This window comes from Oncorhynchus gorbuscha, linkage group LG15 (assembly GCF_021184085.1).
Source record: "Oncorhynchus gorbuscha isolate QuinsamMale2020 ecotype Even-year linkage group LG15, OgorEven_v1.0, whole genome shotgun sequence".
Taxonomy (NCBI): Eukaryota; Metazoa; Chordata; class Actinopteri; order Salmoniformes; family Salmonidae; genus Oncorhynchus; species Oncorhynchus gorbuscha.
This window is the reverse complement of record NC_060187.1, coordinates 53403710-53547888: the sequence shown is the minus strand read 5'-3', so window position 1 is coordinate 53547888 and position 144179 is coordinate 53403710. Positions and strand designations below refer to the sequence as shown.

The following is a 144179-nucleotide window of genomic DNA, read 5'->3' as shown; positions in this document are numbered from 1 at the left end:
TGCTGGAGAGGAAGGAAATGGCTCAGGGATTTACCATGAGGCCAATGGCGACTTTAAAAGAGTTGAGTTAAATGCCTGTGACAGCAGAAAACAGAAAATGGATCAACAACATTATAGTTACTCCACAATACTATCCTAAATTACATAGTAAATATAATGAAGCCTGTACAGAATAAAAATATTCCAAAACATGCATCCTGTTTGCAACAAGGCACTTAAGTTAGACTGCAAAAATGTTGCAAAGCAATGCACGTTTTGTCAAGAATACAAAGTGTTATGTTTGGGGCAAATCCAATACAACACATTAGCGGGTACCACTCTCCATATTTGCAAGCATAGTGGTGGCTGCATCATGTTATGTGTATGATTGTAATCGTTAAGGACTGGGGAGTTTTTCAGGATAAAAAATAAATGTAATGGAGCTAAGCACAGGCAAAATCCTAAAGGAAAACCTGGTTCAGTCTGCTTTCCACGATACACTGGGATATTAATTCAAATCTACACTGGAGTTGCTTACCAAGAAGACAGTGAATGTTCCTGAGTGGCCGAGTTACAGTTTTGACTTAAATCTACTTGAAAATCTATGGCAAGACTTGAAAATGGTTGTCTAGCAATGACCAACAACCAATTTGACAGAGCTTGAAGAATTTAGAAAATAATAATGGGCAAATATTTTACAATCCAGGTGGTGTGGAAAACTCTTAGAGACTTACCGAGAAAGACTCAGCTGTAATCACTACCAAAGGTGCTTCTACAAAGTATTGACTCAGGGGTTTGAATACTTATGTAAATGAGATATTTCTGTATTTTATTTTCAATACATTTGAAAACATTTCTAATAACCTGTTTTTGCTTTGTCACTATGGGGTATTGTATGTAGATTGGTGAGATGAATATATATATATTTTTTAAAGATACATTTTTTATTCAAGCTGTAACACAACAAAATGTGGAATAAGTCAAGGGGTATGAACACTTTCTGAAGGTGCTGTATATCCAATGTTTCAGTGGAATGGAATATTTGTATATTGTACATTTGATTGTGATATGTGGTTGTCTCACCAAGCTGTCTTAATATGAATGCACTTAGTCGCTCAGGATCTATGCATCTGCTAAATGATTCATATACAGATCTCATATTACTGTATTTAATTATTTATTTTATATATATATATATATACAGTATATCACAAAAGTGAGTACACCCCTCACATTTTTTGTAAATATTTGAGTATATCTTTTCATGTGACAACACTGAAGAAATTACACTTTGCTACAATGTAAAGTAGTGAGTGTACCGCTTGTATAACAGTGTACATTTGCTGTCCCCTCTAAATAACTCAACACACAACCATTAATGTCTAAACCACTGGCCACAAAAGTGAGTACACCCCTAAGTGAAAATATTTTGTGTGGCCACCATCATTTCCCAGCACTGCCTTAACCCTCTTGGGCATGGAGTTCACCAGAGCTTCACAGGTTGCCGCTGGAGTCCTCTTCCACTCCTCCATGACGACATCACATAGCTGGTGGATGTTAGAGACCTTGCACTCCTACACCTTCCGTTTGAGGATGCCTCACAGATGCTCAATAGGGTTTAGGTCTGGAGACATGCTTGGCCAGTCCATCACCTTTACACTCAGCTTCTTTAGCAAGGCAGTGGTTGTCTTGGAGTTGTGTTTGGGGTCGTTCTGAGTGGAACCTGTCCAGTTAAACCGCTGTATGGTCTTGGCCACCGTGCTGCAGCTCAGTTTCAGGGTCTTGGCAATATTCTTATATCCCAGGCCATCTTTATGTAGAGCAACAATGATTTTTTTCAGATCATCAGAGAGTTCTTTGCCATGAGGTGCCATGTTGAACTTCCAGTGACCAGTCAGTATTAGTGTGAAAGCGATGACACCAAACTTAACTCACCTGCTCCCCATTCACAAATGAGACCTTGTAACACTAACGAGTCACATGACACCTGGGAGGGAAAATGGCTAATTGGGCCCAATTTGGACATTTTCACTTAGGGGTGTACTCACTTTTGTGGCCAGCGGTTTAGACATTAATGGAAGGGTGTTGAGTTATTTTGATGGGACAGCAAATGTACACTGTTATACAAGCTGTAAGGATTTATCAACTCTACAAGCAACACTCAACTTTATTATTATGGTGGGAGATTTTAATACGGTCTTAAATACCTCTATGGACCGTAAAGGAAATCACACTACAAACTATCACCCTCTGGCACTTTAGGAAATCATGAATGTCATGGCCTAGTGAGATATACATGGAGGAGGATTAATCAAGCTAGTCGTCTTGATTACTTATGTCATTCTCTCTGGCACCAAAAGTTTAAAAAGTGTTGATAAGGGACAGAATGCGGTCAGATCATCACATAATTGGCATATACAGTGGGGCAAAAAAACTATTTAGTCAGCCACCAATTGTGCAAGTTATCCCACTTAAAAAGATGAGAGTGGCCTGTAATTTTCATCATAGGTACACTTCAACTATGACAGAGAATATATTTTTTTTAATGAATTTATTTGCAAATGATGGTGGAAAATAAGTATTTGGTCACCTACAAACAAGCAAGATTTCTGGCTCTCACAGACCTGTAACTTCTTCTTTAAGAGGCTCCTCTGTCCCCCACTCGTTACCTGTATTAATGGCACCTGTTTGAACTTGTTATCAGTATAAAAGACACCTGTCCACAACCTCAAACAGTCACACTCCAAACTCCACTATGGCCAAGACCAAAGAGCTGTCAAAGGACACCAGAAACAAAATTGTAGATCTGCACTGGGCTGGGAAGACTGAATCTGCAATAGGTAAGCAGCATGGTTTGAAGAAATCAACTGTGGGAGCAATTAGTAGGAAATAGAAGACATATAACACCACTGATAATCTCCCTCGATCTGGGGCTCCATGCAAGATCTCACCCCGTGGGGTCAAAATGATCACAAGAACGGTGAGCAAAAATCCCAGAACCACACGGGGGGACCTAGTGAATGACCTGCAGAGAGCTGGGACCAAAGTAACAAAGCCTACCATCAGTAACACACTACGCCGCCAGGGACTCAAATCCTGCAGTGCCAGACGTGTCCCCCTGCTTAAGCCAGTACATGTCGAGGCCCATCTGAAGTTTGCTAGAGAGCATTTGGATGATCCAGAAGAAGATTGGGAGAATGTCATATGGTCAGATGAAACCAAAATATAACTTTTTGGTAAAAACTCACCTCGTCGTGTTTGGAGGACAAAGAATGCTGAGTTGCATCCAAAGAACACCATGCCTACTGTGAAGCATGGGGGTGGAAACATCATGCTTTGGGTCTGTTTTTCTGCAAAGGGACCAGGACGACTGATCCGTGTAAAGGAAAGAATGAATGGGACCATGTATCGTGAGATTTTGAGTGAAAACCTCCTTCCATCAGGAAGGGCATTGAAGATGAAACGTGGCTGGTTCTTTCAGCATGACAATAATCCCAAACAGACCGCCCGGGCAACAAAGGAGTGGCTTCATAAGAAGCATTTCAAGGTCCTGGAGTGGCCTAGCCAGTCTCCAGATCTCAACCCCATAGAAAATCTTTGGAGGGAGTTGAAAGTCTGTGTTGCCCAGCAACAGCCCCAAAACTTTTGTTATTGACCAAATACTTATTTTCCACCATAATTTGAAAATAAATTATTTAAAAAATCCTACAATGTGATTTTCTGGATTTTTTCCCTCATTTTGTCTGTCATAGTTGAAGTGTACTTATGATAAATTACAGGCCTCTCTCATCTTTTTAAGTGGGAGACCTTGCACAATTGGTGGCTGACTAAATACTTTTTTGCCCTACTGTATATATACCCCCAAAATATATGGGCGATTGGAAATGACGCAGACAATTAAATTGACGGAAGCTGCAATCTATCAGCAATATTAAAGTTGATCTACCCCCCCCCCCCCTATAATATTTGTTTTAACTGCAACTAAGGGGTCTAGCCCGAACCATGAAAAACAGCCCCACACCACTATTCCTCCTCCACCAAACTTTACACTTGGCACTATGCATTTGGGCAGGTAGCATTCTCCTGGTATCCGCTAAACCTAGGTTCGTCCGTCGGACTGCCAGATGGTGAAGCGGGATTCATCACTGCTGAGAAAGCGTTTCCACTGCTCCAGTGTCCAATGACGGCAAGCTTTATACCACTCCAGCCATCGCTTGGCATTGCCCATGGTGATTTAGGCTTGTGTGCGGCTGCCCATTTTATGAAGCTCCCGACAAACAGTTGCTTCCAGAGGCCATTTGGAACTCGGGAGTAAGTGTTGCAACCGAGGACAGACGATTTTTACGCGCTAGGTGCTTCAGCACTTGTGTGGCCTACCACTTCGCGGCTGAGCCATTGTTGCTCCTAGAGTTTTCCACTTCACAATAAAAGCACTTACAGTTGACCGGGGCAGCTCTAGCAGGGCATACATTTGACGAGCTGACTTGTTGGAAAGGTAGCATCCTATGACGATGCCACGTTGAAAGTCACACCTGTCAGCAACGTGTGTGGCTGAAGCAGCCAAATCCATTAACTTGAAGGGATGGCCACATACTCCAAGGGATGGCCACATACTCCAAGGGATGGCCACATACTTTTGTATATGTAGTGTAGCTGTCACAAATGTATAATTTGTACATTTCCCTGCATTGCAGTGCTAGCTGTGCCACCAGAGATTCTGGGTTCGAGCCCAGGCTCTGTCGCAGCCGGCCGTAACCGGCTGCCCAGCGTCATCTGGGTTTGGCCGGCAGGGCTATCCTTGCGACTCCTAGCGACTCCTGTGGTGCATGCTGACCAGGTCGCCAGGTGTTTCCTCTGACACATTGGTGCAGCTGGCTTCTGGGTTGGATGTGCAGTATGGCTTGGTTGGGTTGTATTTCGTAGGATGCATGGCTCTCGACCTTCGCCTCTCCCGAGTCCGTACGGTAGTTGCAGCAATGAGACAAGACTGTAACTACTACCAATTGGGGAGAAAAAAAGGGGGTATAGAAAACATAGTTATTTATTACATTTGACTATGTAAAAATGAGCAGTACTACTTATTTCTCTGAGTTGAGGTGGATATATAGCATTTTGCAAAAAAAAACATGACTATTTGTCTCTCTGAAATGAAATCCTCAAGTGATAGATTTTAAACAAATACATGTCTGTCATTGAACCACACCATGCCATGATTAGATAGTGAAAAACACCCCAATCTCTTTTAATTTCATTAAACAATAAAAGTTAATTTACCGAAATATATATGGTAAATCATATATAATTTTGGTATGAAACTCTTCATGTTTTTTGCAGATGAGGCCTATATTAAACATGAGATTCTGTCATGACATGTCTCCATTCATATACTCCATTTAGCAATAGTGAATGAGTTTATCTCAGTTTACCATGATGAAAATTTGATCATCTTAGGTATCAATATCAGTTTCCTATCTTGAAATGTAACTCCATTTCGATATAATATGAATGTGAAATATGAATAACATGATATTATCTCTAGACATCTCTATCTCTAGATCTTTGTGTTTCATTCTCAAAAGTGATATTCTTGTGGTATCATTAAGTTCTTCATGGGGTGACATGTGTTGGTTTGGTTGTCACGTGGCCTAATTTGGCATATATCATCCCACTCATCCTGCAATCATGTTCCCACCAGTAGGTACCTACAAGCTTGGCCTAGCTGCCAAAATACCCTTTCATTTATTTATTTAATCTGATTCCTCTCAGCTAGCTGGACATGGTTTGGCTGACACATGGCCAGCTGATAATGAAACAACAGTGTGTTTTTGTATTTCACACGTATTATATGCACGTGTGAGTTACTCTTATCCTCAAGTATCAAGACGCCTACTGCTGAGGTGAAAGACACTGTTACCGAAGGAGCCATCTCTCTCACATTTGCACAAACCATTTGTTATTCCTCTTTCCAATGTTTTTCTCCTAGTTGGAGTTTGAAAAATGTGTTAACTGTCAATGTTTCAGTTCCATATAATAGTAGCTTTGTGATTTCCCATGTTCCAATGAGGATTAGACTACAGTGGCATTGAAAGAGCATGGCTCCCTGTTACAATATTAAAAGTACTGGCCGGGGGTATTGGCTAAAAGCAAGGTTGAGTTTGCATAACTAAAATAAGTGTTCTATGTTGTTCCATATCATTGTCATTTACGAGTAGCTGGAGTATGCTGTATGGGCAAGGATTTTAAAAAAGGGAGTTGACTCAGTAATGAAACAAAACCAGATTAAATTGGGTTTATCATTGACTTTATACATTTATTTGAAATAAAATATTTACAAAGTAAATTAATAGTTTATCAGATAAGTAGCTTAGTATAATAACATTTTATCAAAAAGAATTCAATGTACAAAAAATTCTGGCAAATACAAAGGCACCTTAATTTATTGTGTATAGAAATATAATAATGCCCAGCTTGTGTGCACAGCCTTCACAGGCTGGCCAGGTCTGGGCTGCATGGTGCCTCTGATTCAGGGCTTCAGTGAGTCATTATTTACTCAAATGCATAGCTAGTAGTCACATCAGTGCTCTGTAATTAATTACAGTTCTGTTCACATTACCTTTGCAATTCCTTCTAAGTATGACAACAATGGTACTACTACAGTATTTAGCTATGACTACAAAATACATGTGCAGTGCTTTTAGGGAGGCCAAATGGTGGACTGAGTTGTGTAGAAAAATGTTAGTATTTAGTTCAAGGTTTATTTTATTACTGAAATATGTTTAAGCACTTTAAAAAACTAATCTAAAATGTTTCATATCCCTGATATTACAAGTGATGTGGAGTGCAGCTCAGTCGTTTCTGAGACCTTCAGATTAGGTTAATTCAATTAAGACACAAACCTTTGGATATGAGTAGCTTCGATCTTACTTCAGGGCCAAAAATGTAAAGCTCCCTTTCGTCCAAAAAGGCTGTTGAAATCAGCCACATACAGTAGATGCTACACTAGAATGTATGAGTATCTTTCTTATGACTTTGAGAACTGAATTTTACACTGTACATAAAGTAAAACCTTTTTTTTTATACTGGAAGTAGTCAAATACACAAGCTCAACACGGAGAAAATAAAACTGAATGAGCTATAAAACATCTATGGGTATTACACAAAAAGGAGCAACTGGTAAAATACCATGCATCATTAAGAATAAATTAAGTGTTCTTATGTTTTTATTTTTTATACACTGTGTCATGTTTTGTCATTGGTTATCATGTCTTGTCTCTGTGCTTCCCTTCTATTCGTTTCCCTCTGCTGGTCTTATTAGGTTCTTTCCCTCTTTCTATCCCTCTCTTCCCCTCCCTCTCTCCCTCTCTCGCTCTCTCTCCCTATCGTTCCGTTCCTGCTCCCAGCTGTTCCTCATTTTCCTAACTACCTCATTTACTCTTTTCACACCTGTCCCCTATTTTGCCCTCTGATTAGAGCCACTATTTCTCCCTCTGTTTTCCGCTTCTGTCCTTGTCGGATCCTTGTATGATGTTCGCTGTTCTGTGTCCCTGTCTCGCCCTGTCGTGTTTTATCTTCTTCAGATGCTGCGTATGAGCAGGTGTCTTAGTCTGCTACGGTCGGTGCCTTCCCGAAGCAACCTGCAGTCTATGGTCGAGTCTCCAGTCAGTCCTCGCTACTACGAGAGGATTTCAGTTTTTCCTGTTTTGTTTTCTCCTTGATATATCCAGGATTATTACTTTTGTCTTATACTGGAATAAAGACTCTGTTTTCGTTAAGTCGCTTTTGGGTCCTCATTCACCAGCATAACACACTGAGCAAGTCCTCTTCATTTTGCTTGTTGACATTGAAACCAGATCCCTCACCTTGTTTCCCAAATGTCAGTTATTGTCCTTCCAGTCTATATTGGGCAAAGCACTGTAGAAAAAAAACACATATTAATGACTATGGCTAAGACTAGGTGTGAATGCCAGTTAGGCTACTACGGGAAAATATAAAGTAAGAAGTAGAACAGGCTTGGGTGGAAAAAAAGGAATGAAATAGTAAAACAGGAGAAATAAAATAACCAAGTACCTGTATCTAGGTTTGACCAGGAAAACAGTCTCAAGCAATCCAAACACACTTGAAACAGATACGGCAACAATACACAATATGCCAATACAGCCATTTAGTGTTCAGTGAGCCCAGAGGGAGAAACCGGTTCCAATGGTTGTAAAAGTAGTGATTCCCAGGGAGCGTTTTAGTAGAACCCGTAAGGTCCATTTAGGAGGATGTGAAGGGTTAGGCAAAGCAAGGTCGTGGGTCAGGGATAACTTTGTGACACCAACAGGAGCAGCATTGGGGTCTACTATACCCTAAACAGCAGCAGTGTGACAGTGAGGGGTGGGGCAGGGCAGTGACAGAACACAACGGCAGGGTACGGTTACATTATACTAAAGCTCAGTGGCCACTAGGGGTGCTCTCACGCAATGAGTGAACTACACCACACAGTACAGTGTCTGAATGTGTGCCACAAACCTCTCTGTCCATGGCTCTCACACCAGAGCTAGCAAGTACAATGCAGCGAGACATTGAACAGAAAATTGAGAGATTTAAAAAAAAAGAAATGAATGAAGGAAAAAGGAGATCACTCAACTGTAAATTGCTATGTACCACACACAAAAAATAAAAGGCACAACAACTTAAATAGTAGAACAGCCCAGTTTAAAATAGCCTAATATGAAAATCATGAGTTATCAATAAACGTTGTTCTTGAATTCTACAAAAATTGAGAGACATCAACTATACAAAAATGCAGAGACAACAGTATGCCAACAGCACATAACTCAGTGTAATATAGCCTACTAATGTTAAAATGTACATAGAGAGAGGCTAAGTGTATTCACCTTTGAGAATGTAGTCTGTCAGAAGGCTGGGCACCTTGTCACTGTCGTCTCTCATAGCTTGCAGGACTGCAACAGAAACACAAACCAATCAGAAAAATGTATTTATTCCAGGGTATGTCAACCATCTATAACACTAGATAAACAACTGTACCCTGTACTTCAAGTAGCACAAATGTTTTTATTTATTTAAGATTCATGTGATGGGCGGGGGATAAATGCTCTGCACCTTACAGGTGCCACTTACTAAGGTGCCACTTACTTTGGGTAAGAATCTGAAGATCTTCCACCGATGGAGGGCCTCCTTTCTTCTCATATGGGATGACTGTGGTCAGATACTAAGAGAGACCATGGGGTAGAAACAATAGAGAAAAAGAGAGAGAATAAGTACAGTGCCTAGTGAAAGTGTAAACACCCCTTGTACACTTTTCACATTTTTCTGCCTTAAAATTCAATTACACGTTATATTGTTTTCCTACTGATCTACACAACATTTCCCACATTTTCAAAGTAAAAGAAGAATTATAGAACATTTTCAAAATGAATACAAATTAAAAAACAAGTCTTGATTGCACATGTCTTCACACCCCAGAGTTAATACTTGGTGGAACCACCATCGACAGGCATTACAGCTGTGAATCATTTTGAATGAGATCCTACCAACTTTACACAAATGTTCCTCTCACAGCTGTAATGGCTGCCTAAAGTTCTTCCACCAAGTATTAACTATGGTGTGTGAAGACATATGCAATCAAGGCATCTTTGTTTTTTGTTCTATTTAATTAAGAACATTTTCTATGATTTTCCTTTACATTGAAATTGTGTAGTAGATTGTGTAGATTGGTCAGGGGAAAAAGATCTAATTTAATCGCTTTTTACATGTAATTTTAAGGCAGAAAAATATGAAAACTGTGCAAGGGGTGTGAAGACTTTCACTAGGTACTGTACATGCTAAAAACAATTGTTCAATTGCTGCTCCAATGTAGAAAGGCAATTGGTGATGTTTGTTAAGACTCCTTAAAGACAGCAGAGAGGTGAGACAGCGAGTAATTCATGTTCAGTTTATGGAAATGTGACGCTGGGTGAATCAGCATTTTTAGGTGGGACTTGCGAAGCAAAAGTCCAGACATTAAATACTTCTGACATTTTATTATTATTATTTAACACATACTGGTCAGAACCAGTGTGCTTACATACAACTTTAATATATATATATTTAATACTTTTTAAAAATTACATTTTATACTTTTTAAGTTGTACATCCGCAGATTACGACCCTGCCTCACACAGGAAGCGGCGCAGGTCCTAATCCAGGCACTTGTCATCTCCCGTCTGGATTATTGCAACTCGCTGTTGGCTGGGCCCCACTGTGCCATTAAACCCCTACAACTCATCCAGAACGCCGCACATTCCATCTGGTGTTCAACCTTCCCAAGTTCTCTCACGTCACCCCGCTCCTCCACTCTCTCCACTGGCTTCCAAAGCTCGCATCTACAAGACCATGGTGCTTGCCACGGAGCTTGAGGTCAACGGCACCTCAGTACCTCCAGGCTCTGATCAGGCCCTACACCCAAATAAGGGCACTCGTTCATCCACCTCTGGCCTGCTCGCCTCCCTACCACTGAGGAAGTACAGTTCCCGCTCAGCCCAGTCAAAACTGTTCGCTATTCTGGCTCCCCAATGGTGGAACAAACTATTTTACGACGCCAGGACAGCGGAATCAATCACCACCTTCCGGAGACACCTGATAACCCCACCTCTTTAAGGAATACCTAGGATAGGATAAAGTAATCCTTCTCACCCCCTTAAAATATGTAGATGCACTATTGTAAAGTGGCTGTTCCACTGGATGTCATAAGGTGAATGCACCAATTTGTAAGTCGCTCTGGATAAGAGCGTCTGCTAAATGACTTAAATGTAATGTAAATGTAACTGCTCTCTTTATAGATGCTGTTAGTCATGTCAGAAGCTAGCAGGTTCATTACTTACCAACAACAGCTGCATATTCCATTAAAACTGAAACATGTTTTGAAGTTCACTTTCCTTGCTTTGTCTAAAAACACTATCATGAATCTAGCAAATAACTTTTCTGGGTCAGAGTGTGGTATTTATTTAGTTTCAAAGCACAAATGTTTGTTAGCATGAACTTCTTATGGATCAAATCCCTTTAGTGGGATCGATTTGACAACATCCGGTGAAATGGCAGAGCACCAAATTCAAATTAAATATATATAAATATTAAACTTTCATGAAATCACACATGCAATACACCAAATTAAAGCTACACTTGTTGTTAATCCAGCCAACGTGTCAGATTTCAAAAAGACTTTACAGTGAAAGCAAACCATGCTATTATCTGAGGACAGCACCCCATCAAACAAAGTCAATCATAATTCAACCCGCCAGGCACGACACGGAACTCAGAAATAAAGATATAATTAATGTCTTACCTTTGATGAGCTTCTTCTGTTGGCACTCCAATATGTTCCATAAACATCACAAATGGTCCTTTTGTTCGATTAATTCTGTCGTTATATATCCAAAATGTCCATTTATTTGGCGCATTTGATCCAGAAAAACACCGGTTCCAACTCATGCAACATGACTACAAAATATCTCATAAATTACCTGTAATCTTTGTCCAAACATTTCAAACAACTTTCCTAACACAACTTTAGGTATTTTTTAATGTAAATAATCAATCAAATTTAAGACGGGATAAACTGCGTTCAATACCGGGGGAAAAGAAAGTGGAGCGTGCTTTTCAGGTCTATCAAACAGTACACTTCACTCGACCCTTGTTCTGGACAGCCCTATTTCTTCATTACACAAAGTAAAAACATCAACCAATTTCTAAAGACTGTTGACATCCAGTGGAAGCGATAGGAACTGCAAGCCTTAGAATTCTAGATTACCAATGAAACCCCATTGAAAAGAGAGTGACCTCAAAAAACAAAAATCCTGGATGGTTTGTCCTCGGAGTTTCGCCTGCCAAATAAGTTCTGTTATACTCACAGACATCATTCAAACAGTTCTCCTCAGTGTTGCCATGTTCGCGGTTTCCTGGCCAAAATTGGGCTACTTGGAAAACGATGTCACGGGTGAAAATGTACTTGTTGCGGGATTTTGGTTTATGGGCTATTTCTAAATTGCACCGCAGCAATTTAAAACATATATATTTCACTGTGACCTGCTCCTGACTGTAGGCAGTGAGTCATGCTGTTGCTGAGTGATTGAGAGATCAGGAGTGGTGTGTGTGTTGAGAGAGCACTACAGTTATTGGCTGAGTCAGGTGAGCGAGAGGAACGAGAGCAGCACGCGTGTACATTGTAACAACTTTTTACGAGTTGTTGGTAGGCTATTTAGATTGTCATTGTGGAGCCACCTTTTTCCATAAATTATGTTCATACTCTAGAACTGATGCATATCAAAAAATAATGGACACCAGGCACTGGAAAATGACTTTTTGGGCACACTAGAATGCATTACATAAATCCGCTTGGTTTAAACTGCATTCTAAAGTTGACTGCTTAAGTGCTTTATGCATGCTCAGTTCATGGGTATTGGGGGCTGCCCGAGTGGAAATTTTATATGGAAGTTGTGGAACTTCCTCATCTGGTTCTTTTTATGGGGAAAAGACCTCAATGAAACTGACTTTAGGCTAAATGTGGAGAATTATACATTTGCTTCTTTTGGCCATCAAGTAAACCTAGTAATATGTATGCCATTGAAATGACAATATCACTGGAGTCCTTGCAAATCAATTTGTGCAACCTGTGTAGCCTATCTGGGTCTGGAGAACCAATTTAATAAATAGCCTATAACTTTGTTGTTGTAGCCTTGTGTTATTATGAACAGTAGTCATATTAGGCTACAGGTGAAACACATTCAGAAAAATAAACTGGCTGTTGTTGACAAGCATATTAAGTTCATATATATATATAATTCATATTTAATTCAGTGATTGAAATTATGACCCTATTCTCTGTAGCCTATTCCAGCAGACTATTGGGGGAAAGAAGAACTTATATTTGCAAAATTGCCTTGCTATTCATGTTGAATAAATTAGTCTTCATTTGAATGAAGCAAGTTTACATCTTGCCTACATCTTGTCTAGAATACTGTAGACTATCTGAAATTAGATGTAAGGCCTATACGGGGCTATAGGCTACCTGGCTTTATCTGAGCAAACTATGGTAAAATTGAATTAAAATCAAAAACCCTGAATTTAGTTTGAAGCCTATGCCTATTGAAATGACAAGTCAATGGCATTTCGTAGTCTTAACATCTGGCACATAATAACAGCACAATTACCAGAAAAGAGCCTAACATGAATTTCTTTATGTTCATCCAAGTGTTTCTTGCTCAGAGATTTTGAGACCCTCTATTCAACTTTCATAACTCAAACTCTCCTGTGGGATTTTTCTATAGTTATGCACATGCACAAAGGGGATAAGGGCACAAGGCGATACCCTATAACCATAATAGCCTTGGTTTCATGCATGTTAACATTAGAAGCCTCCTCCCTAAGTTTGTTTTATTCACTGATTCTGCGCAATCTGCCAACCTGGATGTTCTAGCTGTGTCTGAATCCTGGCTTAGGAAGACCACCAAACATTCAGAAATGTTCATCCCAAACTATAACATTTTCAGACAAGATAGAACTGCCAAAGGGGGCGGTGTTGCAATCTACTGCAAAGATAGCCTGCAGAGTTCTGTCCTACTATCCAGGTCTGTACCCAAACAATTTGAACTTTTAAAGATCCACCTCTCTAAAAACAAGTCTCTCACCGTTGCCGCCTGCTATAGACCCCCTCTGCCTCCAACTGTGCTCTGGACACCATATGTGAACTGATTGCCCCCCATCTATCTTCAGAGCTCGTGCTGCTAGGCGACCTAAACCAGAACATACTTAACACCCCAGCCATCCTACAATCTAAGCTTGATGCCCTCAATCTCACACAAATTATCAATGAACCTACCAGGTACCTCTCCAAAGCCGTAAACACGGGCACCCTCATAGATATCATCCTAACTAACTTGCCCTCTAAATACACCTCTGCTGTCTTCAACCAAGATCTCAGCGATCACTGCCTCATTGCCTGCATCCGTAATGGTTCAGCTGTCAAATGACCTCCACTCATCACTGTCAAACACTCCCTGAAACACTTCAGCGAGCAGGCCTTTCTAATCGACCTGGCCAGGGTATCCTGGAAGAATATTGATCTCATCCCGTCAGTAGAGGATGCCTGGTTATTTTTTTAAATGCCTTCCTAACCATCTTAAATAAGCATGCCCCATTCAAGAAATGTAGAACCAGGAACATATATAGCCCTTGGTTCTCCCCAGACCTGACTGCCCTTAATCAACACAAAAATATCCTATGGCGTATCAGCCCCCATGATATGCAGCTTTTCAGGGAAGCTAGAAACCATTATACACAGGCAGTTAGAAAAGCCGCGGCTAGCTTTTTCAAGCAGAAATTTGCTTCCTGCAACACTAACTCAAAAAAGTTCCGGGACACTGTAAAGTCCATGGAGAATAAGAACACCTCCTCCCAGCTGCCCACTGCAGTGAAGATAGGAAACACTGTCACCACTGATAAATCCACTATAATTGAGAATTTCAATAAGCATTTTTCTACGGCTGGCCATGCTTTCCACCTGGCTACCCCTACCCCGGTGAACAGCACTGCACCCCCCATAGCAACTTGCCCAAGCCTTCCCCATTTCTCCTTCTCCCAAATCCAGTCAGCTGATGTTCTGAAAGAGCTGCAAAATCTGGACCCCTACCATTCAGCCGGGCTAGACAATCTGGACCCTTTCTTTCTAAAATTATCTGCCGAAATTGTTGCCACCCCTATTACTAGCCTGTTCAACCTCTCTTTCGTGTCGTCTGAGATTCCCAAAGATTGGAAAGCAGCTGCGGTCATCCCCCTCTTCAAAGGGGGACACTCTTGAACCAAACTGCTACAGACCTATATCTATCCTACCCTGCCTTTCTAAGGTCTTTGAAAGCCAAGTCAACAAACAGATTACAGACCATTTAGAATCTCACCATACCTTCTCTGCTATGCAATCTGGTTTCAGAGCTGGTCATGGGTGCACCTCAGCCACGCTCAAGGTCCTAAACGATATCTTAACCGCAATCGATAAGAAACATTACTGTGCAGCCATATTCATTGATCTGGCCAAGGCTTTCTACTCTGTCAATCACCACATCCTCATCGGCAGACTCGACAGCCTTGGTTTCTCAAATGATTGCCTCGCCTGGTTCACCAACTACTTCTCTGATAGAGTTCAGTGTGTCAAATCGGAGGGTCTGCTGTCCGGACCTCTGGCAGTCTCTATGGGGGTGCCACAGGGTTAAATTCTTGGACCGACTCTCTTCTCTGTATACATCAATGATGTGGCTCTTGCTGCTAGTGAGTCTCTGATCCACCTCTACGCAGATGACACCATTCTGTATACTTCTGGCCCTTCTTTGGACACGTGTTAACAACCCTCCAGGCAAGCTTCAATGCCATACAACTCTCCTTCCGTGGCCTCCAATTGCTCTTAAATAAATGCATGCTCTTCAACCGATCGCTGTCTGCACCTGCCCACCTGTCTAACATCACTACTCTGGACGGCTCTGACTTAGAGTACGTGGACAACTACAAATACCTAAAGTGGGGCAAAAAAATATTTAGTCAGCCACCAATTGTGCAAGTTCTCCCACTTAAAAAGATGAGAGAGGCCTGTAATTTTCGTCATAGGTACACTTCAACTATGACAGACAATGACAGGAAAACAAAATCCAGAAAATCACATTGTAGGATTTTTTATTTATTTATTTGCAAATTATGGTGGAAAATAAGTATTTGGTCAATAACAAAAGTTTATCTCAATACTTTGGAATATACCCTTTGTTGACAATGACAGAGGTCAAACGTTTTCTGTAAGCCTTCACAAGGTTTTCACACACTGTTGCTGGTATTTTGGCCCATTCCTCCATGCAGATCTCCTCTAGAGCAGTGATGTTTTGGGGCTGTTGCTGGGCAACATGGACTTTCAACTCCCTCCAAAGATTTTCTATGGGGTTGAGATCTGGAGACTGGCTAGGCCACTCCAGGACCTTGAAATGCTTCTTACGAAGCCACTCCTTCGTTGCCCGTGCGGTGTGTTTGGGATCATTGTCATGCTGAAAGACCCAGTCACGTTTCATCTTCAATGCCCGTGCTGATGGAAGGAGGTTTTCACTCAAAATCTCACGATACATGGCCCCATTCATTCTTTCCTTTACACGGATCAGTCGTCCTGGTCAGTTTGCAGAAAAACAGCCCCAAGGCATGATGTTTCCACCCCCATGCTTTACAGTAGGTGTTCTTTGGATGCAACTCAGCATTCTTTGTCCTCCAAACACGACGAGTTGAGTTTTTACCAAAAAGTTATATTTTGGATTCATCTGACCATATGACATTCTTCTTCTGGATCATCCAAATACTCTCTAGCAAACTTCAGACGGGCCTGGACATGTACTGGCTTAAGCAGGGGGACACGTCTAGCACTGCAGGATTTGAGTCCCTGGCGGCGTAGTGGGTTACTGATGGTAGGCTTTGTTACTTTGGTCCCAGCTCTCTGCAGGTCATTCACTAGGTCCCCCCGTGTGGTTCTGGGATTTTTACTCACTGTTCTTGTGATCATTTTGACCCCACGGGGTGAGATCTTGCGTGGAGCCCCAGATCGAGGGAGATTATCAGTGGTCTTGTATGTCTTCCATTTCCTAATAATTGCTCCCACAGTTGATTTCTTCATACCAAGCTGCTTACCTATTGCAGATTCAGTCTTCCCAGCCTGGTGCAGGTCTAAAATTTTGTTTCTGGTGTTCTTTGACAGCTCTTTGGTCTTGGCCATAGTGGAGTTTGGAGTGTGACTGTTTGAGGTTGTGGACAGGTCTCTTTTATACTGATAACAAGTTTAAACAGGTGCCATTAATACAGGTAACGAGTGAAGGACAGAGGAGCCTCTTAAATAAGAAGTTACAGGTCTGTGAGAGCCAGAAATCTTGCTTGTTTGTAGGTGACCAAATACTTATTTTCCACCATAATTTGCCAATTAAAAATCCTACAATGTGATTTTCTGGATTTATTTTCTTATTTTGTCTGTCATAGTTGAAGTGTACCTAGGATGAAAATTACAGGCCTCTCTCATCTTTTTAAGTGGGAGAACTTGCACAATTGGTGGCTGACTAAATATGTTTTTGCCCCACTTTAGGTATTTGTAGTTGTCCACGTACTCTAAGTCAGAGCCGTCCAGAGTAGTGATGTTAGACAGGTGGGCAGGTGTAGACAGCGATCGGTTGAAGAGCATGCATTTATTTAAGAGCAATTGGAGGCCACGGAAGGAGAGTTGCCTTATCTCAGCTCACTGGTCACCATAGCATCACCCACCTGTAGCACGCGCTACAGGAGGTATATCTCTCTGGTCACCCCCAAAACCAATTCTTTCTTTGGCCGCATCTCCTTACATTTCTCTGCTGCCAATGACTGGAACGAACTACAAAAATCTCTGAAACTGGAAACATTTATCTCCCTCACAAGCTTTAAGCACCAGCTGTCAGAGCAGCTCACAGATTACTGCACCTGTACATAGCCCACCTATAATTTAGCCCAAACAACTACCTCTTTCCCTACTGTATTTATTTTATTTTATTTATTTATTTATTTTGCTCCTTTGCACCCCATTATTTTTATTTCTACTTTGCACATTCTTCCACTGCAAATCTACCATTCCAGTGTTTTACTTGCTATATTGTATTTACTTTGCCACCATGGCCTTTTTTTTGCCTTTACCTCCCTTATCTCACCTAATTTGCTCACATCGTATATAGACTTGTTTCTACTGTATTATTGACTGTATGTTTGTTTTACTCCATGTGTAACTCTGTGTCGTTGTATGTGTCGAACTTCTTTGCTTTATCTTGGCCAGGTCGCAATTGTAAATGCCTACCTGGTTAAATAAAGGTGAAATAATATTTATATATATTTTTTAATTACTAAAGAGAGAGCCAGAGATCAATGTAGCCTACCCAGAAGAAAAACACCTGTTCCTGACCTTCCACCTCCTGTTGTTGCTGGCTTTCTCAGATTCTGTCTCTGCTGTTAAGCTCCTGACTTTGCCGGTAATGGGCTACACCAGCGGTCGGCAACCTTTTCCATTTGGAGTGCCAAGTTATCATACCATTTCTACTATCTTACATGCCAGTTATGATTTTTATATGCACATTTACATGGAACTTTAATTTAATGTAATTTAGTCTTCATTTCTCAAAATTAATGTTATGTGGTAAATCTAAATTATATCTAAATGAAAAGGTGTCTCTCGACTGCCTTCCATCAGCTTCTCCAGTTGTTTTCCCCTCTACAAATCTGTTATTCCGACTTTAATAAACTCTGTTTCTGTTAAGTCGCGTTTGGGTCCTCTTTCACCTGGTAGCCATCTTCATTGGCTCAAAATTAATGTTATGTGGTAAATCTAAATTATATCTAAATGAAAATTATACAAATCTAAAAGTAACTTTTATTTTCATTGCCAATATGTAAAAATAGCCTACATAAAGACAACAAATAAAAACATTGCAACCTGCAGGTAGAAAATATCCTGATAAAAATAAATATAATCTAAATCACATTGGCTATGCATGACCTGTCTGCAAGGAACTTGCATTGTGTCAGCTATTATATTAACTTGGTCTGGCCGGAAGCTCCTGCTAGCAAACTTGCAACATTGTATAAAATATTCTGGGTCCTCACAGTTTCCAGCTCCAGTGAACTCTAGACAGACAGACACAGCTGCAGGCTATTTTGCACAAGGGATAAGAAGTAATCAGGTAGACCTATTTTATGACGCTTCCACCAGATCAGAGCATGACATTTCTTCCCCTTTCATGCTGAGCTGTAATCGAAAGGGAGCGAGCTGGAAAGATGTTTCAAATAGGCTGTGTTGAGGAACAACTGTAATTTTCAATGGATGTAAAAATAGACTTTGTCGACTCGCTGCTTGATATGAAGAAAAAATTACTTTCAGAAATTCCACAGTGATGGTGAGTTAAGACAATCATAAATAGTATTAGATCCTCAAATGGGCACAAATATAGACCTACATTTGCTCGCAGACCAAGTAGACTTGTCCTTCTTCTATATACGTAATCAGTTGTGTGTCCCTTACTCAAGATTGACAGGAGTGCTCAAAACAAATGACAATTAATAAATTGACAACTCATACATGGAATGAAATAAACCATAACTGTTTTCTCACAGCCTAAGTTGTGCGCTCTGCAAACAACGTGTCCTCTCCTATGACAATGGTAAAATTGTAATAAAAATAATAATATATTGAGTGCATTAACAGAAATTACCAAGGCCAAACAAACATTGTAGAATAGAAATGATGGGAGTTAAGAGTAAATGTGCCATCCCCGCGGCCTCCGCAATAGATTAGTCTGCTCAGACAGGCGTGAAACAGACAGGTTTCTTGTGTGCCATAATATGTTTATGTACTCTACATGGCCAGAAGTATGCAGACACCCCTTAAAATTTGTGGATTTAGCTATTTCAGCCACACCAGTTGCTGACAGGTGTATAAAATTGAGCACACCACCATGCAATATCCACAGGGAAACATTGGCAGCAGAATGAAGAGCTCAGTGACTTTCAACGTGGCACCGTTACAGGATGCCACCTTTCCAACAAGTCAGTTCGTCAAATTTCTGCCCTGCTAGAGCTGCCCCGGTCAACTGTAAGTGCTTTTATTGTGAAGTGGAAACATCTAGGAGCAACAATGGCTCAGCCGCGAAGTGGTAGGCCACACAAGTGCTGAAGCACGTAGCGCGTAAAAATCGTCTGGAGCAACAACGGCTCAGTCGCAAACAACGACTCAACCAAGTTCTGAAGTTTGTAGCGCATAAAAAATCCTCTGTCTTCGGTTGCAACACTCACTGCCGAGTTCCAAACTGCCTCTGGTTGCAACTTCAGCACCAGAACTTTTCGTTGGGAGCTTCATGAATGGGTTTCCATGGCCGAGAAGCCACACACAAGCTTAAGATCCCCATGCGCAATGCCAAGCGTCGGCTGGAATGGTGTAAAGCTCGCTGTCAGTGGAATTGTGTTCTCTGGAGTGATGAATCATGCTTCACCATCTGGCAGTTCGACAGACGAATCTGGGTTTGACTGATGCCAGGAGAACGCTACCTGCCTGAATGCATAGTGCCAACTGTAAAGTTCAGTAGAGGAGGAATAATGGTCTGGGGCTGTTTTTCATGGCCCCTTAGTTCCAGTGAAGGGAAATCTTAACGCTACTGCATACAATAACATTCAAGATGATTATTTGCTTCCAACTTTGTGGCAACAGTTTGGGCATGGCCCTTTCCTGTTTCAGCATGACAATGACCCCGTGCACAAACCGAGGTCCATACAGAAATGGTCGGTCGAAATTGGTTTGGAATAACTTGACTGGCCTGCACAGAGTCCTGACCTCAACCCCTTCGAACACCTTTGGGATGAATTGGAATGGAGACTGCAAGCCTGGCCTAATCACCCAACATCAGTGCCCGACCTCACTAATGCTCTTGTGGCTGAATGGAAGCAAGTCCCTGCAGCAATGTTCCAACATCTAGTGGAAAATAGGGCTAGGCTATATATCGAATTAATGTTTTTGCGCGATATTCCAAATGCCTGTATCGCAGAATCAAGGTTTTTGTATTTTTCATATTCATGAGCACCTATTTGTTCTCATGTTGCCTTTTTGGTCTCGTCTCGTTCGCTCCTTCTGTGCTGTGTACCTTCCCATTACACCAGAGATCTGTATATAATGACAAGATGCTCATGTCTCCGCCCTAACAACAGGTGTCGTTGTTCGAAAGGAGGGAAGGCAGGCAACAAGCTTAGGTTCAAAATAAGCGCATAGGAACACATTGGCCTTATTTTGGACAGATTTTAGCGAGAGTGAAACCTTTCATTTCGCCTTTTTCTCCCAAGACCCTCCCCCTACAACTCACAAAAACAAAGATGAGAGATCACCTCTGTAATAGAGGAGAAGGTAACCTTTCAAACCATTCCCTGTTTATGTTTTAACTCCTCAAATTTAAAGTAGAGCAGACTACTAAAATGGATGTACTAATGAACATTCATTCTGGAAAATGAATGATCAGTTTGTAGCATGTACATTATACGGTACCACGTATCGCTAGCAGCATTTTTGTCAAATAACGATATATATACTAGCTGTTTAGTCTGTTTTATAAATGTGCAATAAGAATAAAACAATTATATAAGGAATTGGCAACTTGTTCTCATTCTGAGAAAGAAGGTAGGCCACTTTATTTCAACATCTGTTCAAATAGTTGGAGACGGACAGAAGGTTGTGTTCGTAACAATTCAACTGTTTTGCATTATTAGTTTATGTGCATTATGCATAGTTCTGGTTAAATTTGAAACAAAAATAGCATTTTTATAGACAGACCGGAAAGCCATATCAGTGATTATTACAAAAAAAAGAAGGTACAACTATTGTGATAAAATAATTAAATTATTAGTGGGTCTTATGGTTGTTGAAGGCATATATTCAGCCTAGGTATAATTTCACAAGCTCTGAATTCATTAGATTATTGCTGACTGATTAAAATACAGTGTATTTTACCTTTAAATTGTACAACAAAGCTTATTTAGAGAAACCTTTTTTTTTAATTGAGATATATATTGCGAATCTCCCATAAGTTTGAGAAAATCGAGATATGAGTTTTAGGCCATATCGCCCAGCCCTAGTGGAACGCCTTCCCAGAAGTGTGGAGGCTATTATAGCAGCAAAGGTGGGGACCAACTCCATATTAATGCCCATGATTTTTGAATTGAGATGTTCGACGAGCAGGTATCCACATACATAGTGTATATTTCCCACTGCTCTACTAAATAAATCTTGGTCGACCAACAGCCTATCGTCCAAACAATCGACTAACTGGGGTCAGCCTTAATACACTGCTTTCAGAAAGTATTCATACCCCTTGACTTATTTCACATTATGTTGTGTTACAGCCTGAATTCAAAATGGATTAAATATTTATTTTTCTCACCCATCTACACACAATACCCCATAACAACAAAGTGAAAACATGTTTTTGGAAATGTTAGTAAAAAAAAAAAAATTATACAGGAATATCTAATTTACATAAATAAGTAAGAACACCCCTGTGTCAATACATGTTAGAATCCCCTCTGGCAACAATTACAGCTGTGAGTCTATCTGGGTAAGTCTCTAAGAGCTTTGCACACCTGGATTGTACAATATTTGCACATTATTATTTTTAAAATTCTTCAAGCTCTGTCAAGTTGGTTGTTGAACATTACTAGACAGCCATTTTTAAGTCTTGCCATAGGTTTTCAAGACGATTTAAGTCAAAACTGTAACTAGGCCACTCAGGAGCATTCAATGTCATCTTGGTAAGCATCTCTTGTGTTTTAGGTTATTGTCCTGCTGAAAGGTGAATTTGTCTCCCAGTGTCTGTAGGAAAGCAGACTGAACCAGGTTTTCCTGTAGGATTTTGTCTGTGCTTGGCTCTGTTCCATTTATTTGTATTCTAAAACACTCCCTAGTCCTTGCTGATGACAAGCATACCCATAACATGATGCAGTTGTGTTGGATTTGCCCCAAACACAACACTGTGTATTGAGGACATGAAGTTTATTTCTTTGCCACATTTTTTGCACATAATTTAGTGCCTTATTGCAAACAGGATGCATGTTTTGGAATATTTGTATTCTGTACAGGCTTCCTTCTTTATTCTCTGTCATTTAGGTTAGTATTGTGGAGTAACTAGTATTGTGGGCCAGTGACACGAAATCTCAATTTAATCCATTTAAAAATCAGGCTGTAAACACAACAAAATATGGAAAAAGTCAAGGGGTGTGAATACGTTCTGAAGGCACTGTAGTTCTTCAACTACCACACACAAAAAAAAATTGTGTGTGTGAATTTTACCCCGTCTTCTCCCCAATTTCGTGGTATCCAATTTTTTTTTAGTAGCTACTATCTTGTCTCATCGTTACAACTCCCGTACGGGCTCGGGAGAGACGAAGGTTGAAAGTCATGCATCCTCCGACACACAACCCAACCAAGCCGCACTGCTTCTTAACACAGTGCGCATCCAACCCGGAAGCCAGCCGCACCAATGTGTTGGAGGAAACACCGTGCACCTGGCAACCTTGGTGAGCGCGCACTGCGCCCGGCCCGCCACAGGAGTCGCTGGTGCGCAATGAGACAAGGATATCCCTACCGGCCAACCCCTCTCTAACCCGGACAATGCTAGGCCAATTGTGAGTTGCCCTTAACCACTGCGCCACCCGGGAGGCCACAAATACTTTTAAAGAGTTGTCACCACTAGACATTTATCTCACAAAATAATAGCGTACAACTTTCTAATCATTACATCATCATTCACCTAAAATCAAACTTCGAATGTAAATTGTGCATCTATTTATCTGAAACCCACAGCATGATTGATTCAGAGTTTCTTTGCTTTCCTAAGAGTGTTGCCCACATGATCCGTTTTTTTATTCCGATCTTCTAACAAAAGAATGCTTTGTTCTATGTGTTTCTTCTTTAACTTCTTGATGCACTCATCCCGTTACCGGGATCATTTGTCAACATCCGCTGAATTGCAGAGCAATAAATTCAAATTAAATGACAATTTTTTTTCAATTTTCATGAAATCACAAGTGCAATATAGCAAAACACAGCTTAGCTTGTTGTCTGATTTCAAAAAAGCTTTTCGGCGAAAGCATACCAAGCGTTTATATAAGGACATCTCTCTCAGTAGACAAAACATTACAAACAGCTAGTCGCCAAGTAGATTGGTCACGAAAGTCAGAAAAGCAATAAAATGAACCGCTTACCTTTGATGATCTTCGGATGTTTGCACTCACGAGACTCCCACACAATAAATGTTCCTTTTGTTCCATAAAGATTATTTTTATATCCAAAATACCTCCATTTGGTTGGCGCGTTATGTTCAGAAATCCACAAGCTTGAGCGGTCACTACCAGGCTTGAGCGGTCACTTCCAAATTGTCACGTCCTGACCTTAGTTCCTTTTTTAGGCCTCTATTTTGGTTCGGTCAGGGCGTGAGTTGGGGTGGGAATTCAATGTTTTTCAGTCTTTGTTTTGTTCTGTGTTGTATTTCTGTGTTTGGCCTGGTATGGTTCCCAATCAGAGGCAGCTGTCAATTGTTGTCTCAGATTGAGAACCATACTTAGGTAGCCTGTTCCCACCTGTGTTTGTGGGTAGTTATTTTCTGTTTAGTGTTTTTGTTGCACCTTACAGAACTGTTCGTTTGACGGTTTGTTGTTTTTGTTCAGGTATTCATCTTCATTAAAAGTATTATGAATACATACCACGCTGCACTTTGGTCCTCTTCTCCTTCTCCCGACAACAATCCTTACACAAATAGTATCCGCTGCTGGCACCCAGCAATACAATGACACGATGTGATCTTTCTTGCTAATTCTTCAAAATAAAAGCCTGAAACTATGTCTAAAGACTGTTCACACCATGGGGAAGCAATAGGAAAAGGAATCTGGTTGATATCCCTTTAAATGGAGTGAAGGCAGGCAATGGAACAGAAGGCTTTCAGGAAAAACAGCACTTCCTTGTTGGATTTTCCTCAGGTTTTCACCTGCAATATCAGTTCTGTTATACTCACAGACAATATTTTGTGTTTTCTATCCTAATCTGATAATTATCTGCATATTCAAGATTCTGGGCCTGAGAAATAGGCAGTTTCATTTGGGTACGTTTTTCATCCAAACATCAAAATACTGCCCCCTACACTCAACAGGTTAAGTTTTCAAAGCAACAACTGTAGCTAAGGCATTTTTGTGATCTAACTTCCCTACAATCCAAATTAATACGGTTGATTAGTTTATCAAAGTAATTATTTTACTTCAATAAACTTTGACTATATGCAACTGCTTTGCTTTAAATAGTGTTAAACTTCTACCACTAACACAAAAATACTTTTAAAGAGTTAAAGCAAGTCCCACCAATTGTACTTCATGTACAACTACCATCTAGTTGACCAACAAAAACACACACAGCACCAATGAAGAGGGCAACAGACAGAGAGAAAGAGAGAAATATAGGCACCTGTCTTTCAATGCCACCACTCCCAAAAGTTTGCCAGAAGCCATTTTGAATGGCAGAGGAGAGGCCCTCCATACTGAAGCGCTGGAGAGGAAGGAAGTGATGCAGAGAAATGGGAAGTAAGAGGCACACAAACAGGAAACAAGCAGGTGAAGAGAGAAAGAACCATACGCAAGGTTTAAAAGGTCAAAAATGCCAAAACAATAAACCAGTAAATTAGTTTGTAAAAAGAGCAAAGTAATAAGGTATCAAGAAAGTAATAAGGGGGACATCTGCACAAGCAATAAATAAGTTGTATAAGGATTCGAATACAATTTAAAAGGTTACTAAAACTGTCCACTCTGAATGTAAGCAATGCCATGAAACATTGGATTAGCAGGCATTGTGTGTGTGTTTGTGTGTGTGTGTGCACGCACAGCATGGATGGTGTCACTCACTGATCCTAGTGCTTGTGTTCTCTCTGGTCGGCCCTGCGGGGCCCCGGCACCACTCTTGAGTTTTTTCTTTTTCTTCAGTAGTTCCTTGTGTTCCTTTTGTCTGTTCTGCACATCTATCAGGATAGAGATGAAGCTGTTCTTCACCTCTTTTTCAAAGTCCAGTTCGTCCCTGAGGTCCAGGTGTTGAATCAGCTCCTCACTGTAACGTCTGATGGCCGTCTCCACCTCCTCTAGCCGCTCATTCAGCTCTGATAAACACAGGGTCCTCTCTCCTGCACACACACACACACAACCACACACAGACAGAAATGTAGCATAAGAATGCAAACACACTTTCAACCTCCCTCTAACCCTCCCTCACACCATTTGCACACACACACACACACACACATGCACACACACACCTAACTGACAGAGATATACTCACGCTCTTCATAGCTGTGGTTTGTTCTGGAGCGCTGGATGTCTAGAGAGAGCATGGAGAGGTCTGACTGAGAGGGGAGGTTCTGCTCTGCCTCCAGGTCAGGAGAGTCCTGCATCATCTCCTCTATCTCCTCAATAACCTACAATACACACGGTAACACCGCACATTTGGGATCAATACCATTTCTATTCCTGTCTGTTGCATTGGACATAGAATTTCTCTATGTAGTGCTATTCCATTTCTTGGAATGACATTTTATTCTTGAATTGACTGGAAATGTCAATAGAATAGACTCCAACTCTGGTTAACACACAAACACCGGCTCAGTCCACCTGTCATCTGTCTATGTGAAGCACATTCAAGCAACAGGCGCAAGCCCCATACCCAGTTCTGCTCCACTGTATTCTATATTTGATAAAGTGCAGGTCAATCTTGGTCTATTCCAGGCAGAGATGTGGGTTGGTATGTTGGTAAATTGGTGGGTAGCCCTACCTGTTCTGCGGTGAAGAGAGGTTCGTCATTGAGGCAGGAGACAATGATGGTGTGCATGTCCATCTGTTCCCTCAGCTCCTCATCGTCGGACAGCTCCAGTGTTGCATCATCCACCCTCTGACAGGTCAGGGGAAGGGATTTAATCAAAACTAAATCCTGGCACAATGAAATCTGAATTTTAGATTGGAGCTATAAACAGATTGGACAGGAAGGTAGGGGCAGGGAGAGGGAGAGTGGTAGAGATATAGGGAGAAAGATAGAGTGGGGATGGAAGGAAAGAGACAAAGACAAAGAGGCAAAGAGAGAGCCCTCTATGAAGCAAGAACTTGACTCACTGGTTTGTTTTCGAGGTTTAGCCTGGGGAGATGGAGGGTGCGGGTTCTAGACTGTTTCCAGTCTACTGCCATGACATTACCATAATTATCTGCAAGAGCATTCCAGATCCTGTGTGGGAAATGAGATGAGAGACACATAAAAGTGAACACCACCGTCTCTAGGTCCAAAGCCCATGTAGAGAAGTGATAGCTAACTTCTAATAATGGTCAACAGTGGTTATATTTGGGATAATGACACTGCACTGTGCATGTAGCCAAATATTGGTTACCAAGTGACAGATGCCACAAGGTCACAAACATCTTACAAAAGATTTACCCAGATGATACTGTACATTTTCGATAAAAAACATACATTGGAAGCAGTCAAATGAGGACTAATCCTCCAACTGTGCAATATGTTTGGGCTGTTGATTAATGCTACAGCCGCACTGCTTTAAGACAGTATTATGAATAGTGAAAAGGTGAGACATTAATAACTAATATATCATTTATAAACAGCATGGTATTAGGCTAACTATTTATTAACCACAGATAGATCAGTGTGATAAACTATCTCTACCCAAGGCATTATCCAAATCGTTCATCTTTTAGGAGGGGATAAATGTGAATTGTCCTATTCTGAACTCCAGGGAAGGGTATTTGGGTCAACATTCTAATCTAGTGTTTAGTGGGATGTCTTTGTTAGGCATATTTGGGACACCATGCACGGACATGTTTTCAACAGAGATTATGTGAGTTCTAAAATTTAGTTTGACGGAAAAGTCACATGACCACTGATAACGTTGCTTATTGACAAGTCTTCAGCATAACTGGCAGTGAGCATAGCAACAATAATGCATGAAAAACATACTTATAAACGTAAACTTCTAGTGAAATGTATGTAGCCTTACTGTAAACCTATAGAAATATTTTCGAATAGGTGTAAATATGATATACGCCTATCTAATACAATGTTCAATGTTGGCAGCTTGCATCAACTATCAATACACGTGACTGCATGTATGAGTGGCACGCAATTATGCAGAGCGAGACTTTGAAATGTGATAGTATGTTGCAAGGGACGAACTAACTTTGGCCACGAGTCACTTAGCTTACTTACTCGTCGTTCCTCAGTGTTGTGTCCTCGGCGATAATGTTTACAGGGGCAAAGTGCTCAGCTTTGGTGTTGAAATTTCGGAAACACATTGTCAATTTCTCGTCTAAATTGTTCACCAGATCTTCCATGGACTTTAAGCTGCCCATTTCGCCCGAAAAGCTGTTGTTGATCTCTGGAATGACCTTCAGAACGTCTGTCACCTGTTCGACAACCAAGTTTACTTGTTCCATCCGAGTCCCCTGCTCTGAAACCGGCTCAAATTCCTTAAAATCGTGCCAATCATCATCGAAATGCGCAAAGGGCGCCGCCATGCCTGCCGGGCGAAACACCCTATGTGCCTCTGATGAATGATGTATGCGGCGATGTAATGTCAGGACACTGCATCCTCCAGTGCGAGCTGTCTCTGTGGACCCGTCCGAAAACTATTTTTCGCCACCTCCAAGGTCCTAACCTCTTGGGGTTTGCAGATCTATACAAACAGGATAGGTGCAAGCAATATGGTAATATAACGACATTCGGGGAGCATACGCATTATTGCTTACACCCTTCTGGGTTTTACAGATCTGCAATCACTGAACACTAAGGTCAAAGGAAAATGGAGCCTGGGGTTCATTTCAGTTCGGGCTTCCCTCTCACAAAATGACCCTTTGACACAAAAACGTAACCAAATGTACTGACATAGATAGAGGCCAAACAAATGATCTGGCAGATTATTTTCAATAATCTAGAACATTAAATAATTTATGGTCCCAAGACCCAAACTATGGAGTGTAATGACATGTACACAATAATAGTAGATAAGCTAGGCTCCAGTCAAATTCAGGCGTCACCAGAGAATGACTAGACATTTTGATGTTTCAGGGACTAATTTGACATTGGTTTGCAAACATTCTGTGCCAACGCCTTTTTGCTCTTGTATAGCAACACTACAAAGCAGCACCCCAACATCTGAAAAATAAGAAATAGGTTTTCTTGGAAAGAATGACAGAATGTTCAACTGCACAACACATGCATGACAACATAATTATTTCATACTAATTAGCCTATTGTAAAGTAACACTTTCATTGACACCCAGCTTCATGTCATGTTATGACAGTCATAACCCTGTCATAATATGTCATAACAGCTAACATAACTTGTCATAACCTGTCATATTATGGTCATAACACTGTCATGACCCATATATTTACACCTGTTGTGACATATGTTGCATTATTTTATGTTTGGTTATGACATCTACATAAGAGTGTCAAAACCCACATTTATTCAAATGTATTTTTTCCCTGCCAAGAAGTTTCCTTTTGTTTGAAAATGTGTTTCTTAAGTCCTTTGTATTTGTTGTTGTTGTAATGAATTCTTTACAGTCATGTTTTTTTTCATCATATTTTAAATAAAATACACTGTCATTAAGCATTATGACCATCCTGTGCCACTTCACTTGGACTAAGAAAATACACTTTATGATAGTCAAGAAGCATTATGACCATCATAATCATATAGGCCTATCACATACATGCCCTTATGTCAGTCATCAGTCAAAAAAAAGGGTGTCTTGTCCTGCTTCTGAAATCTGCTCCTGCATTTATCCCAGCAAAAGAGCGTTTGTCACGCCCTGACCATAGTTTGCTTTGTATGTTTCTATGTTTTGTTTGGTCAGGGTGTGATCTGAGTGTGCAGTCTATGTTGTATGTCTAGTCTGTCTGTTTCGATGTGTTTGGCCTGATATGGTATCTCAATCAGAGGCAGGTGTTAGTCGTTGTCTCTGATTGGGAACCATATTTAGGTAGTCTGTTTTGTCATTGTGGGGTGTGGGTGATTGTTCCTGTTTCCAGTGTTCACGTTATGGGACTGTTTCATCTTCGTTCATTTTGTTGGTTTATTGTTTTTTTTTCGTTGATCAAGTATTCTATTAAAATGGATAATCATCACGCTGCATTTTGGTCCTCCTCTCTTTTGCCCGATGAAGAACGTTACAATATCTACATAGGTGTACAGAGGCCCATTATCAGCAACCATCACTCCTGTGTTCCAATGGCACGTTGTGTTAGCTAATCCAAGTTTATAATTTTAAAAGGCTAATTGATCATTAGAAAACCCTTTTGCAATTATGTTAGCACAGCTGAAAACTGTGGTCCTGATTAGAGAAGCAATAAAACTGGCCTTCTTTAGATTAGTTGAGTATCTAGAGCATCAGCATTTGTGGGTTCGATAACAGGCTCAAAATGGCCAGAAACAAATAACTTCCTTCTTAAACTTGTCAGTTTAGTCTTGTTCTGCGAAATGAAGACTATTCCATGCGAGAAATTGCCAAGAAACTGAAGATCTCGCACAATGCTATTTCCCTCATTAAAATACAATTCAATTTATAACATTTTTAACATGTGGTTTTCTGGACTTTTTTGTTGTTATTCTTTCTCTCACTGTTCAAATAAACCTACCATTAAAATTATAGACTGATCATTTCTTTGTCTGTGAGCAAACGTACAAAATCAGCAGGGGATCAAATATTTTATTCCCTCAGTGTACATACAGTGCTTATAGAAAGTCTACACCCCCTTGAACAAAAAACAAAAATGTGAGTTACAAAGTGGGATTGAAATAGATTTAATTGCATTTTTTGTCATTGATATGCACAAAATACTTGATAATGTCAAAGTGAAAAGAAAATTCTACAAATTTTACAAATGAAATAACTCAAATATAGTGATTTCATTAGTATTCCCCCATTTCTTTAGGCAAGCCTAAATGAGTTCAGAAGTAATATTTGGCTTAACAAATCAGATACGTTATATAGACTCACTCTGTATGAAATAATAGGGGTTGGCATGATTTTTTAATTACTACCCCTTCCTCTGTCCCCCAAACATACAACATCTGTAAGTTCCCTCAGTCAACTACAAAGACAAAGGAGCTTTTCGAAAGCCTCATAAAGAAGGGCAGTGATTTGTTGATGTGTAAGTATAACAAATCAGACATTGAACATATCTTTATGCATGGTGACGTTAATAAGTATGCTGTGGATGATGTATTAAACCACCCAGACAAATCAAAGATGCAGTCGTCCTTCTGATCTGAGCTGCAGGACAGGAAGGAAACAGCTTCACCATGAGACCATTGGTGATTTTATTGTTGACTTCAATGGCTGTGACGGGAGAAAACTGAGAACTGGTAAACAACATTATAGTGACTCCACAATACTGACTTAACAGAGTGAAAATACATTTAAAAAAATATGCATATGTATGCAACAAGGCACTAAAGTAATGTGCAAAAAAACAGCATAGGAATACACTTTTTGGACTAAATGCAAAGCCTTATGTGTACTTCTTCTTCTTTGCTATCATGGCGTTCGCACATTTTGATTGTGTATACCGCCACCTACTGTGCGGTAGTGTGTGGTCAATCACTTACATTTTGTGATTAAACAATGGAAAAGAAAGGCAGGACAGGAAAATACTGCACCACCAACTAACCCTACACGCACAATACCAGTCAACCGGCACCATGAGGTAGTCACCTGGAATGCATTTCAATTAACAGGTGTGTCTTGTTAAATGTTAAGTTATGGAATTTCTTTCTTTATTAATGCGTTTGAGCCAATCAGTTGTGTTGTGACAAGGTAGGGTTGGTATACAGAAGACAGCCTCTATAGTAAAAGACTAAGTCCATATTATGGCAAGAACAGCTCAAATAAGCAAAGGGAAATGAAAGTCCACCATTACTTTAAGGCATGAAGGTCAGTCAATCTGGAAAATGTCAAGAACTTTGAACGTTTTTCAAATGCAGTCACTAAAACCAGCAAGCGCTATGATTAAACTTGCTCTCATGTGGACCGCCACAGGAAAGGATAATCCAGAGTTACCTCTGCTGCAGAGGATAAGTTCATTAGAGTTGCCAGCCTCAGAAATCGGCAATTAACTGCACCTCAGAATGCAGCCCAAATAAATGCTTCAGAGTTCAAGAAACAGACACATCTCAACATCAACTCTTCAGAGGAGACTGTGTGAATCAAGCCTTCGTGGTCAAATTGCTGAAAGAAATCACTACTAAAGGACACCAATAATAAGAAGAAACTTGCTTGGGCCAAGAAACACAAGCAATGGACATTAGACAAGTGGAAATCTGTCCTTTGGTCTGATGAGTCCAAATTTGACATTTTTGGTTCCAACCGCAATGTCTTTGTGAGATGCAGAGTTGGTGAACGGATGATCTCTGCATGTGTGATTCCCATTGTGAAGCATGGAGGAGGAGGTGTGATGGTGTGGGAGTGCTTTGCTTTATTTAAAATTCAAGGAACACTTAACCAGCATGGCTACCACAGCATTCTGCAGCAATACGCCATGCCATCTGTTTTGCACTTAGTGGGACTTTCATTTGTTTTTCAACCCAAAGCACACCTCCACCTCCTAAGGGCTATTTGACCAAGTAGAGTGATAGAGTGATGCATCAGATGACCTGGCCTCTACAATCACACGACCTCAACGCAATTGAGATGTTTTGGGATAAGTTGGACCGCAGAGTGAAGGAAAATCAGCCAACAAGTGCTCAGCATATGTGGAAACTCCTTCAAGACTGTTGGAAAAGCAATCCAGGTGACTACCTCATGAAGCTGGTTGAGAGAATGCCAATCGTGTGCAAAGCTGTCATCAAAACAAAGAGTTGCTACTTTGAAGAATCTAAAATACAACATGTTGTAACGGCTGTTGGTGGAAGAAGGTGAGGACCAAGGTGCAGCGTGGTACGTGTTCATCCTTTTATTAATGGAACCGAACACTGATTAACAAAACAACAACGAGAACAACCAAAACAGTTCTGTCTGGTGCAGACACACAAAGACAGACCATAAGCTTGGCATCTGAAACACCTTAGTGGTTCCGACACAAGTTATTTGGACTGACTGGATAACTGACATATCCTAACATGACTTTATCAGGTAAAGATTCTGCTTCAAAACTCAAAAGGACAGACAATGTCTTCTCAGTTTCACCACGCTCACCACTGGGTCTGTGTCGCACCAATCAGAGGGTGTCACAGACACAGAGAATTTTCCATTTCAGTTATAAGTTCCAGTCATCTCCTGGGATTTCTTTTAGGTAGCATTCTTTGTTTTTGCCAAGGCCCGTATGCGTCGTTCAGAAATGTGAGAACATATTTCTTACTCTTCATGTGTTTATGTTGTGGACACACTCTATGTTTTTTTTTGTTTCTCTTTGTTGTACTAATTGGTGTTTTTTCAGCACAATAAGAGCTAAGACCTCAATATTTGTGGTAAACTCTACACAGTTGTGTTCTGTGAGTGTCACTAAGTAGGCGGATACCCCATTTCACGGGTGCACAATTCATAGGTTAGGCTGCAGAGAGCAGTATGAATGGCCAATACACACAATAGAATGATTGGAAAGGTGATTCTCCACAGTCAACGTCCTGCAATAAGAGCTAAGACGGATGTTATGGATGTTAAACTGTTTTTTTTGATGCTACCAAACATGCATTTGCACACTGCAGTCAGTGCACAGCAGAGCCAAAGGCGCTGTTAATGTCATTAGCAAGCCATTTGTTTTCTCAGCAGTTTGAGTAACGTTAGTGTCCTGTCTGACAGTGAAATGTGGCTAAGTTAGGTAGCTCTTACTGTAACTTGGACTATGGAGTAGCTAGCTACTAGTAGTGTTATGGCATTTGGATGTAAACTAATGTTAGCTAGCGTCTGTGTCAAGGTCAGCAGTTGTTGTTTGGCTCTAGCTAGCTAGCTAATAGCTGAAGTTATTTGTGTAACAAAAATCTTCCATAAACAAATATAGCTAACTCCCTTTCTTTGCCTTTTCGTTAGCTAGCTAGCTGACTGGTGTTAGCTAGCTACAGAGGTTAGCTGCTGGACTTTGGACAAGCACGCTAGCTAGCTAATAATGTTAACAGCAGCTGTGTTGTTGCAGAGCAACCGAGTTTCTGACCTGGTTAAATAGAACTCTGAGATTTGGCTGAGTTGATTTGCAAATTTAAAAAAGTTGTATCTCAAACCTAAAAGAGTTCATTGGCTGTCCCCATAGGATAACCCTTTGAAAAACCTTTTTGGTTCCAGATAGAACCTATTGGTTCCATGTAGAACATTTTCCGCAGAAGAGTCTACATGGAACCCCAAAGGGTTCTACCTGGAAACAAAAAGGGTCCTTCAAAGGGTGCACTTATGGAGACACCCGAAGAACCCCTTTGGAACACTAAGAGTGTAGTGTAGGTAGATTCAATTGATATAGCACCACTTCTAATAGAATACCATTGTAAAGCAAATAAAATCCTATTTAACCCCGCCTTTTTTTCCAGGTGCAAAACCCTTGTGTCCTGATTCAACAGACACCTACCATGGTGAGTCATGTAAAGTTTCTTCCTTTTCTCTCTTGCTCATACTCCTTGTCGCTCACTCAAACTCACATACGTGCGCAGTTGCAGAGAAGAGGAAGAGATTTGCCAATAACCTCCATTTCTAACAATGTTTGTGGCTGAAATGATATGTCAGACAACTTTTGAACAAGATTATATGTTATGGTCTCTTTATTGCCTCTTTATACATACTTACATTTTTACAAGTAGCTTTCTTCTTTTAAGACTGCCAAGCTGTCCTCAATTGGGGGAACCTCTGTCAGGGACAATGTCCTCAGAATTATGGAGTGTGTGTTTCTAAAAGGTTGTATGAATATCACAACATGTATTAGGATTAAGCAAAACTTTACCATTTAAAATGGGTTAACAATGGTCATTATCCAACTTCTGTCTAACGTTGATATCTTCTTTCTTAAAATGTTTCAGATTGATGACTAATTCAATAAATTCCCACTTCAATATGAAGGGACAGAGGAGCAAACATGCCTTTGCTACGACTTTTTGTTAATTCTGTTAAAGATATTTTACTGTGCGTTACTGTTCTGTCGTGTTGTCATGACTGTCTTGTGAGGATCACAATGGGTCAGATCAGCTTGGAAATGGCTGACAATAACCAGACCTTCTCCCTGCAGAGGGGAGGATGGAACTGGTGTGGGTGTTTTGATAATACATCCACACCCGGTCATAAATTAAGCAGGAGAGGACTCTCTCTCTACCCTCCAGTATTGGCTAAAGGAATGTCCCTTTGTCTCCAGAGACTTTTGCCCACCCAAAACTCTTAACGTCCAAAAAGTGGATAATGGAACAATAATTCTAACATAAATAATTTTGGGAATGGTCAGTGGGGAAATGTAGAAAACTAATGTCATATTGTTTTTCATTGTGTGATGTCATTAAAAACAAACTGTATGGACGAAATTCTGTAACTTGGAAAGGAAACCCCCTTTATCTGTCAAGTTTCCATCCAATACGTTGTGCATAGGACATGAACAACACTGAAAGTATTTGTTAGGATAGATATTTGATTTTAGGAGTTATAATGGATAACTTCTAATCATACCCTTTGCACATTAAGTAGCCACACCCTGAGTGAGGTCAGAAGAGCGTGTCAGACGGAATGAGCCGTCCTTTTGGCCAGAGTGCATAACAAGTCTTGGTAATGAAATTCACATTAGACCAGAAAAGTGTGTGTGGGGCAATCGCTACATGTCGGAAATGGTTGGAACTTTGAACCTCAACGAGGTGAAGAAATAAACTCATCTTCCTTTAGACCAGAGAGACGAAAAGCTGCAGCTCACATCCAGTGGTCAGAATTCTGAACCCTGAATAATCAACACGAGGAGGAGGTTCAGAATGATGCATATGATAAGAGGTAATGTCACGGTTTTCTAATGGTGAAGGAGAGTCGGACCAAACTGCAGCGTGTCGATTGCGATCCATGTTTATTTAAACAAACATAAACACGACTAAACACAAACACTACAAAACAATAAACGAAAACCGAAAACAGCCTATACATATGTCAACTAACATCAAACAAGGACATCAAGACACTCAGGACAATCACCCACAATACAACCAAAGAATATGGCTGCCTAAATATGGCTCCCAATCAGAGACAACTATAAACACCTGCCTCTGATTGAGAACCACTTCAGACAGCCATAGACTCTCCTAGAACACCCCACTAAGCTACAATCCCACTAAGCTACACACCACATACAAAAACCCATGTCACACCCTGGCCTGACCAAATACATAAAGAAAAACACAAAATACTTTGACCAGGGCGTGACAGGTAATGATTAATAAGGTGACTGTTTATCGATTAAATAGATATATACAGTTAAAGTCAGAAGTTTGCATTCACCTTAGCCAAATACATTTAAACTCAGTAAACCCCGGTTTTCACAATTCCTGACATTTAATCCTAGTAAAAAATCCCTGTCTTAGGTCAGGTTAGGATCACCACTTTATTTTAAAGTGAATTATAGTAGAGATAATGATTTATTTCAACTTTTATTTCTTTCATCACATTCCCAGTGGGTCAGAAGTTTACATACACTCAATTAGTATTTGGTAGCATTGCCTTTAAATTGTTTAACTTGGGTCAAATGCATCGGGTAGCTTTCCACAAGCTTCCCACAAGAGGTTGGGTGAATTTTGGCCCATTTCTCCTGACAGAGCTGATGTAACTGAGTCAGGTTTGTAGGCCTCCTTGCTCGCACACAATGTTTCAGTTCTGTCCACAAATGTTCTATAGGATTGAGGTGCACAGTCAACTTAGTGTATGTAAACTTCTGACCCACTGGAATTGTGATACAATGAAATAATCTGTATATAAACAATTGTTGCACAAAGTAGTTGTCCTAACCGACTTGCCAAAACTGTAATTTGTTAACAAGAAATGTGTGGAGTGGTTGATAAACAAGTTTTATGACTCCAACCTAAGTGTATGTAAACTTCCGACTTCAACTGTCCTTTATAGAGTTTAATTCGTTAGATGGTAACTCTTTAAACAATTTATTCCATGTTGCCCCAAATCCTAATGAGTTAATTGTTACATGATTAATTTAATCGGGTAACAATTCAACGTAGTTAGTGGATTAAATTAATAATCATATTACTGAAGGTAAAGTCATGACAATGTCCTGCATGCCCACATTATGCCTATCATTTCTTCTCTTTTTATGCTTACAGTAAGTGCCATGAAAAGCCAGAAAACTCAGTAGGTTGATCTGTTGCTGTTGCTGTAAAGTCCTAAAATATGCCCCTGGCTGCAGTGGTGTAGAAGGATGCAAACTATGTATATGAACACCTTTAAACTACAACTGCAACACAATTTGTCAACTAGCACCATGGAAATACCTATAGGCAGCTGATTCCACAAAGTTTCTTCAAGAATGTCCTTTTCTCATTTTCTTTAAAAATCTAAAATTGATACAGATGTAATGCGCTGATTCTCTTCATTGCAGATCTGACACATCACACGGCTCTTCAAGAGAGCCACTACGCCCCAGATCGCCTTCAGTGCTCAGAAGACCTTGTGAGGCTCTGCCCCATCAAACCATGCTTATTAATAATTAATCAAATAAGACACTGGGCCTTTATATACTCTGTGTCCCAGTTTCTATTCATGTAATGTACGTGGGTGAATTTTGAAACAATTACTGTATGCAGATGTGCGAAAAATTCTGATGTAGATTTGTTTTTGCCATTGCTTGATCTATTTAAAATGTAAGAATATGTTGCAGATTAACTTTATTTGGTGACTATGGAAATGAATAGAAATGTAATTAACAATGTTTTCAATCTCCAACTTTATCCTCAGCAATACATATTACAGTGCACTCTTAGAAAAAAAGGTGCCATCTAGAACCTAACAGGTTTATTCCGCTGTCCCCATAGGATAACCCTTTGAAGAACCCTTTTTGGTTGCAGGTAGAACCTTTTGGGGTTCTATGTAGGACCCTTTCCACAGAGGGTTCTATGTGGAACCAAAAAGGGTTCTCCTATGGGGACAGTTGAATAACCCTTTCGGGAACCTTTTAGAAAAAAAAGTGTAGGTTATAAGCAGTAGTCAGGTGGTCATTACCAGGTTATGATGAGATCTCAACTTGCCAGGTCGCAGTTGCAAATGAGAACCTGTTTTCAACGAGCCTACCTGGTTAAATAAAGGTGAAATAAAAAATAAATAAAAAAATGACCAGTAGGCTGCATAATATAGTGGTCACAATTATGACCAACTTTTTCTGGTGGTCAGAAAAATATGTTATATTCTGGTCAGTAAAAATATTGTAATGACCTGGCTAGATCCTAAATGAACAAATGTCCAGACAGAGGATTGCGTTTACGAATGACCGATTTATTAACTATACTCATCACAGGCCGTTTGGCCGTAGCCCACGCCAAATAAATCAAGAAAATCAGTATCAAACAAAGGTGACCAATCTCTTGTTAAGACCAGAAGTAAAAGAGGGAGAACAATGACTAAGTATGGTCTTAAACTTGCGGTGCTCCACCCCCTTCCAAACTATCTACTACAGTTTGAGAGGTGGCAGTATAGGTAAAACCTGACCCTTAACACCAATTTTAAAATAACCGGAAATAGCAGTGAATGCGGAAGACGAAAGATGGAGGCGGCTGTGTTCATTCTATCGCTGGTCGACTGCTGTGCTTTGATTTTTCTGGCGGTGTACTTCGTATCCTTTTCTTGAACATTAGCTAATACGTTGTGTACTGGATCTCTAGTACTATTCTTTGTTACAATCCATACGTTTTAGCGCTCGTGCTTTTTGGGTCCATGTCTGTGGCAGATAAGTGCTAGTTTACGGTGGCCGTGATTTAGCCACTATCAAACGGATCAATCCAATCCCTACTGCTGTGTCTTGATAAACAGACGTTAGCGAACTAGCCAGTAAGGGCCAGTTAGCCAACGCCCTGTTCGTCCTTTGCACTTTAAAATGTCGATCTTCTGGCTGTCAACAGAAGTGTTGACATATTTTAGATGCAGTGTCTGCTGCTTGTTTTTTCAGTGGTTAAACAGACCGTGAGTCCCAGTTACTCACACATTCCTAAGTATTCAATGGCTTCCTCGCTTGAGTTAGCTGACATTCAGAATATAGAGAAACTGTTACTGTATAATTAAACGTTAGCCTTATACATCTCTGCCAAGACAGTTTACATACCTTAACTTCATTAATAGGTAATTACCCTCTCCGATCTAGAATGTGACTACATCAATGCACGAGCCTGCTGTTCGAAGTTAAACAGAGTAAGCACAGTTGTCATGGGTAATTTCCTTTCAAATATATTGTTTTGCATGTACATGCAGCTAGCTAGCTCTCGAGAACCCAGGGGCATAGCCCCCTTTACGGCTTTCGGTTAAAGGTGTAGACCACAACTGGCTCACTAAACTATAATCCCGAAACATAAAATCTCGTTTGCGATAAGGTTTTGGAAACATTTGGGACTTAACTCTCACATTAGCAAGAAATAATATTTCAAATTCCAAAAGATGATACATTTGTGAATCGCAAAATCGAGCATCACCGGCTACATTTTGGTGTGCCGACGTTTCCCAATGTTCTTGAATTTCGGATTTCGTTTTAAAATAGTTATATATGGCAGAGCACCCAGCTAATAAAGCGAGATATCCCACCTTGTTACCCACTCCACAAAGCCGGGAGGCAGCCTGTGGTCAAAACGAGTGCAATCATTTTTACAAGGATAAACGCCTCCTACCGGGTCAACCGGGTGAGCTAAATCGAACTCCCTCCATTGGATTTTTTTTTTTTTTTACACAGCAGGGTGTAACTTTGATAAACTGTACAGTAAGTGTATTTTTGATATGAAAGTTAGCTGCAATATGTAACTTTTTGGCCACTGGGTCAAATTCCCATATAAATGTGTGTTATAGATCTGTCATTCTCATTAAAAGCAAGTCTAAAAAGAGGTAGCTGTTTTATGTGCGAATTCTGTGCTTACGTTTCGTTTTTGCGTCTTTACTTTAGGTTTTGTACACAATTTTCACTCAAACAAATGAAATTACAATATTTTTGGTTATGGAAGATATTTCACAACGGTTTAGATGGTACAATGATTCTCTAATGATTCTCTAGACTATACTTGCTGTTTTGTCAGAAACGGACATTTTTATTAAGTTCCAGACATTTCCAAAACCCTATCGCAAGTGAGGCGTATTTACGTTTAGACAGAGCATTTGGGTAGGGTCAGTACATTTCCCACTGCAAAAAGGATGTGGAATGCCATAGAGCCCCACAGTGGATGTGTCATAATACCCATAACCTAACGGTCAAACAGAAAAGTTGTTCCAATCGTTTTCCACCCATCTAAAAAATCCCCTATGTGAAAAATTAAATTCTTAATAAGTGCTGTGTTTCGTGTAGGCTTACCTTGGCGTTATGTTTTGATAACCATGTTCTATCTCGGACAAGGTGATTTGTCAATATATTCTGTTCCATTAACTCTGATTAGGAAAATGCTAATTAAGATCAAAGTAGACATCATGCAAAACTACAAATCCCTGCAAAGCACCTGCAAACCATCGCAAGCTGACGCCTTTGCTAACAGGTACTGTGTCAATTTAAAACTTGCACGAGACAGTTCACAGAATTGTCCATTTAAAATAAATTCAGCCAATTTATTCATTACTACATTTACCTAACATTAGATAATTAATAGAGTTAATTTTGCCTTGATTCGGAGGTCTCGTCCAGATCATCATGGCATTTGTAGTTCTTTATGATAGCCGCATTAGCAGCTAATTAGCCGTTCATTTTTTTATTTGGGGGGGGGTAAATACAGGAAAATATATTGATAAAAGTAACTTTATCCTAGAGCAGGAGTGGCAAAGGCCGACCTGATTCAATATGGCCCGCGGACCTCAGATCACATAAAGAATTTGCTATGGTAAAGTATGTGTTATTCAAATTAAAAGCATAATGAATACTCGCCTTTGTGTAATGATATAACTCCGACCGCTTGGGGGACATTTATTTTGAAGGCACGTATAAGTAACAACTGCACGAGGACAAGCAGTGGCTGACACACACGTTACAAAAATTGCGCTAAAATGAGTTTTTCCAAAGAAAAGGAAAGTAGACAATGAATGTAGGGTGTTCCAGCAAGAGTGAACTTAGAAATATTTCTTTATTGAGGTATCAGGAAAAGCTGTGTGCAAGGAGAGCATCGCTGTCTTGAAAGACAACAACTTATCCCGACACTTTCAGACGAAGCATGCAGAGAAATATAGGAATATGTCTTCTGAGCAGAGGGCAAGTGCATCGAAATAGTTGCAAAAGCAGCAAGGACTTTTCACAAAACGGCATTCAGCAAACGACGGAATTGCGAGTGCTATCTAAGTACTGTCCTACACAATTGCTAAACATAGCAAGCCATTCGCTGAGGGCGAATTCATTAAAGAATGTTTCATTGACTCTGCAGCAATACTTTGCCCCGACAAGAAAGCTGTTTGAAAATGTTTCCCTGTCAAGATGAACAGCGACACGGCATGTTGAGGACATCACAGAGAATATGGAACAACAGTTGAAAGACAAGGTAAAGGATTTCACCTATTTCTCCTTGGCCCTGGATGAGAGCAGTGATGCATGTGACACGGCGCAGTTGTTGATATTCTTATGAGGCATAACCCCAGACTTTGAAATGGCAGAGGACTTTGCTTCGGTGCAGTCAGTGAAGAGCACAACCACAGTGAAATATTCATTGGAGGAGATGAATAAGTGTATGACCACTGATGGGTGCCCAAACTTCACAGGAAAAAACGTTGGCTTTTTGAAAATGATACAAGATCAAGTAGCTGAGTTGAACCCAGATCAGAACATTATTTTCCTGCATTGCATTATTAATCAGCAGGTGCTCTGTAAATGTGTTCTGAAAATGAGCCATATTGTGCATGCAGTCACTAACGTGGTAAACTTCATAAGAGCAAAATCTTTAAACCACAGGAAATTTGTCTCACTGTTGGAAGAGACTGAGTCGGTTCATGCAGGTTTCCCCTTACACACAAACGTGAGATGGCTCAGTTTGGGGAAGGTGCTTAAAAGGGTGTGGGACCTGAAGTCGGAGATTGCTGATTTTTGTGGATTTCCATCAACTGCCAGATAAAGAATGGTTGGCTGATTTTTGCCTTCACTGTGGACATCATGGCCTTCATGAATGAACTGAATTCCAAACTACAAGGAAGGGCCTTTTTGCACATCAGATATACAGCCTTGTCAAAGCCTTCAAGGGTAAGTTACTCTTCCTGACCTGCCAAGTAGAAGCCAACAATATCACCCACCTTCCGACACTACTAGTCTGTTCCCTATCAGATGACCAGTGGGAAAAGTATACATCACTGCTGCGTGCTTTGAACTGTGAGTTTTCTCGTCGTTTTTGAGTATTTCAAATGTTGGAAAATAACGTGCTGTTGGTTTCCTTTCAACTTCAATGTGGATAACACTCCCACTGACCAGCAACTTGAGCTTATCGATCTTCAGTCTGATGCAGTGATTGGAGAACTATTCAGAACAATGTCCCTGACGAGGTTCTATGCATCTCTCGATGAACAAAACTTTCCAAAGACTAGGAGTCATGCTCAGATGTTTGTACTGTTTGGGTCAACCTATGTATGTGAACAGACATTTTCAGTGATGAAATGTAACAAGTCAAGGTACAGATCATCTCTTACTGACTCTCACCTCTCAGAAATCCTGCACATAGAGATGTCAGAAACTAAACCTGACTGAACTGCTGTAGTTGATGCCCATCAGAGTCTTCACTCCTTACTGATTTGAGTAGTTGAAATGTACTGTTGAGTTCTCTCTCTTGTGTTTTTGTACATACCCGTTAACAAGAGTTCTGTCCGTGGTGCTGAATGCACAGTGTACTATTCCCTCCATGTAGTGCATTGCATGTTTAATAATGAAAATAACTACCAAAAAGAGAGCATGGATGTGGTTTATATCTGCATTTTAAAAAAGTAAAATAAGTAGCATATCTGGATGTGATTTACAGTAGATATATCTGTCAACAGTCATACACATGATGTATAATCCTGTAATATGATTTAGGCCTGCGATGGGTAAAATATATTCTAATGAGTCTCTCCATGGAAAAGAATTGCCCAGGCCTGTCCTAGAGAGATGTACACAGTTATCAAGAAGTCACTCAACATGAGAAACAGCCTTTATTTGAAGTGTTTCTAAAATCCCCTATGAGAAAAATGAATGGTGGAAAAATTCTTGGAACCGTTTCCCTGTTCGCCCGCCAGGTTTAATGGGTATTATGATTCATACTGTGGTATTCTAAAGGACTCATGATAAGTACAAGCTGTGCACCTGAGTGCAGAGCAGACATGAGAAAGAACGTCATATTTTGTTGATGTTGGTATAGGTTAAGGGAGTGAACAATATTTAAAATAAGGTTTACATGGAGGAAATCGGACCTCTCTGAAATGAAAATGGATGGCCCTACCTTCACTAAAATATATTATATTTTACATAAACCCCCCCTTGAACTCTTAAAAAAAATCAACCCTCCCCTGTTCCCAAAATAATAATTAAAACAAAAAGTAGATGGCAACTTTGACGCTCCTGAACTGCCCCCATAGTCCTACACAGCACAGCCATTGGTTAAACTGCACACAAAAATGTTTTTGATTACCCAGAGCAAGCCAGGGCTCAGGGTTGGATTATCCATTGCAGTGTGTAATGTAGCCTAGTTTCATTTACACCATCCCAGCAGCTATCTTAGAAATATAACTTTGCTCTGTGATTTTCGAGCATGCACTTCGTAGCCAATAGGCTATGGATTGTTTGATTGTGAACACACTAAATAGCCTATAGGCGCACTTGATATTGAGTGCCCAGCGGAGAATCCGAGATGAGGGGCGGGATCGGGCACACATTGATTTATTGCCTAACAAGCAACTACTTCTAAAACACCAAAGAAATATTGACATTTCAATCAATTACAAATTACATGACCCTCCCCTGGACTAGATTTAATAAAATACTAAACCCTCCACTTGACTAATTTAAAAAAGCATGACCTTCCCCCATTTTCCTCCAGGTAACCATTCTATAAATGTCGATCCATCCCTAAATCCATTTGAAATCCAATCACTTTTTGGCAGGATCCCTTTTGATTTAAGTCAAACTTTCCAGACATGGTTGTCCATGGAAAAAGTGGTCAGAAAGTGACTTTTTGGATCTGATTGCCAAAAGGTTCAGGAGATAAAGGTGCCAAGAGTTTCGTACTCCACCATACCATGAGACATCCAGGTCTTCTTCACTAGAAAGATAGTTTAGTGTGATATCGTTTAAAAAGCTTACAAACAGTGTGGTCAAACTATTTTATTTATTTGAAAAATATTTTTGAATACAGAATGTCATTTTGAAACATTGAACATCAATTATCATATATCCTATATCCTATTTCACATCATCTGAGGTTTTTGGTTGAGACACAACATGCCCTTGAATACATGGGGGGGGGGGATTCATTTCAATCATAGAAATATAATTCATAGAATGGAACCAACCCTTCAGACCACTGTAATTTAGCTGGTACGCTATTGACAGTATGTTTCCTGTGGATGATTGACAGTATAATTTAAAACAACAGATATTCCAATTCAAGTCAACATTCTCTGATGTGTGGACATTCAACTATCTTTGTGGTACCATTCAAGATTTGACATTTCAATTTTATTTCCATATTTGAACATGTATCAGCCAAAACATGACACCCACCTTGTATTCAAAAGCATGTTGTCTTAACCGATGACAACACAAACATCTTAGACTATGTATAATAGGGTCTAAGGTACAACATATGCAAATAGCGTTTTTAGATAATTGATGTTGAAGGACATTATAAAAATAAATCTAGAAATTGTCAAACAATTTGACAACCCTGTTTTGTAAGGTTTTAAATGATATAAATCTCAACTGTTGATCTTTTCCAGTGATGACGACATGGTATGCAAAATGGGTTAACTTTGAGCACCTTTACCTCGTGAATGTTTTGGAATTCAGGTCCCTAAAGTCACTTTCTGAGCACTTTTCCAATGGTTAAATAGGCCTATGTATGGAAGGCTTCGTTCAAATCAAAAGGTGTGCAGTCAAAAAGTTATTGAATTCAAATGGATTTACCCTACATGTAGGTAGTAACTTTCAGCTTCCTGACTTGTACCTCTGTGGCCCATTGTCTTTTATTTATTGTGTCCTGTATGCTTGTGCTCATATACTTTTCATAATGTGCATCTGCAGTGGGTTGTACCAGAGCTGGTAGGCCAGGCCCTGGCAACAGTGCTGATGCTTGTCTCCCTGCACTGGTTTGTCTTCCTACTCAACCTGCCTGTGGCCACCTGGAACATGTACAGGTAAGTACGTTGTACCTTTTTGTTTGATGACAACTGAATGTTAATGACCAATGGCATCTTCTTGTCCTATGTGGACAATAAAGACTTTTGTGTCTGAGGGGTGAGGGGTTCCGCTCAGAGCTGTCATCAGTGGCTGTGTTGTGAACCTTACAATAAGATATACTTTATTTTACATTAATATTAAAATTCATTTCTCAACGTCAGCATATGAACACAACACTATACACTTGAAGTCAGAAATTTACATACACCTTAGCAAATACATTTAAACTCAGTTTTTCCACAATTCCTGACATTTAATGCCAGTAAAAATTCTTAGGTCAAGTTAGGATCACCACTTTATTTTAAGAAATGTCAGAATAATAGTAGAGAATGATTTATTTCAGCTTTTATTTCTTTCATCACATTCCCAGTGGGTCAGAAGTTTACATACACTCAATTAGTATTTGGTAGCATTGCCTTTATTATTTTTTGTTTACTTGGGTCAAGCGTTTCGGGTAGCCTTCCACAAACTTCCCACAATAAGTTGCGTGAATTTTGGCCTATTCCTCCAGACAGAGCTGGTGTAACTGAGTCAGGTTTGTAGGCCTCCTTGCTTACACACGCTTTTTCAGTTCTGCCCTCAAATGTTCTATAGGATTGAGGTCAGGGCTTTGTGATGGCCACTCCCATACCTTGACTTTGTTGTCCTTAAGCCATTTTGCCACAACTTTGGAAGTATGCTTGGGGTCATTGTCCGTTTGGAAGACCCATTTGCGGCCAAGCTTGAACTTCCTGACTGATGTCTTGAGATGTTGCTTCAATATATCCACAATTTTTCTTCCTCATGACGCCATCTATTTTGTGAAATGCACCAGTCCCTCCTGCAGCAAAGCACCCCCACAATATGCTGCTGCCACCCCCGTGCTTCATGATTGGGACGGTGTTCTACTGCTTGAAAGCCTCCCCCTTTTTCCTCCAAACATAACGATGGTCATCATGGTCAAACAGTTCTATTTTTGTTTCATCAGACCAGAGGACATTTCTCCAAATAGTACGATCTTTTTCCCCATATGCAGTTGCAAACCGTAGTCTGCCTTTTTTATGGCAGTTTTGGAGCAGTGGCTTCTTCCATGCTGAGCGGCCTTTCCGGTTATGTCGATATAGGACTCGTTTTTACTGTGGATATAGATACTTTTGTACCTGTTTCCTCCAGCATGTCAAGCAAAGAGGCACTGAGTTTAAGGTAGGCCTTGAAATACATCCACAGGTACACCTCCAATTGACTCAAAGTATGTAAATTATCCTGTCAGAAGCTTCTAAAGCCATGATATAATTTTCTGCAATTTTCAAAGCTGTTTAAAGGCACAGTCGACTTAGTGTATGTAAACTCCTGACCCACTGGAATTGTGATACAGTGAATTATAAGTTAAATAATCTGTCTGTAAACAATTGTTGGAAAAATTACTTGTCATGCACAAAGTATATGTCCTAACTGACTCACCAAAACTATAGTTTGTTAACAAAAAAATTGTGGAGTAGTTGAAAAACACGTTTTAATGACTCCAACCTAAGTGTATGTAAACTTCCTACTTGAACTGTATTACATGCGGTACTGAAAACTGGAAAGTTAGTATGCAATTCACCCATTTACATTTTCACAAATTCTACTGTCCGACAGTGTATTGGGCCTGCATCTGTCCTATGTCCCACTGTTGGTAGGCCTTGCTCCTATTCTTACTGAAAAGTGAGACCCTTAATCTCCTTCTGGAGGACAGCAGCTCAAATCATTGGGCAAGATTGTGTGGGGTCCTCTGATGTTCTTGGCCTTGTCCCTTGCCTGTTTATCATAGTGGCTCTGTAGACCCCTGCATTGCAGCCCGTAGAGCTTGGACCCCAGGTTCACAGTCCGCCTGAGTGATACACTTATTAGCCACTGACTGCCCACCGTACCAGGCCAGGAAACAGAAAGTCAGCACACTCTATATGGCAGATGTAGTAGTTAGAAAGTATCTAGGTGTTGACATTCAGTTGTCTGTCTGCGCAGGAGGTACAGTTGTAGTTGGTATTTTTTATTGATGTTCTGAATGTTGGCATTAAAAGGGTGTGCTGTCCATGATGGTTCCCAGGTACCTACAACTCAACACTCTATCTCTTCACCAATCAGGACTAGGTGGCTCACTGAGTCTGCCTTCCCCATGAAATCAGTAAGCAGTTTTGTTGAGTTTGGGGTAGTTATTGCACCAGTCATGAACCCTGTTTAAGTCTGTTTGGAAATGCAGTGTGTCATCTGAGGGTGCCTGGTGGTGTCTGCATATTTCACTGCCAAGCAGTTCCCATCAGAGCCTTTCAGGTCATTGGTGCATATGAATAATAGCACTGTAGAGATGACAGTTGCTTTTGGGAAACCGGTAGATATACACAGAGGAAGTGATGTTGTTGAACTTGACATACTGCCCCCTGCTCAGCAGTCCAGCACCCACAAGTAATACTATAACTACCCTAGCCCATGTAAGCCCCTTACAAACTCAAACTCTCCAACTCTTAGTTATAGCCCACACCCAAGCTGTTACCTACAATGCTATGGTTGTTCTAGTGTCTCGTGTCTAGTGTCTTGTCTACCTATTGTTTATCTGACAGAGTTTGGAAGGTGCCCATGGGAAACATGGGGGTGTTTGACCCCACTGAAATCCACAACCGGGGACAACTAAAGTCTCACATGAAAGAGTCCATGATCAAACTCGGCTTCCACCTGCTCTGCTTCTTCATCTACCTGTACAGGTAAGAGACTGCCCCTTGCTGTCTGGGATTCTATATGCTAGCCGCTGTCACGTTACAGTACTAACATAGCTAATTTTACTGCTCCTTTATTTATTGCTTAGTACAGGATAACATATGTTTAGCCTGAGCTTAATTTTTGTTTTAAAGTCATTTCTTCACTTGTCACACGATTCCTTTCTCCTCCACAGCATGATCCTGGCACTGATCAACGATTGAGATCCCCATGGCTGTTTTAATCCAATCGGCCAAATCACAAACTATTCAGAATGTGGTGTTCAATATGTCCTGGTCCTCAGTCCTCTGCTCAGCTGAAGTCACCTGACATTACACTCCCCTTGGATACCTAATCATTGCTCAGCCCCCCCCTCCATTACGTACTTCTGTGTTCTCACAACTGCCCTGGAATTGTGTGTGTGCTTTCGTTCAGCCTGTGTCCAATGCTGTCCATGCACTGCTCATCTGGGCAGATGGAAAACATGACAATCATACAGGCTAGATGGTGCATACGATTGACTAACATATTTTCAGCCAAGAGCCAATCACAACAGCTAGCACATCCTCTTGCAGCCTGCCAAACATCATCTTTGATATGTCAATGCCATATTTGATTGTCATATTTATTTTTTTGTCTCTTGTCAACATGCTGGAAAATCCTTGAATATCCTTTGCAGAATACTAACCTGTGTTTTGGAGATTTATTTCTATATTTTCTTGGTCTCTTAACATCAATAAGTTGTAGATCTGACATTCCCTGACTGCTGAAAGTTGCACATTTGATTGGTATTATAAAATAGTGTTCTCAGGGGAATACATGCACCTGGATTGGAAAATGTTTTTCAACCCTATTTTTATCACTCGACTGTGTATCAATGGGCAATATAACCTCGATTCAATCCGTAGCACTGAAGAGCAATTTCATTTAAGGTAATTTCCAATTGAGCTGATATGTAAGTCTTTAAATTTGTGTAGTGCTTCAGATTGAATCAAATCCCTTGTCTGTATTATAGTTGTATTACATTTCACTGTGTGTTATTTGTGCAGTTTGAGAATGACCATGTTCCAGCCAAATGTGTTTCTCCATGGGGAAAGGGTGCGTGTTCAGATTGTATTAAATCAAACTAAAATTACTCGTTTATGTGCTTTTGAAAATAATTTGTGGGGTTTCTTAAATAAACTTGAAAGAGAACAATTGGTGTCTTTTTCTTGTGAGATTATATTGTGGTAGGGCTAATACTGTAGTCCAAAGTCATGTTTTGAAAATATAATTTCAGTGACTGTGTTTCGTAAGCTGCTAATCATTAAAGCCATCACTCATGGTCTTAAAACCCTGAATGCTTTATTGAAAATATGCATACATAACGTTACATAACAGTACAATCACTTTTTGTAATAACACTTAAATGCAAAACGGATTCTTCCGAACCTAGCTGCTAACAAACCTAATGGCTTCTCACCTCGCCAAGCGTTTACAGCAAGGAAATAAGGTATGTCTCAAGAACAACTTGCATAAACTGAACCTAGAACACGTCTGTGATTGATCTGTACTGAGGTGTGTATACATATTTTTATATCCATCGGTCTTCTGTAATAGAACAAGCTGGTGGTGGCTGTAATGACCTGTGGGCAGGCGCTCGCCTGATGCAGGGGAGATCTGTGTCACAGAAAAATACTTAGCCTATATGCTGATCTTACACTCTCATTATACATCCCATTAACATATACAGATATATAGCACATCAGAAAAGCTTATTTTGCTTGACTGTCCAACAGGAACAATTTGTACGTGGAAAAATACATGGTTGAAGAGGCCAATGATAGTACAGGGGAAATGAGGAAAAAAACAAAAGCCATAAACAGATAAGCAACTTTTTCAAAGACATTTTATGTCAGCCTGTATTGAATATATAAATCAGGAAAAGGAAAAACAAAGCAGCAAATAAATGCTAATTTCACCACAGCTAGAGAACAAAGTGGATACACCAAAAATGTAAGCGATAGGAGAGAAGGGAACAAGTGAGAGACGAGGGAAATGGAGGACACATAAATGAGATCAAAGTCAAGGAAAACCCAGTTAACCCCCCACCTAACCACTCCACAACTAAACTCAGCAAAAAAAGAAACGTCCCTTTTTCAGGACCCGGTCTTTCAAAGATAATTTGTAAAAATCAAAATAACTTCACACATCTTCATTGTAAAGGGTTTAAACACTGTTTCCCGTGCTTGTTCAATGAACCATAAACATTTAATGAACATGCACCTGTGGAACGGTCATTAAGACACTAACAGCTTACAGACAGTAGGCAATTAAGGTCACAGTTATGAAAACTTAGGACACTAAGAGGCCTTTCCACTGACTCTGAAAAACACCAAAAGAAAGATGCCCAAGCTTATCTGCGTGAACGTGCCTTAGGCATGCTGTAAGGAGGCATGTGGACTCGAGATGTGGGCAGGGCAATGAATTGCAATGTCAGCACTACAGGGAGGCAGGTCGAACAGTTGATCGTCCTCGCAGTGGCAGACCACGTGTAACAACACCTGCACAGGGTCGGTACATCCGAACATCACACCTGCGGAACAGGAACAGGATGGCAACAACAACTGCCCGAGTTACACCAGAAATGCACAATCCCTCTATCAGTGCTCAGACTGTCCGCAATAGGCTGAGAGAGGCTGGACTGAGGGCTTGTAGGCCTGTTGTCTGGTGAGGACCTGCCTTACATCACCGGCAACAATGTCACCTATGGGCACAAACCCACCGACGCTGGACTGGCAAAAAGTGCTCTTCACTGACGAGTCGCTGTTTTGTCTCAGCAGGTGTGATGGTCGGACTCGCATTTATCGTCGAAGGAATGAGCGTTACACTGAGGCCTGTACTCTGGAGCGGGATCGAGGTGGAGGGTCCGTCATGGTCTGGGGCAGTGTGTCACAGCATCATCGGACTGAGCTTGTTGTCATTGCAGGCAATCAACGCTGTGCGTTATAGGGAAGACATCCTCCTCCCTCATGTGGTACCCTTCCTGCAGGCTCATCCTGACATGACCCTCCAGCATGTCAATGCCATACTGCTCGTTCTGTGCGTGATTTCCTGCAAGACAGGAATGTCAGTGTTTGCCATGGCCAGTGAAGAGGCCGGATCTCAATCCCATTGAGCACGTCTGGGACCTGTTGGATCGGAGGGTGAGGGCTAGGGCCATTCTCCCCAGAAATGTCCGGGAACTTGCAGGTGCCTTGGTGGAAGAGTGGGGTACCATCTCACAGCAAGTACTGGCAAATCTGGTGCAGTCCATGAGGAGATGGGACTGTAGTACTTATTGCAGCTGCTAGCCACACCAGATACTGACTGCTACTTTTGACCCCCCCTTTGATCAGGGACACATTATTCCATTTCTGTTAGTCACATGTCTGTGGAACTTGTTCAGTTTATGTCTCAGTTGTTGAATCTTGTTATGTTCATACATATATTTACACATTTTAAGTTTGCTGAAAATAAGCGCAGTTAACAGTGAGACGTTTCTTTTTTTGCTCAGTTTATAACCTCCTAAACATTCCCATTAGAAAGTTAGCCTCAGCATGTGCTTCACTAGGTCTAGCATGGACTCTGAAGAGTAAGAGCATAGCCACCATATAATCAAATGCTATTTAGCTGAACCACAGGTGGTCAAAATGGTTTCTTCTGGCAGCAGTGAGGCCTAAGCAACATGCACATCAATCTCACCATCCCATCCTTTGGGGAAACAAAACTACATCAAATTTAAAAGGGTATTTAACTGTGTTAAAAAACACTAAACAAACATAATCACCATAACCATACAAGCATCTCCAAGATTCACTTAGATTTGTGGATTGTATATCCAATTCAGTTAAAATGCCTGTAAGTCCTGTCATTTAAAATTAGCTAAAAGTTTGAGGTGAAATAAAATACGTCATTATTTTCAGCATGTGAAAACCCCAATCTCTTATACGTTGAGAGGTTTATTAGAGGCAATAAATAAACCAATAAAAATCACTTTCCCGTTGGAAGAACAACATAGATATACAGTGCCGTGAAAAGTATTTGCCCCCTTCCTGATTTTGGCATATTTTTGATACTGAATGTTATCAGATTTTCAATCAAAACCCAGTATTAGATAAAGGGAACCCAAATTTATTTAAATAATTATTAACAAAGTTATACAACACCCAATTACCCTGTGTGAAAAACGAATTGCCCCCTTGCACTCCATAACTGGTTGTGCCAACTTTAGCTGCAATGAATGCAACCTAATGCTTCCTCTAGTTGTTGATTAGTGTCTCACATCGCTGTGGAGGAATTTTCACCCACTCTTGCATGCAGAACTGCTTTAACGATATGCTTTAGCGATATTTTGGGATTTTCAAGCATGAACTGCCTTTGTCAAGTCCTGCCACAACATCTCAATTGGGATTAGGTCTGGACTTTGACTAATCCATTCCAAAACATAACATTTGTTACTTTTGAACCATTTTCATGTAGACTTGATTGGATGTTTTGGATCATTGTCTTGCTGCATGACCCAGCCCATCGCAGAGTTGACAGGTCACCACCCCTCAGCTGCGCTTCAGCTCACAGACTGATGGCCCGATATTCTCCTGTAGAATTCTCTGATACAGATCAGAATTCATGGTTCCTTCTATTAAGGCAAGTCATCCAGTTCCTAAGGCAGCAAAGCATCACCAAACCATCCCACTACCAGCACCATGCTTGACCGTTGCTATGAGTTTTTTACTGTGGAATGCAGTGTTTTGTTTTCGTTAGACATAATGGGACCCTTATTCACAAAGACTCAAGTTTGCCAAAATGCACATGGACTTCCATTAAGACTCTTGGAAGAATGTTCTATGGACAGATGATTCAAAAGTATAACTTTTATAATGAGATGTGTACCATTACGCCTGGCGAAAACCAAACACTGCATTCCACAATAGAAAACCTTAAGTATGATGGTGGTAAGTGGGATAGTTTGGGGATGCTTTGCTGCCTCAGGACCTGGGTGACTTGCCTTAATAGAACAAACCATGAATTCTGCTCTGTATCAGAGAATTGTATCCGTCCGTGAGCTGAAGCTGAAACGCAGCCGGGTCATGCAGCAAGACATGATCCAAAACACACAATCAAGTCTACATGAAAATGGCTAAAAAGCAACACATTTTAAGTTTTGGAATGGCCTAGTCAAAAGTCCAGACCTAATCCCAATTGAGATGTTGTGGCAGGACTTGATACATGCAGTTCATGCTGGAAAACCTACAATGTCGCTGAGTTAAAGCAGTTCTGCATGGAAGAGTGGGCCAAAATTCCTCCACAGCGACATGAGAGACTGATCAACAACTACAGGAGGCATTTGGTTGGAGTCATTGTAGCTAAAGATGGCACAACCAGTTACTGAGTGTAAGGGTGCAATTACTTTTTCACACAGGGCAATTGGGTGTTGCATAACTTTGTTTATGAAATAAGTGTGTCATTGTTGTGTTATTTGTTCACTCAGGTTCCCTTTATCTAATATTCGGTTTTGGTTGAAGATCTGATAACATTTAGTATCAAAAATATGCAAAAGTAGAGAATTATAAAGGGGAAAATACTTTTTCACAGCACTGTATATACCCATACCACTCTCCACCACTACAGCCCTCTCTCCATATATCAACGTTCTAATCATGACAATAAATAATACTATCAATAATAAATAATAAACTCTCGACGAGGCAGGTGAAAGGTGGCAGACCTGGGGTTAGCTCCAAGACGAAAGAGGATGGGGCCTGGCTGAACACAGGAGGTGCAACAGACATCAGACACTGAGCCACACAGGTAAGAAGAGGCGGGAGGTCAGTCAAGGTGCCTGCTTGGTAATCAGTTAATTTAAGTGATTTGTCTGACATCTCCGTGTGTGTGACGTTATCACCTGCCACTGGAGCACAGCCCCAGAGCCAAACCTTCAGAAAGCAGCTGTCAAAACGCAATAGTTTCTCTGCTTCACTCGTTAGAGTTTAGTGTTTTTCTCCTGAATTCGAGAAGTAGTGTCTTCTGCTCCAAGGTCACCATCAGCTGTCCATGCTACAACATTCTTTCAGGGAGAGAGAGAAACAGAACAGCATTTTCATTTATTGTTTATTTTTTGAACATTTATTTTTGCCCATCCCCTTCTTCGGATGACAAAAATAAACATTGTTCTTACAGTCTTTTATTTTATCGTTACATGTAGTCTACACACGTATTACATAGATGCCACTTTTGATTTTCTTTACAGTAGTTACATAGCAAGAATAAAATAAAATTAATAATATTTTTATATACATTACATCTATATAGAATAGTACTTATTTATACATTACGTTGTCAATCATAACTATTATAGAACATGAGCTTTTAAAACCACCCCTCAGCTACTCTCAGACCATCCCACCTATCGCCGTAAACTGCCCTCGTATGATTTCCATGTGCCATATATTTTTCAACTGTGCCGTTTCACATACATTCTGAACCTGTCTAATCCTATAGGATCTACAGATTGTATGTTAAAGATACACATTTTTACCCAAAGTACAATTACATTGTTGATTGATTATGGCTTTCCAAATCTCCCAACAATGCCGTATGTAGAGTTAATTATAGAAGAGGCACTTGCGTGTATATTACCTTAACTTCTTGGTCCACCCCTACACAATAGACTTAAAAACCTTTCAAATGGTATTTTACATCACTTTGTCTCATAATTACAGTGTAGAGACTATGGTAATAATATACACTGAACCCAAAAACATATGGCATATGGCAAGTATGATGACCAGTCAAATAAATCCGTACCGTTTAGCCCCTCAGCGTCCTGGACATCAAGGAAAGGGGCGGGCCCCCAGATTCGGACAGTGCCGTCGTCTGAGGCGCTGGCCAGGAGACCGGGTACTACAGGATTCCAGCTCACACAGTTTACTGTACGTGAATGACCTGTCAACTCTGCGATGGGCAGCTCACTGCGCCTGTGCCAGATGTACACTTTGTGATCTGTAGATGGAGGACACACAGTATAAACCAGACCATGTGAGTGTTAAACATTCACCTCTACCTTTTCCTGGGTCATGTTCATTAGGCAACAAATGGAAGAAAACAGACAAACAGAGAGGGACTACCTGGCCTTTTTCCTTTGCAAACTGTTTGAAAAAACGTTTTCTGTTGCATGAGCTAATAAACAGCCCTGATGTGTGAGTGAGTTAGTGTGGTTATACTGACAGGTTTACAAAGAATACTGAAAGTAATGTCAAAGCATAATTTGGACACATCGACTAGAAGAGGACGTGGCTTTACCCTCACTCCCACTGGCGATGAAGTCTTCGTTGTGTCCTCCAAAGCAGGAGTGGATGGTGTAGAAGCCCTGTGTCACACCCTGATACTTCCTCACCAGCACCCGGTCATGTAGGTCCCACAGGTGCACACCCTACAGACAGGCAGAATATTGACCGGTGCACTCTCAGACAGCTCGACATAAACCTGACCAATCCCCCCCAAAGAAAAGCCAAACCACTCACCTGAGTAGCCACATTCAGCAGAGCTAACCTCCCGTTCTTTGAAACTGTGAAAGACATGATTGGATGGTCCTCCTGGACTCTGTGGAAATGCAGCACAAGCACAGAACTTGCATAAGCACAGGATGGGCCACGTGCATATAGAAACAATGATTAGATATGACAATGGATGGGACTAACTCACATGTTTCTGTCCGTAAGGTCCTCAAAGTTGTAACCACGGATACGCTGGTGTGTGTCTGATGCTAGGACGGTCCGAGCGTCACCCAGGCACCACAGGCATTGAACCCTTACTCCTTCCCACGAGTCCAGCAGGTTACCATCCAGATCCTGGGGATAAGGTTATATCAACCTAAATGGACTGATTAGTCCCAACACACACAATAGCTCAATCTGCCCTTATGCGGAGACAGACAAGTTACACCCTGATGGAAGACACTCACACACTGGTAGAATTGGCCCCTCTGGCCTCCGGTGACAAAGCGTTTGCCGTCTGGATTCCAAGCCACACTGGTCAGACTGTCCTCGTGTGATTGGCTCATTTTTGTCCGCAACTCACCCGTCTGGCCAATGACAACAGATATGGGCAGGGAGGACTTTTTTTTAAACCTTTAAACTTTTTTAATGCCTAGTAATAACATGACAATAAAAAACACAATTTTCATCCTGGTGAGAGTAAGATGTGGAAGTCATCTCTAATTTACACGCAACACAATCATTGACGAATAGAACTTTGTAGAGGACTTTTGATCTTTCCAACAGCAAGCTTTCTGGATAAAAAGTAAATCCAACATTACCTGTACGTTCCACAGCCACAGCTCTGAGCAGTCATCTGGGCCACAGGCAATCAAGTAAGTGTCATCAGGGCTCCAAGCCAGGTATGAGACACCATAGGCGTGGCCCTCTAGAGTCTTCATCAGCTTCAACTGGTGACTCTCCTGTCAATCAGCAGCACAGTTATTACCTCAGCTAATTATTTCCCCCAAAGTTCACATCTTCCTGCCCCCACCACCCCTTTGAAACCCCCCTCTCTTATATGCTGTTTATTAAAACCTGATACACTTATCAGCATGATAAGGGGTGGTGGCACCGGGATCCTCATCTCTCCCAAGTGGTCATTCTCTCTTTCTCCCCTTACCCATCTGTCTATCACCTCCTTTGAATTCCATGCTGTCACAGTTACCAGCCCTTTCAAGCTTAACATCCTTATCATTTATCGCCCTCCAGGTTCCCTCGGAGAGTTCATCAATGAGCTTGATGCCTTGATAAGCTCCTTTCCTGAGGACGGCTCACCTCTCACAGTTCTGGGCGACTTTAACCTCCCCACGTCTACCTTTGACTCATTCCTCTCTGCCTCCTTCTTTCCACTCCTCTCCTCTTTTGACCTCACCCTCTCACCCCCCCCCCCTACTCACAAGGCAGGCAATACGCTCCACCTCATCTTTACTAGATGCTGTTCTTCCACTAACCTCATTGCAACTCCCCTCCAAGTCTCCGACCACTACCTTGTATCCTTTTCCCTCTCGCTCTCATCCAACACCTCCCACACTGCCCCTACTCGGATGGTATCGCGCCGTCCCAACCTTCGCTCTCTCTCCCCCGCTACTCTCTCCTCTTCCATCCTATCATCTCTTCCCTCTGCTCAAACCTTCTCCAACCTATCTCCTGATTCTGCCTCCTCAACCCTCCTCTCCTCCCTTTCTGCATCCTTTGACTCTCTATGTCCCCTATCCTCCAGGCCGGCTCGGTCCTCCCCTCCCGCTCCGTGGCTCATTGCGAGCTCACAGAACAGGGCTCCGGGCAGCCGAGTGGAAATGGAGGAAAACTCGCCTCCCTGCGGACCTGGCATCCTTTCACTCCCTCCTCTCTACATTTTCCTCCTCTGTCTCTGCTGCTAAAGCCACTTTCTACCACTCTAAATTCCAAGCATCTGCCTCTAACCCTAGGAAGCTCTTTGCCACCTTCTCCTCCCTCCTGAATCACCCCCCCCCCTCCTCCCTCTCTGCAGATGACTTCGTCAACCATTTTGAAAAGAAGGTCGACGACATCCGATCCTCGTTTGCTAAGTCAAACGACACCGCTGGTTCTGCTCACACTGCCCTACCCTGTGCTCTGACCTCTTTCTCCCCTCTCTCTCCAGATGAAATCTCGCGTCTTGTGACGGCCGGCCGCCCAACAACCTGCCCGCTTGACCCTATCCCCTCCTCTCTTCTCCAGACCATTTCCGGAGACCTTCTCCCTTACCTCACCTCGCTCATCAACTCATCCCTGACCGCTGGCTACGTCCCTTCCGTCTTCAAGAGAGTGAGAGTTGCACCCCTTCTGAAAAAACCTACACTCGATCCCTCCGATGTCAACAACTACAGACCAGTATCCCTTCTTTCTTTTCTCTCCAAAACTCTTGAATGTGCCGTCCTTGGCCAGCTCTCCCGCTATCTCTCTCTGAATGACCTTCTTGATCCAAATCAGTCAGGTTTCAAGACTAGTCATTCAACTGAGACTGCTCTTCTCTGTATCACGGAGGCGCTCCGCACTGCTAAAGCTAACTCTCTCTCCTCTGCTCTCATCCTTCTAGACCTATCGGCTGCCTTCGATACTGTGAACCATCAGATCCTCCTCTCCACCCTCTCCGAGTTGGGCATCTCCGGCGCGGCCCATGCTTGGATTGCGTCCTACCTGACAGGTCGCTCCTACCAGGTGGCGTGGCGAGAATCTGTCTCCTCACCACGCGCTCTCACCACTGGTGTCCCCCAGGGCTCTGTTCTAGGCCCTCTCCTATTCTCGCTATACACCAAGTCACTTGGCTCTGTCATAACCTCACATGGTCTCTCCTATCATTGCTATGCAGACGACACACAATTCATCTTCTTCTTTCCCCCTTCTGATGACCAGGTGGCGAATCGCATCTCTGCATGTCTGGCAGACATATCAGTGTGGATGACGGATCACCACCTCAAGCTGAACCTCGGCAAGACGGAGCTGCTCTTCCTCCCGGGGAAGGACTGCCCGTTCCATGATCTCGCCATCACGGTTGACAACTCCATTGTGTCCTCCTCCCAGAGCGCTAAGAACCTTGGCGTGATCCTGGACAACACCCTGTCGTTCTCAACTAACATCAAGGCGGTGGCCCGTTCCTGTAGGTTCATGCTCTACAACATCCGCAGAGTACGACCCTGCCTCACACAGGAAGCGGCGCAGGTCCTAATCCAGGCACTTGTCATCTCCCGTCTGGATTACTGTAACTCGCTGTTGGCTGGGCTCCCTGCCTGTGCCATTAAACCCCTACAACTCATCCAGAACGCCGCAGCCCGTCTGGTGTCCAACCTTCCCAAGTTCTCTCACGTCACCCCGCTCCTCCGCTCTCTCCACTGGCTTCCAGTTGAAGCTCGCATCCGCTACAAGACCATGGTGCTTGCCTACGGAGCTGTGAGGGGAACGGCACCTCAGTACCTCCAGGCTCTGATCAGGCCCTACACCCAAACAAGGGCACTGCGTTCATCCACCTCTGGCCTGCTCGCCTCCCTACCACTGAGGAAGTACAGTTCCCGCTCAGCCCAGTCAAATCTGTTCGCTGCTCTGGCCCCCCCAATGGTGGAACAAAATCCCTCACGATGCCAGGACAGCGGAGTCAATCACCACCTTCCGGAGACACCTGAAACCCCACCTCTTTAAGGAATACCTAGGATAGGATAAGTAATCCTTCTCACCCCCCCCCCCCCTTTAAGATTTAGATGCACTATTGTAAAGTGACTGTTCCACTGGATGTCATAAGGTGAATGCACCAATTTGTAAGTCGCTCTGGATAAGAGCGTCTGCTAAATTACTTAAATGTAAATGTAAATCTGTAATGAGAAAGGTTCCTACTGTGTTGACATGCCACACGATGACTGTGGTGTCTTTGGATCCCGTGGCCAGTTTGGTGCCGTCATTGGAGAACTTGCAGAACCACACTTCATTGCAGTGTTCGGTGAGGATCTGCTGGGTGTAGCAAGGGAACTGTTTCCTGTAGATAACAACACTCAGATGTCAGGGAGAGAGGGCATATAGGAGAGAATAAGGTTTTGTTAATTCCAGGAATAGACCTTATCAACCTGAACGTTCTACCCAGCTAGTGTGGGTACCTAATTTATATATTTTTAAACCAGGGCAGATAATGACCAAGGTTTTAGCATTGGTTTAAAGGAATCACTTAATTTCCTATCCAGTTAGAAAATGTGACCGTCAGAAAACGAACATTAGTCAATGGCGCGTGAATACATATGATCTATACTAGAGTTTGACCAATTATGATTTTTCAAAGTCGATACCGATTATTGGATGACCCCAAAAAAAAGCCGATGCCGATTAATCTGACGATTTTTAAATATTTTTTTATTTGTAATAAGGACAATTACAACAATACTGAATTAACACTTATTTTAACTTAACATAAAACATCAATAAAATCTATTTAGCCTTAAATAAATAATGAAACATGTTCAATTTGGTTTAAATAATGCAAAAACAATGTGTCGGAGAAGAAAGTAATATGTGCCATGTAAAAAAGCTAACGTTTAAGTTCCTTGCTCAGAACATGAGAACATATGAAAGTTGGTGGTTCCTTTTAACATGAGACTTCAATATTCCAAGGTAAGAGTTTTTAGGTTGTAGTTAATATAGTATTTATAGGACTATTTCTCTCTATACCATTTGTATTTCATATACCTTTGACTATTGGATGTTCTTATAGGCACTATAGTATTGCCAGTGTAACAGTATAGCTTCCGTCCCCCTCCTCGCCCCTACCTGGGCTCAAACCAGGAACACATCAACAACAGCCACACTCGAAGCATAATTACCCATCGCTCCACAAAAGCCACGGCCCTTACAGCGCAAGGGGAATAACTACTCCAAATCTAAAAGCGAGTGACAGTATTAGCGCACACCCAGCTAACTAGCTAGCCATTTCACATTGGTTACACCAGCCATTAGGCGGATAGGCTTGAAGTCATAAACAGCGCTGTGCTTGTGAAGAGCTGCTGGCAAAACACACGAAAGTGCTGTTTGAATGAATGATTACGGGCCTGCTGCTGCTCAGTCAGACTGCTCTATCAAATCAGACTTAATTATAACATAATAACACACAGAAATACGAGCCTTTGGTCATTAATATGATCAAATCCGGAAACTATCATTTCGAAAACAAAACGATTATTATTTAAGTGAAATACGGAACCGTTCTGTATATTTTTCTTTAAAAATCTAACGGGTGGCATCCCTAAGTCTAAATATTCCTGTTACATTGCACAACCTTCAATGTATGTCATAATTACGTAAAATTCGGACAAATTGGTTCGCAATGAGCCAGGCAGCCCAAACTGTTGCATATACCCTGACTCTGTGTGCAATGACACAATTTCACCTGGTTAATATTGCCTGCTAAACTGGATCAGTAGTTATAACTAGTGATTATGATTGATTGATTTTTATAAGATAGGTTTAATGCTAGCTAGCAATTTACCTTGGCTTCTACTGCGTTCGCGTAACAGGCAGGCTACTCGTAGAGTGCAATGGTTAGAGCATTGGACGAGTTAACTGTGCGGTTGCAAGATTGGCTCCCCTGAGCTGACAAGGTGAACATCTGTCGTTCTGCCCCTGAACAAGGCAGTTAACCCACAGTTCCTAGGCAGTCATTGAAAATAAGAATGTGTTCTTAACTGACTTGCCTAGTTAAATAAAAGGTATAAAAACAAAAAATATTATTATTATTATTATTATTATTATTATTATTATTGGTGCCCAAAAATACCGATTTCCGATTGTTATGCAAACTTGAAATCGGCCATTCCGATTAATCGGTCGACCTCTAATCTATACAAACAATCTTGTGACATAACCATAATAGAAGCAAAAACAAACTATTACTGGGAATTAAGACCATTACAGCTATAGCTACGGTCCAAGGCAAGGCAATTTTGACGGCCAAATTAATGGAATGAACACAGAAAGGACAGACAAATATAGACAGAGCCTTACCGGCTGCAGGCGTGGTCCAAGAGGAGGGACACAGAGTCCAGGCCACTGTCCAGTTTGGTGTTGTGGTAGAGGCAACGCTCTCTCTGCAGCTCCACAGCCTGCCTCAGCAGGGTCTGCAGCCGGCGCGGAGGCAGCATCACAGAGGGAGGCAGGTACGCTGCAGACAGGAGAAGGGAGGGAATGAGGCACAGTGTGATAAGATAGGAATGAGTGGAACAAAGAGAGAGGGAGAGAGATACATTGTTTAAAAGAAAGTCTATTCTTAAAATGTCACTTGGAAAAGAAGAACAAAATAATATGTGTTCAATGACCATCAATTCCGTTTCTAATCTGGAGAGTGTTAGGTTCTGAATGAACCTATTAAAACGCTTAATAAAGCTCAAACCAAACATTTTCACACAAGCACTGATATTTAACCCTTCTCCTACACTGAGTCTCCTCCTACACATCTGAACAGCCAATGCATCGCGGTTGCTAGACAGAACCTTAGTGATACCTATTCTTCCTCACTTCATCTGACCTGACCTCTGCCCCAAAGTGCTCACACCTCCCCAACTCACGGCTGTCATGTTGACTCGTTCCAGGCTGTGTCTTTTCTCCTCCCAAAGAATCCCTGATGGCTAACAATAACATATCCAGACAGAATGTAAACGTTATACAGTTCCCTCTCTCCCTCAGTGACATGAATAAGTATATTTCATATTCTCAGAACCCAACAAGAGGAATAAATTAAAACCGAGGGGAAGGCTGAATGGGAGGATGTGGTATTTGAATTCCATTTTATTCCGTTTTTTTTCTATGAGTGCATTTTCTCTACAGATAAATCAGATCAATCCTGATGTGGTATGTGTGTGTGTGAGATGTGCGTGTGTATGTGTGCGTGTAAGATGGCACTCACTCTGTAACTTGTCCAGGAGTTTAGTGCGGGAGGCAATGCCTTTGCCCTCCCACTCTGCCTTTGCTCTCAGGTCCTCTGCATGGCTGCACATCAGGTACCTTGGAAATAGATGACATCAGTATTAGGCTGCCCTGCAGGACTCACCCCCAGCACCACGGAGACAGTCAGCTAGAATAATGGGATTCCCTGTCTAACTCAAAATCAGCTAAAATTCAAAGAGGAGCAAAAAATGTGCCTTTAACAAATCCATACCATCGGCCATACGGAATGAGGATTTGGCTATATTCCAACACAAACACTCCTCACTGATGGAATAGTTAGTTGTCACATTGCAATGGACGTGGATCAAATTAGTTTTAAAAGGTACTACAAGTGACAGCGGTTTCAATTTCAAAAGAGGCGTAGCTATATCTCTGTGATCTAGGCCATTTCTTTAGGGTGTGGTAGGGCATTAGGACTGTTGATCAGAGGTAGCTACCCGCTCAGGATGTGGATGCGCTCTGTGTTGTACTTGAGGGGAGTGAGCTCAGCTCTCAGGACCTGCAGCGCCTCCAGGACCTTGGCATCCTCCAGACACTCCAGGTACTTCTGCTGTAGGAGCAGGAACTTCATCCGCTATAGAGGAGAAAATAAGACAGACAGGGGAGGAAAATATGAGTGCATTATGAGTTAAGCACATGCATCTTAAAATCAAAATGGTTGTCTATGAAGAAAATGTAGCCTACACATCCTACTAATTTACTCTGACAAGCAATAGTTGTCAATGTCTTGTCCGCATTCTACTGTAGCTAGTGCTGAGTGACTAACCGAAATGTCGGTTATTTTTGGCTTTTTAAACAAGTAATTGACAGATTTCAGTTCAATTATTTGAATTCCATTTTATTCCGTTTTTTTTCTATGAGTGCAATTTCTCTACAGATAAATCAGATCAATCCTGAACTGCGCAATGTAGCAGTTAGTTTCCAACAGGCCAATATTCTACATAGTTTGGTGTAGAAAACATGGTAATTACCTACAATGACCATAATCAAGAGACAGAAGAACACACAATCAATAGTGATAGAGAGCAGTTGCTTTGTGTGGTATCGCTACCTGAAAATACATCATCTAAGATTGATAGATGGTAGCAGTAATAAAAGTATGCCTTATTTACTGTGAAGAACTACTAAAATAGTAATTTTGTTAGACAGCATAAGCATCAGCTCTATAGAGATGATGATGTGGAATTAAATAATAGCAATCAAAATATGCTAAAACAAATGTAACATACAAAACAACTGAAATATTTTATTAAATGTGTATAGATTATGGTTAATAAGTGATAAGCAGCAATTAATTGTTTTATTCTGTGTTACAGCATTCAACCCACATAATGCATAGTGCATTTAATGTTAAAAAACAAGAATTGAAAAGTGTTTTTGTATTTAAATTTGTATATATAATCAAAACCGCCATGCTCAGTTGGTAGAGCATGGCGCTTGTAACGCCAGGGTAGTGGGTTCGATCCCCAGGACCACCCATACGTAGAATGTATGCACACATGACTGCACACATGACTGTAAGTCGCTTTGGATAAAAGCGTCTGCTAAATGGCATATATTATTATTATATTATCATATATTAAAATGCACCAATCACTCAGCACTAACTGTAGCACTGTTGGGCTTACCACAATAGCACTTGGAGAATGCATCAATGCTTTTAGCTCATTCAGGTCACTTTCAGCCTATATTCAAACCAAAAAAATAGACACAGGTTATTTTCTGTTTTCTAACTACTGTACATTTCAACTTAATAAGCATAATTGTTTAAAAAGTTTAAGAGAAATGTATAAAATAAGTCAACAAGTAGAATAGATGTGTTGTGTACCTCTAAGGTTAGATGATTAAAAATAAAAACATCTCAAATGGTTTCATCACCTTGTCCCACTCTCCTTCCACCACATGGTTGCGGAACTTCGTGGCAGAGGGATGCTCCAGTCTGCAGCCAGACTCCTGCATCAACAGGTCCACTGTCTGACTGTAGATGAGAGGGGGAGGGTGAGCACTTGCAAAGGAGAAATACAAAGTATTTGCAAATACCATTATTTTATGTACAGATATTCAACACTAAAATATTTGTTAAATTTCTTATTTTGTCAGAGCCCTGACCAAGTTACGAAAAATGTCAATAATTAATTTGAATCATGTTTACTTATTACTTGGTCAAGTACAACATCACAATGCCTGATCATTGTATCTTTATCAATGGCTTGCCAAAATCCTAAACAATTCGACTTGTGCTGTATCAAATATGTAGACATATCTTTAACATTGGAGGCAAATGTTATGACCGTTCAATTTTCTAATTTCTTTAACGAAAACAGATCGATTTCATGTGACCTTGTGGCTTGATTGACATTCAAATACTATCGAGTAACCAAACATTCTCAAAGCATTCTGGACTAGATTTTCCAGTTCCCATGGTCTTGGCAACTCCCAAGAGTAATGTCATTATGAACATATTTTTTAATTACACTTAAAACATATATAAGTATGCATATGGCTGATGATTAGGGAAGTGTTGTTTCTTTAGGCTACTTAACGAGAAAACTGCATGTTCTTGTCATTTCATGAAGTCCCATTTCTGGACCCCAAAGTAACTAGCTTCCTACCAAAACTAGCTAAATTGTGTAATAATGGGCCATCTTTCTCCCTTCATCAATTTTCTAAAGGACCCGTGCTGTATTCCATTTACCTCTACAAAGCCCCTCTGTTTATCTCACCGAACTAGTCGCTGTCAACATGATGACTTGCTTTATTCGCGTTTATTATGAAGAACATGATTTAGCATCAGCTGACAGCTAGCTAGGAAGCGAACGTTAGCTAACGTTACTTACTTAAGTCCTAAATCGTGTAAATGTTGCCCTATAAGTCTAATGACATCTTCCTCTGACTGAGAAAGACGTTTCTTCTTTTTCACGGAGTTTGCATCCGAAGACACGGTGTTGTTGGATGCTGCTGGGGCTGGGATACCGTCGTTGTTACTGACAGAGTTCCCATTGTTTGTTGTGGATAGTCCATTAACGTTAGTGTGAGCTTCCCCGGCGGAGGACGACTCTCCGTTTTGCGCACTGTTGTTTAGGCAGGACAGCTCCGAATCTTGACCCTGTCCTGCCCCGTTGGCCTGCATGTTATTAATGTTGATGTGGGCTACACTGTGCGGATTGAATCGAATAATAGGAGCAACGGGTGAATTGGGAAAAGTTCAAATCCCCACAACTGTAGACAGGGCCGCTGACCCAATTGCAGCCCCAAGCCCCCCCTGCTCCCTCCGCCACCGAAGCTCGGTATTTCTTTCGCGGTAGCGGCGACGCTCCGCCGGTTTCCGAGTCGGAGGAAGCGGAGGCCAGAGTTAATTCACCGAGGGTGTTGGTGACAGAATGATGTAAAGTTGGGGCTAGCAAAGGTGTCAGAGACGAGACAATAACTCGTTTTATCGCTGAGCTTCTCTTGTTATTGTTGCTCTCCAGACAGCTGCAGACCCATTATGGATATTGAGACGCGGTGACGTCACCGGAAATTCCTACACTCCCTTGTGTCCGGGTAGTCCATAGGTGGTGCCCTTGAAGATCATACTGAACTGTTTGTTTCACTTGTTAATATACCTTAAATGTATATGTTTTGTTGAATATTTTTATTGTTTAATTAGCTCTCGGGAAAAATATAACTTATTTAATATAAATCTTCAGTTTAAACAATAACATCGCCCGTCCTGTATGTAACCACGGTAGCCAAACGCAACCACTCTCAAATTCATAGAGCTGTGTCTGCATGACATCCATGACGTCAAAATTATAGAATTAACCAGTTGAGGCTGTATAGCTTTTGTTTCAAATGACATTGTTTGCAAACATTGGAGTAAAACAGCTTATATTTTCAGTTCTGATGGAGTATGACAATTGACCCAAGATCATGAGACAATATGTTATATTATTCAATAATCAATGGATTATTATTATATATAAGTCTAAAAATGGAAGTTCAATTGCAGGTTGCCCCTCTAAGTTTTTGTTCAAGGTACATCAAAAAGGGGAACTCTTCTCAGTTAAACAAAATTAGTTCAAATGTATTTTCAACATATTGTGCTCATTGGGTTCTGCAACTTCTGCATGCAATGGATCAGACATCACACTCTTACACATATGCAACAACTTTATGCTATCCAAAGAGGAGACAACAAGACCTACCCAAAACACACTGAATTAAAGAAAGTATTAGAGACAATGGTTTAACTTCTTTTTTTTAATCAATACACTTGAAAATGACAAATCATTTAAATGAAATACATTATTAACTTAACTTTAAACTCAAACACAAATAGTTTACAGACCATTCAAAGTGCCATTTTATTCCCAAGCCTGAGGTTCTTTAAAATACAAATCGAGAAACAGCAAAGACCTGCATTTTGGCCACATTTTCAGGGACCAAAGCCATTCCGTCAACATTGGCACTTTTATACATTGGTTTAAAAAAAGGAAATCTGTCCCTGACATCTGCAATAAATTAATTTAATGAACAGTAAACTGTATGTACAACTCAGACTCATTAGTCCTTTATCCCTTCACTTTAAATATAATCTCAGAATGAATGAAACTTAGTTATAAAAATATTAATTAAAGGGCCAGCAATGTTTTAATTTGTGTAAGGGGCAAGCGAGGACAGCGGGTTGTAGAAGAATAAACTATTGCACTTTTATCCAATTTTGGAGAAAAGACACTGATGGGGATACAATACGAGCAAAAGAAACTCACCCGCATCTGCAATACTGTTCACCTTACATACAGTCAAACAAACAAACATACAGTGCTTTGAAAAAGTACGTTTGCACATTTTTCATACTGAATTTTATCAGATCTTCAACCAAAACCTAATATTAGATCATGGGAACCTGAGTGAACAAATAACACAACAATTACATACTTATTTCATAAACAAAGTTATGCAACACCCAATGCCTGTGTGAAAAAGTAATTCCCCCTTACACTCAATAACTGCTTGTGACACCTTTAGCTGCAATGACTCCAATCAAACGCTTCCTGGAGTTGTTGATCAGTCTCTCATGATGCTGTGGACAAATTTTGGCCCACTCTTCCATGCAGAACTGCTTTAACTCAGCGACATTTGAACTGCTCATTTAAAGTCCTACCACATCTCAATTGGGATTAGGTATGGACTTTTGACTAGGCCATTCCAAAACTTCAACTGTGTTGCTTTTTAGCCATTGATTGTGTGTTTTGGATTATTGTCTTGCTGCATGACTCAGCTGTGCTTCAGCTTCAGCTCCCAGACAGTCTGACATTCTCCTGTAGAATTCACTGATACAGCAAGTATCTTGCTACGTCCGCAATAACATCTGCTAAGTATGTGTATATAACATTTTATTTGATACAGAGCATAATTTATGGTTCCTTCCTTCTATTACGGCAAGTCATCCAAGTGCTTCCAGGTGTTTTTTTGTGGCAAATTTAAGTCAAATTGAATCCAAAACAGTCAAGTCTACTTGAAAATGGCTAAAAAGCAACAAAATTGAAGTTTTGGAATCGCCTAGTCAAAGGTCAGACCTAATCCCAATTGAGATGTTGTGGCAGGAATTGAAAGGAGCAGTTCATGCTTGAAGACCCACAAATGTCACTGAGTTAAAGCAGTTCTGCATGCAAGAGTGGGACAAAATTCCTCCACAGCGATGTGAGAGACTGATCAACAACTACAGGACGCATTTGGTTGCAATCATGGCAGCTAAAGGTGGCACAACCAGGAGTGTAAGGGGGCAATTCATTTTTCACACAGGGGAATAAGTGTTGCATAACTTTGTTATTTAAATAAATAAAATAAGTATACATTTGTTTGTTATTTGTAAACTGATGTTCCCTTGATCTAATATTAGATTCTGGTTGAAGATCTGCTAGTTCAGTATCAAAACCATGTAAAAATAGAGAAAATCTGTAAAGGGGGCAAATACCTTTTCAGGGCACTGCATTTCTACCCATCGGAATACCCATAATGGCCACAGGTGTCAGCTACTCACAAAGACCTGGTGACCACAAACTCTAAAATACCACGAATCACTCTTGCTTTACAACATGCATGCACACACCTGCAATGCCTCCAAAAAAAACACAAAAACATTAAACCTGTCTCCAATTTCGCACCTGAGGACTCACACCTGGGTTCTGTACCCACTGTCATAATAGCCTCAGATGCCGTAAAGAAGTGAAATGTGCCAATGTAAGCCTAGGGGGGAAGAGCAGAGAAGGCATGTGTTCCAAATTCATAGCAAACAGAAAGAGGGCATGGCAACATTACTTGATTCCAGATTGGAAAAAATGTGAGAAAGAACACTCACTGCAGGCTTATACAGTACACACACACACACACACACACACACACACACACACACACACACACACACACACACACACACACACACACACACACACACACACACACACACACACACACACACACACACACACACACACACACACACACACACACACACACACACACACACACACACACACTGCATTAACTTTCAAACACTCTACCATCTTATCTCAGGTCATCTTCATCTCCAAGCAGTTTGGAGATACTGTAATAAACACAATGAAATCCATTATTTTCCAAATATAAAGAATTTTGTAAAAGGGGGAACGTATTCAAAATGAGGCATTTAGTCCAACAGCCTGGCTGCATCTGGCTTGAGTGATGGCATTGTAGTGAATTCATTAATGTGTTTGTCAGACGGTCTGTGTCTGAAGAGTGTTTGTCTAAGAATGTGTGTAAATATGTGTAACTATACAGTAGTGTGATATGTGTTCATAAGTCTGTAGTGGAAGTAGCTGAGCATTATTTTGAAAAGCTTTGTAGTTTGCAAAAAAAGTATTTGAACAGGCAGGGTGGGGGAGGCGGGACAAATCTTCTCTCTTTGCAAGATGTACATATCCTCTTACATTCTTTGCAATTCTGAAAGATGGAGTGTTGGTATAAGCATTATTTCAGATCTCACTTATACATTAGAATGTATATTTTTGATTATGTGTGTGCGTTTGTGTTTCTGTGAGCGTTGACACGCAGGTCAGGAGTTGTCCACCACTTGGTGTGGCAGGGTGACCGAGGAGCCGTTGATGAAGGATCCCTGTTTTTCTCTACCCTTCAGAAAGTAGGTAAGCAGCTCTCCTTTCCCCTTCACAAAGATGGGTCCCCTCCTCACAAAACGGAATCCGTACTCCTTCAAGATGTGGTAGCAATCTTCCACCACCTGGGGGAAGCAGAATCACATTGAATTTTAGGTGATGAATCTCAATATGCATACAGATCCAGCCAACATGTTTTCTGCCCAGATTTGGTAATCCACTTAAAGATATTCCCTGATGTCACATCCCACGATCTAAATAGTAATCAAACAAAGTAGGATTATTCTTGTGTTATTATAGCCATCTGGGAGACAATGGCTGCATTCCAGGCCGACTACATTTCAGTCAACCAATGGTTTCATGCCACATCATCGACTGCGCAGTCGGGTATCAGATTACTATATGTGGGTTTGAGATCTTGCAGGTGACTGCAATGCATCAATCATTGTAGGCTATCAAGTGTTCTTGCTCAGTCCTCACCTGAAATCAGGTACATCAACGACCTTACGGGCCAATGCGCTACAGCTATAACTGATTGTCTGGTTGTCACCTCACTACTTGCATCTGGTCGCACCCTGTTATGGAGAGGCCTTACCTGGATGTTACCCATGACCCCTGTGGACTCCATGCGACTGGCCACATTCACAGTGTTGCCCCAGATGTCATAGTGAGGCTTCCGGGCGCCAATCACTCCTGCCAGCACCCCCCCTTTATTCAAACCTGGGGAGAGGAGGAAGTATGGGATACATGATATGCATGCAGTACAAAACTAGGACACGCTCTCCATTCTCTTCTCACCTTAAAATATATGGCTGAAAGGTTAGCACTGACCTATGCGTAGCATAAAGTTGTTGAAGGACTGGTAGTTGATGTTCATGAGCGTGACCTTCATGGCCAGAGCAAAGTCAGCCAGATCTGCCAAATGCTGCCAGCGCTCTCTGTCAGTCAGCTCCTCTTTCTGCACAACAGAGCCCTCTACCTTAACCATCTTCATCATCATCATCAAGTTAAGTGAATTAATTTGATCACAACCACCACCACCGCCACCACCACCACCACGATCATCAGCACCCATACAATTACAGAGGGTAAAACATCAGTACTTAAAGCTCTAGATCACATTTCTGACAAACAGTAGAAGATGCTCTAGACTGAGTTCATCAGGAGTTCTGCTGTTTAGCTATATGAGTTCACATGATTATGTCATACTATAGGAGTTTACCTAATGTAGTTTACACGGCTAGTTTAAGCCTCCCCTGACCCAGACCCATTGGCTGATGACCATGGTAATGAGCTGACCTTCAGACAGGCGTAGCCGTTGCTGACGTTGGGAGTGACACCTGATGCTGCCATGTAGGTGCTGCCAATGGTTTTGATTTTGGTGATGCAGCGGAACTGAGACTCGTCCAGGAGCTGTCAGAGGTTAAAGGTCACGGATTGAAAGGTCAAGTCTCAAAGTGTTAGGCAGCATCTTTAATTCCTATACAGTGGCATGCATCGGGAATAGGGAGTAATAACATACAGTACCTCCATCGTTATAGCAAGCTCGTTCCAACATTTGCACGACTGTTACAAGTCACAAAATGAAATTATGCATTTATGAGCTTCTTACACTGTCAAAATCGGAGATGATTTCGTTTAGGAACCTGAGACACTCAATCCCCCCGTTGTTGATGCTCTCCTCTGTGTAGAAGTCCGAGAAGTTGGGGATGGAGGCGAACATCACCCCAATCTCATCATATGACTGGCTGTACAGCTCCTGGAAGGGGCATACATTTCGGGTTAACAGACATAGATAACTCAAGAGTATAACTCCAGCTGTAACCATTGCAATAGCTAAACAAACCTTACCTGTTATGCCCTGATCTGTTTCACCTGTCCTTGTGATTGTCTCCACCTCCTCCAAGTCAACCAGCGGTTTCCCCGTTCTGCTTTTTGCATTCTCCTTTTTCTAGTCCTCCCGGTTTTGACCCTTGCCTGTTTCTGGACTTTCTACCTGCCTGCCTGACCATTCTGCCTGCATTGACCACGAGCCTGTCTGCCAATCTGTACCTCCTGGACTCTGATCTGGTTTTGACCTTTTTGCCTGTCCACATACCATTCTCTTGCCTACCCCTTTGGATTAATAAACATTGTATGACTCCAACCATCTGCCTCCTGTGTCTGCATTTGGGTCTCTCCTTGTGCCTTGATAGTACCACTGTGATAACATGGGGGCTGATCACCGCACACAGTGACCGTGGCTGATACCTCTTTCTCAACTTCAGGAACTATACATGTATTGGTCCCACTTCACATTGACTGCCTTAAAACTTATGTATTTACTAGGGCTGGCACAATTACCATATAACCAATGGCTATGGATGAAGACCATCATGACAATTAAATAACTGTCATATCCATTAAATAAATATATATACACGTTTGGACAAAACCTACTCATTGAATGTTTTTTCTTTATTTTTTTACTATTTTCTACATTGTAGGATAATAGTGAAGACATCAAAACTATGAAATAACACATATGGAATCATGTAGTAAGCAAACAAGTGTTAAACAAATCAATTTATATTACTCAAAGTAGCCACCCTTTGCCTTGATAACAGCTTTGCACATTCTTGGCATTCTCTCAACCAGCTTCATGAGGTAGTCACCTGGAATGTATTTCAATTAACAGGTATGCCTTGTTAAAAGTTAATTTGTGAAATTTCTTTCCTTAATGAGTGGTGTTGTGACAAGTTAGGGGTGGTACACAGAAGATAGCCCTATTTGGTAAAAGACCAAGCCAATATTATGGCAAGATAAGCTCAAATAAGCAACAAGAAACAACAGTACGTCATTACTTTAAGACATGAAGGTCAGTCAATCCGGAAAACTGCAAGAACTTTCAAAGTTTCTTCAAGTGCACTCGCAAAAACCATTAAGCGCTATGATGAAACTGGCTCTCATGAGGACCGCCACAGGAAAGGAAGACCCACAGTTACCTCTGCTGCAGAGTATACGTTCATTAGAGTTAACTGCACCTCATAATGCAGCCCAAATAAATGTAACAGACACATCTCATCAACAACTGTTCAGAGGTGACTGCGTGAATCAGGCCTTCGTGGTCGAATTTCAGCAAAGAAACCACTACTAAACGACACCAATAATAAGAGACTTGCTTCGGCCAAGAAACACGAGTAATGGACATTAGACCGGCGGAAATCTGTCCTTTGGTCTGATGATTACAAATTTGAGATTTTTGTCTCTAGCCGCCGTGTCTCTGTAAAACGCAGAGTTGGTGAACGAATGATCTCCGCATGCGTTGTTTCCACCTTGAAGCATGGAGGAGGTGTGATGGTGTGGAGGTGCTTTGCTGGTGACACTGTCTGTCATTTATTTAAAATTCAAGGCACACTTAACCAGCATGGCTACCACAGCATTCTGCAGCGATACGCCATCCCATCTGGTTTGAGCTTAGTGGTACTATCATTTGTTTTTCAACAGGACTATGACCCAACACACCTCCAGGCTGTGTAAGGGCTATTTGACCAAGAAGGAGAGTGATGGAGTGCTGCATCAGATGACGTGGCCCCCACACAGTGCAACCCAATTGAGATGGTTTGCGATGAGTCTTCCCAAACATGCTCAGCATGTGTGGGAACTCCTTCAAGACTGTTGGAAAACATTCCCGGTGAAGCTGGTTGAGAGAATGCCAAGTGTGTGCAAAGCTGTCATCAAGGAAAAGGGTGGCTACTTTGAAGACTTTCAAATATAAATTATATTTGGATTTGTTTAACACTTTTTTGCTTACTACATGATTCCATATGTGTTATTTCATAGTTTTGATGTCTTCGCTATATTTCTACAATGTAGAAAACAGTAAAAAATAAAGAAAAACCCTTGAATGAGTAGGTGTGTCCAAACTTTTGACTGGTACTGTATATGAACGACCAGCTGACGGAAGACAGGATGGCCGGCCATTCGTGCAGTTGAGTCAGTTTCTGCTGTAACATGGACTCTACAACGTGATGAAACTTTGTTGCTCCTTGCTGAAACATGCAAGGTGTTGTAGCAAACAAGGCTTCGGTTGCCTAGGCAACACCCCACTCCCTGCAGCAGCAGCACAATGCAGTTAGGAGCAGAGGAGAAAATGTGCCTTTAAAAAATATATATACACTGAGTGTACAAAACATTAGGGACACCTTCTCTTTCCATGACAGACTGACCAGGTGAATCCAGGTGAAAGCTATGATCCCTTGTTGATATCACCAGTTAAATCCACTTCAAATCAGTGTAGATGAAGGTGAAGGAGACAGGTTAAAGAAGGATTTTTAAGCCTTGAGACATGGTTTGTGTATGTGTGCCATTCAGACGGTGAATGGGCAAGACAAAATATTTAAGTGCCTTTGAACATGGTATGGTAGTAGGTGCCAGGCTCACCGGTTTGAGTATGTCAAAAACGGCAACACTGCTGGGTTTTTCACAATCAACAGTTTCCCGTGTGTATCAAGAATGGTGCACAACCCAAAGGACATCCAGCCAACTTCACACAACTGTGGGAAGCATTGGAGTCAACATGGGCCAGTGTCCCTGTGGAACACCTTCGACACCATATAGAGTCCAGGCTGTTCTGAGGGAAAAAGGGGGTGCAACTCAATATTAGGAAGGGGTTCCTCATGTTTTGTACACTTAGTGTTCACATGTTTCGTACATCTATTATAATTGTTTTGCTATTCGAACGGTCAGGGCAATAAAGTGTGACAATTCTGGTCACATATGGTCCTAAATGTTTGCTAAAACACAACTGGAAGATCATCAAGACTCTTGGGAGAATGTTATATGGACAGATGACTGAAAAGTATAACTTTAGTCAACTTTTTGGACGACATGGGTCCCATTATGCCTGGCAAAAACCAAACACTCCATTCCACAGTAAGAACCTCATAACAACGGTCAAGCAGGTTGTGTGATGGTTTGGGGATGCTTTGCTGCCTCAGGACCTGGACGACTTGCCTTAATAGAACAAACCATGAATTTTGCTCTGTATCAGATCATTCTACAGTCTGTGAGCTGAAGTACAAATGGGTCATGCAGCAAGATGAGAATCCGAAAAACACAAAGTCTACATGAAAATGGCTAAAAGGTAAACAAGTCAACATTTTTGAATGGCCTACTCAAAAGTAGAGAAAATTAGAAAGGGCAAATACTATTTTGTGGCACTGTATATTTACCATGAAGGGGGAACCAGGTACTGCCTCTACAGTAGTAAAGCTGTCTCACCTCGTCCCTTTTCTTGGAGCCCAGGAAGTGGCGTGCTACGTGCTCTGGCAGCATGTTAGTGACCAGCGCCTCGTTCCAGCGCCTCATCTCATACACCTTCTCCTTCTGCTCATGGACCTCAATCTTCCACAAGAACAGAGTACGGGCTAGCTTCTCCACCTAAAGTCAGGGACATGGTGGCAGGAGACAGGAAATAGGTTAAAATAGAGGTGGGGAGGTTAACAAGAATGGAGAGGAAGCAGAACATGTGTAAAATAGAGAAGCTAGTGATGACTTAGTGCGGTTGGAAGGTATATAACTAGTAGATTTCTGCCACAGCAACTTACATGTCGAGAAAAGTAGTAGAAACTGATCATCATGATGAAGATCATCACAGTCATGGCATATTTGGAGGGAACCAGGTAAGACCTAAAAACAGAGCACAGAGATAATCAGAAACCACCGGCATGCTCACATTGTTTACAGAACAGCAATATCACACTAAACATGGCAATCAGAGTTGCGGTTAATTTCATTTCAATTCAGTCAACTGAAATTCCAATTACAGTTTTACTAATTGAAAAGAAATGATGACCACACATCCATAAACTGATGACCACCACCCACACCTGTTCTACAGCTTATAACACCACAACCACATCCACCTGTAGTCCTGGAAGCGGGCCATATCGTAGCGGTCAAATATGTCCCTCCAGCTGTAGATGTTGACAATGCCCGTCGCTATGGTGATGAGGAGCATGAGTGTGACCTTGACCATGTGGCTGACCTGCACCAGCATGGTGGTCGCCATGAGTGCCAGCACAGCGATGTAGCTGTAGTACTTGGGGTTGTCCAGACAGCCCTCTGCCCCGGATTGGACAACAGAGGAAGGAGGTGCAATTGTGGTGTTTCCCGAGGGACGGGGACAGCTCAGCTACAGGGCGTGGACAGAGAGGGGATAGAGGCCAAATGTCAATGCAAGGCCCGAGACACCACTCAATCGAGTTCTAGTGCTTCCTCCAAACTTACCTGGACCCCTTTTAAAAATCCTTGGTTTCACTCCCATCTTGTGGCTTTATTATGAATTTAAAACATTTAACTGCAATGCGTGCTGTTGCATATGGATGGTATGCATGCATGTCAATACCAAAAACGGACCCTTAAGCAAAACCATGGTTTATGGGAAGGCTTGTGTGTTGGCATGCTACTGCATAATTCAACACCAGAAAGCCATTGTTCTCAGTGTTGTGATTTTTTTTTTACTGGACTAACGATGAACGTTTCTCACCATGTCCACAATGTCGGCCATGGTGAGGATGAAGATTGCTGCCATGGCCCATGTGTTCCGTGCCCAGCGGGTGTGGTCGATCCATGTGGAGAAAGACACCAGCCTCTTAGGGAATATCTAGGAGGAAAAATAACATGTTGGTCATCAACAGAAATTTCATTAACCAGTCACGTGAACTACCAGTAATATATATCATCATTTACATTTACATTTAAGTCATTTAGCAGACGCTCTTATCCAGAGCGACTTACAAATTGGTGCATTCACCTTATGACATCCAGTGGAACAACCACTTTACAATAGTGCATCTAAATATTTTAAGGGGGGGAGGGGGGGTGAGAAGGATTACTTTATCCTATCCTAGGTATTCCTTAAAATCATCATCATCATCATCATCATCATCACCACCATCACCATTGTTGTATCGATGTGGTTCTGAGTAATGTTTTACAACACTCTTTTATGACACCTGTGGTATATGTGGGGCAATGGCGGGACATGAAAAACGTTTTAACTATGATTGATGGTGACGGCCGTATTTGCTCGCTGTAACCAACAAAGTAATACAATTGTAATCATCATCGTAATCAAGTTCAGTTTTCAAACGCATCGTCAGATGGAAACCATAGTAGAGGTCAGGGTATTTCTCCGAGTGAGTTTGTACAGATGAAGATTATTCATTTGCGCCAGTTTGCTACAGCATAAAAAATATATATATATATATTATGTGGATTATAGTTATTGGACATTTCTGTCGGGATTGATGCATTTCTCATAAGAGAAAATCAAGTCTGAAATGTCAGTTGTAAACTCCAGAAGCATTTCTAACCCTCAAATACACTACAAGTTGTACATTTCCTGCATTGCAGGAAAGTTCTCCTGCAACAGTAGGCCGTCATTGTAAATAAGAATTTGTTCTTAACTAACTTGCCTAGTTAAATAAAGGTGACCTTAAAACAGGGTGTTCAAATTAAGAGCCTACATCTGTTCTTTTAGTGACTTTCATGTTAGTGACAGTACAGTATACTACTATATAGTGCTGTATCTGTCAACGGTCATTTCAGATGAGCTGTGACAAACCGAGGACGAGCCATATTGGTTTCCCTCATTGAACCATCAATCATGCCATTAGGAGTCATACATCAGTCCAACCAGAGGGCTTCTCTATGAACATCTATGATGTGCAGGGATTGATTTTCCATAGATAAAGAATAGTCACTGGAGTGGAACTACTGTCGCGCGAGGGGACTCAGATATCCAAGGTTAAATCTGATCTCATTGGGTACAGTACATTCTCTCAGCAGCTGAACAATAACCTGGTCCATTTAGCTTCAGGTAAAAGCATTTCATTATGTAGCACTAAAAGCTCTTTTAAATGGTTCTGGGGTGAATTGTATATGTATACGCCAGGACAGCGGAGTCAATCACCACCTTCCGGAGACACCTGAAACCCCACCTCTTTAAGGAATACCTAGGATAGGATAAAGTAATCCTTCTAACCCCCCCCCTTAAAATATTTAGATGCACTATTGTAAAGTGGCTGTTCCACTGGATGTCATAAGGTGAATGCACCAATTTGTAAGTCGCTCTGGATAAGAGCGTCTGCTAAATGACTTAAATGTAATGTAAATGTATATGTGAGTGTGTGTGGTTTCTGGTGTTCATGTGGTTGACATTGTACTGTGACAGGCACAGACATGTCGACATGGACATGCATTTCGCCCTCGATGTAGTAGTTGTTTATCTGTTTGTTTATGTGTGTACAGTGCATTCTGAAAGTATTCAGACCACTTCCCTTTTTCCACGTTTTGTGAACTTATGTTTTTATATTATATTTTTCCTCATTAATCTACACACAATATACATTTTTGTAATATATATATAAAAAAAACACAAATACCTTATTCTGAAATAGATTGTTAACTAGGCAAGCCAGTTAAGAACAAATTGTTATTTACAATGACAGCCTACCCCGGCCAAACCTTCCCCTAACCCAGAAGACGCTGGGCCAATTGTGCGCCGCCCTATGGGACTCCCAATCACAGCCGGTTGTGATACAGCCCGGGATTGAACCAGGGTCTGTAGTGATGCCTCTAACACTGAGATGCAGTGCCTTAGACCAATGCGCCACTCGGGAGCTAATTTACATAAATACTCAGACCCTTTGCTATGAGACACGAAATAGAGCTCAGGTGCATTCTGTTTTCATTGATCATCCTTGAGATGTTTCTACAACTTGTTTGGAGTCCACCTGTGGTAAATTCAACTGATTGGGCATGATTTGGAAAGGCACAAACCTGTCTATATAAGGTTCCACAGTTGACAGTACATGTCAGAGCAAAAACCAAGCCATGAGGTCAAAGGAATTGTCCGTAGAGCTTCGAGACAGGATTGTGTCGAGGCACAGATCTGGGGAAGGGTACCAAAACATTTCTGCAGCAATGAAGGTCCCCAAAAAACAGAGAGGCCTCCATCATTCTTAAATGGAAGAAATTTGGAACCACCAAGACTCTTCCTAGAGCTGACCGCCCGGCCAAACTGAGCAATCGGGGGAGAAGGGCCTTGGTCAGGGAGATGACCAAGAACCCGATGATCACTCTGACAGAGCTCCAGAGTTTCTCTGTGGAGATGGTTAAAACCTTCCAGAAGGACAACCATCTCTGCAGCACTCCACCAATCAGGCCTTTATGGTAGAGTGGCCAGATGGAAGCCACTTCTCAGTAAAAGACACATGACAGCCCGCTTGGAGTTTTCCAAAAGGCACTCACAAGATTCTCTAGTTCTTTGTCATTATAGGGTATTGTGTGCAAATTGATGAGGAGAAACATTTTCATAAATTTTAGAATAAGGCTGTAACTTAACAAAATGTTAAATAAGCCAAGGGGTCTGAATACTTTCCGAATGCACTGTATGTGTGTGTGTGTCTGTGTGTCTGTGTGTGTGTGTCTGTGCGCACACAGTGCACAGATACAGTGCACGGGGTCCAAAACCCTTGTGGCCAATGTGGGGATGGGGGAGGAGTGTTGCCGTTAGGGTGATAGTAGCAGTCGATAGTGGTAGCTACATAACTGTCTGTAGCAGTCAATAAATGTGACTTTCCATGACCTGGCTCATGAGGTTAGATCAAAAGTGCTGATGCGTGACAAAAGAACGAACGTATGGGGTGCTGATTAGACACATTCTTTACCACATTCAGCTTACATAACATTGGGAGTGTATGTACACATCAAATGCACAGCATCATGAGATGCTTAGCACATCGAAGTTATTTAACTACGATATGTTGATCCACTATCACAACTACCTTATTTTTACTCAAGAGTATACCACAACAAATATCTTCATATCTACAGATTTATTATGTTGTGGAAAATGTTCTATGATAAAATATGATTTGGCTATGGGTTAACTGTTGCTCGCTCTGAAAGGCTTGTGATAGTGGAGTGGGGGGAAGGGGAACTCACTCGAGGGAAGATGGCCGCCAGAGAGCAGACAGTTAGGACGAGTAGCAGGACCTCTCCCACAGCTAGGGTCACGTAGTTTGCTATCATTCTGTCAACCGCAAGACCACACAGAAAATAAGAAACACGAGAGAGAGAGAGAGAGAGAGAGAGAGAGAGAGAGAGAGAGAGAGAGAGAGAGAGAGAGAGAGAGAGAGAGAGAGAGAGAGAGACAGAGACAGAGTGTTAAGGGGCACTCACCGAGGGTCTATGAGGACCTCCATGGCTGCAGTGAACAAGAGCACTACACAGGAACAGCTGAAGGCAGCTCCGCTCTGCTTCTCCTTTTCTACAGAGTAGCGGGTCTCCAGCTCAGGGTCCACAAAGCGCAGGGACAGACGGTTGGTGCGTTTCCCCTTCAAACTGACAGGGCAGACCATAGGATTCATACCTGGCTGCACAAGGCTCACTCACACACCCTCTGCTACTGGTTTTTTCTCTATGACTATCACACACACACGCATACATAGATACACACAGGCTGGCAAAATTCTGTGAATTTAAAATAAATTCCCTGGTTTTCCCAAAAATGCCTGGCTAGGTGATTCCCGGAATCAGGAGGGAATAAGCATGAAATCCAGAATCCGCCAAACAGGATTTCAGGAAAAGCAGGGAATTTATTTCAAGTTCCTGGAATCTTGTAACCCAACACACACCCTCACTCTCACTCTCGGTCTACTCACGCTTGTACGGTCTCTCTCTCCAGCAGTGCCTCATTGAGCAGTTTGTTGAGCTCCTGTTCGTTCTCTTGCGCATCAATCACCCTCTCGGCCAGGTCCCGCAGCCTCAGCCTCCGCCGAGGGTTGGGGAACGAAGGGTTCACCACCTGGAGTCACAAGGTGGCATTCCTGTTCTGTCATTACACCACCCACTGGATGCACCCCGATTCTCCACACTTCTTCTAAAGTGTGCACTTGCACACACTCCCTCGTGGATTTAACAATGGTCGAAACTCTCTCCAGCCAATACTTACACCAATCCAATGCTTTTAGATCCATGATGGGGAGTGTGCAAGTGCACACTTAATGAGAAGGGTGGAGAATCTGGAAGTAGCCACTCTTCATTCAGGTTTGAAGTGGAGAAGGTAGCACACGTTGGAGCAACTCCTGTCTTGGAGACAGCCAAAGTACTTGGAGGTTTTTGTACTAGCCAGCACACCCCTGAATTTACATATCGAGGTCTAAATATAAGACAATGATTAGTTAATCATTTGAATAGGTGTACTAATCCTAAACTGGAACAAAGGACTGCACACAATGTGCACTTGTAAGACACAGAGTTGCAATCCTGTGTGTTAGGGGTTACAGTATAGGTCATATGTTACCCGTGTGTCCAGCTCCTCTGGCTCGTCTGGTGTGGTGCAGGCTGTGTGGACACTCCCATTACACTCAGTGGTGTTGATCAACAATGGAGAGTTCCCATTGGATGACATCACAGACAACTTCTGATAGGAAACGAAGAGACAGGAAGGAGGAGAGAGAGAGAGAGAGAGAATGTGAGGTGTGTTACAGTGACTGTGGTGTGTTGACAGGAGGAATCTGGAGAGAAGAAAATATTGACATTTTTGCAACGCTTTCTTTTGCAGCCTGTTGTAAGCTGTTACTTACCTGGTATTTTCATGGTATTAACTAGGAAACTACGCTGGTAAATACCTCAAAGAATTCAACTAAATTGGTGACTGGTACCAAAGTTACAGACAAAAGTTATTTCTTAGTAACTACTACCTGGTTGTAAAAGAAAGTTTTACAGGGGTTTTATCTCAGTGAGACGAACCTGTAAGAATAAAGGTCGAATAAAACTAGGTGCTGAGGCAATACTCACCACCCCGTTGATGCCGTTCTTTCCCAGGGGGCCTTTGGGCACCACCACCAGGTAGGAGTCGATGCCCCTCTCCTTCAGGTACTCACAGCGGTCCCCCCCGTTCCCCGGCTCCATATCAAACTCCCCGTGCAGACACTCCATGGTGGCTTGGGAGATGTGCACACGCCTGCCACAAAGGTCAGGGGTTATAGGTTATAGGTCAGAGAGCCTGGCATATCAATGGCAGGGCGGGTGGAGGCTGACCCTATGCCCTCCCTATTACAAACTGAATAATTCCTGCTGTCACCCTCTTATTTGATATACAGTACATCAACATATCCTGACAGACTTCAAAACTTATCGCTAGCAATAATACATTTTGTATTGGTATGTAGGGTTTGTATTGGGCACAAACACCTTTGACAAATATGAGTGCATGAGGCAGGTAAATCTTGCCTGTGCGTCATCTAAGGTTGTAGTAAAGATCTGTAAATAGAGTTTGGGAAAATGTAATAACTTAGAAGGGTTTAACCAGTTCCTTCTTACCCCGGTATTCCCCCCGCCTCCATCTTATTGGCCACGGTGACGTCAGTGGACCAGACGTCATACTGCCACCGCTTCTGTCCCAGTACGCCCCCCAGGACAGTGCCAGTGTGTACCCCCACACGCATGTCCACATCTGTCCCGGTCTTCTCACGAACATACCTACAGGACAACCCAGTCACCGTGACACAAAGCCAAGAAGAACCTCCCTAGCCAGTCTTTCCCCTACCATTTGTTTTGCCTCCAGCACATCACATTATTCCTACTCTATGTGCAAATCTCAAATGACACGCTATTCACCACAAGTACAGAAGGACCTCTGAGATGTGAACACGTCTGAAAAGGAAGTCAATCGGAATACTGAAAGGTTTGGACTTAAAAGCGCATCAAACCTTTAAAGAAAATATGAATTGTGTATTATTTTCTCAGCATTTATCCAGATACTGTAGATGTCAGACCTGTTTTCAGCACATGAAAGTAATATGTCCTACACTAGTATACTCCCTTTGGCCCTAAGTGGGTGAATATGATGTCCTTTGACACATGCAGCCAATACCACAAACCACTTTAAAGCTTATATAGTCCACATTTCCATTGGGTGCTACTCACGAAATGGCCTCCACCATGGCCAGGCCCATCATGATGGAGCAGGCAGCGTGGTCCTCTCTGTAGTCTGGCAGGCCACAGATGCAGTAGTAACAGTCTCCCAGGATCTTTATTCTCAACTGGTGGTATTTCTACACAGAAACACACACACAGAAACACACACACACACACACACACACACACACACACACACACACACACACACACACACACACACACACACACACACACACACACACACACACACACACACACACACACACACACACACACACACACACACACACACACACACACACACACACACACAGTGAGGTAGTGTAGAGGCTGGAACATTCAAATAAGTGATTTCATCTGTATGTGAAATGATGTGATTATTCATTTAAATTAACTTTCACCTATAAATACATCTGTTTAAAAGATTAGTATACATGCCAACCAATATACATTTTTAGTCTGTAAGTAATATATGTATGTCTCTGTGTGTGTGTGTGTGTGTGTGTGTGTGTGTGTGTGTGTGTGTGTGTGTGTGTGTGTGTGTGTGTGTGTGTGTGTGTGTGTGTGTGTGTGTGTGTGTGTGTGTGTGTGTGTGTGTGTGTGTGTGTGTGTGTGTGTGACTCACGGCAGCCAGCTTGTCAAAGCGGGCAAACAGTTCATTGAGGAGCTTGACCAGCTCATGGGCACTGCATGATGATGACAGCTGAGTGAATCCCACAATGTCGGCAAACAAAATACTGAAGGAGAAAGGGGATTTACATGCAGTCATGACGTCATCCTGCCTCTGTGTTATATAACATAGTATACTCTATAAGTTATGTTCTCCTAGCCATAGGTCTATAGTCTTACCTGACGTTTTCGTGGCGATACATGTACATGGTGTTGAACTGCTGCATCTCCTTCTGTCCAGTCTGACTGGCTTCTTTCTTCTTCATGTCCTGTAACATCTCGTCTGCTATATGCTTGGGCAGGATGGACAGCAAGAGACGCTCCTGTGGATGACAGGGAGAGTGGTGATGTTTCAGTCTATATGAGGAGACTCTAAAGAGCCTCAATAGACGCATGCACAGCTTACAATAAAGGCACGGAATTGTGTGTGATTGGCAGCAGAATCAATCAATGACTCAATCATAAAAGATTCAGTGACCTGATCAAACCACTTTCTATAACAAAGGAAACGTCAGTTGGAAACTGTCCAAAGGAAACTGTCCGTTGCCATCCCAAATGCCTCCACTTTCATTTATATCTACTTCTATCACCCTTCAACCAATAGATGTGCTCAAAAAGTACAAACAGTGTATTTGGAAAGTATTCAGACCCCTTGACTTTTTCAACACTTTGTTAAATTACAGCCTTATTCTAAAATAGATTTAAAAAATAACTGTTTCCCCTTGTCAATTTTTTTCATGTAAAAATTTTTTGCAAATAAAAAACAGAAATACCTTATTTACATAAGTACTCAGACCCATTGTTATGAGACTCAAAATTGAGATCAGGTGCATCCTGTTACCAATGATCATCCTTAAGATGTTTCTACAACTTGATTGGAGTGCACCTGTGGTAAAATTCAATTGATTAGACATGATTTGGAAAGGCACAAACCTGTCTATATAAGGTCCCACAGCTGACAGTGCATGTCAGAGCAAAAACCAAGCCATGATGTCAAAGGAATTGTCCGTAGAGCTCCGAGACAGGATTGTCTCGAAACACAGATCTGGGGAAGGGTACCAAAACATTGCTGCAGCATTGAAGGTCCCCAAGAACACAGTGACCTCCATCATTATTAAATGAAGGAAGTTTGAAACTACCAAGACTTCCTTGAGCTGGCCCCCTCATACAAATTGAACAATCAGGGGAGAAGGGCCTTGGTCAGGGAGGTAACCAAGAACCAGACTGTCACTCTGACAGAGCTCTAAAGCTCCTATGTGGAGATGGGAAAACCTTCCAGAAGGACAACCATTTCTGCAGCACTCCACCAATCAGGCCTTTATGGGAGGGTGGCCAGACGGAAGCCACTCCTCAGTAAAAAGGCACACGACAGCCCACTTGGAGTTTGACGAAAGGCACCTAAAGGACTCTCAGACCATGAGAAACAAGATTATCTGGTCTGATGAAACCAAGTTTGAACTTCGTCGCATCTGGAGGAAACCTGGCACTCTCCCTACGGTGAAGCAAGGTGGTGGAAGCATCATGCAGTGGGGAAATTTAAAAGCGGCAGGGACTGGGAGACTAGTCAGGATCAAGGGAAAGATGAACGGAGCAAAGCGCAGAGATATTCTTGATGAGACCCTGCTCCAGAGCACTCAGAACCTCATACTGGGGCGAAGGTTCACCTTCCAACAGGACAACGACCCCACCTTCACAATAAATCCATGATCTATTTTAGAAAATGTAGTAAATTTCAGAAGAACAGAAGAGCATACTCTGAGTTTTCCTTATGTTAGGTCCTGATCTGGCTATGCCAAATGGCTGTGGGCTACACTAGTTCATTCAGCAGACATGATTTGCTTTGAATTCCATGGCATTATTTTATAGTATAAAGAATACAATTGAACAAAGCTGAATAAAATAGAAAGGATATTTTCTCCAAATGATTTGAGGGAGTGCGGACGCGGCTCTTCTGTGATGAGCGGTTAACAAAGAAATAGGTACTCCTATATGCTTAATTTAGAGTTAATATTGTAACTTTAGTTGTTCTACAAACGTTGGGCTATATGTTTTGATTGTTAATAAACTCTGCAAAAAAAAGAAATGTTCCTTTTTCAGGACCCGGTCTTTCAAAGATATTTCGATTTTTACGAATTAACTTCACAGATCTTCATTTTAAAGGGTTTAAAAACTGTTTCCCGTGCTTGTTCAATGAACCTTAAACAATTAATGAACATGCACCCGTGGAAGGGTCGTTAAGACACTAACAGCTTACAGAGGGTAGGCAATTAAGGTCACAGTTATGAAAACTTAGGCCTTTCTACTAATTCTGAAAAACACCAAAAGAAAGATGCCCAGGGTCCCTGTTCATCTGCGTGAACATGCCTTAGGCATGCTGCAAGGAGGCATGAGGACTGCAGATGTGGCCGGGGCAATAAATTGCAATGTCCGTACTGTGAGACGCCTAAGACAGCGCTACAGGGAGACAGGATGGACAGCTGATCATCCTCACAGTGGCAGACCACGTGTAACAACACCTGCACAGGTTCGGTACATCCAAACATCACATCTGTGGGACAGGTACAGGATGGCAACAACAACTGGACTTCAGGAAACAGCAGAGGGAACTCCCCCCTATCCACATCGATGGAACAGTAGTGGAGAGGGTAGCTAGTTTTAAGTTCCTCTGCATACACATCACAGACAAACTGAATTGGTCCAATCACACTGACAGCGTCGTGAAGAAGGCGCAGCAGCGCCTATTCAACCTCAGGAGGCTGAAGAAATTCTGCTTGTCACCAAAAGCACTCACAAACTTCTACAGATGCACAATCGAGAGCATCCTGGCGGGCTGTATCACCGCCTGGTACGGCAACTGCTCCGCCCTCAACCGTAAGGCTCTCCAGAGGGTAGTGAGGACTGCACAACGCATCACCGGGGGCAAACTACCTGCCCTCCAGGACACCTACACCACCCGTTGTTACAGGAAGGCCATAAAGATCATCAAGGACATCAACCACCCGAACCACTGCCTGTTCACCCCACTATCATCCAGAAGGCGAGGTCAGTACAGGTGCATCAAAGCTGGGACCGAGAGACTGAAAAACAGCTTCTATCTCAAGGCCATCAGACTGTTAAACAGCCACCACTAACATTGAGTGGCTGCTGCCAACACACTGTCATTGACACTGACCCAACTCCAGCCATTTTAATAATGGGAATTGATGGGAAATTATGTAAATATATCACTAGCCACTTTAAACAATGCTACCTTATATAATGTTACTTACCCTACATTATTCATCTCATATGCATACGTATATACCGTACTCTATATCATCGACTGCATCCTTATGTAATACATGTATCACTAGCCACTTTAACTATGCCACTTTGTTTACATACTCATCTCATATGTATATACTGTACTCGATACCATCTACTGTATCTTGCCTATGCTGCCCTGTACCATCACTCATTCATATATCCTTATGTACATATTCTTTATCCCCTTACACTGTGTATAAGACAGTAGTTTTGGAATTGTTAGTTAGATTACTTGTTGGTTATTACTGCATTGTCGGAACTAGAAGCATAAGCATTTCGCTACACTCGCATTAACATCTGCTAACCATGTGTATGTGACAAATACAATTTGATTTGATTTTGAACCATGTGTAGTTATAACTAGTGATTATGATTGATTGATTGTTTTTTATAAGATAAGTTTAATACTAGCTAGCAACTTTCCTTGGCTTCTTACTGCGTAACAGGCAGGCTCCTCGTGAGGCAGGTGGTTAGAGTGTTGGACTAGTTAACCGTAAGGTGCAAGATTGAATCCCTGAGCTGACAAGGTAAAAATCTGTCATTCTGCCCCTGAACAAGGCAGTTAACCCACCGTTCCTAGGCCGTCATTGAAAATAAGAATGTGTTCTTAACTGACTTGCCTCGTTAAATAAAGTTGTAAAAATATATATATATATATATATATAAATATTGGCAAAATCGGCATCCAAAAATACAGATTTCCAATTATTATGAAAACTTGAAATCGGCCCTAATTAATGCATTCCGATTAATCGGTCGACCTCTAATCTGAGCTCATTCAGATGCGAAATCAAACCTTTGCCAAAGCAAGGAAAAAGGACTGGAAATGTTTCAGACAATTGCGAAACAGATGTACTGTCTTGATTAAGAAAGCTAAATCAAACTGCCTTTTAAACTCGATATCCAACTGCTGGTGATCCTTCAAAATCTTGGAAAACACTAAATGCACTGAAGCATACAAATTCCTCTTCTTCCCTGCCTAAGCAAGTTCTGTGTGACTCTGGCATCATAACTGAGAAGAATGGGATAAGCGATGCTTTTAATCATCATTTTATCCAGGCAGGCTTTTTATTTGCCAGAAATTGTGGTTAAATTGACCCTGGTAAGTTAATCAACTGCTCTTCCTCTGTCAGCCTCGATGGTTAACCCATCAACTTCTAGTGAATCTTTGTTTTCATTTCAACAATTTACTATATGTGATGTGCTAAATGCCTTGCTTAAGACTGGTAAAAAAAATCCACTGGGGCTGATATTCTTGATCCATTCTTGCTTCAGCTCTCTGCCCCACTGATTACTGAATCAATAACCCATATTTTTTACCTGCCGATTATATCTGGTACTATCCCCAAGGTTTGGAAGGCGGCCCATGTACTCCCCCCTTCACAAACGTGCAGACCCTTGTGATCTAAATGATTAAATCACCCTATTTCTAAACTTTCTTGCCTTGCTAAAATATTAGAATCTTTGATTAATTCTCAGATAAGATCTTTCTTATTTTTTAAAATGTATTCTAAATGTACATCAGTCGGGTTTTAGACCAGCTCACAGCATCTCTATCTCTGTTGGATCCCGAGTTATAAATGATGTAGTTAACTGTATGGATAAAAGGCTTTAGATACTTTTGATCACTCATGGCTAATTCAGAGTCTTTCCTCAATTGACCTAGACCAGCTTGCATGTAACTGGTTTTAAAATGTATTGACAGATAAAACTCAATGTGTATATCTACTGATGGTGTTAAATAAGGTTTCCTGGATATTACGAAAGGTGTCATACAGGGGTCGATTCTGGCCCTGTGCTTTTTAACATTAACAATATATCGACATGTTTTTTTTTTTAAAGAAGAAGAAACTGCACTTGTATGCCGATGATACTGTTGTGCTATTGCTCCCACGGTTGAGCAGGCTCTATCTGAACTACAGTCTTCCTTCATTGTATTACAGAAAAACTTTATTGACCATGGAATTAGTATTGCATGCAGGTAAAACTGTTCTCTAGAGCACATAGAAACAACTCTGATGATTGAAGCATGTCATTTGGATAGTGTCCATATTGATTGTGTCCCTGCTTACAAATATCTGGTTAGATTTAAAGCTGTCTTTTAAAAAGCATATTGATGAGTTTATGAAGCTGATAATAAAAATGGTCTTCTATTGTTATGATTTTTAAGAATAATGACTAAATGATGTATACATTTAACATAAGAAAGGAATGTATGTGTGTGTCGAAATAAAACGAAGAGAAGCATTAACCTATGTTTGAACTGACCCGGCTGTAACTCTGGGGAAGATAAGATAGGACAGGGTGAGCCCCTCCAGAGCTCTCGTATCTGGGGGAGACTGGAACTGTCAGCTGAGTGGTAATAAACTGTGGTGAAACTCATGAGAAAATCCCTATGTTGGTGTGTATGTATGTGTGTAGGGTAAGAGAAAGTTATAAAAGGAATGTCTTTGTATTAAACATGTACAAAACATGCCCCCCATGAGCATGGCTAATAAACCTAACTAACTATTGTAAACTGGCCTCTGTATATTTCATTTCAATAAGAACCTTACAAATTCTTAGTAATAGACAGAGTATTTTAAGTGAAGTTCAGTTTATGATCATTGAGAACAAAATTCTCATAACATCTATAGAAATAGGTCCTGCCTCTCGCTAAATAGTAGAAAGCAGATTATTCAGTCTACGTTCCTATCGGTCCTAGACTACGGCGACATCATCTATATGAAGTCAGCTGCCACTTCATTAAAGCTGTTAGATGCAGTTTAACATAGTGCACTGCGCTTTAATACGGGCTAAAATGTTTGTGCTCGTAGTCACTGCATTCTTTTGATTTATTAGGATCCCCATTAGCGACAGCTAGTCTTACTGGGGTCCGACAGACAATTGGTTGGCCCTCTGATGTCACGTAGGTTGATACATTGCTATGTTTTTATTTAGAAAGCCCTTTTACAAAACGTCCCACTGTACCTAACTTCTTTACTAAACTTTAGACATACGAGTTACCACACTCTGTCTCAGGGATGGCTAACTCTGGAAAATCCTTTGGTTGCTACTGAGTTAGGTAAATCAGCTTTTAGTTTCATTGCACCTTATTTATGGAATAATCTTCAAAATGTTCTTACATTTGATATCTGGGTGTCTCTAGGGAAATTCAGTAAGCTGATTGAGAACCTTATTTACTATTTTTTATTTTTTATTACTGATGAATGTGTTTGTATTTTACAACCGTGTTTCTTTCTGCTTGCATTTTGATGTGTGTGTTTTCTGTCATTTCTGTAATTCAGGGCTTATCTGTAAAAGAGGCCTTGGTCTCAGTATGACTCCCTGATAAAATAATAAACATCCAACGGACAAACAAGATATATAATCACATATTACACAGTACATAGACATATAGACCTATAGCTTTTCTCCCTGTTAAAAGCACTGTCCCTATACACAAATCTGATTGGCCTAAAACTATCACTCATCTGAACAGATTCCACCCTTGATGACCCAAGACCAGAAACATAAACATTGGAAAACACAAACGCATCAGGCAAACAAAAGCCTTGAGTTCACACACACGTGGAGGGAGGAAAACAAATAACGTGGCGGGGTTTTTCTACGTTCTTATCAAAGCCTGACGGAGAGAGACAAAATAAAATGGGCAAGCGAGTCAGCAGAGTGATTACTGCGGACATCGTCTCAGGAGGCCGGTCGCTATAGTAACCTGCAGCGACCGGATGCTCCTTGATTGGCTGGCGGCCCTTGTATCCCGGCAGCCCATGCTTCTCCATTAGTATTCTGGGAGAGTCTCTCTTTCTCTCCCTCACTTCCATAATCACCCGTTTCCTCTCAGCGCTCTCCCTCTTTCTGAGCTCTATATAGCAGTGACTGTCTGTTCCATAAATAGTAGCAATCAAGAATGCCCAATGGCCACAGCTGTGAGACGGAGAGGGAGGGGAAATGACTGCTGACACAGTGCTAACTCAAACAGACAAAATATGCACAAGCACACACACACACGTAATTAGCTTAGTATACGTGTACTGTTAACAGAAGATCAAATGGAGCTGTAGATACTAAGAATTTTGTTTCAATTCCCTTTGGCTTCAACATAAATAAAACAGGTCTGAATCAGAATCACATACATTCAAACCAGGGCACTACTCTGGCACTGCCACATGATCCTTATTGCCCCCCACTCTCTAACCTACCACTCAAACCTACCAACCTCTGTCACCTTTCTCTCTCTGCACATGTTGTCTCCTGCCCTATATTGTATATGCCCCTCTGTCCTCCCACCATATGTTTTTGCCAACACTTCCTCCCTGTCTCAGTCTGTCAGTCTCACCTGTTGCTGGCTCTGTTCCTCCAGATTGAGTTTGACCTCCAGGGACTGCCGTGCTTCCAGGAAGGCCTTGCGGTGTTTCCGGTCTGCCATGTAGTAGGACATGACGCCCACAGTGATGGCACACACGTAGATCACTATGTTGGCCAGCAGCTGGAGAACGCCAGAGTCATTAGACACACACGACATGCACACACCACCTGCACTATAACAAACACACAAACAGGCGCGCACAGTAGCCTTTCACTGTTAGTCTACACCTGTCGTTTACGAAGCATGTGACAAATACAAATTTGATTTGACATACGGACACACTCTGAACGCTGTGGGGAGGAGCCTTGTGTAGACTTATCATGATCTAGGCTAGTGGTATCTTACTGAATTGCTGCAGCTATGAATATGGCAGACAGGCAAAAAGAAACCAGCACTCTAAATAAACCATTACCAAACTCTTATAGGTTGCAATGGGGTGGCTACTGATGAGTTCAATTTCAAACAAAGTTTGGATACTGCACTGTTTTGATTGAATAATATTTTGATTCGCTCATCTTGAAGCTCTGATAGGGTGGTTGGCATTTTATTGGGCTGCCTGCCTCTCATTGGATTAATGTGACATTATGATAAAGACATGAGCATACTGAGAACCAAAAACTGTGGACCATTTGAGAACAGTATTGATGTCAAACAAGAGAATGACCTTTAAAATAGCAAATATAGACAAATGACAAAACCACAGAGGCTTTTTTTTGTGCCATTGATAATTCTACCTAAGACTCTTTTAGTTGGTAGGAGACACCAGCCTCTGCTCTGTCACCAAAACATTTGATACCGTCAGCCTGTTTGCAGACTCATCAGTAACACCTACTCATTGTAGATGCTGTAAGACAATTACAGGGCATAATGTGACATAAATAGTACATAGACTTGAGGCTAATCTTCTACATGATGAAACTATTACAACACACCATTTGTTGTGATCAGGAAAGCTTGCATGACTTTACCTGCACTGTCATTTTAACATTATTAAATCTGCTGTATATACCCTAGAAATGGCTCATAATTCCTTGAGTTGCAAGTATGGCATGTTGCACTGTTCCTAGTTATTTTATGAGCTACTTCACAAGATATGTTCACATCTCTCTACCTGCCACCCTACTATCTACCGTGCCTCCCCCCCACACACACACCTGCCTGTCTCCAACTCCACCTGCAACTTCCTTCGCCTCCTGCATGTGTCTTCAGCCCCCATTCTTACCCGTCTCCCTCTCCACCTGCAACGTCCTCCCCTATCACAACTCACCCACTCCCACTCCCGCTGCAATTCATCCTCCACCCAAGGTGTGTCCTCAGCCCCATCCCCACTCTCACCTGTCTCCCGAGAGCAGCCCCCTGGATATCCTCCTGCTGCTGCTGAGCAATGGTGACCCCCAGCACTAGGGTGTGGACCCCGCACGACACAGATGTGATCAGCACAATGGGCGTGAGCCGCAAGGGCAGTGTCAGGAAGAAGGAGAAGCTAAAGAATGCCTGCCAGCCCACTGTGTCACTGGCCTGGTGGAAGCGGGCATAGTTCAGGCCCAGGTAGCAGAAGATTTGGGCCGCTATGAGCACCCACAGGGCGTAGGGCACCACACGTCTCGAGATGCGGTCGGGTAGCAGGCCGTAGCGGCACAACACATAGAGTAGGATGTCTGATGCCAGGCCCAGTGATGCCACCACCACAGAGGCCAGCTTTTCGCCTGTGTAGACCACAGCGCACATGACAATGATGTAGCTGTCAAACAGGGCAGCAAACACAACCAGAACCAGTAGGGTTTCGTGTCGCTGCCGCCGGAAATAGGTCTGATAGAGGTTCTCCAGAGACTCGGGTGCAAAGGTGAGCCGCATGAAGCGTGGGAGGCAGAGGCAGCACCCTTGGCTGCGAACCGTTACCTCGTGCGAGCGCCCCACGGCATGGCCTGGGTCCGATGGTAGGGTCACAGAGCAGTCCGCCGAATACTCTGCTGAGTACTCCGGCTCAGAGAAGGCCCGGTTGCGAGGCATCATGAATAATGACTACGTTTTGTATTCTTCCTGTGACCTCTTCGTAAAAAAGTGGAAATCTGTTTGTAGTTCTGCAAGTGTAAAACTCCTCAAGGTACTATTGTAAGGTTCAAACGTAGGCCTACATCGTGCTCTCTCATCGGGTTCCCTTTCCCTTTCCCGTTCCCTTTCCCTTCTCCTGTGTGTAAACTGAACCCTTTGCCCTGAGGTGTCACGAATGTCCTTTAAATCCCACGTAGTGTCTTGATTATCAGGATCTGCACTTTAGAATAGCTTTGCTCACATATTTGTTAGTTACACGCCTCTGACAGTGTCAGTTGATTCACCAATCCAATGTTCTCTAAATTTAGGCCTAAGGCAAAAGGAGCCCATGGAAAATTCACTAAGAATAAAGTGGGGGAAATAATATAGCTTTGTTTCTTTTCGAATACAAAACTTTGTTTAAATTGCCACCATTCTCTCCATATTCATTGCATCAAGGTCGTCACCAATGTTCACATGGGGTTTCCATGGTGAAAACTCAAAAGAAGTGAAGAATATGGGATGCTGTTTGATCATGAATCGTGGCCCCTCCACCTGAGATAACGCCTGACCAGCAATCCACGTTGGAAAAAACAGGGATTTTTAAGAAAATTACTGGGAAATATGGACAGCCTTTGCAAGTTTTGCAAAAGAGGCCTAGATTCGTTTCTTCTTTGCAGTTGACAAACTGATCCCGAGAGCAATGTCTTTCGTTCCCTTCCAATATTTAGCTTGAGAAAACTGCGCCTCTGTCCTCAGTTGATAATAACGCCGGAGCACTCTGCGGGACTTCTGATTTTACAGTGCACACAGGAAATCGGCTACATGTTGCGCTCTATGAAAAAGACAAAAACGTTAGAACTTGTAAAATGGATGTCCAAAATGACACCATCGAGACTATCCATTTAAAATACTTAAGTATGTTTTGCCGTGTTATTAAGCAACACGGTTTTCCAGCCTACAGTATAAGGACATCATATTTACATATTTCTTGCCCCCATTACACATATTGATGAGTTTGTTGCCTGTGATTTCAGGGTTAAATCGCGTGGCTACATTTCTATTTCGAAAAGGTGCTAGAGGACTGCTATTGTTATACCCACTTAAATGATCGAATGACTGAAAATAATAAGCGTCATTATTTACCCATTCGGTATCCATTTAACATGTGGTGATGGCCAAAGATGAACGTGATCTTTCAATGTAGGTTTTCATTCTCCAATGACTCGACGTTTGGCATCTCCTGTCTATCTATCCCTTTTAAAATGCCGCATGTGAACAGAGATGTTGTACCAGATGCTGTAAAAACCATCCGCATATTGTTGCATCCGCATACAAAGCCATGAAAAAGCCACTTTCGATCTCCTATAGGTGGTGCTCGCTCTTTTAAGGATTAGATGCCACTTGTAATCAAAACAGTGCGTTTTGGGTGTTTGTTATAAGAATAACATGAACATGTCCCTCTCGACGAGTAATAGACTACAATGGACTCTCGCCTTCTGCAGAAAACACGGAACAGCTCTGCTTTTTCGCCCTCGATCTTCACTTTCACCCCTGATAAGCCCGTCCCAGTCTTTAGATCACCCCCCTTGCCTCCCATGTACAAAGTCAGAAATTAGGACAGACAATTCCAAATAGGATAACTAAATGTAAATAGCATATCGTTATTCATTATGACTGGATGAACTAACATGACACTTGATTTCATATTATGGATGAATTGCCATTAAAGTTCGCATAATGTTTTCCCGCCTCTTAGCCATACTAGCACAATGTCTGAGTGCACTAATTGACTCTGACCATTATCACACCAAATGATTAACTTCTACAGTTAAATAGAGGTTTTAAAAAAGAAGGAAAAAATGTTCGAAGTTTGGGCCTACCCCTGGATCCAACAAACACCGTAAAAGAAATATGCATGTCACTTGAACCAGTCTTTGGGAGGGAACAATTGATAGCGTACTTATCGACAACTGTTCCCGCATCGGCTTGAACAATCCAAACAAGAGCAGCAGTCCATTACACAACATCAGTTTATTTTGCTCACGCCCACCCTATTTTAAGTCAACGGTCACTTACACAGTTTAGAAAATCATATAGCGGGTGCAGTAAAATGCCAAACAGTGTGTGTGTGTGTGTGTGTGTGTGTGTGTGTGTGTGTGTGTGTGTGTGTGTGTGTGTGTGTGTGTGTGTGTGTGTGTGTGTGTGTGTGTGTGTGTGTGTGTGTGTGTGTGTGTGTGTGTGTGTGTGTGTGTGTGTGTGTGTGTGTGTGTGTGGAGCAGGAACTGAGTCTAGTCTATGTGCTCCAGGGCTGTTCATGCCCCATATGGCGTCGTTGTTCATTATTATTTTTTGACTATGAGATGCGTTCAGGTTGTTGTGTCTGGTCAGTTGTTTTGTGTCCCAGAAACACTACTGGCTGTGCCGAACCTGCCGAGACAGGCTTCTTTCGTTGACACTGCCATTAGACCTGTATTGATTATTCCACTGAAACCCTGTATTGAACGTGTGGTCAATACCCAGACCATTGACCTTTTTTTTACTGGAAACAAACTCATCATCAACTCCCTCCCTTCCTCTCAGGCCCAAATTGAACAATCATACTTCCCCCTGAATTCATTCCTCTATAGCTTGGGGTGTTTGATGCCCCATATCACAAGGTCCTCTCCCTTGTCACCATGCCCCCATAAACAAACCCCTTGATCTGACTTTTGCCTCATTTTTTAAGTGCATGATGTATCAATTTGGATTTTGTTAAGGAAGCAGAGGTTAGAGACCACGAGAACACATGTGGACATATTTTTGAGAATGGAGAATTAACCTACCGCTACCGATATGTGCCTCGATGCAGCCCATTGAAATAGATGAGGCTTGTAGGTAACACTCTGTAAAAGTGATTCATTAATTGCTGGATCCCAAGACTGATGTTACCGTGGAGAGACAGATTTCCCCAGAGAACAGCCAACAATAATGATGAAACAGTGCTCTTTACCACCAGTAAAGGCTGAGGTAGGACAGATGAAGATGGCGTGCAAAATTAGACACAGATTATGGGAGGCAATGGATTAGGGTACATCCTTTAACAGTTGACAGATGATTATGTAATGTCATGATTTTATTCAGAGGCATAACAATTGATTGCTTTGCTAAAGCGGATTATACAAGTCCGGTTTTCAGAATGATCTCTTCCCAGTAGAAATGGGCAAGGGATGGGTGAGTGACAAATGAATCCTGTTTATTGTGTCTAACCATGTCTCTCATCAGGTGAGGGTTTTCTCTAGATTCATAAATGAACATTGTCCTATAACAATATCACAATCATGCTCTCAGTATCACTATTGTTTTAGAGAGACCATATTTTTCATCACCCCTCTCATGTGATTAATCCAATAATACACTGTAACTATTTGAATGACCCTGTTGGGCAGAATCAGAATAGAACATCAGATGTGCATATTGTTTTCCATGGCATTGGCCACAGAGGACAAAGAAAAACATATTATTTGCATGAGGAAAGTGTTATTATCAATACATTGTTTGGCCAATATAGGCCTGTGCAAATATTTTCTGCTGTCCATGATCTACAGAAGGTTTTAGCTCTATGTAGAATAGAATACATCTATGTAAAACACTTGTTTGCAAATATTTGTCTCTTGTTTTGCAATGCTATTAAAATGTTTATTGTGTTTAGAAAAACAACAACAATACAGTTAAATCAATACAGTGTCACAGAAAAATGAGATATATGTTTCACCGGATATATAAATCTGAAGCCTCCGGTTGGCATTTCCGCTCACCACCAAATATGGTTATGAGAGGAAGCCTAGTTGCTGGCAGTGGGAGAAGATGGAGTGAGATGGATTTTGGATTTTGATCTTAATACAGTTTTCTGTTCCCCAAACTAGAATCTGTTATGAACAGAGTGGACCACGTTTTGTAGACTTTACCCTTTGCCAAAGTTAAAAATACATGTATAAAAATGCGTTGTTTAGTAGCGCAAGAACAAATTGAGTTATTGCACACGCACACTCCACAGAGTAGACGTTACCTCACGGAAATATGCAAATGTTGGCTAGAACACACCAATAGGATTTCGCTAACTCGTGCTCGGCTCTGCCCACCTTGCTTGTTCTGCCCACTATGATTACTTTTCGCCCATTGGAAACGACGGGGTGTGGTCTATCTAGGGCTAGTTCAAATGTTTTTTTGACAGTGTACGTACAGCGTCGTCTTTAATGACGTAGTCGCTCAGATTGCACGCTGCTGACGTGTATGTAGGGAAGTAGCAAGCTGGCTACCTAGCTAGTAGCAACTTTAGCGTTATTTTCATTATATATGTGCAGCCAGTGACAGCTCATAATGGGAATAATAGCCAACTAATTGAAATAATTGGCAACAGAAGAGAAATCGGAGCAGATTACACAGGTAGAGTTTGCTACACATGGGCTTGCAAGACCTCAAATACATGAGCATACACTACCCAGTGCACCATTCATGCTCAATTGGCTAACGTTAATGATTGGCTGGCATGCTAAAAGTTTAGATGGCGAGTTAGCTAGCAAGTTAATTAAACTGCCTTGTACAGATTTATTGTGCAGTGACAATTGCAAAGATTTCAAGTTATGTAGCTAGCTAGCTAACAAGACTTTCGCGACGGTATGTTTAGCGAGCTAACATTAAAATAACAACACCTGTTCTATTCTAGTTAGTTAGCAAACGATGTAGCAAGCGCCTCAGGCTTGACAGGTAGAAGATACCATCCCTACAGTTACTCTTGTTTGCACCGGAGGTCGTAACGCAATCATGGTTACATTAACACACCTTGGAGTCGGCGCGAGATATGGGTCAGAAAACCTACTTAATTGCAGGGATGGGATATGCCACTGTACACCAAATGCTACCTTTATCCACACTGCTCCATCGAGAAGATTGAAATACTGCTAGTTTTCCCAGAAAACGGCACTTTTCATCCTCAGCTAGCATGAAGCCAAAAATGGCAATTTCCTAGGAAAACTAGCAGTATCCTCTCAATGGAGCAGTGTGGATAAAGGTACAATTTGGAGTACAGTGGCATATCCCATCCCTGCATTGAGGTACGTTTTCTGACCCAAATCTCACGCCGGCTCCATACAGTCTTAATGTAATTATGATTGTGTTCCCAGCTCAGTGTAAACACCTGTAATGGTAGGGTCAGGATCTTCTAAAACAGGAAAAATATGTGTACTGTCTTTAATACACAATTTTCCACCACCATTTTCGGTCTACTTAGGATGTTGCAAACCGTGTTCAGCCAAGGGGGTGCAGCATCCTAAATTGTCCGAAAATTATATTTAACTTCTGGAATCCCACGGACTGTTTTGTGCAACCAAATACAATTGAAAGCAACACTAGTGTATATAAATACACCAGCATTGCTAAAAGCAAGAATCTAGCTACTATTGTGTAATTATAGTTTTTTGTCTTGTATTTTGAGTACTCATGCATTTGTTTCTACAGACAAGGAATTTGCCCTGAAGTGGATTGATTCCTTCAAGAGCCATGGGCAAACGGAGGATGCCAGACCTGTATAGGGCCCCCTTCCCCCTCTACACAATCAAAGTGGACCCCAAAACAGGATGGGTGATCACTGCAGGAGGGGGAGGCGGTTCCAAGACAGGCATAAAGAATGCAGTGGTAAGCTACTGAATGTTTAGGTGATCATGTAATGGTTTTGCTCTATCGGCACAATCTCTCAATTTCTAGTCTCTTCTCTGTCTTCACACCCTTTTACCTTGCATGTATTATGTAAGTGTGAAAATGCAGAAACATTGTAGACATTGTGATTCAGCATTTATTTTGATCTAATTACATCTGAGTAATGTTGTACAGTATTTGCTAAATTGGGACTGTCTTTTCAGCACTTCCTGGGTTTGGAGTTGGTAGGAGATCAGCACTGTGCCACCCTGGTGCACTCTCATGACACAGACACGCGTGCCACCATGAACCTGGCAATAGGCGGGGACGTGATCGCCGCAGGGCAGGACGGCAGATGCAGCCTCATGCGCTTCAGACAACGCCAGCCCAGGGGCAAGGCCGCAGCCAAAGACTGTAAGGAAGGGACACCCCCAAAAACCTGCCATTCACTTTTATAAACCTCTTCATACACAAAGTTCAAATGATCTTTACAGATATATTTACTGTAACATCATTCCTATCTTACATTTTAATCTCTTACATCGGTGTTTCTCAATCCTGGTCCTGGTGACCCAAAGGGCTGCACATAATTATTTTTGCCCTAGCACTAACACACCCGATTCATCTAATTAATTCATCATCAAGCCTTTGATTATTTAAATCACGTATGTTTGTGGGGGGAAAAAACAAAAATGTGCATCCCTTTTGGTCCCCTGGAGAATGATTGGGCAACACTCCCTTACATTAACACATCACTATGCCCCTTATTTTCCAGCAGGGGGTAGCAGTGAGCAGGGTGCAGCTAGGAGACGTGCTGGGAAAGGGGGTAAGGGTAGTGAGGGAGCTGCTGCTAGGGGCAATGTGTCTGAGATGAATGATAACACCACCCAGATCTCTGTTGAAACGTTTGGGGAGGTGCAGTCGGACCTCAACCCCCAGGACCCCCTCCAGAAGTGTGTGAGGTTCAGTCCTGATCTCAGCCTCCTATTGACTGGCGGGACAGACGGACACATCAGAGTGTGGGAGGTGAGTTTAAGTTATGCCAAAATAGCCGCCATGTTGCGACTTCTCCCCAATTGTTACTGTGCAGGTTTTGAACTTGACTGTAATGCCTCTGCTCTCTCACCAGTACCCCTCCTTAAAAGAGAAGTTGGACTTCAAAGCCCATGAGGGGGAAATTGAAGACTTGGACATCAGTCCGAATAACAAGGTACTAAACAGCTAATAAGTATATGACCTCGATGTCTGTCTGTGTTGGAATCACAGTAATGAGAAGGTTATAAACATAATGTGCAAGCTAAACTGGTAAGTGTTTTCTGACCTGTGTGTGTGTTATTTTGTGTTTCTGTGTAGCACCTTGTGACGGTGGGCCGGGACTTTGCCTGCAGTATATGGAGTGGCAACCAGCTAGCCATGAGCCTCTGTTGGCATGAGAAGATGCCTCAGATAGCAGCAAAGTCATACCGCTATATGTCTTGCAGGCAAGCACATACCCCTTTCTCCTACAAATTTTCATATACCCTGTTACATCACCGACATATAGCTCTGATCCAATAGCCACACTAGCATACCACATATGTTTTTTCATTCTCCCGTTTAGGTTTGGAAAAGTCGAGGACCAGAAAGACACCCTGAGGCTCTACACCGTCCAGATCCCCCACAAACGAGACAGAAAACCTCCACAATGCTACCTCTCTAAATGGGACGGCCAGAATTTCCTACCCATGCTGACGAACCCCTGCGGCACTGAGGTCATCTCCACCCTGGCTGTCAGGTGAGGGAGGATGGAGATGACCCCTAGGATTCAATCAATCTTTCCTTGCCCCCCCTTCTGAATTGGAAAAGGTCCCTCCCCTCAGACCTTCTTTTCCGATGCATTTTGAGGAGGCAAATCAGAAAGGATGTGAGGAATTGAGCAAAGATGAATTGAGAAAGAGCCTTATTTGTTAATCTCTGATAAGGTTTGAGTAACTGCTCATTGCAGGTATTTCTCTGTGACGTTACTGTGTCATAAATGTAGGGCTGATATGGACAAAATATCATATCACAATATTTCTCACATTTATGATATGTTTTTGAATAGTAACATTTCTAAATCTGCTTTGTGTTAGTTGTGCATGATCCTAGGGTGGCTACACATACATTTGAAGTGATTTTCAAAGGGGCTTTCTCTGTTCTGTACAATCAAACTTCAACCAAAAGTTGTCTAATTTTACCATTTCCACACTGCCACGTAGGTGCACACAATATGCACAAAAAAAATCAAAGCCTTATTTTTAACTAAGTATTGCGATTTAGATCAAAACTCTTGGGTGTTGGAATCATGGAAATAGAATGATTATTCTACACTCACTGGAGAGTTTTAGGTACATCACCCCATTCACAAAAATGGATTGCTCCTACAGACAGTGAGTTACGTGGCTTGCTATATAAAGCAGGCAGGCCTGCATTGAGGCATTGTTACTGTTCGATTGAATGTTAGAATGGGCAAAGCGAGTGACATTTAGTGTGGTATGAATGTCGCTGCCAGGCATGCTGGATCCAGTATCTCAAACGTCAAGCCTTATGGGCTTTTCACACACGACTTTGTCTAGGGTTTACCTGAGAATGGTGCGACAAACAAAGAAATCCAGTCAGCAACAGTCCTGTGAAACAGCTCGTTGATGAGAAAGGTTGAAGGGAAAATGGCAAGAATCTTGCAACTCTGACAAACAAATAACAGTGCAGTACAACAGTGGTGTGCAAAATGGCATCTCGGAACGCACAACTCATGGATGCGCAATTGTACCAGACGACCACACCCGGTTCCACTCCTGTCAGCTAAAGAAGAAGCGGCTCCAGTGGCCACGCAGTCACCAACACTGGACAATTGAGGAGTGGGAAAACATTGCCTGGTCTGATGACTGATGTTGCATCATGCTGATGGCAGAGTCATGATTTGATGTAAGCAGAATCCATGGACCCATCCTGCCTGGTGTCAATGGTACAGGGTGGTGGTGTACTGGTGTGGGGAATTTATTCTTGGCACACATTAGGTCCCTTGACACCAATTGATCAACAATCATTTCCAATACCTTTTGTAAAAATCAATGCCTCAAATATTTCAGGCTATTCTGGAGGCAAAGGGGGTCCAACCCAGTACTAGTTGGGTGTACCTAAAACTGTCTGGTGAGTGTTAGAATGTAATAGTGGGCACTTTGAATACACTATTTGACAGGTCAATGAATGAAAAAGCCAAGCAAGCGTTCATAGAACTTGGAATTTCAATACTAATTGGAGGTGTTATTGTGACAGGGTAGGAACCAAATTGTTGGTAAGTGTTTCCCATGGGAATGGAACCCTGTAAACGTTGGCTACATTAGAAGTTTCTCTTACTTCATGTAGCTAGCTAATATATTCATGCTTTGCCTATTCCTCTCTGATTTAGAAAATACTGTTGCATAAACAACATGCTGATTTAGGCCTACACCAGCACTGGTATCGGGCTGTATTGGCTAGCTACATTTGCTCAAACTCAGTACATTTATTAGCTAACTAGCGATTTGCATTAGCGGCTAAAACGATTTTGCTGCAGTGACCATGCAGTGAACTGTCGGCAAATGATATTGTGGTCTAACAGCAACTGCGCTCCTTCAGTGACGGGGGAGAGAGACGACTCAAGTTGCGGAGTAAACTATTTTCAAAAAACGGAGTGGCGTATCACATTTTAACAAAACAAACATTGAAATACCGTTACAGAAGGTGGAGTAAACTCAAACTTGTCTGTGCATCAATACGGTATACTGCCTATCCCTGAGTAAATGTAATTGTTGTAGATATTTGTTCTTCCCTGTTAACCAGGAGTCTGGCTCTTTAAAAAAAAATCTCGCTGTGTTCCACAGTGACTCTGGAACTTTTCTCGGCCTTGGGACAGTGACGGGATCAGTAGCAATCTATGTCGCCTTTTCACTACAGGTAGACAAACACACACACAAATAATTAGCTGTCTTAGCTTATCCCTATGTAACTCCCTATTTATCTTGTCTCATTGTCTCTGTAGAAGTTGTACTATGTGCAGGAGTCCCACGGCATTGTGGTGACCGATCTGGCTTTCCTGCCTGACACTCCCAAAGGCCAGAGCCTCAAAGGGAACAACGAGGCAGCCATGTTGAGTGTGGCTGTGGACAGCCGCTGTCAGATGCACACGGTACGAAACCGAAGTAAGTGGTTTGAATTGGTAGCATTGATTTAGCATTGTGAGCAGTATTGTCTTTTCCTTCACCCTCCTTTGTTCTCTCTCTCCCTGTATCTTCACTGTCCCAGGATCCTTCCCTATCTGGCTGGTGCTGTTCTTCTGTGGCATCATGGTGGTGGGAGCCGTCCTGCTCCTGCAGCACCTCTTCCCAGGATTAATTTAGACATTGACAGGGATGTTAATTGGAGGGAGAATGAAGGAATCCCAGACCGCCCTACAATCATCTTCAACAACCACAACCTCTGAGGAACTCCCCTGACGCAACTCAACCCTGGGACATGCATCCATCTCCTACCTATAGCCATCTTACCACACTTACCGGACCGTGGAACATTTGAACCACACTTGCCCAACCCTGGATTACATCTACTAGAGCCATTTACCCACTCTTAACTCTATCCTCCCAACATCATTCCCTATATCAATGACAATACCCTTAACCAATATTTGTATCCCCCATCCTTCCCTGTCACCCCTAGCCCTGATTCAGGACAGCCCAGTGAACCATCCTTGCTCCTTCCACCCACAATTCTGCAAGACTCAAGAATTTCTCTTTTTTTCTTGATCTGTATCAATCAGTCAATCTTCTTTTTGATTTTATACCATGGTGGGGAGTTAAGGGCTCAGCTTCAGTTCTATATCATCATGAATGTGCAAGGGGTGGGGCTTTTTTATCATAGATATTTAAGAAAATGTAAAATTATAAATATAAAATGTGAATCATTGCTCTGTCTGTCTCCAATCTGTCCTGTGCATACATAAACACACACTTGTAATTTTAGCAAGTTGGTTGGATAACATTTCTGCATATGGACTTTCTGTACCAGTTTCCATTGAGGCCTGTTTTTCCTGCTTTGCCCACTAGTGGGCATCATATACAAATACATGTTTGTCATAGACAGATAAATGTTTTTATCTAATATTGTTCATCCCAGACTGGAAAGCAGTCTAGGCAACAGGGCATCATGACCTTCAGGAAAAACTAAATCAATTGTGTTTGTGAACTCCCCTTTAGCTCCATTTACAATATTGAAAGACCTGGCAAGTTCTTCTCTGAAGGGTCCTGTATATCGCTAATCGTCTCCTTTCAGGCCTATTCCAGATTGACAGGTGGAAGACGGGTCTTTTTCTGCTCCACACATTTCCGTAGATGTGTTTATGTACAACCATTCAGTCTGGGCCCGGGGCTTGCTCTGATTCGTCAGAGCTGGACCGACTGATTCATATTAAAAATAAGTATAAATATAAAATATATATATAAAATAAGGACAAAAGAAAAAGGAAAAGAAAAAGGACAACAAAGTGAAACAGTCAGCACTTCTATTGCAACTTCGTATTTCGTCGTCCTAACGTAGTCTACACTGCTATCTGCCCAGCAGCTAGCCAGCTAGCAAACGTCCACTGTCTACCGAATAGCAGCACTGTAGAAACTATTACACTCAACTGAACGACTTGATTAGTGTAGTGTTAGCTAGCTACATAGTTGTCTTTGCTGTCTTCGTATCCAAGATAATTGTGTAGTTTAGAGCGTGTAGTCTTAGAGTGATTATCTTAATTTACAGAGGTTAGCTAGCCAGCTATTTGTCGTCCTTAACGTAGGAGACACTGCTAGATAGCCAACAGCTAGCCAACGTCTATTGAATAGAACTTCTGCACTCAACAACCCGGTCGCATTCCGCTTCGCTCCACAGGTAGTATCACATTTTTCATTTCATTTCATTACAGCACAACGGTTTGATTTGTTTGATCGTAGCTAGCTACATAGCTAGCTACATAGCCGTCTGTGTATCAAAGATAATTGTGTAGTCTAGAGCGATTTTCTAGGTTAGCTAGCCAGCTATTGTCGTTCTTTTAACGCAACGTAACGTAATCAACACTGCTAGCTAGCCAGCTAGCCCCCCGAATAGCAGCACTGTAGAAACTACTACACTCAACGGAACGACTTGATTAGTGTAGTGTCAACAACGCAGCCACTGTCAGCTAGCCTACAAAGTCAACAACGCAGCCACTGCCAGCTAGCCTACTTCAGCAGTACTGTATCATTTTTAATAATTTTAGTCAATAAGATTCTTGCTACGTAAGCTTAACTTTCTGAACATTCGAGACGTGTAGTCCACTTGTCATTCCAATCTCCTTGCATTAGCGTAGCCTCTTCTGTAGCCTGTCAACTATGTGTCTGTCTATCCCTGTTCTCTCCTCTCTGCACAGACCATACAAACGCTCCACACCGCGTGGCCGCTGCCACCCTAATCTGGTGGTCCCAGCGCGCACGACCCACGTGGAGTTCCAGGTCTCCGGTAGCCTCTGGAACTGCCGATCTGCAGCCAACAAGGCAGAGTTCATCTCAGCCTATGCCTCCCTCCAGTCCCTCGACTTCTTGGCACTGACAGAAACATGGATCACCACAGATAACACTGCTACTCCTACTGCTCTCTCTTCGTCCGCCCACGTGTTCTCGCACACCCCGAGAGCTTCTGGTCAGCGGGGTGGTGGCATAGGGATCCTTATCTCTCCCATGTGGTCATTCTCTCTTTCTCCCCTTACCCATCTGTCTATCGCCTCCTTTGAATTTCATGCTGTTACAGTTACCAGCCCTTTCAAGCTTAACATCCTTATCATTTATCGCCCTCCAGGTCCCCTCGGAGAGTTCATCAATGAGCTTGATGCCTTGATAAGCTCCTTTCCTGAGGACGGCTCACCTCTCACAGTTCTGGGCGACTTTAACCTCCCCACGTCTACCTTTGACTCATTCCTCTCTGCCTCCTTCTTTCCACTCCTCTCCTCTTTTGACCTCACCCTCTCACATTCCCCCTACTCACAAGGCAGGCAATACGCTCGACCTCATCTTTACTAGATGCTGTTCTTCCACTAACCTCATTGCAACTCCCCTCCAAGTCTCCGACCACTACCTTGTATCCTTTTCCCTCTCGCTCTCATCCAACACTTCCCACACTGCCCCTACTCGGATGGTATCGCGCCGTCCCAACCTTCGCTCCCTCTCCCCCGCTACTCTCTCCTCTTCCATCCTATCATCTCTTCCCTCTGCTCAAACCTTCTCCAACCTATCTCCTGATTCTGCCTCCTCAACCCTCCTCTCCTCCCTTTCTGCATCCTTTGACTCTCTATGTCCCCTATCTTCCAGGCCGGCTCGGTCCTCCCCTCCCGCTCCGTGGCTTGACGACTCAATGCGAGCTCACAGAACAGGGCTCCGGAAGGCCGAGCGGAAATGGAGGAAAACTCGCCTCCCTGCGGACCTGGCATCCTTTCACTCCCTCCTCTCTACATTTTCCTCCTCTGTCTCTGCTGCTAAAGCCACTTTCTACCACTCTAAATTCCAAGCATCTGCCTCTAACCCTAGGAAGCTCTTTGCCACATTCTCCTCCCTCCTGAATCCTCCTCCCCCTCCCCCCTCCTCCCTCTCTGCAGATGACTTCGTCAACCATTTTGAAAAGAAGATCGACGACATCCGATCCTCGTTTGCTAAGTCAAACAACACCGCTGGTTCTGCTCACACTGCCCTACCCTGTGCTCTGACCTCTTTCTCCCTCTCTCTCCAGATGAAATCTCGCGTCTTGTGACGGCCGGCCGCCCAACAACCTGCCCGCTCGACCCTATCCCCTCCTCTCTTCTCCAGACCATTTCCGGAGACCTTCTCCCTTACCTCACCTCGCTCATCAACTTATCCCTGACCGCTGGCTACGTCCCTTCCGTCTTCAAGAGAGCGAGAGTTGCACCCCTTCTGAAAAAACCTACACTCGATCCCTCCGATGTCAACAACTACAGACCAGTATCCCTTCTTTCTTTTCTCTCCAAAACTCTTGAACGTGCCGTCCTTGGTCAGCTCTCCCGCTATCTCTCTCAGAATGACCTTCTTGATCCAAATCAGTCAGGTTTCAAGACTAGTCATTCAACTGAGACTGCTCTTCTCTGTATCACGGAGGCGCTCCGCACCGCTAAAGCTAACTCTCTCTCCTCTGCTCTCATCCTTCTAGACCTATCGGCTGCCTTCGATACTGTGAACCATCAGATCCTCCTCTCCACCCTCTCCGAGTTGGGCATCTCCGGCGCGGCCCACGCTTGGATTGCGTCCTACCTGACAGGTCGCTCCTACCAGGTGGCGTGGCGAGAATCTGTCTCCTCACCACGCGCTCTCACCACTGGTGTCCCCAGGGCTCTGTTCTAGGCCCTCTCCTATTCTCGCTATACACCAAGTCACTTGGCTCTGTCATAACCTCACATGGTCTCTCCTATCATTGCTATGCAGACGACACACAATTAATCTTCTCCTTTCCCCCTTCTGATGACCAGGTGGCGAATCGCATCTCTGCATGTCTGGCAGACATATCAGTGTGGATGACGGATCACCACCTCAAGCTGAACTTCGGCAAGACGGAGCTGCTCTTCCTCCCGGGGAAGGACTGCCCGTTCCATGATCTCGCCATCACGGTTGACAACTCCATTGTGTCCTCCTCCCAGAGCGCTAAGAACCTTGGCGTGATCCTGGACAACAAACTGTCGTTCTCAACTAACATCAAGGCGGTGGCCCGTTCCTGTAGGTTCATGCTCTACAACATCCGCAGAGTACGACCCTGCCTCACACAGGAAGCGGCGCAGGTCCTAATCCAGGCACTTGTCATCTCCCGTCTGGATTACTGCAACTCGCTGTTGGCTGGGCTCCCTGCCTGTGCCATTAAACCCCTACAACTCATCCAGAACGCCGCAGCCCGTCTAGTGTTCAACCTTCCCAAGTTCTCTCACGTCACCCCGCTCCTCCGCTCTCTCCACTGGCTTCCAGTTGAAGCTCGCATCCGCTACAAGACCATGGTGCTTGCCTACGGAGCTGTGAGGGGAACGGCACCTCAGTACCTCCAGGCTCTGATCAGGCCCTACACCCAAATAAGGGCACTGCGTTCATCCACCTCTGGCCTGCTCGCCTCCCTACCACTGAGGAAGTACAGTTCCCGCTCAGCTCAGTCAAAACTGTTCGCTGCTCTGGCTCCCCAATGGTGGAACAAACTCCCTCACGACGCCAGGACAGCGGAGTCAATCACCACCTTCCGGAGACACTTGAAACCCCACCTCTTTAAGGAATACCTAGGATAGGATAAAGTAATCCTTCTCACCCCCCCCCCCTTAAAATATTTAGATGCACTATTGTAAAGTGGTTGTTCCACTGGATGTCATAAGGTGAATGCACCAATTTGTAAGTCGCTCTGGATAAGAGCGTCTGCTAAATGACTTAAATGTAAATGTATATTAATGTGGTGGTCCTGAGTGCTCTAGCCACTCTCACGTGTCATTTAACACTACTTAGCTAAGATGGTAGAAAGCGATAATGTTCCTAAATAAAAGATGAGGCAGGCTATGATCCAGTGTATGTGATGGTTTTCTGTATCTTGCAGAGTCTACATACTTTATATTAGCATTGTATGGTCTTTTGTAGCATGGCATTCAAGATTCTGCATTTTCTAGACCAAAGCACCATGGAGAGTGTTTGGTTTGTTTCAAATGGCTGGCTGACTAACACTATCATCAAGCTGTATAGTTCATCTGTGTTTGTTTCAACCAATTAAACACTTTATTGGAATCTCTATTGTCGAGGCTTAATGGCCTTCAACTAAAGAGCTTTAATGATTTTCTCTTCCACTTTCTTCACACTCTTTAAAATAATGCCACCAGTCCGTCTGGGTACCTGAATATGTAACAGCTTGGTTCTGGCCCCTAGTCTTACCACCATCCCTCTACATGCCTGGCATAAGCACTTGCGTTGTTGCAGAGATGGAAAGGTTGCTGTGATACACTGGGACGTGTTCATTAAGCACCAAATGGAAGATGACAGACTAAAACAGGGAGGGACTACCTGGAAAGGCACATTTCAGTTTCCCATTGCAAAACTTTTTTAAAGTGATTTCCGTTGTGTACCCTTACTGAACATGACCCAGGGGCATAATAACAGGACACAAGGTTGAAAATATTGGAGATACAAATTAGATGTATAAAATGGACATTCTCTACCATGCGGAATAAAGAACTTTGTGATCTGGGACATTTTAAATGTTTGGTCCCACCAGTTCCCATCATAACCTTTATAGATGCTTTGCCAGTGACAACAAAGACACTTCTTTAGGAAACAAGAAACCTGGGGAGGCTTGCATTTCTGGCATGTTGGTTGCAATATTGTTTGGCTTTGGCATACACGACACACTGGGTGGGGTTTTAGCCTTAAACCAGCCAGCAGTTGGATTACAATTTGTTTTAAATCAGAATTGACTTGCCATTTTTCCCTCCTCTACTTCATCACTGATGGGTAGAACTTCAAGGAGTGTGTGCTCTACCTCTGTTCAATTTCTGTTACAGCGGCAAGCAGAATATACCTTTAAAAGGTTGAATGAAGACGGTTTTTATTTCAATGTCAAATCATTTCTGGGTAACTATTAAGTACCTTAAAGTGATTATTTTCAATTAAAATGATCAAAAATAATCCAAAATTAGCAAAGAGCAATTTCTCAAGCAAGGATTTTGTTCGGACTGTGGAGTGGTCTGAGTGGGGAGGGGAAAACTGAAAACTAGCTGTTCTTGGCAGAGAGGTTTGGAACTCTTTCTTATTGTTCTATTAACCTGGCAGAACAAAACTCCATCCCACCAAGTCAGTCGGAAATTCCAGGCAGTCTTTTCAAACAGCTCTTCCACTAAAAGGGTACTATCATAATTTTCACAATTTCACAATATTATTCCAACCTCATAATGTGGAAGTATATACAGTGTAAAACACAGGAAATCACATTTTTGATTGCACTGGGCCTTTAAAGACATTCTCGGGTACTTTTGTATACTTTTTAGCCAGTAGTCTTAAAGTAGTCCCTGAAAATTGCTTACTATGTGCAGATATGTGCACCACCTCATTGCTCTCGCGCTCGCTCTGCCGAACACTGAGTCATTGGGCCTGCCCTGCAACCTCATTTGTTAAAGCTGGGCAGGCCTTTTGCCAGTTGTCACTCAAATGCGAGGGGCTGAAGCTCATTGGCTAGAACACAAATTCCTAGGGGGCTGTCCCATATCGAGGAAACGTAGGGAAAATGTCACGGGACAGTTTCAAGAAACTAGGGATTTTGTGGCTAATTGTGGTAAGACAGTCATTCTGCTCATTGATTATGAATGTGTAACAGGGTTGGTTATGTTTCTACTTGACAGTGCAGAAATATGTATTTGATGTTTATGTACACATTTTGGTTGGTTGAATTTACATATCAATAAGGTGTTATGCCATCGGTCATGCCTGCAGATAGGGGGAGATCGCAAATTTAAATTCTTCCCACTCTGATATTGACATTCAAGTGGTAGGTCACATTCTAAAATACTGTATTTTATTTACATATTTAGAATGCGTAAGAGTTCACTATGCACATATGTCCTGATGTGTACAGTGGCTTGCGGAAGTATTCACCCCCCCTTGGCATTTCTCCTATTTTGTTGCCTTACAACCTGGAATTAAAATAGATTTTGGGGGGGGTTGTATCATTTGATTTACACAACATGCCTACCACCATATTTTATATGGTTAAACAAACAACAAGTAAGACAAAAAAACATCAAACCTGAGTCTGCATAACTATTCAACCCCCCCCCCCCCCCCAAAGTCAATACTTTGTAGAGCCGCCTTTTGCAGAAATGACAGCTGTAAGTCTCTTGGTGTATGTCTCTATAAGCTTGGCACATCTCGCCACTGGGATTTTTGCCCATTCCTCAAAGCAAAAACTGCTCTAGCTCCTTCAAGTTGGATGGGTTCCGCTGGTGTACAGCAATTTTTAAGTCATACCACAGATCCTCAATTGAATTAAGGTCTGGGCTTTGACTAGGCTTTTCCAAGACATTTAAATGTTTCCCCTTATACCACTCAAGTGTTGATTTAGCAGTATGCTTAGGGTCATTGTCCTGCTGGAAGGTGAACCTCCGTACCAGTCTCAAATCTCTGAAAGACTGAAACAGGTTTCCCTCAAGAATTTCCCTGTATTTAGCGCCATCCATCATTCCTTTAATTCTGACCAATTTCCCAGTCCCTGTCGATGGAAAAACATCCCCACAGAATGATGCTGCCACCACCATGCTTGGTGTTGGGAATGGGGATGAGGTTCTTGGGGGTGATGAGAGGTGTTGGGTTTGCATCAGATCTAGCGTTTTCTTTGATGGCCAGAGTACCTTCTTCCATATGTTTGGGGAGTCTCCCACATGCCTTTTGGCAAACACCAAATGTGTTTGCTTATTTCTTTCTTTAAGCAATGGCTTTTTTTCTGGCCACTCTTCTGTAAAGCCCAGCTCTGTGGAGATGGCTTAAAGTGGTCCTATGGACAGATACTCCAATCTCCGCTGTGGAGATTTGCAGCTCCTTCAGGGTTATCCTTGGTCTCTTCGTTGTCTCTCTGATTAATGCACTCCTTGCCTGGTCTGTGAGTTTTGGTGGGCGGCCCTCCCTTGGCAGGTCTGTTGTGGTGCCATATTCTTTCAATTTTTGAATAATGGATTGAATGGTGCTCCGTTGGATGTTCAAAGTTTATGATCTTTTTTATAACCCAACCCTGATCTGTACTTCTCCACAACTTTGTCCTTGACCGGTTTGGAGAGCTCCTTGGTCTTCATAGTGCCACTTGCTTGGTGGTGCGCCTTGCTTAGTGGTGTTGCAGACTCTGGGGCCTTTCAGAACAGGTGTATACTGAGATCATGTGACAGAACATGTGACACTTAGATTGCACACAGGTGGACTTTATTTAACTAATTATGTGACTTCTGAAGGTAATTGGTTGCACCATATCTTATTCAGGGGCTTTATAGCAAAGGGGGTGAATACATATGCACGCACCACTTTTCTTTTTTAAAATTTCACTTCAACAATTTTGAGTATTTTGTGTATGTCCATTACATAAAATCCAAATAAAAATCAATTTAAATTACAGGTTGTAATGAAACAAAATAGGAAAAACGCCAAGGGGGTGAATAATTTTGCAAGGCACTGTATATACAGTATATATGTGTATGGTAACTGTTAGATATTGGGGGAATCCTGGGATCTGCTTTTGTATGTTATTGCTGTAAGAGCGAGTTAGCTAGCATGCTCTAATTGTAATGGTCACATTAGCTCCCTGCAAATTCACAGTTATTTCCATGCTAACAGACTAATCACAAATCTACAGCCATCAACATACTGTTGTCCTGAATATCTAATGTGCTTCTGTGTGTCTATTGTCAGGTACTTACATTTATTGTATTTTGTACTATTTTTGTCATTGTTATGATGTTTGATTATAAAATACCCTGTCTAATATTGACATTCAAGTGACGAATCAAGAAATCTACAGCCATAAACACATTGTTGTCCTGCACATCTAATGCGCTTCCTTGTGTCTATTGTCAGAATAAACACAAATCAACTGGCATCACTGGCTGGACAGTCCTTTCTTTAAAAACACAACGCAAGAGAGTCACGAAGTATGATCACATCTGTTACACTACTGGTGCTGAAACTAGTCATCTTGTCTTCGCTGGACAGCTGTTACACATGCATGAACTACACCAAATCAAATCAAATTTTATTGGTTGCATACATATTTTTAGCAGATGTTATTTGGGGGGGAAGCTAAATGCTTGTGTTCCTAGCTCCTGCAGCTCCAGCAATATGAACTAGACATAGACACATCCAGCCCAAAGCAAGAGGTTTAAAAATGACTTAGTCGCTAAAGTACCGGAGCATGTCTTTAAGGCCTTCAATGAAAACAAATGTGTGCACTCACACAGTGTGTTTGGCCAGCAGGTGGCACTGTGTGCCTGGCAAATTATTGCTGTACAGTGGTGAAAGTCCCCATGTTGTTGATCTAACCTACATTCTGATTCAGTTGAAGCAGCACAACCTTCCCACACATCCAAGCCAGTCATCACGGATTGGGGGGATAGACTCAGACCTCTCAGACTCAGAGGTCTATGGTTTCTCCAGAGAAGTTCAAGGCCACTTCACAATGGCAGTGTGTGTTTCATTATGAAGCTCTCTAAATGCTGTCTGTCAAGCCAGCCATCCCTGGTTTACTTGTCTATATGAGAGATCGAAGAGGCAAGTATCAGTCATCATTGTGCTGAAAATCCTGAGCTTCATCAGTGAGACAAAATTACGTCCTAAAAGGTCAGCAGCCATGTTTGCGCAACCCCCTCACCCCTCCAAAACATCATTCTTCTCACCAAATTGTGAAGCCGATTCAGACATTTCCCCAAATACACCCCCGCCCTCCAGCCAGCCTCCTCCACCCCACGGCCCGCCCCTACATCAGCACAAGGCAGGAAACCCAACTCCCACCTCTCACCTACATCACAGCCCAGCAGGAAATGAATTCCCCAGACAGGCCAGTGTCTCAAACTCCATGAAGAGGAAGAAACACCATCTCTTTCTCTTTTTTTCACCTCCTGTCCTCCCAACAACGCACATACCCTGTCGGCCCGCTGTCTTAAACCAGACCAGTAAAATGGTTTCAATTTGTCTAAGGAATTGACTGGTGACATGGGGCAAAATGGCTAGACAGAGAGGGGGAAGTTTGTTTTCTCCATAGTGGTGACTAAGCCAGTGACCATGATTATCTGTCTCATCGTGGTGATTGTTTTGGCGTACCTCTGATAATACAGTAATAGAGTAATAATGCAGACCAGGGTCATGTGTCTCAGTGGATGGGTTTGGTTGGCTGGCCAGTCAGCCTGGTCTGCACAGAGCATTGGGGACTCCTGTTCAAATGAGACTACTAAAACACTATTGTTTTCATGAATGGATATGTGAGTTCATGGATCAAACCTTGTGGGACAACATGGACTCAGGGGTAGATGTAGCATAGCAAATGTAAATGCGGTACACTCCAATTAGCATGATAGGTAATGATTTTTATGGTATGTATTAATTTGTGCATGTCCATTATCCATTTCATATGAATCATGAATTCATACGAATTACAATTTGTATGAAATTTTACAAATTGCAATTTGAACAATATATTACGAATTGCAATTCATACAATATTTTACGAATTTGCAAAATGCATGATATGTTACGAATTCCAATTTGTTGTGGCTAATGCTATCTTGGTGGCTAACATTAGGTAAGATAGGGGTTAGGGTTTAAGGTTAGGATTAAGATTAGGTGAAGGGTTAGCTAACATGCTAAGTGGTTGCAAAGTAGCTAAAAAGTAGTAAGTAGTTGCAAAGTTGCTAATTAGCTAAAATTGTCTGTGATGAGATTTGAACGTTTGCGTTATATGCCTACCCATCCACCCTGACCAGCCACTCTACTTTTGTTTTTGCCTTAAGTAACCTTCTGTCTTATGTAACCATCACAAACGTAACATATCATATCAATTACTACTAATTGGAGGGTCCCTGATTTACATTTACTATGTTACGTTTAGTCTATGAGGCCAGGCTGTGTGGGACCACTGGTTCAGATAAATCAAATCAAATCAAATCGAATCAAATCAAATTTTATTTGTCACATACACATGGTTAGCAGATGTTAATGCGAGTGTAGCGAAATGCTTGTGCTTCTATTTCCGACAATGCAGTGATAACCAACAAGTAATCTAACTAACAATTCCAAAACTACTGTCTTATACACAGTGTAAGGGGATAAGGAATATGTACATAAGGATATATGAATGAGTGATGGTACAGAGCAGCATACAGTAGATGGTATCGAGTACAGTATATACATATGAGATGAGTGTGTAGACAAAGTAAACAAAGTGGCATAGTTAAAGTGGCTAGTGATACATGTATTACATAAGGATGCAGTCGATGATGTAGAGTACAGTATATACATATGCATATGAGATGAATAATGTAGGGTAAGTAACATTATATAAGGTAGCATTGTTTAAAGTGGCTAGTGATATATTTACTGTCATGTTGAATTACAGGGAAACATTGATCTTCTTTGCACTTCTCTATGCTTCTTGTGTAAAAAAAAAACGCTTCAAACTCACCCAGTTTGTTACAGTTTTGGTATCAGAGAGCAGCCCTTTAAGTGGATTTGAAAGATGTGAGAGAGAAATCATTAAAACTTGCATGTTTCCACTATAAAGGCAGGCCTCTCTCCTGTTGCTGTTTCAGGTGTGTTGAAGATCAAGCATTTCGAATTAGGGAAGGAAAAAAATGCATTCTCCCGGAAGAAAAGGTTTCCCGGGGTCAAAAGCACATAAAATACAGTCTTAAATGTAGTACAGTTAAGCAACCATGAAGGGTAATGTGAAACAGACAAGCAGGGCAAACATTATACCTGCCTTTACCACTATCAGCACGGCAAACAACTAAGATATAAAAGAGCCCCCCCCCCACACACACACACACACACACACACACACACACACACACACACACACACACACACACACACACACACACACACACACACACACACACACACACACACACACACACACACACACACACACACGCTAAACCCCATACATTGCCTTCAGAAAGTATTCATACTCCTGTCGTGTCTTTGGCTATGCCGGATTAAGTGATATGACATGCTATAATATAAAATACTTTCTCCGTAATTAATATTACCTGATTGAGCTAATCATGTAAATGTAATTAACTAGAGAGTCGGGGCACCACGAAAAAATATTTATAGAGCTGTTGTCTTCCGAATAAACTCTTAAAGACCTAGTAATATTTTACATCAATAAGCAGTCAATATTAATCGTCACCTTAATTCAGTCTCATCTGAAAGTTGTAAATTCTTGGTTATCTTCACGAGCCCTGGCTAACAAGTTGAATCAGCAATACAAAATTGGGTTTAATTATTTATTTACTAAATACCTAACTAATCACACAGAATTACACATACACATAATTAATCATAACTTGATTACAAATTACGTCATAAAGGAAAACGTCCCTAGCGGGCGGAACAGATATGACAGCTTGTTACGCAAAAGAAAATGGGGCTGGGTTTGAGTGAAAGAGCGGGAAGACTGAGGAACAAAGGGAGAAGCTGTGCTATCGTAAATACAGTATCTTATGCATTCTAAATTACCGCCCATTTGGAAAAGGAAAATGCAATAAATATTTACTCTGAGCTGCGCTTAGGTTGGTGGTAGATGGAAGGCCGTGTTGCCAAACTGAGTCCTTCGTCCCTTGAAGAATGTCTCTGGTGGTCAATTGAATATGTTGTAGTAACGTCGTTGTGTGGTAGATGGGATACTCTGTCTGTTCCTTCCTAACCTGCGTTTGCAGCTGCTGTTGCTAACTCAACGGCTAGGAGGTATCACTTCTGTAGTGAATAAGAGTTCAAAGTTCATACCATTCGCAAACCAAAGCTCACGCTGATGTTGGCTTCGTTCGGTAGTTATTATCTGAACCATTCTGACATCGGACCTTCGTCCTCACATCCTCAGAACAGGAGGTTATATTGTCGTCAAGGCTTTATATAGGAAGGGAGAAAAGGGTTGTGTTTCATAGTTTACAACCTATGTCTCTTCATGTGGGCGGGCCACTGAGTCAGGCCTAATTCACTCATGAAAACCCAAATCTCACATTTCATCCTATCACGAATAATTTCATATTCAAACATTTAAATTGAACAACAATTCCATGTGAATCTGATAACTCTGATGTGTAGACTTTCCACTGTAGAGTTTATGTCATCTTATCATTGATGAGAATGTCTCAGATGACAACCGAACTGACATCATATTCATTAAGTACCACCGCATATGTTCAATTGGTCAGATTACCAGAATATAGTTCATTTCCCCCACCTTCTGATGTTCCCAGAATCTCTATGTTAACCAAGGTGTTTGTAAATGTAACATCAGTAGGTTAGAGAGAGAAAAAAGGGGGGAAGAGGTATTTATGACTGTCATAAACCTACCCCCAGGCCAACGTCATGACACCCCATTGACTTATTTCACATTTTGTTGTGTTACAGCCTGAACTTCAAAATTTATGAAATACATATTTTGGTGGCTAACATTAGCCACTTAGGTAACGTTAGCCACAACAAATTGGAAATCATAACAATAATGTTTTGAAAATCCGTAAAAATATTGTACAAATTGCAACAACAACCCTTACATCCTTAAGTTCTCCATCGATCATCATATGCATCAAAGCCATATCGGAACATTGGTATCCCACGTGTCTGTTAATTGAGTATTGCATAAGAAGGCTACACTGGAGCTTTTTCTCTGACTGTGGCTATCAGGACAGTGTTTGACGTAGAGCCCTGCACAGGCATGAATTTTAAGCCTATGCCCGAGACGTTCAGGCTCTACCCTACTCAGGCCTGATTGCTTAAAGGCCCAGCCCTGCCTGAAACCCGAAATAACTTCCCCCATTAGTAAATCCATTAACTGCTACTCTCTGTCTGTCACTTGTTCCCTGTGCACAGCTCACTCTGTATGCGTTCTGCTCATGGAGCTCAGAGTCTGTGAGTATCTATAGCAACTGCTCTGTTCAATTAAGAGACATGAGAGGGCTGTTAGCTACTTTTTGTCTCTCTAAACTCAGACAAAACTCAAGGAACATCATTATTTTCTTTGAAACAATCTCTCCTGCCTCATATTTGACATAGTTGAAGCACTTCTGATACCATGTTATGATCTTAGTCAGATATGACTGTACTACACAGCAGAGCACGAGCAAATGGCTCAGCTTCAAAATGTTAATGATCAATTTAGTGATACTCTAGCCCTGCCCGTACTCTAGTTATTGATGAAAATGCAGGCCCTACCTGGCCCTAACCCAATGTATAATGTTGGGGCCCATCGGGCTCGGGTCGGGAATCAGAGCTCTAGTTTGAAGAAGTCGTCCCCTCCTGGTAGCCTCTGCAGCCCAGAAGCCTAACCTTTCATACCCATATCACAGCAGCATAGTGCACAGCAGTGGAGAGGCCAGGCCAGCTGCCTTTGACTTAAACCTCCTGTCTACTCATCTCCATCTCTCAGCCCTCTCTTGGATGGGAGAGAGGGAATTCCTCATTATCATATGGTCCTCTCTATAGATATAAAACGTTTTATATTAATTATATACGACCACTCTTAAGGTCTTTTCATCCATTATTGGGAACCGACAAAGAGCGAGGAACCACTTTGAACAAAATGTGTAACATACCTTTGTACAGCACCATAAGTGGTACAATAAATAGGCTGTGTCTGCATGCATGTGTAGGCTATTTCATGTTTGACTTTGATCATGTGTGTTTGTTAGAGTGAGTGTAATTGTGTGGCATAGAACTGAAACAGTGTAGTGTGCTTATGTCTCTTTCTGTGTGTGTTTGCAGTGTGGTGAGTGAATATGTATTTGAGTGCACTGTATGTGTGGCTGTGTATTTGAGGTGAGTACAGCATATGGGGGATGGAGTGACTATGTGCTTGGGGATTGAGTGACTGTGTGTGTGGGAGAGTGCTGTAGTCTAGCAGTGTGATTGTATGAGGTGGAGGGGTAGCCAGAATGGCACCAGGTACAGTGCTTTATCAGAGATGGAACACATTAGAGTGTGTTATTGCTTCAGCATGTTTCGGCCCACACTTTACTTCACTCCCACTCACACCTAATCACAACCAGTTTGAATTGGAAGGGTTAGGGGTTAGCTTTAAATTCCACAGATAAATTATACATTTATTTTAATTTGCGCTCAACCCTGTCTCTTTCTGAGTGTCTCTGTGTGTGTGTGTGTGTGTGTGTGTGTGTGTGTGTGTGTGTGTGTGTGTGTGTGTGTGTGTGTGTGTGTGTGTGTGTGTGTGTGTGTGTGTGTGTGTGTGTGTGTGTGTGTGTGTGTGTGTGTGTGTGTGTGTGTGTGTGTGTGTGTGTGTGTGTGTGTGTGTGTGTGCTGCATGCTGTCTGGATGTGCATACTGTATCTGTCTGTGTGTGTGTGTTCATTTGGCTTCCAACGCTGTGCACATGGCAACGTAAGACGAAACAGAAAAATACTGCTTGAGATTGTTGGTGGTCGAATGTACAGTAAAACGTTATCAGCCCTGAGTTTAATTTTGTGGTGGGCAGAGAAAGAAAGAAAAAGAAGCTGTAGGGATGGGCTGGAAAGAAAATAGCAAATTTCTGTGTCAGGGACTTTAATTGTATGGCCCCTTAATCTGGAATGATTCAACCCCATGTCTGGGAGGCAAAAAGTGAGTCCGTTTTTAAATGTGGACTAGAACCTCATCTCGATCTCTCTCCCATACCTTCCAGTGGCCATGCGCTGTTTATTCTCATCCGGCCATTGTTTGAACACTGCTGACCCGTCTCACCAACTCAGGGTGGTATGCTAAACAGGCAGTCTTGCTGGCACGGATTAAACAAACACACACACACGCATATATACATACAACCACATGCGCACAGCAGACAGATATAGGCTGTAGACTTGATAGAGGGGTGTGCCTCTGTAGACGCCAAGTCCTACCCAAAACCTGGCAGGCCTATGTCGTTCTAAACATTGGTGTTCTAATGGTATCTGTCAATGCCATTTCAAAACGTCATAACTTTCCCCACAGGAGAGGTCAAATATAATCAGATTACATGGGATGGAATGACACCTGATGAGATAACTAAAGCCCATGTGTTATAGTCTAGTCTAGCATCTAAGCTCTTACCCTAGCAGCAATCCCAGGCCAGTGGTCACCTGGCCACAATGAGCCAGGCAGTGAGTAAGCCGGGATTTCCAGCGAGAAAACCCTGTCTCCCATCCCACACACTCACAACACAGACACACCACAAGTGTCTGCGCCCGGGGCCCCTCTGCACTGACGTCAGCCATGGAGTCAGCCGGCCCACGACTGGAGTGGAAATCTGTCGCGCACAGCTAAAAGTGGCCCTGTCTGTGGATGTGTGTGTAAATACGCCAGAGCCCAAATAGAAGGCCACATGAGCAAGAGGAGAAAAACAACAAACAGGAAATGAAGGATGTATCTGTTTTTCCTTTTCATGAACAAAATCTCCCAAGACAAACAATAAAAATCTCTTTAACTCTTTCGATATAAAAAAAGCATAACCCTGCAATACCTGACCAAGCATGTCCTATACATATAAAATAGTAGGCTAAATATTACCATTTGAATTGGCACACCACCACATACACACACAACCAATAGCTACAGTAAGTTGAATTTGCTGGCAGAACAGTGTTGACGTTATGACTCTCCTGGCTTGTGCTCACAGGACAGTAGACAGTAGACACAGAGCGGAACTGGACCATGGCAGCCAAGCTGTACAGAAAGCCACAGACATGTTATTGAGGCTGTGACGCAAAGCCCTGCGTGTCAACCAAGCTATATATAACCAGCAGTAGGATGTTTGTTTGTGTGTCACACGTCATTGTTTTTAATCATACTGTGCATTGTGCCATGTGCGTAGAGTCTGGCCTACAAGAAAGCCTTGGTGGCGAACCTTAACTACGGTTCTGCCCACCCATTTAGTCACAGTCTGTCTGGGCCATAGACAGGTTAGCTGACAGCATCACGAAAACAATGCACACACTTAATGTGGCAGAAGTCTGTTTGTTTATTTATGTTTTCAATTAACATTGGAGACTAAATATAGTTTACATGTTGTGAACAATGTAAGCCAACCCCATCTGTCTTGTCACATAGTTGCGCACATGTCGGTTTTGTTGCTAAACAACCAACCATCTATCAGTCTGAGCACTTTCTCCCAGCCTGATATACAGTGGGGAGAACAAGTATTTGATAAAATACTATTTATTTATATAGCCCTTCGTACATCAGCTGATATCTCAAAGTGCTGTACAGAAACCCAGCCTAAAACCCCAAACAGCAAGCAATGTAGGTGTAGAAGCACGGTGGCTATGAAAAACTCCCTAGAAAGGCCAAAAACTAGGAAGAAACCTAGAGAGGAACCAGGCTATGTGGGGTGGCCAGTCCTCTTCTGGCTGTGCCGGGTGGAGATTATAACAGAACATGGCCAAGATGTTCAAATGTTCATAAATGACCAGCATGGTCCAATAATAATAAGGCAGAACAGTTGAAAACTGGAGCAGCAGCACGGCCAGGTGAACTGGGGACAGCAAGGAGTCATCGTGTCAGGTAGTCCTGAGGCATGGTCTTAGGGCTCAGGTCCTCCGAGAGAGAGAAAGAAAGAGAGAAAGAGAGAATTAGAGAGAGCACACTTAAATTCACACAGGACACCGAATAGGACAGGAGAAGTACTCCAGATATAACAAACTGACCCTAGCCCCCCGACACATAAACTACTGCAGCATAATACTGGAGGCTGAGACAGGAGGGGTCAGGAGACACTGTGGCCCCATCCGAGGACACCCCCAGACAGGGCCAAACAGGAAGGATATAACCCCACCCACTTTGCCAAAGCACAGCCCCACACCACTAGAGGGATATCTTCAACCACCAACTACACCACCAACTACACTACTACCGATTTTCCGGTTTTCCTACTTACAAAGCATGTAGAGGTCTGTACTTTTTATCATAGGTACACTCCAACTGTGAGAGACGGAATCTAAAATCCAGAAATCACATTGTATGATTTTTAAGTAATTAATTTGCATTTTATTGCATGACATAAGTATTTGATACATCATAAAAGCAGAACTTAATATTTGGTACAGAAACCTTTGTTTGCAATTACAGAGATCATACGTTTCCTGAAGTTCTTGACCAGGTTTTCACACACTGCAGCAGGGATTTTAGCCCATTCCTCCATACAGACCTTCTCCAGATCCTTCAGGTTTCGGGGCTGTCGCGGGGCTATACGGAACTTCAGCTCCCTCCAAAGATTTTCTATCGGGTTCAGGTCTGGAGACTGGCTAGGCCACTCCAGGACCTTGAGATGCTTCTTACGGAGCCACTCCTTAGTTGCCCTGGCTGTGTGTTTCGGGTCGTTGTCATGCTGGAAGACCCAGCCACGACCCATATTCAATGTTCTTACTGAGGGAAGGAGGTTGTTGGCCAAGAACTCGCGATACATGGCCCCATCCATCCTCCCCTCAATACGGTGCAGTCGTCATGTCCCCTTTGCAGAAAAGCATCCCCAAAGAATGATGTTTCCACCTCCATGCTTCATGGTTGGGATGGTGTTCTTGGGGTTGCACTCATCCTTTTTCTTCCTCCAAACACGACGAGTGGGGTTTAGACCAAAAAGCTCTATTTTTGTCTCATCAGACCACATGACCTTCTCCCATTCCTCCTCTGGATCATCCAGATGGTCATTGGCAAACTTCAGACGGACCTGGACATGCGCTGGCTTGAGCAGGGGGATCTTGGGGGCGTTTTGGGGGCGTCTGGTTATCGGTACCAGACTGAATCATTTTTATTATTTTTTTGTTGTCACCGTGGTGGGTATGGTGCGCGAGTGAGGGACAGGGTACTAAATGACACAGATGATCTGGGTGCACACGCCCTGGCCCTGCTGCTGCGGCCATTTTGAGTACCGAACACAAACATGGAAAAGACAACATGGTCGCATTAAGAGAAGGGCTTTGGTTTCTAACAAAAGGGTAATGAAACAAAGAAAATAACAGGGTGAGTGGAACAACTATGTCCCTCTGTCCGACTGTCTGTCTGACTCCCTCCTTCCCTTTCCCTCTGTCTGGCTGTGGGTGACTTGAACAGTCTTGGCCCATTGAGCAGCATGGGGCTTGCCTGCTGAGGCGAGACAGTGGGAAAACTGATGCTGCGACAGGACTGGGGTAACTGGATCATTATGTTCCACAGACAAGTTTGAAGTCTTCTAAAACGACTCACATCTTCACTTGTCAACATTTAGAAATGATATATTACTGTATCATGGGTTATTTCTGGTATCTCTCACAGACCCACAGTCTGGCCTGGTAAACTCGCAGTGATGACAGAGATATGGGTAAACTTGGTCAGCCAGCCCATGGAGCTAAAGCCATATGTGGCACGTCACAGACACCCGTTGTGGGGCTTGTGGTGGGGGGCTCCCTGCTGGTGACGGCACCACTTTCTCATCCGCCCGCTCTTTAAAACGCAAGCGGCACAATGAAATTATATGTCTAGCCCAGGGCAAACATTGTGTGATTCAACGTGACGCGGTTTGATCCCTAGTAGTAGCGTATGAATTTTGTGTGGTGGTGGTGCTACGAGAGAGGTAGCATGTATGTTTATGTGTGTGCGTTTGCCGCAGGGCTAATGAGTTAGATCAGCGATTAAGCTTTGGTTTGCCGTGATGAGACATCCTCCTCTCACAGGCGGGCCTCTGTCTCTCACAGCACTGGATAGTTAGCGGAGAAAACACGAGCAGGGGCCATTTTGACTCCTGTGAGGTGAAATAAATCAGAGGGTCTCTCCAGCTGTTCCTCGGTCAGTCCAGTCCAGATTGAGTCAGGCTGAGGAAGCATTGCTGGGGTCAGTGGGGCTCTCACATGTGGGCTGTTAGCCTCATTACTTGGAGGTCAGGTACCATTCTGCAGACCACCTGTGATGGTGATGATCACACGTGGCTAACGGCTAGCTAGAGATCCATTTCTCCATGTTGGGATGAGAGGGACCAGGATATTTAAAAAGTACAGTCCCACTCTCCCTGGATAGTGTCCCTACAGTGTTAGTGGGGGTGGTGATCCCAAATATATCTGGTCTGAATCCCAAACATCTCCCCTTCAACCCTGCTATTCCACTTTAAATAATGCTACTTTAATAATGTTTACATATCTTACATTACTCATATCACATGCATATACTGTATTTTATACCATCTACTGCACCTTGCCTATGCCGCTCAGCCATCGCTCATCCATATACTTATATGTACATATTCTCATTCACCCCTTTAGATTTGTGTGTATCAGGTAGTTGTTGGGAATTGTTAAATTACTTGTTAGATACTACTGTACTGTTGGAACTAGAAGCACAAGCATTTTGCTACACTCACATTAACATCTGCTAACCATGTGTATGTGACCAATAAAATCAGATTTGATTTGAATGAGACAACCACCACACTACTACCGGTAGTCTGGCGCTCAGTCTCAGCATCAGAGAGGAACGTAGGTAGCTGACTAGCAATTTTGACCTGGACTATACCTCCTGATAGATGCATCTGACTGGCGATTGCAAACATACTCACTAACACAACACAAACACATACTCATACACAGCCATTTTATTTGCATGAGGAGAAGTGTACATGTAGGAAAAGTCACACCCATCCTACACCGCATTAAAAAATATATTGGTAATCATCTTTAACTAATGAAATACATTAAATAGATTTTTTTGGGGGGTGAGGCAACTGCACAGGTTTAGACTATTCCTCTATAAATAAAATAAAACTATAAAAAATGATCTTCTGGTAAAACAATCAGTGGTCTCATAAACAACACGCCCCTGTGAATATGGCACCAAATGTCACAGCGTACTGAATCTGGCAAGTGACAGCCACCCGAAAACCCCCATGACAAATACAGGAACAATCTGTCTGAAACATAATGTTGTGTGTCAATGACTGGACAGTCTCAGACTGCAGAAGTGCATTCTAGAACGTCTAATGCTATTGGCATCGCTTGTCATTACACCACACGATTGGTCAGGAAACACAAGTGTATGTTTTGGTCCTCAAGTCTTTTTTTTCTCAAGTCTTAAGCCAAATAGACTGGCTGTTTCATTAATTTAAATGATGGAGCCTTGCATAATCTTAAAAAAAAAAAAAAAAAACTAGAGTCGATTGAAGCACCCGTGCGTCAATCTAATTAACATAATACAAGAATTCCCATAACAATCTGTCTGCTTAAAACTAAAGATATTTGTTTTTTTTTGCATGGATCTCAATCCACCAATGTAGGCTTTTCTGCATTTATGGTGGAAAGTGGCATAGCTACAGCACTGTTTGTGAGACCAGGAGACATCCTGAAAATCGGTCTTCTCTTTGAAAACAAGGTGACTGCAAAACATTTCAAGATGAAAGGGCACAGCGTTTGTTTGCACATTACATTAACCTAAGTATTTCCTGGGCAAACAGCATGATGAAAAGGAACGTGTCAATGAAAATATAAAATGTACAAGTGTGCTCCTGAGTGGGCTAGCTTGAAAAGTGCATGATCCCACATCCCAGCGTAAGACACGGGAAGTGTTTGAACTGCAAATCAGTGTGCGCTCCACTGGCGGCGGTGTGATTAGACAGGTTGGGTAGAGTAGTGTGGAGCAGAGAGTGGCGGATGGGGAGGGCCATCTATGGGCTCTATGTGCACAGAGCAGGCACTGTCTCGTGGCAGTAAGAAAGTTAGAATAATATATACGTTGGACGAGGGCCCATTATTAAAGATGGAGCCTACTCAAGGTAGTTGTATACACTTCAGAGGACTTTCAGTGTCTCTCTCTCTGATGTCAAAGGCCTTTTGAAACACTTAAATCGAATCAACGAGGGGGGAAATTGCAAACAAAAAGCGACATTAAATGAAATGTTAATAGGGCAAAATTTGAATGTGATCCCTCTTCAAAATAAGCAGCAGCAGGGAGGGGCATATTGTGATTGGAGGGTTTAGTGTTTATCCTGCATTTGGGCCCCACTCTCCGCTTCAGGAAGGTTTCTCTGGCAGGGATGACCAAAACAGGCTCAAATAAAGCAGTGGACGTCACATTTTCTGTGGTGAGTTTCTGTCACTGGGTGCTCCAGCTGCCCAGCCCCCTAAACAGTGAAAGAAAACATGGTGGCCCCCGCAGGGCCCTGAGTCGACACTGGCGGACGCCTGCAGCTGCTTTTATAATCACAGGAAAGCCTATCAGCTGCAGCATAGTGTGGACACAGACCAGCAGACTACATACTCCACGCTATCTCTCGTCTCTCTGTCATATACACACCACACACACACACACACACACACACACACACACACACACACACACACACACACACACACACACACACACACACACACACACACACACACACACACACACACACACACACACACACACACACACACACACACACACACACACAGGCGGACGCAATCACCAAAAAACCTGGATGACTAATGCCTACATTATGAGTTCCACTCTGAGTGTCATCATCATCGTAAGACCAGTCTGATTTGTTGTAAGGTATTCACATCTTATTTTTTCTATTTACTAACATGTGCGTCAAACAAAGATTCAAGCCTTCTTGGACAGAGAGCATACACATTGAGTAATTGAAGGGTGACACCACAAACATTATATATTACAAAGAATGTTCTCGTAGGGAATTATAGCTTTGAATGGGAGTCAACCACTATAAGGGTCTGCTGATAAGTCTAAATGATCTCACCTATTCTGTTGTTATTGGTACCATTTTTTACAAACTTTGCATGTTCTTTATACAGACATGGCTGATTCAAAGGAATCACATAATATTCCAGTAGTCCAATACAGAAAAAACATTTAACTGATCATTCAATCAAATATGACATCATATTATTGTACAAATTACATGAATGGACTAGAACAGTGCAAACGTCAATGCTCTATGGTAAACATTCTGCGATTTGGGAGTATTTAGCTGTTGCTGGAACTGCATGTCAATGTTGCCAAACAGTAATGTTAGCTTGTTCATGTGGCTAGAGCTTTATGCATAATGTATTGAGTTGGTTTTTAAGGGCTTGTTAATGGTGTGTTAATGGTCATACACCCCCTTCTCTAGCAACAGGAACAGACAAATTTAATTAAAATAATTCTGATGAGCTAAGTTAAAACAGCCTCTTAATGATCTCTTGTTGGAAAAGTGCCCTGGAGATAGAGAGGGGCAGGGGGGTAGGGGTGTAATGTTTGGGGGGGCGTACCCATGGAGATGTGCCAGGATGGAGGCTCCATGCCAGTGGTTGTGTACTGCCTCTGGGGTAAAGGAGGTATAATGTTTTCATGTCCTCTCACTAAACTATGCCAATGATTGCCTTTTGGAAGGCATTTTTAAAAAGTAAAAAAATGGAAATAAGTAAGCACTAGATACTTTGAACTTCAGGGTGGTCTGCCAGTCACATTAGCTATTATTATTACCGACTACACGGCATTCTGTTGCCATCTGATTATGAACAATTTCTCGGCCATCCTACTGCTTCACTTCGCCAGCAGGTTATAAGAGTTAGTGGGTGAATGGAGCATAATGAGAGGAGAGGGAGAGAGAGAGTGTGCGTGAGGAGAGATCGGGGAGAGAGAGAGTGTGCATGAGGAGAGATTGGGGGAGAGAGAGAGTGTGCGTGAGGAGAGATCGGGGGAGAGAGAGAGTGTGCGTGAGGAGAGATCGGGGGAGAGAGAGAGTGTGCGTGAGGAGAGATCGGGGGAGAGAGAGAGTGTGCGTGAGGAGAGATCGGGGGAGAGAGAGAGTGTGCGTGAGGAGAGATCGGGGGAGAGAGAGAGTGTGCGTGAGGAGAGATCGGGGGAGAGAGAGAGTGTGCATGAGGAGAGATCGGGGGAGAGAGAGAGTGTGCGTGAGGAGAGATCGGGGGAGAGAGAGAGTGTGCGTGAGGAGAGATCGGGGGAGAGAGAGAGTGTGCGTGGGGGAGAGAGAGAGTGTGCGTGAGGAGAGATCGGGGGAGTGAGAACAGTGTAATTGAGTGTGTTGTCCACAAAACTGACAAGAAAGTATCTTCTCTATTTGCAAAGGCACGTGATAAGATACACTGAGTACACAAAACATTAAGAACACCTGCACTTTCCATGACATAGACTGACCAGGTGAAAGCTATGATTCCTTATTAATGTCACTTGTTAAATCCACTTCAATCAGTGTAGATGTAGATGAAGTGGAGGAGACGGGTTAATGAAAGATTTTTAAGCCTTGAGACAATTGAGACATGGTTTGTGTATGTGTGCCATTCAGAGGGTGAATGGGCAAGACAAAACATTTAAGTGCCATTGAATGGAGTATGGTATTAGGTGCCAGGCGCACCAGTTTATGTAAAGAACTGCAACGCGGGGGGCGCTATAAGAGAGCGTGCTATGGAATAGACGTGTTTTGTTAGAGATTTTGAAACAAATTCATATTTATCTTAATCTGTCACCACCTATAATTTCAAACAATGTCTGACAATATGACAAAAGGAAAAGGCATCAAAAAAAAGGAGGTGCTAAACAAAATATTTTGGATGAGACAGAAAACAATCCAATTGTCTATCACCATCCCCCGGGGTAGACCTCCCGGGATACCTTGGTATCATGATCATAAAGTTGAAGCCGTGGTGATTGCTCTTGATCTAGAGAAGGCATTTGATCAGATTGAGTGGAAGCATTTCGGGTTTGGAAAGGAATTTATGAATTGGATAAGAATTATTTATGCACACCCAATCACATCCGTGGTAAAAAATCAGGAGATGTTGCAGTCTGCGTGTTCAAAGGATGTCGACAGGGGGGCCCTATTTCGCCTGCTCTCTTTGCTATAGCCATGGAACCCCTCGCTACTCTCATTTGTGTACGTGCCGATATAGCTTCCGTTAAAATTAAAGACACGCAGCACAAAATCTCCCTCTATGCAGACGATGCTCTTTTGTTTTTATCCAAGCCAAAACCTCTATTCCCCCCTTACTTAACTTGATAAATACATTTGGCTCCTTCTCTGGTTGCAAGATAAACTGGCAAAAAAGGAGTATTGATGCCGATATCACGGCTTGTGAATATCACATTTAGAACTGCGATAGACAAGTTCACATGCCTTGGCATTGTAGTGACACGAAAATTTGATCAGCTATTGAAAACGATTTGGGACATGAAAATTGATCAGCTTAAAAGCAAAATATAGATTTTTGGAATACTCTGCCTATTTCCTTGGTTGGTCGTATAAATGCTATTAAAATGGTTGTCTTCGCCAGGTTTCGTTATCTCTTCCAATGTCTACCCAATGTCATACCACAAAGCTATTTTAAGAAACTGGATTCAATAGTAATTCCATTTTTATGGGATAACAAGGCAGCCAGAATTTCAAAGAAGCATTTATGCAAGTACAAGATAGAGGGGGGGTTTGGCCTTCCTCACTTTAAACTGTATTATTGGGCTGCCAATCTGAACATCGTGTCTTTCTGGAGGGAAAGTCTACCTGGTATCTGTCAGAATGATATGGCTTATGATTGAGCAGGCCTCCTGTCGACACTCCTCCTGTTGACACTCCTCACTTGTTAATTGTTAATAGCCCAGCATGTGTTAAAAAGGCCACTTATGTCTCTAGCCCAGTCATTTGTCACACTCTTAGGATCTGGAAACAGATTAGGTCTTTTCTTAACATACCCAATGTATACATTATGCTTTCCACCCTGCATTGGATGATACGGTGTGGAGGGAAAAGTGGCTCACAACAATAAATAACTTATACATTGATGGTCATTGAGCTTCATTTCAACAGTGACAGGGTAAGTTTAAATGCCAGCAACCCATTTTTTCAGATACCTTCATATCAGGAGTTTCTTAAGGACAGATATCCCACTGTATGGCATTAAGCCAAAGAATCGTACATTAGATAGCTTGAACCTTTGTCAAACCCCATTCAAAAGGGTATCTACAGACACTATTAAAAAGGCTTGGGAGCAAGAACTTGGTTCATAAATCTCAGATGAGGACTGGGTAGAAGCTCTCATGAATATAAACCACAGTTCAGTGAAAGCCAGATACAACCAGATACAACAAGGAACTAATACACAGTCAGTTAGGAAAGCAAAGGCTAGGTCACAGTTGTAAATGAGAACTTGTTCTCAACTGGCCTACCTGGTTAAATAAAGGTGAAATAAAAATAAAATAAAAACCTTGTTCAGTTTAAGGTCATGCACAGGTTACATTACTCAAATGTTAAACTGCATAAAATATTCCCAGACACCTCACCACTGTGTGAGAGGTGCAATCAGGATGAGGGGACTTTGACACACTTATTTTGGACATGTCCTAAGTTACATGTCCTTGATAGAGTTATAGCCCCAGACCAATTGATCGCTCTGTTTGGTACAGTTGATGGGGAAAAAACAGGACGGAAAGGCTGTTTCTCTTTGTACTCTATTAGCCAAAAGGCTTATATTGCGATTTTGGAAATGGGAGACTACCTTCCTTTAAAATGTGGTTACAGGATTTAGGGTATATAATGAAATGGAAAAGATTCGATACAATACCTCCAATAGAAGAACAGTATTTTACTAAATATGGTAGCTACTGGATAAATGGTCTATTCCCCCTTCATAACTGAGTTGATCATCTGCTGCTACTCTGTGCTGTACTCCACTCAATATTTTTTTTAACTACACTGCTTGTAATGACTATATACTGTCTTCTTATAATATGTACCACTTAATAGGATTTTTATTTTGTATATGTGTGTTAAGTTTTGTTTTGTCCTCTAAATTTGCCATCCCATTCAACACTATAGCGAATGTCACAATAAACATGTTATATTTTTTTTAAAGAATTGCAACGCTGCTGGGTTTTTCACACTCAATAGTTTCCCGTGTATATCAAGAATGGTCCACCACACAAAGGTGCATTGGAGTCAAGATGGGCCAGCATCCCTGGGAAACGCTTTTGACACCCTGTAGAGTCCATGCCCCCAACTGAATATTAGGAAGGTGTTCCTAATGTTTGGTATACTCAGTGTAAATCACCTGCACTCTAAACTCAGAGTGGGGAGATCACCATCGGCCCTGGCTGAAGCTCCAGTGAAATCTCTGTCCAGAGCCCAGCTCCAGCCTCTTGTAAAAGCCAGGTCCAGTTCTTCTGGGGGGAGAACAGACACAGCATAATGCCTCTCTTAAAGAAGCCCAGAGGCTACAGCTCTCCTCTGTCTATTGGGTCCTCAGGTCATAGAGAGGAGAGCTAAAGCTATGAACACTTTTTACATGAGACCTGCCTCGCTCCCCTGTGGCCGTGTGTTGCCCGTGGTCTCACGGCACGGAGGATGTATTCAAAGCACAGAAAGAGGAAAGGTTAAAGGGAGAGGTCAGGGCAGGACATCAAGTAGCCATAGTGTGTGTAGTTAAGTACATGATAAAGGCTAATAAAAAGACAACTCTGGTTTGAAACTAAAAAGCTCAATGGGACTAGCTCTGGAGTAAAGAGCTCCCATAAAGCAGGTTGGAACTGGAACAGGGAACAGAACCAAGAACTCATTTAGCGTCTGCTAAATGACTTAAATGTAAAACGGAAAATATATATATTTATCTAGGAACAGAAATGGAATCAGGAACGAAAGTGATCCATACTGTTCCGGGAACAGAACCGTTATTTTAAAATCATGGGAACAGGCTAATAACATTATTTTACGTTTCATTCATTTTTCTAGCCACACAAAAAAATGCAACAAAGCCCCAATGCAAAGCCCTCACTCTGTCACTCAGAAATGTATTCCAGTGTCTGCCTGCAAGCTGAAAATCTTAACCAGTGTGTGTGCGTATAGGCTACCTGCCCCTTCCCCCTCCGAAGCATAGGCTACTGTACTGACGTTACAAGCATGATTCAGAAGATAGGGAGAGAGTTTCTTTATTAGCTAGAGAAGAATGGATTAACTTTTTCAATGATAGTTAAGGATACTATAGGCCTAGTTATCACGTTTCAAGTTGGATTTATTAACTACAAAAAGGTAAGACATGTTTTTAATTCTAGTGCCGCTCTGCACACATAAGCTTGTTAGCTAGCTAGCTCAAAGGAACATTCAACCTTTCTCCGTAGAAGCCGCTCATCCTAGCTGCAGGATTATTCTGTGGACCTAATTCAGGTAATGCATGCCATAACAAGATGCCCAGCACTTCAAGCCTCCTCCTCAACCCTCTGCAAAATTTCAGTCTCATCTTGCGGCGTCGGCTATACTTGTCAGTCCATTGTGTATGTAAACAACGAGCTTGCCTGCTCTGTCCACACTGATTGGTGAAGTAATTTAATGAGATGAATGTGGTCCTTCTGTAGCTCAGTTGGTAGAGCATGGTGCTTGTAACGCCAGGGTAGTGGGTTCGATCCCCGGGGACCACCCATACGTACAATGTATGCACACATGACTGTAAGTCGCTTTGGATAAAAGCGTCTGCTAAATGGCATATATTATTATTATATTATAATGTAAAAAACTTTATTTCACAGGTTAAAAAAGGAGCAGAAAGGAACCAGCACTTTTTGGGGGGGTCGAACCGGTTCAGAACTTATTTTTGCTGGTCAGAACAGTTTTTCTATAAAGTAACATTAACTCAAGTTAAACCCTATTCTTGAATTCAGACTATTTATAAATCCTAGCCTGCAATAAATGTGCTCTTGGAATAAAATGAGTATACAATCAGATTTTGGCACACTTACTCACACATTTCCTAATTGATTTGGCTGGCACACTGTACAAAACAAATGTTAGAAGAATATATTAGACGCTACAACAATAATCTAATCCCTAGTCCACAAATAATTTAATACTGGATTGGAATCCACAGTATCAAATTATAAATCAACGAAGGATGGTCCAGCGCTGCGATAGACCGATTGAGTGGTGACCTTAAATTGGGAGGGGGGTGACCAGAAGAGTGATCTGGAATCTTTCAACACCTCGGCTCCCTCGGCCGGGAATTCCTCCTGCTGTAGCCTGGCCACTCTGGAGCAGGTCCACATGGAAAGTAGTGCGCAGTGGAAACTGGCAGCCAAAAAAGCCCCGTCTTTGCAGTCCACAACTCTTCCAGATTAGCATTCCTTCCCCCTGACACATGCACCATGAAGCAGATTATCATCTGAGCCGACAGGGGACGCACTTTAGAGGAGGAGCAGGGGGGGAGAGGAAAGGGGAATACCCCAGGAAAATATAGAACAAGGAAGCAAAGGGAAGGGAAGGTGGAGAAGAGAAGGGATAAGTTAGATAAGCCAGTGAGAGAGGAGTGAGGACGGCTAAGGGTTATGGGGCAAGTTACAAGTTAGGGTGGATATGTCATTACGATCCGATATAATTTTAGTAGCCTCAGAAACAGTGACAGGAGTTATAGTCATACAATTGTAGTGGCATATCATACGCAAATTAGTGGTGAAAAGTAGTGTATTTGATAAGGAGTGTTGAGAGGACTCTACAGTGTAAGAGGGTTGTTAAGGTGAAGGTTGTATCCTCCTTGTTTCAAAATGCAGCATTTTTAGAGCCGTAGACAAACACTTGTTTCTTCACCTCATTTCACCAAGAGAGTAGACCGCGCATGGCCTCCATTACCTACATCTATTCCCGCCATTATATCATAAAAAACCTGGATGGCAATAGGCTACAGCCCGGCCTCTCATGGGCCAAGGGAAGAGGGGTAGAAAAAGAGAGAAAGTGTGGGGGCGTGGAGGGAGGGAGCGAGTAAGGAGTGATGGCTAAGGAGGCATACAAGAGAGGGGGAGTGTGCCAGTTGGTGTAGGGGATGAGAACTGCTGGCCGCTCAACAGTAGCATTCTTTCACACATAGCTGGAAGTAATCAGCGATCAGGGCCAGAGAAAAATTCATAGCTCAGTCTGTTTGCTTTGGCCGCACCTCTCCTCTCTTCTTTCTCTCCCTTCCCCTCGACATGGGCTGAGGCCCTGAGCGCACCCCAATCTTCCACCTCCCCATTCTCTTCTCCCTTTCTCAGCCTCCCATCCCAGCCAAACCACTAAGAATGATCTCAACATTGTTGCCCAATCCGAGTTCACCTGATACTCACGTTTCCATCCTCTCCAGTGGAAGGAGAGAGTGAGACAGAGAAAGAATAGAAACCTAGAGCTAGAAAGAGGGGGAGAGAGCATGACTGACGAATACACTTTGCACATGATTTGTTGGGTGATTAGAGAGTGGAGAGAGTATAGTGGGAGCACAGAGACTTTGATCAGTGTTGAGTTCTTTACCACAGGTACATATTACCTAAATTACCTCAACTAACCGGTGCCCCCACACATTGACTCTGTACCGGTACCCCCTGTATATAGCCTCGTTTGTTATTTTACTGCTGCTGTTGAATTATTTGTTACTTTTATTTTCTATTTTCTACTTATCTATTTGTTACTTAACACTTATTATTATTTTCTTAACTTATCAAAGCATCGTTGGTTAAGGGCTTGTAAGTTAAGCATTTCACTGTAAGGTCTACACCTGTTGTAATCGGCACATGTGACAAATAAAATTTGATTTGAGTACAACACACGTTGATGAAACAGATGCTGGAGGTGAACGCTTCCTAAATGGTGGATGGTGTCGAGGACAACTTCCAGCTGAATTTAAATAGCCTTATTGCTACTGTAAAAACAGCTGCCAACACTGTCAACACATTTTGGACATACAGTTTATATGTTGGAAAGAAAGCATGCACGGATGTGAAGTAATAAACTGGGATTTTCTTTTGCAGTGAGATACATTTTGGTTTGGTGTTCGTGTGTGTTGGGGGACCATGTTACATTGTGTAGCTGGTTCAACTGAGCAGTTATCATTTTTAATTCCTTATTCATGTCTAAGAAGCTGCTGATTTGTTATAGCCTATATCAGGTAAACCACAAATATATAATAAAAGTAATTCAAACAATGTTAATTTTAAAAGTTTGTGGTTACAATTTCAAAAATCAAAAACCTTTTTTATTCTTCCTCTAAAAACAATCGCTATATATCGGAATCAGAATCAACTTATGCCTCCCACACACATACTATGTTCTTTGCAGCTGCTACTACGTCTTATTTAATGACATCCAATGACCAATATCATCTCCTCCTATCAAAACTCTTATCTCACTTCCTCTAACTCCCATCTTAAGTGGCCTCTTAGCGCATACAGTAAGTGGAGGGGTGAAGGAATGTGAGTGTGTTTGTTTTCAAATTGGCTCCCATTATGTGGCAGTGATGAGTACAGACTATTAGTCAGTGAGGAAATACACAGCTGTGAAACAAGCTGAAATATGCTTATCAATAACTTTTCCAAAAGGTGACTGCTGATGTTGACATTTGTTTAATTTATAGTCAGGGCTATACAAGAAACGTTAATAATTTCCATAACTCTCATTATGTTTGGCACCTAAGTGTTACTACTGCTCACTCATGATCTTCCTGTGTTTTTACCCTGGCCTGCAGCGCTATACTAGTGAAGGCAGCCCAACATCCGGACTACCTTAAGCCCAACATTGAGCGAGAGGCTGCTGGGCGGAAGAAGGGAGGAATAGCTAACCGCTTCCTCCCACTAACCATCAATGAAGCGATGTGTTCTACAGAGCAGAACTACTGAGCAAACAGAACAGCTCCCTCCGTCCCCACACATGTTCAACACATTTCCCAGCACAAAACGATAATGGTGTATAAAAAAAAAACGAGCGAGCGAAAGATTGACCTAACAATTCCTGTTCTCTCTACAGAAACAATACTAATCTGACTCCAGTGTTAGTTATACACTATAGGGGTGGAGGCAGAGCATGCTCCCATATCCTAACATAGACAGACAGACGAGGCTGAAGTGTTAAGAGTGGAGACTGTACTAGTGCAGAGGGAATGGTTATAAGCACACTCAACTATCACATGTTCTTTTTTGAAGGGAACCACACAGCTGTTGAGTACACTAAGCAAGCACAACGGACAGTGTCCAAGCAGATTTTTTTTATTTATCAACACTTTTTTTTTTTTTAAACGGTATTATGTCCAACAGTGGTTGTGAGGTGGTCCACAGCCCACTCAGCACGTTAATATCCCTTTCGCACTATAATACCGACCAAACCGTGTTGGCTCGCTTTTCCAGCTTTGTTCCCGAAACTACAGGCAATGCTCTACCAGGCCAGCGCAGTACAGTTTGGTTTGGCCCAGTTTAAATCAGCTCAATAGTGTGAACGTGTTATTAACGTGTTAATAACATATGGTTAATGTGTCTGTTTAGTGGTGTGGGGCTGACTGGTCACTGCCCACTAGCATCTAGACTGTCCGGGAGCAGCTTGGTGAGGATCCGGGAGCAGCTTGGTGAGGATCCGGGAGCAGCTTGGTGAGGATCCAGGAGTGCAGTAGCTCAATCTCTGGCCGGAAGAGCTGGTGCTGGAGACCTTGGAACGAGTGGAAGGTGGTCGTCATCCCAACCTTCTTCAGCACTGCCGTAGTTTCTCCTCCCCACTTATGGAACACCAACTCGTCTCCTGTCCCATGGCCCTGGAACAGCTCTGGGAGGGGGCTCCCCGCCCCTGCCCTCTCCTCCACAGCCTAGCAGGGGGAGAAGAGTCAGTCAGATACTTCTAGACTGCTTACTAGCACACACTATAGGTCCAATATCGCTGTCAGAACCAAGTGCAGCCAACTCCAGATAAATGCAAGGTCTTGGGACTGACATTGAGCATCTTTGAATTGGGACACTGTATATCAATATACCAATATTTCTCTACCACTGCAAATGTGTATCGAATATTGTATCCCAAGTGCTTTTCACGGGAAGATCACATTTTTCAACGGTGCATATTGGGAATAATATAATGTAGCGACATAATAATAAATATATTCATTTATTATTATGTATGAGTAACAGTAGCTTAAGCCATCCTGGCAGTTTAAGCGGTCCGAAGTGGAAAATACTCTGCCTTTGACTGCGAAAGAAAATAAAAAACATTCCTTAGTTCCACATCATCAGCTTTTTCGCTCCTCAGGAGTCGGCATCCGTTCACGAGCCCGTCCTTAATCTCACACATCTGGGTACATCTGGGCACACAGCGTACATCTGGGAAAGTGTGCAAGTACCCATCATCCTGTCAGAGGGGGAAGGGAAGAACGGAGATATGAGGGGAAGGGGGAGTTCACACGCTTTGCCCAATGAATAAAAAATTTGTCCATGAGATTCTCGGTTTCTTTCTTTACTTCACCGGCTACACTCGCTGAAAGAAAGGTGTTATCTAGAACATAAAAGGGTTCTTTAGCTGTCCACATAGGATAACCCTTTGTAGAAGCCTTTCTGGTAACTAGGTAGAACAATTTTGGGACCAGGCAGAGCCTTCTCCTATGGGGACAGCTGAAGAACCTTTTTTTCTAAGAGTGTGTACTTTGAGACCGTCTTCCTGGTATACTCTCAATCTCTCATTCCAATCCACGATAACAAACCGCAATCATACATTCACATTCTAATGTCTCCTTCTTTCTTAAACCCCTCCGTGGTGCTGTTTGGTACAGTGCTGCTGTGTGTTTTCGGTGTGTGTGCGAGCCTATATGTGTGAAATCACGACTGTGGTGATAGCTTCTCTTTCCTGAGATTTCCCAGCAAATCCGTGCTTTTCTTAAAGAGTGAAAAACATAAACCCAAAAGCCTGCGGCAGTGGATTTTCCTTGAAAAACTTTTTTTCCACGGAAAGATCTGGCGCTTGTCAGTCCGTCAGCCCTGCAAGTGGACTCTGGGTACAGACCACTTCGTTTCTCCAGTATGCCGAGTGACTCCAATGGGTATTTATAGTTAATGACAAAATGTTATGATTTAGAAAGATAATATTTCAGCAGTCTCTCAGGAACATGTGTTTTTCGAATCACTTTCTCTGGGAGTGGAGTTCAGGGGCTTTTCTGGCGTTCCACACTGGGCCTTTCACACAAACGCTCAGCTCTTTTTTTCTACTCACAACTATTTCTGTAAATGTATATATTTCAGGGCTTGTAGGTTAACCCTTTTCCCACTGTTCCCATCGGTTTCCCCTTTCATGGACGGCTATCATTCGTTCTCTTACAAAGACATAAAACGTTGCGATGCCCCCCCACATATTTCCCGTGGGAACTCTTACCTAGGTTCTAAAATAGTGTTTATGGCACTTGATCTGAGCGGTTTTATGTCATTGTTATTTACACGCGAACCTGATAACCAAAATATTTGGGGAAAAGGATTTGCAGAACCTGAGAATCACTCCGGAAATACTTTTACGGTTCATAATTGGCAGCGTATAAAAGGATAAAGAAACCTGATAACTTGCATTCTTCATTTTATATCATGACAGAGGGAGTTGAGAACACCAAGGCCAAGAGAGAGAGAGAGAGTGATGTGTGTGGAGAGCGAGATCAAGCAAATGGGCAAGTGGAGGGGTGCATAACAGACACATTCAGGGGGGTCATGGAGTTAGGATGTCATGAGGAAGGCAACGAGTGAGGGAGAAAGCATACAGCCAAATCTGACATACAGCCAGAAAGAGACAGGGAAATAAAACAGGCTAAGTAAGACAGCTCTAGTAGCAGCAGAAGTAGTGTGTGTGTGTGAGAGAGACACAGTACCTATGATCATCCTGTGTTTAGGTACTCCTGCCCTGACCTCCACCTGTATGACCGCTCCCAGGGAGTTGGCCATGGCGTCTATAGACTCCAAGTGCTTCAGACAGTCCCGTGAGATTTTGTAGTGGTTAAACCACACATTGGACAGAACCCCCCGCATGGGTGTGTATGGCCTGAGGGGTCAACAGAAAACAGAACAAGATTCAAAGTTTGGTTATGTAACGAGGAAAGGTTGGGGCAGTGAGGGTCAACTGGGAGGATGAGAAGATGTACCGCTTTCCACAATATCGTGCTGACCCGAACCACACTGGCATGGAAAATGGTCTACTCACATGGTCCATTCATCTCGGCACGGTAGTGTGAAAAGGGTATTAGGCTATGTAGCCTATTTAAATTGCTGTTCAGGGCCCATATTCATAAAGCATCGGTGTAGCATTGATGATCTAGGATATATAATCGTAATCATTATTATCTAAAAGGCTAAACTGATCCTAGATCAACACTGAGATGCTTTATGCCCAGATGTTCTGCTTGTCTGGGTTAGTTAAGTTATTTTAAAGATGACAGTTGAAGGGCTTTGTCTGTGTGTTGAGGGGGTGGGTATAATTTGTGGAATGTTCCAACAGGGACCTGTTTCAAAAACTTTGTAAAGTACAAGGTTGCCAACAAACAAAGCATACAAAGTAGCATGATCACTTCACCTAGCGAACTAGCTGCCGAATAGGCATCAACTCACCACGTAGCTTATTCTTAATGTTTAGGCTACCAGAGTGAGGACAGACATTTTTCGGGAAGCCCGCTCCCTACCCTGTATCTTATTATGCCGCTATACAACTTTGTATACGTTGTTTGTTGGCAACCTTATCTACAAAGTTTTTGGAACAGATTCTGTCATGTTTTGTCTTATATTGTCTTGTCATTTTGCTTTTCCTTCTGTTCGTTTTCCCCCTGCTGGTCTTTTTAGGTTCGTTCCCTTTTTTCTCTCTCCCTCCCTCTCTCTCTTCTCTCTATCGTTCCGTTCCTGCTCCCAGCTGTTCCTATTCCCCTAATCAATCATTTAGTCTTTCCACACCTGTTCCCTATCTTTTCCCCTGATTAGAGTCCCTATTTCTCCCCTTGTTTTCCGTTTCTGTCCTGTCGGATCCTTGTATATTGTTCACCGTGCTGTGTCTTTGTATCGCCCTGTCGTGTCGTGTTTCCCTCAGATGCTGCGTGGTGAGCAGGTGTCTGAGTCTGCTACGGTCAAGTGCCTTCCCGAGGCAACCTACAGTTTATGATCGAGTCTCCAGTCTGTTCTCGTCATTACGAGTGGAATTGTTTTTTATGCTTTATTTACCGCTCCGATTTGTCTAGGAGTATTGCATATTTCCGTTACTGGATTAAAGACTGTTTTCGCCAAGTCGCTTTTGGGTCCTCATTCACCTGCATAACAGATTCCTGTTGGAACGTTCCACAAATTATACCCACCCGTGTTGAGGGGTTTCAGCAGCTTGACTGCAGGACTGTATAGGGCATTTACCTGGCTAGGGCTGTGGGATATACCACTCTGATGTGGGGGGAAAGCCAGGTCTGGTAGCGACACCTCTTTGACCCATGCTCGCACTCACTGTCCAGTGGCTTCTGCATGGCAGACGTGAACAGTTAGCCAATATAACTGACTCACCAGTCACTAGGCTTACAGATCAGAATAATGGTGTCACTAACATCCCTTTCACATGTTGCTGACTGTTGTTGGCATAAACCGTATTTTGAATAATATTGGTGATGCCACAATTATATTTTTTGTTGTTGAGTTGCTCACATTTTTTTCGATGAAAATAATTTTACTATAATATTTGTTTTTAAATATTTGATATATTATTTTATTTAACATTCATTTTATCTGGGAGATATCTGATAAAAGCATAGCATTCTGATTTTTTTCTCGTGATCAAGGCCAAAGAATAACATTTCCCAATGCTGACTACTCATTTGAATTTATCTACGTAGCTACTGTTATATCTACCTCATTAATTTACCACAGTAGGCCATATCATAACTCAGAGTTGCGTTGAAGCCACATAGTTTGTATAGTTATGAAGTTCAAAGACAGTCCTGTCTGTCCATCACAGTACAAAAGCTATCAGTATCTCATTTGAATGTACTCTGGCTATGCTACAGGCTAGGCTATAGGTAGGTAACCTACTAAAACACCCAGTTATTATGAGGCTAGTTCAGCGTAGTTACTGTTGAATAAATGTCACTAAACATAGAGAGCATTGCAAAATGTAAACACCTGAGCCGTGTAAAGAAGATGACTGATGCAGAGTCTTTCCACGTTGGAGATGCAACACAATTGTGTAGAAGTTTGCTGCTACGTACGGCAGCCATGACTTCTGTTAGTGTCGCGCGAGACTACAGAGCAGACAGACAGACATCTGTGATTGGATAGACGCAGAGCACAGATTACCAAAACCTAAACTCCCGATAGGTTGTTCGACTGCAAGTTTTGCTCCATCATGATGATACAAAGACTGGGGAATGTACGCTGCATGCGCGCACGCTCCAATGCGAACAGGTATTTGCTACATTATTTTAGTTTTGCCATGAAGGCAACATTTGATAAGTTACTACAATACATTTTCACTTCCCCTATGTAGGCTAATCATGTCAGAATGAATGGTCAAGGACCAATTTCCCCCTGATGCTATTTAGAGCCACAAAAGTATGAGCTTACGTAGCCCCACAAAAACGGATAAAGCACTGCTTGGTCCAGTGTTTCAGTGTGCTCTATCATGTGTGCAGTGATTTAATGGAATGTCTGGATCTACAAATCAGTTTAAACACATTCTAAGGTCTTATCTTTTATAAACATAGGCCTGTTTTACTTAGATTCAGGTCATTTTTAGTTGCCTTGGACCACACAAACTGTGTCCCAACCCTGACCCCCAATAATGTTGCAGTGCGGGATCAGCTTGAAAGTGGGTGGCTGTATCTTGCTGTGCCAAATACCAAAACTATAAACCCACTCAGGGGTCATTCCCTCCATTTTGTGTAATAGGACAGACCATACATATTTCATGAAACGTTCACTAACATGTTTTACATGGGAATCTCCCCTGTTTAGAATAGTCTGTTTATGTGAAACCTGATATTAGGCATACATGTCTGGGTCATGGTGTCTGTGCCATGTAATACTGTTGTCCTTTTATTCCTTATTTGACAGGGCACAATGGTTGCATGACAAAAGAATGCACAGGTCTTTTGGAGGTTGATCCATGAGTATGTGTGAATATGGGGTAAAACATGACACATTCACGCAATCATTAACACACTTAAAATATATATAAATCAGTGAGCAGCACAAATTTGTGCTTGAATTGTTTTTATGATCATTTCTTGGTTTAAATAGCCTCTCTACGTTGAAATAAATATTAAATAAATATAATTTGGGTTGTGTGTGAGTTGTTCAAAAGAACACAATGTGTTTCACATTTCATTGAAGCTAAGTATGGCCTTGTTCTGGATGGCTCATGTTTTGGATGGTCTGGCCTGCTCGCCTCCCTACCACTGAGGAAGTACAGTTCCCGCTCAGCCCAGTCAAAACTGTTCGCTGCTCTGGCCCCCCAATGGTGGAACAAACTCCCTCACAACGCCAGGACAGCGGAGTCAATCACCACCTTCCGGAGACACCTGAAACCCCACCTCTTTAAGGAATACCTAGGATAGGATAAAGTAATCCTTCTCACCCCCCCTTAAAAGATTTAGATGCACTATTGTAAAGTGGCTGTTCCACTGGATGTCATAAGGTGAATGCACCAATTTGTAAGTCGCTCTGGATAAGAGCGTCTGCTAAATGACTTAAATGTAAATGTTAAATATATGCTGGAATGAATTCCCTCTGAGTGATTCATGGTGCTGTTCGATAAGTAAACTCACTGTTGTCTTTCAACCTGGATTCAGAGGTAGACGTAACGTACTGTTGTAAATGTAAATCTGGGACACTCCCATTACTATGATATGTTACGTTTCGTATGGTATGTAATTCATTTGTGGAGGACCATCATCTATTTTGTATGATATGTTATGAATTACAATTCATATGATATTTATGAATTGCAATTTGTACAATATGTTACTAATTGAAATTTGTACGATATGTTACAAATTTGCTAAAAGTATGATATGTTCCAATTTGTTATGGCTAGGTAGCTATGTGGCTAACGTTAGCTAAACTAGGGGGTAAGGTTAGGGTTAGGAGTTAGGTCAAATGGTTAAGGTTACAGTTCGGGTTAGCTAACATGCTAAGTAGTAAGTAATTGCAAAGTTTCTAATTAGCTAAAATGCCAAAGTTATCCATGATGAGATTTGAACACGCAACCTTTGGGTTGCTAGACATTTACATTATATGCCTTGCCATCCATCCCGAACCAACCACCCTACTTTTGGCTTTGCCTTAAGTAACCTTGTGTGTTATGTAACCATACCAAACGTAATTTATCACACAAATTTTAGTGTTCCAGATTTATGTTTACTATGTTGGGTCTAGTCTATGCTGTGTCTTTAACCTGCATTGAGTTCTATGTGACAAGTATCTCACCTCACACTTTATCATCAGTGTTGTACTCATGCATGTCATTCTTACACACCAACATGTCCCTGTGCTAACCTTGCCCAGTTCTATCCTCACCTGTTTGTTATTGCCTACGATAGCATCTGGGTGTGCTCGTGTTGGTGTTCAAGTGTGCTACCTTGCTTCCGTGAGACACCCGTTGCAGCAGTGTCATAACATATTTGTGAGGGTTTGCAGGTTTTAACCAAACAGTGATAAAAAGATCAAACATGGTTGCTTGTTCTAAAGATAATTTTAGCACTCATACACCTCCCCCCCACAAACAAGCACTTTCTCATTCAAATTCTAACTCAGGTTAACCTATAAGTGTCTAAGTCATGTGGCTCATAGTAATAACTAATAGTAATAGCACATACAAGTCCAAAAGAGATAGAACAATCTGTTAAAACTCTCACTATTTGTGTTTGAAAATGAGAGAGAGAGAGGAGAGAAAGAAAGAAAGAAATAAAGAAAGAAAGAAAGAGAGAGAGAGAGAGAGAGAGAGAGAGAGAGAGAGAGAGAGAGAGAGAGAGAGAGAGAGAGAGAGAAAGAGAGAGAAAGAGAGAGAAGGAAAGATTTAGAGTGGGGTCAGGTTGTAAGTAAAGCATTGCAGTGGGTCTGGCGCTCTCTCAGGCTCTCAGAGGTTGGTTGTTATAAACAGTAAATAGTAAAGGCTCTGGTGGCCCACCGACAGTAGCTGTGGAAGACATAAATCAAACTGTGATTCTTTCAGCAGTTCTGTTATAGACTGAGTCAGAACTAAACATGCCACACACACACAAACAGGTTTCTTAGGGAAATAAATAGCTGATCTGGCTTCATTTAGGTACCCAAATCCCCCAGAGCTTTACGCCAGATGCTGTCTTCTCCTATATGTCTTCTCCTATAACTATATATATATTTTTCGAAGTGAAATAAAAATGGGAGACGTTGAGCCGTAGAGGACAATCCATGATTTTGTTAATTCCTGCTTTTGGTTTTATCAAATTGGAAAGTTTGACTGGGGAGTTAAGAGCACTTTGATCGCAGCCATTTTTCACCCTGCTGTTTTTCTTTTGCCTTTCATTTTCTACTTTTCTCTCTCAACACGTAGGCTCACTGGCGAGCCCTTGGAGGGCTGCCGTGGAAAGGTAGCATCTTCCCATTGATCAGTGATGATAAAATAATCACCACACTCAGGTTGAGGGTAGAGATGAGTTAAACAACTCATCACTCTCCCGACTCAGAGGTCTTTCTGTGATTCAGGTCCACGAGGGCCTTTTTATTAATAGAGGGAATTTAGTTAGCAATAGGAAATATGCCAGCAATGGAAACTTGTTCTCATCTATGGCCAAGCTACAGGGGATTTGTTTGATCTTACAGAGTACACTCATAACTTAAATGGACTCAACATGGACCCACGACACAGCAGTCACATATTAATCAAACTTCAGTCCACTTCAAATCACACATGATAAGAATTACATCACCTGACTCCTAGCTCTGAAACTATACATATCTATGGCCTTGTGTCATCTAGATATCAGTGTTTTATTACTATACTACTGCACATGATTCCATACACAACTACCCGTATTGGTTCTGCCAAGGCTTCTGAACTGTTTGCAGTAACAATTTATTTGTGCCTACTATTTGATCCGTGCCATGGATGTACTACAGGTTAGTATCCTCTTGGCAGAGGCTCCAGGTCACTGTATGACCAGGACCTGCCTTCACTCCCTGTATAGTGCTGATGCC

General features: G+C 42.2%; 5 protein-coding genes across 16 annotated transcripts; 2 read left to right on the top strand and 3 right to left on the bottom strand.

The window, feature by feature from the left end:
• Positions 1 to 7661: 7661 nt before the first annotated feature.
• LOC123996375 (fasciculation and elongation protein zeta-2-like) lies at positions 7662 to 28340 on the bottom strand. Of its 5 annotated transcripts, XM_046299755.1 has the most exons (10): positions 27815 to 28340; positions 26716 to 26824; positions 26381 to 26497; positions 25892 to 26027; positions 25444 to 25736; positions 25031 to 25111; positions 9118 to 9193; positions 8859 to 8924; positions 8491 to 8518; positions 7662 to 7890 (listed from the first exon to the last, which is right to left on the bottom strand). In XM_046299755.1, exons 1-9 carry the CDS (start codon positions 28120 to 28122, stop codon positions 8508 to 8510), a joined length of 1197 nt encoding a protein of 398 aa, XP_046155711.1. In that variant the 5' UTR covers positions 28123 to 28340; the 3' UTR covers positions 7662 to 7890; positions 8491 to 8507. The 5 variants fall into 5 exon arrangements, with proteins under 5 accessions (XP_046155711.1, XP_046155710.1, XP_046155712.1 ...); XM_046299754.1 differs by lacking the exon at positions 8491 to 8518 and having other exon boundaries at positions 27815 to 28335; XM_046299756.1 differs by lacking the exon at positions 8491 to 8518 and having other exon boundaries at positions 25465 to 25736; positions 27815 to 28330.
• A 9890-nt stretch (positions 28341 to 38230) lies between these two features.
• Positions 38231 to 49042, top strand: LOC123997495 (protein cornichon homolog 4-like). 4 transcript variants are annotated; one of them, XM_046301793.1, is made up of 5 exons: positions 38231 to 38386; positions 38890 to 38958; positions 44981 to 45093; positions 47713 to 47853; positions 48042 to 49042. In XM_046301793.1, exons 1-5 carry the CDS (start codon positions 38318 to 38320, stop codon positions 48067 to 48069), a joined length of 420 nt encoding a protein of 139 aa, XP_046157749.1. In that variant the 5' UTR covers positions 38231 to 38317; the 3' UTR covers positions 48070 to 49042. The 4 variants fall into 4 exon arrangements, with proteins under 4 accessions (XP_046157749.1, XP_046157751.1, XP_046157748.1 ...); XM_046301795.1 differs by lacking the exon at positions 38231 to 38386 and having other exon boundaries at positions 38890 to 38977; XM_046301792.1 differs by lacking the exons at positions 38231 to 38386; positions 38890 to 38958 and adding an exon at positions 39037 to 39517.
• Positions 49043 to 51023: 1981 nt separating this feature from the next.
• On the bottom strand, positions 51024 to 65883 carry LOC123997494 (WD repeat-containing protein 26-like). Of its 2 annotated transcripts, none has more exons than XM_046301789.1 (14): positions 65175 to 65883; positions 64216 to 64315; positions 63966 to 64022; positions 62775 to 62911; positions 62297 to 62394; positions 61399 to 61555; positions 59248 to 59386; positions 56181 to 56321; positions 55827 to 55946; positions 55568 to 55713; positions 55387 to 55465; positions 55166 to 55295; positions 54671 to 54865; positions 51024 to 53920 (listed from the first exon to the last, which is right to left on the bottom strand). In XM_046301789.1, the coding sequence occupies exons 1-14, from the start codon at positions 65465 to 65467 to the stop codon at positions 53847 to 53849; spliced, it is 1866 nt and encodes a 621-aa protein (XP_046157745.1). In that variant the 5' UTR covers positions 65468 to 65883; the 3' UTR covers positions 51024 to 53846. The 2 variants fall into 2 exon arrangements, with proteins under 2 accessions (XP_046157745.1, XP_046157746.1); XM_046301790.1 differs by having other exon boundaries at positions 51024 to 53930; positions 65175 to 65881.
• Positions 65884 to 69204: 3321 nt separating this feature from the next.
• LOC123997492 (adenylate cyclase type 3-like) lies at positions 69205 to 94361 on the bottom strand. Of its 2 annotated transcripts, none has more exons than XM_046301787.1 (21): positions 93967 to 94361; positions 92125 to 93655; positions 90760 to 90909; positions 83295 to 83437; positions 83071 to 83182; positions 82452 to 82579; positions 81846 to 82004; positions 81321 to 81486; positions 80824 to 80943; positions 80183 to 80325; positions 79701 to 79862; positions 79464 to 79551; positions 76000 to 76116; positions 75377 to 75645; positions 75059 to 75140; positions 74733 to 74891; positions 71083 to 71229; positions 70770 to 70883; positions 70302 to 70428; positions 70066 to 70190; positions 69205 to 69595 (listed from the first exon to the last, which is right to left on the bottom strand). In XM_046301787.1, exons 2-21 carry the CDS (start codon positions 92800 to 92802, stop codon positions 69413 to 69415), a joined length of 3372 nt encoding a protein of 1123 aa, XP_046157743.1. In that variant the 5' UTR covers positions 92803 to 93655; positions 93967 to 94361; the 3' UTR covers positions 69205 to 69412. The 2 variants fall into 2 exon arrangements, with proteins under 2 accessions (XP_046157743.1, XP_046157744.1); XM_046301788.1 differs by having other exon boundaries at positions 80824 to 80940.
• Positions 94362 to 97053: 2692 nt separating this feature from the next.
• Positions 97054 to 103452, top strand: LOC123996502 (prolactin regulatory element-binding protein-like). 3 transcript variants are annotated; one of them, XM_046299878.1, is made up of 10 exons: positions 97054 to 97245; positions 98317 to 98493; positions 98718 to 98907; positions 99272 to 99519; positions 99623 to 99703; positions 99847 to 99974; positions 100094 to 100267; positions 102375 to 102447; positions 102533 to 102692; positions 102796 to 103452. In XM_046299878.1, exons 2-10 carry the CDS (start codon positions 98359 to 98361, stop codon positions 102888 to 102890), a joined length of 1284 nt encoding a protein of 427 aa, XP_046155834.1. In that variant the 5' UTR covers positions 97054 to 97245; positions 98317 to 98358; the 3' UTR covers positions 102891 to 103452. The 3 variants fall into 3 exon arrangements, with proteins under 3 accessions (XP_046155834.1, XP_046155832.1, XP_046155833.1); XM_046299876.1 differs by having other exon boundaries at positions 99269 to 99519; XM_046299877.1 differs by lacking the exon at positions 97054 to 97245 and adding an exon at positions 97342 to 97476 and having other exon boundaries at positions 99269 to 99519.
• Positions 103453 to 144179: the final 40727 nt, after the last annotated feature.

Coding starts and splice junctions, on each gene's coding strand:
- LOC123996375 (XM_046299754.1), bottom strand. CDS start 28,122: ATGGCGGCGCCCTTTGCGCATTTCGATGATGATTGGCACGATTTTAAG. Junction 26,825..27,814: donor ACAACACTGAGGAACGACGA/GTAAGTAAGCTA, acceptor TTTCCCACACAG/GATCTGGAATGCTCTTGCAG. Junction 25,112..25,443: donor TGAGTGACACCATCCATGCT/GTGCGTGCACAC, acceptor CTTCCTCTCCAG/CGCTTCAGTATGGAGGGCCT.
- LOC123997495 (XM_046301792.1), top strand. CDS start 39,308: ATGGCAGAGCACCCAGCTAATAAAGCGAGATATCCCACCTTGTTACCC. Junction 39,518..44,980: donor TAACTTTGATAAACTGTACA/GTAAGTGTATTT, acceptor GTGCATCTGCAG/TGGGTTGTACCAGAGCTGGT. Junction 47,854..48,041: donor TTCTTCATCTACCTGTACAG/GTAAGAGACTGC, acceptor TCTCCTCCACAG/CATGATCCTGGCACTGATCA.
- LOC123997494 (XM_046301789.1), bottom strand. CDS start 65,467: ATGCAGGCCAACGGGGCAGGACAGGGTCAAGATTCGGAGCTGTCCTGC. Junction 56,322..59,247: donor TCGTGTGGCATGTCAACACA/GTAGGAACCTTT, acceptor GCTGATTGACAG/GAGAGTCACCAGTTGAAGCT. Junction 55,296..55,386: donor TGCTGAATGTGGCTACTCAG/GTGAGTGGTTTG, acceptor GCCTGTCTGTAG/GGTGTGCACCTGTGGGACCT.
- LOC123997492 (XM_046301787.1), bottom strand. CDS start 92,802: ATGATGCCTCGCAACCGGGCCTTCTCTGAGCCGGAGTACTCAGCAGAG. Junction 81,487..81,845: donor GAGGCGGGGGGAATACCGGG/GTAAGAAGGAAC, acceptor CCTTTGTGGCAG/GCGTGTGCACATCTCCCAAG. Junction 75,646..75,999: donor TGGCCGACATTGTGGACATG/GTGAGAAACGTT, acceptor CACGCCCTGTAG/CTGAGCTGTCCCCGTCCCTC.
- LOC123996502 (XM_046299876.1), top strand. CDS start 98,359: ATGGGCAAACGGAGGATGCCAGACCTGTATAGGGCCCCCTTCCCCCTC. Junction 99,704..99,846: donor ACATCAGTCCGAATAACAAG/GTACTAAACAGC, acceptor GTTTCTGTGTAG/CACCTTGTGACGGTGGGCCG. Junction 102,693..102,795: donor GCACACGGTACGAAACCGAA/GTAAGTGGTTTG, acceptor TCACTGTCCCAG/GATCCTTCCCTATCTGGCTG.